Consider the following 105,768-nt stretch of genomic DNA (forward strand, 5'->3'; position numbering starts at 1 on the left):
CCATGATTAAGACTTCCCCTCTATGTTGTTCCACCTGTTGTGTCACACTCTTCAGGATAATGAATAAAGAGGAATTATATTAATTTCTCAAAATGTAAACTGTATTATAACGTTTAGATTTTTGAAAAATGAAAAGAAGCAATATTTTTTAAAAATAGCAACAAGGGGCAGAGTGTTTGAAGGAACACTGAAGGGAGGGGTGTATTTGAGTTAAATATGGTGGTGCAGCAGGTACTGTCACAGTCACACAGCTCCAGGGACCGGTTGTGGGTTTGATTCCCGCTCCGGGTGACTGTCTGTGAGGAGTTTGGTGTGTTTTCTCCGTTTCCTCTGGGTGCTCCGGTTTCCTCCTACAGTCCAAAAACACACGTTGGTAGGTGGCTTGGTGACTCAAAAGTGTGTGTGTGTGTGTGTGTGTTGCCCTGTGAAGGACTGGCGCACCCTCCAGGGTGTATTCCTGCCTTGCGCCCAATGATTCCAGGTAGGCTCTGGACCCACCGCGACCCTGAACTGGATAAGCGGTTAAAGATAATGAATGAATGAATTTTTCCATCTATTCACAGTTACGCATGTGAGAGAAAATTTTAGCAAAATAAAACACATTAATATGCTTTAATAAGGGTATATCCACAACCTCGTACTTCAAACACACACACACACACAGCATCCTCATCCCTGCACATGCAACCTCAGAACACCTGATATCAGCCAATCATGGAGATGTGACACAACAGGCTCCTCCCTCAGGGCTTCTATGGTTGCCATGGGTTACGTAGCTTGCTGCTAGGGTCTTCTGAAGCAGCCTCACACCAATAAACACATGCAAGGATATTTTCAGTCTTTCCGCGACCGCAAGACCAAAATTAACCACACGTAGATTAAGATTTAACCAAATAGTGAGTGGAGCTGTACATTTATAAATTTGCCAGCAGGATTGCATACGTACTGCAATTAAAACACATTCAGGCATCCTTTCTACTGAGTAAATTCCGCGGTAATGTGTTTAACTGAATACCTATAATTAATCTCCATAGCAAATAATTGTCATCATAATGGGATGAACTGCACTAGCTCCAAATTTAAGCAAAGATCACTTTGCTCAATGACGAGTTACACTTGGCAGGGTATAAATCACCCCAGCACAGACTACTAGAGCCGAATCAATGATAGCGCACACGAGTGTTTTTTTTTAATAAGAACTACTTACATTCAGCTGCTCTGTGCTCATTCCTCCCTTTCGGTCTCACCATAAGAAGGCAGTATTGTGCATATCTATTTTTTTGTTGCCTACAAAACACAGAACCTGCCAAACGTCTAGGGTAAGAAGCTGACCTTGACTCAAAACATGCTTTGCTACGTCTTAGATTATGATAATTCCACTTACATAAAACACTGACTGCTCGACTGCTCGAATAGTGTTATTTATAATGTTTTGAACTGTTTTTATATTTTTCGTTATAAACATTTGGTCTTTTGTATATTTGTCTGTTTGCATCTCCCACAGCATACACGCAGAGACAAGTAGAAAATCACCATATTCACTATTTTTAATGCAATTAAAACAAGAATTACAGTCCTTTTACAAGTGTAGTGAATCATCAGTTACATATATTACAAATGACTGCCTTAAAATGCTTGGGCTATGTAAGGGTTCAGAACACTCTCCATGTTTAAACAGAATTTTTAAAGAGAAGTAACAAACAGTTTTTAAGCATCCTAAACTAAAATCAATGGTAAAGTTAACAATCACAATTTGCATGTTTTGTCAAATTCACTGTAAGCCCAAAACTACAAAGATATTTCTTCTAATTAGTGAATTCTGCGATGTTAAGGTGCACCCATCACTGATGAAATTTAACTGCACAAACATATTATGTTTAATCTCCATAGAAAAGCATATACCACTAAAATAGGACACTCTAAAGAAGCCAAACATGAGCCTAAGATCTCCCTGTCCAATATCAAGTGTAGGCTAAAGCAGTATAGAATACAAATTGAAATCTGTGGAATGATACCGCACAATCTAATAACTCTGGTGTAAGTTGGACTAATGTTTGTGATCTAAAATTAATCATTCAGCATTAAATCTTCATATCTAAATTCCTGTTAATACAGGAGTTTCAGAAAAAAATCTTGGATGACCATGTACCTAGACATTTCTGAACATAGCATTTTAAAAATGTGTTGTGTAATATATGTTAATATTTTAATGGCTCATTTTGTGGACAAAGTTCCAGCATGCAATAATTAAGGCAGGCTGAGAAATGTGGCAAAGATGCTGGCAATAAATAAAAGAGTAAATATTACTCAACCCATGGACTTAATAAGGGACAGAGTTCCTCTGGAACTTGAAAGAATATAAAATAAAATATAGAAACACAACACAAATGAGAGATGAAATCTCAGTTCCATTCACAGATTGTGCACATTTCTATTCTGCAATATACTGAAAGGGCCCCTAATATTCTAAGTCCTCTTTAAACTCGGAACTGGTGTGAACTCTATCAAATAATGTTGACTTTTTCTCTAGTTTTAAAAAAGTGTTTTCTTCGTTTTAAACAATTAACTGGTAGGATTTCATTTTAATGTTTGTATATAAAAGAATGCTCATCCTGTGCCATGCATACCATGTTTTCTCCATACCTTTTCCATGCATCAGGACAGGAGAGACCATCACCAGACTTCAGGACACATGCTTGCCCATCTGCTGGGACAGAGTACCAAAAAACATAACCTCAATGTCACAGTGCACCAACAGAGCCATGCATTCACATTCAGCACTTGAGGGAGGGTTTGTATCACTCAAATGAATGTATTCACACATTCCACACACACAACACACATCCGTGCATGCATTAATCAGATTAGGACCCTACATCCATCTCTATGCATCTATGCTTTTCACTACTCATATATAAGCATCTGTGTGTTTAACTTCATAATTAGTTAAACAAGTACTGAAGTGCAGATTAGAAATTTTACTGGATAAAAACATGATCATTGCAGGAATTCATTTTAACTACTGCCATCTTCAGTTTGTTTAATAAAAAAACAAACATAAAACTGTTCTTAAAAAGAACGTAATCTATTCTACCTCAGAATCTCTGTGCTTGCCATTCATTGGGTTTTATGTCTATACCATTTGTTCCATGAATACTTGTGTTGTTTTAGTAAGAATATGCTTGATTCCATTGGTTAATATGAAGAATTTTCACTACATTCACTGAATCCACATCAGCATAAAAAGGAGAAAAACAAAACACTGCATATGAATGAAATGACAACAAATAAAAACATGCATTCTTGAGAATGTTGGGTTGTACTTGGAATTTTAATGTTTTTTTTCCTATAATACGTGAAAAATAAAAAGAAACTAAATGATTTCGCTTCATTATTTCTATAACTACCATAACTTCAAATTAAACACAGCCAGGGGATGTCAACCATGAGGGCCCTGCCCTCCAATCCGAACATATTCCAGTCACTCAACTGATGATCAAAGGAAAAAAATAATGTGCGTAATTTTTACAATAAGAATTCCACCCTCTAAATACAGGGTAGGCCTAGTTTATCTTGCTGTAATGAGCTACAACATTTTTTAATTCACAGTTCTTTGTTCCACTTCAGGGAACAGTTCCAATGTTCTAAGCAGATCCTAAGCTAGAAACATTGTATTAATGCAATGAGGGACAGAATAGGTGCAAACAAATGCTCAAGGCATTATGAAAAGATCACTCACTCCCCATCAGGACCAGAATACGCATGTACAAGGAATCACGGCAGTGTACTGATAAGCCATGATATTTTCACAGTTGTATTAATTGTGGCTGATGCCAAGGAAGTAAATAACTGAGGTAAAAGCTTTGAATTGATGAGATCTACCCAGCACATGCATCAGAAAGTACAATGTGATGTTAAGATGTTGACTAGATTCATGCTTGAATGTTTCAAATCTGTGACTTACTTAAATATATACAACACAACATATGGTCTCCTGTAATATATAATATTCAATGACATTAATGTAAGTGTCAATACGATTTTTGGCATTAAACCTTGGCTTGAAACCATAAAAATTATGGTACATCAAATTGTACTTAAATGCAGTCACAAAATCACTTACTGTACGTTTGAGTTGTGATTGGAGAAAGAAAAAAAAAAAAAAACCACGCACACACACACCCACATTTCATTTACATAGTTATATGACAGAGTATAACAGAAATCCCACATAACTAACGTAGGCCTTCACAACAAAAAAAAAAATTACATGGTGTTGGACAATGTCAAACTGGAGTAACCATGACAGGAAAACCAACTCGGATGAAACAAGCAGACTTAAACAAAATCAGATATATGTCACAAGGGTCATTGTATACATAATGCATTGTATGTATGTGTTGTCATTGGGCCTTACAGATATAAACATCACAGTGGAGACCCTTTGGCACTAATAAGCATAGTAGATTATTTCTGTGAGACTGGTCCAAAACAGCATGACATGCATCCACTGAAAAGTAACTGCAGTTGTGTCTCACAGATCACTTACTTGTGAATTAGGAAGAGCATGCACAGGTTCCACTGAGTTGTACCATGATCAGTCTAGCAAATCTTAACCTGAGTCCTCTATTTAAATGTGTAAGGATCATCACATTGGTGGCCTATATTTTCCAGAAGTAGAACTTTAATATCATTAAGAGATGTATTCAATGGAAGGAAATCTGTGTCATCATTTTTCCCATAACTCCTAAATCCTCAGTTACTCTCCTCATTTATATTCATATTATAAAATGACTTTTCATTGTTTATGCCTAAAACATATTTCCCAAATACAGAAAGATTGTTCCATACTGGAACATTAAAGCATAGATCCCCAGCTCTCTACCAAACGATGACCACTTGTGGACTGAAAACTCTTTCATGCTGGTAAGAGGGAATGGAGTGAATGTTTTTCTAAGAAGAGCAACTGCTATTTTGTCCACTATCATGATCAATAATTTATATAACTGAACATAACTGACAACTGAACATTATGTAATGTGAAGCAAAAGTCATCTGATTATAAGGAGTCATAATATATAAAATGGTAAGGAATCTTTAACATTCTCAGTTTAACCCTATCAAAAATAAAGAAACTGAGAAATGTAAATCTACCAAAGTAATAATAAAAAAAAATCCTTAAGGGCCATTCAGCTTTCCACAAAAACTGTGATTAAATTAATAATGATTTAAAACAAATACATTTTTCAACTAAATAAAACGGAATACAAGGAGTCGCTTGGCTCCAAAGACAGCATGTCTGTCTTAATTGGAATTCTTAGAACACAATCTCTTTGTCTAAAGGTGCTTCAAATTAAACTAAATAAGTGTTGAATACTGAATCTTCTAGGCTACTTCATATCGCAACTTCAACATCAGCCAGTTTCTAACCTCTGCGTTTCTAAACCAACAAAACTACTACATCTGAATCATAGGTACAAAGCACACTGTGTAGATAAACAGAAATAGTTTGTAATGTGCTGGTGGTTGTTATAGTAGCGGTATCAGTGTTGGGAACCACAGATGTTACTTCTGTCCGCCATGCATACCAGTGTAAAGGAAAAGAAAGTCAGTTACTAATTATTAATTACATGTTAAAATATGAAAGCAAGATGAAACACCTAAAACAAGTCAATCAAACAGCATAAGAGTAAAACATCAACACAAGACTAGATTGACAAATAGATCTTTTCCCTGCTTCTTCTGGTTTTAGGTCATAAACACAAGAAAGATGAGGAGGGAGGGAGAGGGAGAGAGAGAGAGAGAGACAGAGAGAGAGAGAGAGAGAGAGAGAGAGAGGTAATGACATGTGGATGAGAGAGTGTGAGAGTAAGTGGGGAGCAGAGAATGACGAAGAGTATCTAGAGATGTTTAGACACAAGTTTGCCATCACTGCGTCTCATGGAACTTCCAGGCACTGGTATGAGTTTGAGCTTTAAAAAGAACTGGTGGAAGGTGTATTCAGCCTTTTCCCAATGTAGACCCTAGAAAGAAAAAGACATACACTTTTATTACAAATTTTTTTATAAGTTTATCTAAACTTTCACCAAACTTTCAATTCTTTGTTAAGTTTCTGTAACTGTTTCAGCAGTCTCCCATCAAACTTGGTTTTTGCCTAAATGAGGTCAGATTAACAGTCAGGTTTGTAACTTGTGTTGACACTCACCCAAGTCCTAGGGCGAGAATGTGGGACAGTAGCAGAGATGGAATGAAGACTTTGAGGAACTCAGCTGAGAAAACCCCTCCTTTCTTCATTGCACCAGTCTTTCTCATGCTGAGAGAGACTGAACCAGAACGTTTTGGATGTCTGAACTGAAATTCCCTTAAAAAAAAAACATTTTTTTATAAATCACTGTTGAATGGGATGCACAAATTATTCTGTTAATATATTGAGTAGCACATGCAGCTCTTCAAATGTAGAATATTCCTTTCCAGCATGCTCTAGGTAAGTGTTGATGTTCTGGTGAGGATGTGGCATCAGCATGACACAAAATTATAAATTATGTTTATTAGCTTATTAAGTCATTCTTTAATTATCTTGCCATTTTTTAATTATAAATTTTAAGCGTTCACCCCTGGTTTCATAGTATACTAGCATGTAAAAACTGCAACACAGCAATGTAAACACAATGTGGTTGTCTTGATTTTTTCACAGAAATATCATAACGTGGAAAATATGATCAGTGGTTTATTCCATATACTCAGGACATTCAAGCCGATTTTCAAATTTCAGGTTTGTACATGCATATGATGTTATCTACATTCAGAGAAAGGCTACTTACTTGGGAGGTATATTTTCAGGTCGACTGGACCAGTCTGCCACCCAGCTCTCGCCTTTATTCATGAGGATGTCGTCCTCTTTGTCCTTCTCAATGCTGTCATCCTCTGACTGTAGAAGAAGAAGAGAGAGAGAAAGAAAAGTAGCAACCAGACTGGAGTATTTACGGACAGTAACAGAAACACAACTAACTTAGGTGATGGAGGGAAATGATCACTCCTTACACAATGACAGTTGTAATATACAGGTTAAAAACATGAAGTAAATGGCCTTTACTTAACCACTTGATTAGCAATTGGAATTGACTACAATTATTTTTGTCAGTTAGTTTTCACTATGACCTGTAATTAAATTAAACAGAACTGGACATATTTAGCATTTTCATTCATTCAGTAATAAATATAGTAAAGATGAAAATGCACTTACTGAGAAACATCATGGACTATAGTCAGATAAAATGTAGTAATTTTAGTCTTACCTGCACATCCCTCTCACTGGGCATCTCCACATCAAAGGTGATCAAACCCTCATCATGCTCAGGACTGTGTGGTCGAGGGGGGCTGTCAAGTACACAAAGGACACATTTTATATATGCGACACAGAACTGGTTAGATATAGACAAGCAAAATATTTATGCTTTTCTAGCCTCTGATCTTGCTTCTTGTCTACACATATGATCATGTCCTGAACTATTTTCAGACCACTTAAAAGCAGATGTTGAACAAACTTTTGAGCCAGACCTCCATTTTGAGTTTGTGTGTATTGTATTAATGTGTATAGATGTACAACAACATAAGAAAACTGCTGTTAAAAGAGACATCTAAAATTGTGTGGAAACACAGTTCTCTCTGGGTTGTTTACGTTAAGGTTTAAGGTGGAATGGTATGTTTGAAAAGAAAAATGATTGCTGTGAATGCGGCTGAAGTTTAGCTTGCATGTACATTTTTATTCACTTTGAATTTGAATTACCAAAGAACTCATTTGTAACTTGAGTTGTTTAGTTTTGTAGAACTTTCAATAATGTAGTTAGCTGTCTCCCGAATTTGGAAATATTTCTCTCTTAAGTGATCAGAAACAGCAAAAATAAGTCAATATTACCCACCTATGGAGCAGGAATAGAGCAATATCCTCATCTCGGTTGACATGTTTCAAAGTTTGGTGTTCTTTCCGTAGTCTAAAACAACTACAGATGCCTTTTCTCTCCCATGAGCAAAAAGAGAGAGAAAAAGCCTAGCAAACCGAGACATTTTTTTTTTTTTTACTTATTTACAGGCACTGGGGCTTCGTAAACACATTTGACCGATGACCAACAGACCAGAGAGGTAGCAGATGGTAAGGAAACATCTTCTGAATTTGATAAAATGTTTGACTCTACTGTTTGGAATTAATATTTATCCTTTTTCTTTTCCACTCCACAAATGGCATCATATTTAAGCACATTGTCCCTTATTAATCAATGCTACTGCTTACAATTTTAGCAAATCAGTGAGAAGTGATTTCTGGGAGGCAGGATACTATCTAATCTTAAAAGCATACCAAAATCAAGGATTACCTAAAAGCTCTTATGACCTCTTAAAATCTTTCAAATCCTCAAGGGCAGTAACGAGGATGTCTGGGGTACTGTCAGTAAGTTAAATATGGCACTGGAAGGGTTTAATCTCCAGTTCTAAATGACCTAAAGTTTGTTTTGTCCTGACAAGTGGCTTTATTGGTAAAAACAAGTTTGTCCTAGAAGCAACATGCGCCATTTGCCTCTCTTCCCATTCTCACTGCACTCTTCTTGCTTAAATGGGTTAGTTGGTGAATTCATTTGTTGGCTTAACCATCTCACTGTTCTAACCTGTTACAGGAGGAGCTGCTGGGGCTGGACTCATGCTGGGCATCCAACAGGATCTTCTCCATGTCTCCATTATGTATGGAAGAGGATGAGGGGACATGCTCAAGGCCTCCAGCAAGGCTCTCTTCCTCCACTTCCGGCACTGTCTGCAGGGGAGCGGAGGTCTCGCCTTCATTTCCATTGCCCGGAGAGGACACCAAGCTTGGGCTCAGCTGCTGGGATACAGTCCCTGTGTTCCCATTCAACTCCAACTCCACCCAGGAGCCTGAGAAAGTAATGGTCACATTTTACGTGTCTTCAGTCAACAAGGTTCATATAAATGCAAGGCTGGACAATAAAAGCATATGTTATAATTATATATCATTATAACAATATATAACATCACCATAAAAAGATAAATTAAGACCAGTTATAGAATGCATGTAAACAACACAGAACAAGTGTAACTTGATAAACAGTCACACCTACCTGACTGAAAGTCAGCTCTTTGTGTCAATATTTTAATAATGAATTTTTACCTGTGGTTTGATATTAGTTCCATTGCCTGTTTAAATGGTTAATTTGAGCGAATATGCCAGTAAAATACACTGCATACACAGCTACTCAAATGTTTCTTTTTTTTCAAATATGGCACCACTGTTTTGCTGGTTTCGACTTATTTTTAATTTAAATTTAATCAAAATGCCTTCTAGTATAACAAAGTGGCATTGTATGCAATATTGACTCCATTATGTAAAGGTCATATGAAAATGCGAGCCATTGCTCAAAAGGGGGCTCCAGAGGAACAGCCTTGAAAACCAGGATAGAGTACATTAGACATTGACACTATAAACATTTGAAGTCAATTCACAACAAATTACACTCTACTTTAGCATATACATGAGACATGTCTAGGTACTGTCTGACCCTTGCTGTTGCTAAGCAACACTGTCTTTAGGCAGAAGTACCTCACACAGAGCCAGAGTCATTACATGAAGAGCAAAATTTTTACCCATTTCCCAATTATAAAAAAACCAACTTAAGACATTATTAAAATAAAAAATTTAGGATGCAACTGCAGCAAAAACCATACTGCAAAAGCACAAATCCTAGTAGTGAGACAAAGTCATAAACCAATTGAACAGAACTGAAGCAGAAGCAAAGAGGACCTGACATTTACATGAAAGGCCAACAGTTCTTAAAAAACAAGAGAGGGCCTCTGGTATGGTCCCATTATTATGAAGCAAACAATGTTACAGTGAAACTGGGCTGGCAAATTTCCTTAGCTAACCATAGGTTGACATCTTCTCTTCGACATCTGGAGCTGAGTCCTTCATCTCACACAATTTTTTCATTTTCTCACAATCACCAAACTTATGGGCTTTTTTGTATTTTCCCACAGCAGGAATTGTTGCCATGGCAGTGCATGAGTCCAGCATTCCACTGGCTTTTCATCAGAGAGGCATCAGTTGTCACCCTGCATTAAAACAATAAAATCCTCAGGAATACACTCTGTCCAGTTGCCTAACAAAGGACCAGTGAGCCAAGACTTGCTGTGCTGTCCAGCTTTTTTTTTACTGACCAAGCTGTCCCATAGTACTATTTATTCTGACTATGAGATTATTATATTAGACCTTCATAATATGAAGAAAATATCATACTGAGTTTATCTTTGCATAAATATCATACTGTACATCATCATATGTCAAGTAAATGTTTGGCATTAGGATTCGGTAACATTGACATTCTAAGCCACACCAATCCATTGGTAGAAAACTGACAAAACAGATTTGCTAAAAAGGAGCCTCGAGGAGCTTTGAGTGCAAAACTTAAACATCAAATAAATAAACAATACATTTAACATTATTATTAAATAATTTTAACTTCATTTGCAAACAGATTCTGAGCAAAACCCACAGGGCTGCCGGGGTGACAGAATATCCTGATTCTAGTGCTGCATTCTAGAACTGTCACCTGGAACAAGCCTGAATTGTTCCTTTTTTAGGCTGCTCTATGACTTGGTGCTAGTGAAGGCAGTTGGACTTTGATAGCTGGATGGTAGGTAGTTAGATGATATCTCATATATTCACATTTTCCCATTTCACAGTGATCTTTCTGGCACAAATTCTGCATATTGCCTCATCTAAATTGGCTCTCCCTTTTGATTTAGTTGAAAACCGAAGTGTTCCCAAACTGGCGAAGTTGCATTTGGTATTGAATAGGGCTGGACAATAATTAAACATCAATATAATAATGCAATATAAAATGTTTCAATAACAATTATTTTTAAACACATTTTCAATATAACTTATTTACAGCACTTGTCATTGCACTCAATTTTAAAGTTAGACTAAAAATAATAATATTGACAAAGCCAAGATGTTTATGTTTGATGGTGATGTCATGTTTCCTGTCTGTTCTTGGCAGTTATTCTATGGCTTCCATGTTGTTCATATCAATATTAGAATTATATTGACTGAGATTAAGAAATATATTGTGATATATATTTTAGTAAAAAAAATTACAGTCCTAGTAATACGGCTAGGTTTGCTGCCATTTTGACCATTTTATAAAACGAAGACTGTTCAGCCTCTGAAGTTCAGATACCAACAACTGGGGGAAAAAACAACACTTGTGTTAAACCAACTTAAATTAAACCAATTTATTTAACATTCATTACACACACTACATTGTAAAACAAAAATAGCATGCAAAAAAAAGTCATGATGGTTCTTGCCATTTGTGGCAGTTGGCTGGACAATAGCACGGTATTACGGTATTGCGTCTATAGCGACAGCCCTAATTACACAACAGTTTGGCAGTCAGATGCACTACAAGTCAAATACATAAAGCATTTTAGGTGGCTTCCCTTGATGTTTTGCATTGGCCCTTGCTTGCAAACCAGCTTTAATGGAATCTGCCACAGGACCAGAGTAGGGAGGGGAGGATTATATAATATCTGGCATGCTGTGCTGAGGTAAATCAAACTGCTCTCTTTTTTCTCTCCTTCTCTCTATTCATCCCCCACTGTCTCTGTAACCCAGTTCTGTCTGTATATGCCAGGAAGGTCACTAAGCCTCCCACAGTGGCTCAAAACCCAGTTTGGGCTGGGAAGCATTGCGATGATGCCATGTTTACAAATCTCCTTTATTGAATAAGCTATGATATTGGACAGGAAAAACACGAGAGCTTTAAACACTCCCATGAATAAATAACAGTCATCAAATTGAGAGAGATTGGCTCAAAACTCAGAAAACCATGGTTACTTTGCACACCATAAGCAGGCTGTGTACACAAAGCCAAGACTTCAAGCTCTAGTCAGAAACAAGTGTGGACATGTCCCTTTCTTCCTCGTTTATGGAGTGGACTCAAATTGAGTTAAACACAGGGAAATCTAGAACTACTACTTATTACTTATTACTAATACCATTTACAACTAAAACCTTACACAGACTGATGCAACACTTCATTATTCAACTCAGTCTTTTTACACATAAAGGACACATCCACACCCGACTTATGTAAGCTGTTGCTGTAGAGAAACACTTCAGACATTCTTTCTTAAATTATACTGTGTAGCCTTTACTTAAGGTAATACAGTGCATAACAAATATTTTCTGTGTTAGTCTGTGTGGTGTATTCAAAAGCTCCTGGTGCAGCTTTAAAAAATACTGGCAGATTTGTCCTCACTTAACATTCAGTGTGTGAGCTTTTGCATTTGATGGGCCAATTACACTTGAGCCCAAGTACCTTCTAATCTGCCTTCACAAATGACTACTCCCCTCAGTTACAAGATTGGTATGATATTGTACATGACATTTATATAATGAGAAAAGCTAACATGTTCTACCAGATTTGGTCAAAATTGTTAACTTTATATATAAGACCACAGCAACATGAATGCGTGTAAAGATTAGCTAGTGAATGCCAAATTATTACAAAACGTAGTGTATGTATTTAAAAAGGAATAACCAATTACATGTTTTTCTTGGTATAGAAGATGTGTAGTAAAGGACCAAGTACACAGGACTGTGTTAACCTCAGTAAAGGGCAACAGTGAGGGACTGGCCTAATGCAAATAGCTTGGAACTGATTCATAAAGGAATTCATTATTTTAGATTTCAACTTTCATTGCTAAAGAGAAAAAATAACATTTTCTGATCAATGCCAGATTGCCTCCAAGCCACAGCAAGTTTGTGGAATTATTCAACCAATGTATTATACATAAGAAGGGACTCATTTCAACATAATATGATCACCTTTAAACGTATTCCAGATAATAAGCTTTTGCCATATGACTATTACAGCAAATATTAGAGAAATAACCTGTTTCCCTTATAAATCAGGTATCAATATTTTAATGAAGATAAAAGCTTAAATATACAAAAGTGTCACAAATGGGCATAAGGTTTTCGAAATTAAACATATTATTTATCAATTCTGAATGATGATGAAACGCCATTGGATGCCACTGCTAAGATAGACTCCGGTGAAAACAAACAACTCAAAAAAATGTTCAACATCTTTTAAAAGCTGTAAGGACACAGGAGTAAAACATGGAATCTTAGAGCAAGAAAAATCCCACATAATATTTAAATAATCCCTGAAGATTCTCCATGAAACTGTAACAGTTGCCTAGTTGTTTACACTCCCCCACCCCCTCCTCCATTTTCCTCTTCCCCCTCCTTTGCCTTGTTTTGTATCCTAAAAGCCCCGCCTCCTGTAGAACGCTAATCAGCAATTGGTCAACGTACAGTCAATCAAGCCTCATTCGCTCGCGGTGAGCGTTCCTATTGGTACCGCCTTAAATGACGTGCTCTTGTTTTCCCGCCTCGACCCCGCCCTGCTTGCGCGAGACGGAAGTTCCAGATACAGCCGAAGGGAAACAAAGGCGTTACATAATCCCGTTAAAAACCCGAGACACAAAGATAGTATGAGACAGAAAACAACACGAGCAAATTAGATACGCACACGAAGCCCATGTTAAAAGCTCAGAAACGGAATAAAGAACAAGCCTTACCGTTCAGCCCGGGCTCCTCGTTGTTGTTGCTGTGCTGCGGTGCGGCGGTTGTGGCGGACATGTTTCCTCTCCACTCAGTCGCACGCTCTCCTGCACGCGCCGCCAGCTCCGCGGCCCCACCTGAACCGTGACGTCATATCATTAAAGAATCGACTCTTCAGAGCTGTCACATTCAACTAACCGAATTTCTGACTCAATGATTCACATGGATTATCAGTAGCTATAATTCAGTCGTTCAGTGATTTGATATGAAACTTACTGTAGGTGCAACATTTTTCAGCATACAAAATTAATACTGAACCACACGTTACTTTTCATGTATGTGTTTGCCCTTAAAGGTCACCATAATTTGGCTTTGAATGGTATAAAATTGTAGACTCCAAATTTGTAAAAAGTCCAAGGAACAAATCACATAACACGTTAAAGGAGCAAATTGCAATACTGACAGCAATTGTTTAAAATGGCTACCAACATGATAATTCAAAACACTGAAGAAAGTCTTCTGCTCCCTCCCCCTCCTCCCCAGATTCAGACACGTGGTCTGCCAGGTTGAGGACACCGAACCTACATGAAATTAGCTAACAAGAAAATGCCATAATAAACCAACTTACACAGAAAATTGCACGTCATTTCATTCAATTATCTATATACACTAGTGAATGCCAAAAATGTCTTGTTGCTATTTTGTTTTTATTGCTTATTTACAATTTTCTTATTCAGATTTTCCACGTTAAGTGGGCCTAGGCTAACGTCATTATTTACCAGCTTCTTATTTGGATACTGTTCTACCTAAAATAGGCAGTGTGCAGGCCAAAACACAAACATAGTTCTGCTGGAACAGACATTTCTCAAAGGACAATAAACTAAACTTAGCATTTCCTTTATCTCTGATGACACACACTGGTCATTTTATGATTTAGCACAGTAAATATATGTTGCTCATTTAATGTGCCTTAAATGTAACTTTACACATTTGCATTTATTCAGTGTGTATGAATCTATGAATGTGCAATTAAACACTGCTTCTATTTCAACTGGAAAACCGCAGTTTCAAAACGGAAATGCCAATGGTGTTTCCTGCTTAAGTTGATACATAGTATATATTAAAAACAAACAAACAAACAAACAAACAAAAAAAAAAAAAAACAACAACAACACTGCCCAGCCATGTTAGCAATCAAAATTTTCACTGCAGGGACTTTTATTATGTCTTAAATATATGGTAATATGAACAATTTTTTATGAATTCTGAATTTGTAAGTTTCAAAAAAGGAACATGTTACAATAAACCACTGTCAATTAATTTTTTTAAAATGACATAAGAAATCCTGACAGCCCATTTGAGATTGTTTAGAACACAAACTGCAGTTTCAAAGTGGAAATGCCTTTGCACATTATATTTTCTCTGGCATATACATATAAGTATAAAACAAACACATTGACACGTTAACAAAGTAAAAACGTTATTTTTGCTGAATGTTTGTAACATTTGATTTTAATACTTTATTAATCATTTCATGAGGTTAAATTATTATACAGATTTTATTATATATCTATATATCAGCTCACATTTGCAAGCTTTGTGCTGCTGCATGGGCCAGATTGTTGAATAAGTGCAAGAGTTCTTATTTCTACCCCTCTCTGACACACACACGTGCGCGCACACACAAACGTGTAGTGAATGTTCACAAGTAGATGCTCATAAAACTGATGAAAGCATCTCAAACCTGTGATCAATCATTCAGATAATTTTGTCTGTACAATTATTAGAACTCCTTCACCTGATCTCTGCATGGTATGTAGTTTCTGTTACCGTAGTTAAATTATGTCATGGTGACACTTAAGCTCCCTAAAGGGATCTAAAGGCCCTATACTACCCTAAAGGAAGAATTACATTATACTCATGGTGGCGCATTTTACATCATACCACATTTACTGTTTACATCCTAAGGTTCCTAGGGATGCACAACTCCAGTCCTGGAGGGCTGATGTCCACATAGTCTAGTAATTAACAGATGAATTCAATCAGGTGCATGTGAGCAGAAAAATCACACCATTCTAGACAGTGGCCCTCCAGGACTGGAGTTGTGCACCTGTCTTAAAGTTTTATTTTACACAAACGGTCAAACATTATTGGAAATTCCCCTTTGATACTTTAAATTCCCAGGTTTGTTACAGGACTGCAAGATAAAAAACTAGAACTACAAGTGAATCCTGTACATGTAATCTTAACTCACCCAAAACCCCTTTTCTAACAGCATGGAATGTCATAGACAACTGTCTCAGCCAGCAGCTGGCTTTGACATTTCATGTTCAAGGCTTAGATTTTTAGATGCCCCATTAATTATTATTATACAACAATGGAAATATCGAGCAATCTTACTGGATGTTAAATATTATTTATTGAATATCATGTATTTGAAAGGTCCCAGTCTATATAAAATGCATATATACACCCACAGCTGTCTAATATGAAAACAAGTTTTCATAATTTTAAAGTAGATTTTATTTCATACTAGGGTTTTACAACTATGAGGGGGACATGGGACACCATTACGTATTATGGTACGTAGCCCTATTTTTCATTGAACAAATATAAGCCAACTCTATTTCTGTCTGCTTCAGTCTGCTCACTTTCAAGAGCCAGCTCAAAAACCCAAAGAGGTTCTGCAATCAACAGCTCTGTCAGTGATATGACTACATTAAAATACCCTGAGAAAGTCATTTCAAATTTGTAATTTTATAACAAAAATAACTGTCATTCTCTCTTTACCTTTATAGCAACCACCAGGTTAAAAAATTGCAAATAAAATTACTCACAGTACACCCAAAATAAAATGTTTTTTTAAGACATTTTTACACACACAAGGCTAGGCACAAAACTCTTTTGTCACTTTAAAAACAATATGAAAAATAAAGACGGATATCAGTTAAAAAAAAAAAAAAGTGTACAGTATTGGATAACTTAATGCCACTGTTAGATCTATCCTTTAAGGTCACTATCAACATTATGAGCACAAAAATGACCACTTCAGGGCCACAGGTAAAGATAACTGCATTGTTAAACTTGTGCCAAGTACTGGAGTTAGCCTGAGGAGAGGCTGCTCCCTGCCATTTAAGGCTGCCTGAGCTAAAGAGTGAACACTGAGGGGAATTTGAGAGAATTATAACAAAGGAGAGGCTAAGTGGGGTTCAGGGGTTATACTAAAACTAAATTTAACTTTGGGCTCAGTCTAAAGTGGCATTGGGTAAATTTAATCAAAAGTAACTAGACGTGGTGGCTACATATGTAATGAAAGTTTATCCAATAGAATAATTTCAACTTATACAGGATAGGAAAGCTCATTCAAGTAAATTAATGTGTATAGAATAACAAAATCAAATAGTTTTATCATGGCACTTTAACTTAACTTTCTTTAAGTGCAGAGTAGTCTTTGGATAAGAATCTAAGGTGGGATGGAAAAGGAGGGAAAATAAAATAGCACAAACGACCGACCAACAAATTAAAGATTCATAACAAACTGACCTCTATAACCATTGAAATTGCCATAACCAAAAGCACAAGTGGGTTTTCTTGAGCAGAGTTTTTTTTTAAAGCAAGCATCCTCTCCAAGGTGCTACAGTGGGTAAATGGTAAGACAGTGGGTCGACTGTAAAATGTGTAAACAATCCTAGCTTCTGACCAGCCACTGATATTGATGGCAATCACTTAGGCAAATTACCCTCAGAACTAATGTCAGAACTAGAGACAAAGCTATAAAAAGGTCCTAGTTTTGTTTCTCTTGGAATATATAAAGGTTATTAACAGTTGCCATTGCAATTATGCCATCATGAGGGTGCCAGCTGGTATGGAGAATCTTCCTATTGAAGTCTAGGCAGTCCACCCCGATCTCGTCCTCTTTGCGCCTGCTCCCAGTGCACACCCTCCAAGGCCGCAGTGGGCAACGGGGAGAGCTGCTCTCCCACGAGGCCTCCAGGGTCACTTCCAGGTGGTTGTTGCGGCCAAACATGCAGAAGAAGTTGTTATAGGAGCCTGTCATCACCTCACTGTATTAGACATGGAGAGAACACGATGACAAAAGCAAAACAAACACCTCAACACAATCATTAATTCCACATATTTCTTCATTTTTATGCATAATACAAGGAGTAAAGGAGCAATCTGTAAAGATATGTAATGTACTTAGTCATAAAATGTCCAGGGTGTGTGATCATAGATGAAGGTCAAAGCTAAAACACTGCAGCAGCCATTCATTCATTTTTTTTCTTTTTCTTGCATAGGTAGATGCTTTAGTGAAATGATAGACACTTGTGTGTAAATATGTTGATTATGTCTTAAATGCGTCTCTTGCTCGTTTATTCAGTTTTCCTCAAACTAGCAACCTGGTCGAACTTTACGTTTGAGAGGTGGGGAAAAAGGCAGAAAACTCTCTCCACTGTTTTGAAAATGTGTTATAGTTCCGATTTTAAACAAGTGGTGTCAGTATTACAGATTGTTCCTTTAAAACAACAAAAATATTGATTCAAAACAAGAGAAACCTCTGTACTCAATTGTTCAAAGTGGTGGTGATGGGAACCAGAAATGCCATGAGTCTACCCTCTAAAAGCTAGCCAAAAAGAATGTATTGGACAAAGGAAAGAAATGTACAGGGTGGGCCATTTATATGGATACACCTTAATAAAATGGGAATGGTTGGTGATATTAACTTCCCATTTGTGGAACATTAGTATATGGGAGGGGGGGACTTTTCAAGATGGGTGGTGACCATGGCGGCCATTTTTGATCCAACTTTTGATTTTTCAATGGGAAGAGGGTCATGTGACACAAACTTATTGGGAATTTCACAAGAAAAACAACGGTGTGATTGGTTTTAACACAACTTTATTCTTTCATGAGTTATTTACAAGTTTCTGACCACTTATAAAATGTGTTCAAAGTGTTGCCCATTTTGTTGGATTGTCAATGCAACCCTCTTCTCCCACTCTTCACACACTGATAGCAACACCGCAGGAGAAATGCTAGCACAGGCTTCCAGTATCTGTAGTTTCAGGTGTTGCACATCTCGTATCTTCAGAGCATAGACAATTGCCTTCAGATGACCCCAAACATAGAAGTCTAAGGGAGTCATCGGGAGACCTTGGGGGCCATTCAACTGGCCCACGATGACCAATTCACTTTCCAGGAAACTGTTCATCTAGGAATGCTCGGACCTGATACCCATAATGTTTTGGTGCACCATCTGGCTGGAAAAACTCAGGGAACGTGCCAGCTTCAGTGCATAAAGAGGAAAACACATCATCATGTAGCAATTTCGCATATCCAGTGGCCTTGAGGTTTCCATTGATGAAGAATGGCCCCACTATCTTTGTACCCCATATACTACACCATACCATCAAGATGTGCAGCACCTGAAACTACGGATACTGGAAGCCTGTGCTAGCATCTCTCCTGCGGTGTTGCTATCAGTGTGTGAAGAGTGGGAAAAGAGACTTTAAGACTTTTGAGTAAAATACTTAAAGTACACAGCATGTTTCAACGTTCAGTTATTCTAATTTGACCTGTGTTTGGAAATTAGAAAAAGTTGTTATACCATCCATTTCTTTTCTGAAAAATTCTTACCTGTCATCCTGACTCCAGCAGCATTCAAATTTATCAAAGATGCAGTCATTCTCATAGAGAGAACACAGCTTACTCCTGAGGTACTCATGGACCTAAACATATAAGAAAGCTCATAGTCAAGATTTTCTCAGCTGAATGGAATGAAGTCTTGTTACAACAGTATGCATTTACTCACAAAACAATTCTGACCGCTAATGAGCTAAAACTGATATACACATATATAAATTATATTTAAAATAGAATATTTCAACAGCTGCATTTAGTAAGCATCATTATTAACATGGTAAAAGCACCACCAACCACTCCAGTTACAAGAATAGCAGAACACTAGCACCTCCGTGTGGTGAGAGAGGTAATCAGAAAACGTGTGCTCCAAAATACAAGCCACATCAACACCACAAATCTCAAACTGTGTTTCTTTAACTGCAGTACCAATCTGTTTATGCAAATAAATATCTTATCTATCTTATGTAAATGAATATTAATAATCATGGTAAATTGAGACTTGCTATTTGCCCTAGAATGCGATTGTTAAATTGTGGTTTCATTTTTTTTTAATTCCATGCTCCTTTAAAGGCAATGTATCAATGCAATACAGTTTCTGTAAAATTCAGTGGATGTTTCCTTATAGCTAATTCTCCAGCCTGTTTGTGCATTAGAAAAAAAGTTAAAAGTCTCTGTAAATAGAAAATAAAATATCTCAGACAGAGAAACAACATTATTCCAGCCAATCAGCAACAGAGGGTGTGTTTGTTTAGTCCACAAGCCATGTAGTGTTAAGTTGGCAATTCATGTGCATGCATTTGTATCTTGGAGCTTCAGAAGAGCACTGAAGAGAAGGGTGTTTTTGTTTTTATGTTAAGTTCATATATATCAGTTGTTCTCCAGAGTTATACACAGTGCCTTACTGAGTGCATTTAGGTATCAAATGAATATCCTCTGGCACTCATCAGAACATGCTGATTAAATCCATTAAAACAAGCTAAACAACTCTTGGTGTTTCTTTAAAACTGATAAAACTGTTTCTTTGCTAAATTTTATTTGTGATGTGGATTTTTTCCCCCCACTGCACCAGTCTTAGGATTCTTAATAGGTTTAGGCACTATCCTACAATCTTGATCCAAGTAATATAGTATACAAATAAAATAGTTGATCACTCAGACTAACCTGATAAGTTTCCACAGGACGGCTCTCCATGTTGAGATCCCAAATTTTGACTGTTAGGTAGTCTCGTGTCATCATGTAACGGCCACTGTGGCTGAACTTGACGTCCGAGACAGAGGAGATGATTTCAGAGAAGAAGGAGCGAGCACTAGGATCCTCAGGCTCCTCAAATACTGCAATTGAAAAAAATATTACTTAATAAACAATTTATATTAGGTATATGTACAACTTTTATGTACAAAAATGACCCATGTCTCCAAAATGGCTCTTTCTATAGTTCATATATACCTAGCAATTTCTTTAAAACTGAGTCACAAGACTTGTTTGTTATCAGACTGGGCTTTAGCCTCTGTATCCTGGTTAAGCAAATGGCTCTTACATTTAGAGTGCTGATCGCACAGCGCAGATGCTCTCATGTCACAAAGACGCACAGAACCCTTGCTGCTGCCATAGACAAAGGTGTTACACTGGAGAGGGTGGAACTCAGAGGCTGTGATAACTTCTGTCAGCTCTTCCATATTTGCTGGTTTGATATCCACAATGTCTGAGAGAAACCAATGGTTAAAGAAATGAACACAGAAAATGGCTAGACAATTTCTGCTACCCGATCAAGTATATGTGACTGAGGGGGGGCTAGGATCTTAGTCAACATCAATCAAGGTCATCCCAAAGGTATTGGATGGTGTTTCACACCCCTCTAGCCTGTTCTTGGCTTTGATTATGACAAGTATTATGAAGGATACTGAAGCTACGGTCTGTAAAGTCAAGATGCCACAAGTTGATCCGCAAGTCATCTGCAGACAGGTAGGTCTCATTATCACTGTTGACTGAAATAGAATTTATGTGATAGGTGTGCGCATTGGCATAGACCCGCCGAGGGCTGGCCTCCACCATCAGGTCCATGGGTTGGAACACTGGAATCTGTGAAGACAAAAATGGGTTACAAATGTGTTTTACCATTCTGCTTTATAAATCTTCCTTTAATTTGTCTCAGATTCAATGATAAAGCTGGATAATATTCAAATGCTGTTTATATATTACATGGATACCTTGACTTTTACACCTACTCCTAAATAATAATTTCTTTAAGAATTATAAATCAAAAGGTGAGCGTGACCTAAACTAGGAATGAGTGGGAGTTGCTGGAAGTACATTTACTAGGGAAATTAATCTGACTTTTCTTTCTTATTAAGTTAATCTGACTCTTTAGGGCCCACAACAAAAATGTACAAATCATTTCTTGTGAATATCCTCCCAAGGTCTAATAAATATCTGGTGTATTTCACAAGTACTGCTCTCCTCTCAATATAGAATGGATGGTATTAAAATCACAAGGCGTGCATGGCACCATCCTCTTTGAGTCTGAACAGTCTCACACTTAAGTTGGCACTGATTCCAAGCGTCACACAAAACTCACCCTGAGTAAAACTCTCTCTTATTTTGAGGCTCACACTGGCTATGTTTACATGCAAAGGCATTTTCCAATCCAGCTGAATTCATTTCCGGATTTAGATAAATACTGGAGGTGTTTATATGTACACTTTGTTCACCAAACCCATTTTAAAAATTGCAATTATATGCATGCTACAAACAATCCAGGCATATGCAGAGTACCATTTATTAAACAAATTACCATGAAAAAAAGCCTGTGCAAGAGTCCAGTCCCAAGTTGGAGAGTGTAAACAGATACTGGCGTTTTTACTTAGCTATTATTTGTGTATATAACGGATTATTTAAAATGAATATTCACCTCGCTCAATCAGATTATTAACAGACAAGGCTGAATGTAAACTATGCTCATTTCGAGACTCTGAGTAAAACTAGCATGTTTTGAAGTTCACTACAGTGGGTAAATGGTAAGACAGTAAATCCAGTACCCACTCTACTGCTCACATGAGCCTCATAATAAGTAAACCCCACATCTACTCTGCTGTTCACATGAGGCTCACAATGTTTAAAACACAAATTTGTTTCACTGCCTGCACTGGCTCCATTCTGAGTAAATCCAACTTCTGAATTATCTTTAAGCTCTTCATCAGTAGTTTCATACATGTATGGCCCAATACTCCCTGAGTGAGGAGTGTTGTTTTCATAATTCTACCTAATGCTTTCTATTTAAATATAGCTTAATGCTTCATATAACACACATTAATGTTATTTAAAAATATATATCACTACCATCCTCAAAATGTCAACCCAAGATTTAAAATTAAAGGGGCATGTTTATCACACTGTTTAGAGAGACCAAATACTTGTCAAGCTTTCTATGTTTATGAAAACCATCTCTGTTATAGAAGGATAGCCAGATACAAATGGGGAAAAAAACATGACTATGAACAAGCAAATACCCGTAGTGTAGTAACAGATGTTGGATCCTTGAAACGTCCATCCTCCTCTTTTAGGTTGTAGCCCTCTGGTCTCTTGTCCCGTTCACTTATTTTCCACAACTTTATGGTTTTATCTGCACATTTGATACATATATTAATTATTTCATTACACTTAATGGGACTAGGAGTAATTTTATAATTACTACAAATACAGTGGTAGCAGTGGTTCTCAATTCTCAAAACAAGACAAACTTAATAGCTAACTGTCATCTTGAAGAAATTGTTTATGCTTAGTCCTAAATCAGGCACTGAAACCAGTGAACGGTGATGTGAATAACACTGATAATCTTATTACAATAGCACCAGTCAAGGTGTCCTTAAAGGAGATGCGAGAAAGTAGGAAAAAAAATTTGCAAGTGAAACTTTGACAAGGATCAAATTGTAATGACTAGAGTAATAAATGAGAACATCACCGAAAGGGCAAGTCTTTGAGGTGTTCCCAGTACGCAGCAGTTAGTACCTGCCAAAATATTCTAAGGAAGCACAATCAATTAATTGGTGACTGGGCCATATGCATGCAAGGCTAGCTGACACAGGTGGGGAGAGAAAGTTAGTTTGTCTGGTCCAGTTCCACAGAAGAGATACTGTACCACAAAACCACAGAAAACATTAATGCTGGCTCTGTTAGAAATGTGTCAGGCCACACTTTGCATCCCATCTTGGCACATAGGGGGCTGAGTAGCCAGCAAAACTGCCTACTTTGAGCACACCGACATCATAGCTTGCTCGTGGGGAAACAGAAAAAGGTGGCCTGATCTGATGAATTACATTTTCTTTTATATCATGTGGACAGCTAGCCAGTAGAGGCAGTGTGATGCTCAAACGTATATACGTATGCTCCTGGCATATATGAGGATGCAAATTTGAAACCGACCTAAATACTGTTGCAGACCATGGAGACTGCTTCATGCTAATGATATTCTTAATGCGGTGGCTTCTTTCAGCAGTATATCGTACATTGCCACACTGCAAAAATGGCTCAGGGATGAATTGTGGATCATGTTCAAGAGTTCAAGATGTTGACTTGGCCTCCAAATGCCACAATTCTCAACCTGATTAAGCATCTGTGGGATGTACTTGAAAATCAAGTCTGATCCTCAGCTTGCAACTTACAGGACTTGAAAGCTCTACTGCTAAGGTCTTGATACCAGATAGATAACAGAGGTCATGTATCAAAGCCTCAACAGGTAACAGCTCAAGGCACATATGCCCAATACTACAGAAAATATATCTTCCCATCAAGTCCAGTTTCAACTCATGAAAAAAAATGCTCATCCAACTAATTAAAATGAGAATAAAAAAAAAACAAAAACATTACTGTCTGGAGGAGGTGTCAGACATTAGTGCTAGAAATAAACTTTGAATGAATGGACAATGACCACTGGTTTAAAACAAAACACAACCTAAAACGCAACAACATGGAAGAAAATCTGGTCAAATCTGTAGAGGGAATAACTGGGTTTTGGCTACATATATATACCATTTGTTGACAGTAGAAAATGAGCAGCATTTTTCTGAGGGAGCCAGCGGATCTTGTTGATCTTCTCCTCAATTTCCAGACTCTTCAGATAGTCAAACTCTGGCTCATGGCTCTGGAAAGTGCTGTAGACGTTGTATTCACCTCGAGACTGTGGAGCAGTCTTACTCTGAAGAAAACGAGATGAGGGCCACAGATATCAAACCATTCATCAACCACACAACTCAAATCACAGTCAGTAACCACAGACAGTGAGATACTAAACAGCTGATGCAGCTGTGCACTTACTGTTGCATGGACTACATGTCTGTTATCACAAATCCCTTGGAGATGAACAAAATATTGTGTTTCTGGACCGTTTAAAGCCAATGTTTAAGATACAGCATCATACTTGAGTCATGCTCAGGCTTGTTAAATGTTTTTTTCTTTTTTTTTTTATGAAATATGTTTTATCTGATAAAACTATGTTTATGCAAAAACTCTGTGCACTCACATTTGCTCTTTTGGCTTAGTCAATTGTCTCTAACTGTTCACTAGAGAAAGGCAGAATAATTTCAATCCTCATGGTCACTGAGGGAAAATATGACATGTTCATTACAGAAGAGAAAAAGCACAGTGGTCATAAACAGCATAGTGCTTATGATTCTATATTTGAACTAAAGCCTGGCCCACACTACAGGATAACCAGGCCGATTCAGTCCTCCAAACAATCGCCAAAGGTCTCCTATTTTAGGGTGATGGTAAATGATTATCTTTCCAGATCATCCTTTAGTGTGGGGAGTCTATAATCCAATTTACTCCTCCAATTATCTCCCGGAACAGTCTGGGCTGCCCCGATTGTGAATCATAAATATTAAACATGTTCAGTATTCACGACTCAGAATCCTGTAGTGTGGGGGGGACTCTGATTCTCAGGTGTGGAAAGTCTCATTAACATCAGGCCTGAAAGATGATAAACCAAAGAGAGCTGAGCTGGGATTATTTCACTGCAATCCACTGTGTTTGCTTACATCACAGCTGTGTCTGAAATGAGTGGAGTGCTGCGAGTAAGGCAATATTCTGAGAGAGGAAGGTGCAGATTCATGTCAGAATTCAAAGCTTGTTTAAAATGATGCCTGTTATTGCTTTGAAGTTGTTGAAATATTGAATACTCTAATGAGACTCTGTTACAAACATCTTAATTTCAAAATGCTGTCGTGAGGCAACAACAGCGCAGGGTATCAGCTGCTTTCTTATCAGCCCAAGCGTGTTAGAAACTCCCGCCTGCTCTTGGGATGTAGCATTTCGAGGGAAACTCCCGCAAGGTTTTGAGAAGCAGAGCTGTCTGTCGGTTTGTGTGATCGGGTAGTGTGGGGTCTTTGAGAACTAACATTGATCAAGCATCGAAAAATCTGTGAATTACGTCTTTATGTGTGGGGTGTCTCATCTTTATAACAACATTTAGAATTTTTTTTAACCGTGTTGTGTGACCCAGGCTTAAGGTGACAGGACACTGAATGTTGCAACAGTGTGACTGTGTTCAGGTCAGGTTTGGATTTCAAATTTACCAGTAAAAGAATTAGTCATATTTGTAACATGTGAAAAATGTGAAAATAATTTAGTGCCTGCAGATATCAATTATAAGTCAAACCTCTTGCTCCTGTTGAAAGATTACTATTCGGCCACCTCTGTCTCCAGTAGCCAACAACTCTCCTGAATGATTGAACTCCACTGCAGAGATAATGTCAGCTGTAAAGACACACATGCAAATATACTGTATTATCAGCAAAGACAGGGGTACATGATTTAAATTAGGTGAAAAACTTATGACGATATATGAGAGTTAGGAAGTACATGAGATGGCTGTCTTTACTAAATCAATTTTTCTCCATGACATCCATGATGTGAACAGTTGTTCAATACCTTGCAATATTTTGTCACACTAATACCACTCTTGTAATATGTGGAAGTTGAAGCTCTGGTTTGGAAGCATTTTGTAACACATTGTCTTTTTTTGTTTGAAAGTTTTTGACATAAATATTTTTATATTTAATTTGTTGTTGTACAACTGACTTGTATCTTGACCTTGTATCTGCTTTTTGGAACACAATAAACCAAACTATCTTATTTGAAGCGGAAGTTTATGTGCAGATTATTTCCTGAAAAACCATTTGCAAATACTGCCATATTTCCTTTAAATATAAAGACCAGCACAAGCCCATCTAAGCAGAACAATATCCTTCTATCTCCCACCCGGTCGCTCTGTCCCAAGGCTCGAGTTGGCAGCTGCATGGTCCTGGGTAGTGCCATGATCTGCTTATGCAACAGACAATATATAGAAAACAGTACACCTATGTTTAAAAAAAAAAAAAACCCCAACAACAAACTTTTAACTGCCTGTTAAAAGTCTGAAAAGATTTGTCTTCTTGGGACATTTGAGAAATACCTAATTTTCACTGTTAATTTTGAAGTAAGCATAAACAAGATATCTAAAATCAAGATATTAGACGTTTGCAAATGCTTTAAATATACTTTGTTAGACAGGTAATTGGAGAAATAAAAACAAGAGAATCCATTGTTTGGTTAATACTATTATTCAAAATAAAGCGCTTTTGTAGACCCCCCCCACCCAGTTTTGCAGTTATGTCCAGCTTTGTGTTTTCAATGCGTAGGAAATATGCTTGAATACTAAAAACCTGTTCACAAACCTTTAACTGGTCACATACTTTCAAAAGCACTAAAGCTGCAAATATACTAAAATATTTTCCAAAAGACAAATAACTTTATACTAAAGCTTCAAGCTGTTCCAAATCCAAATACAATTTGCAAATGAATGCAAATTGTGTGGCCCTGAGGTTTCACACTGAAATCTTCTTAGTCAGTAAAGTGTACATTCATACTTTAATATTAGTACAAGTGTCTGATATAAAAACAAACTTTTAATTCACCCAGTCCAGGACCCAGCAATGAAACAAAATGTTGACACCTAATTCTCATACCTTCTGTTACATCGTCATCAATGGCTCCTTTGACCTGAGAGAGACACCACTGTTTGATTCCGCTGCCCCCATCACCTGGAAATCACAAAGAATATTACGACTGCACATCTATCATGACCATATTTTAGCAGAGTAAATGACCAGTGTTGAATAAGAAATTTTCACTGAAGAGTGAAATATCTGTGGAGTTTGGGTCAAACAAAGTGGGCCTATAATTTGTAAACCAGACTTAGTCTTTTTTTAATTACACTATTTTAATTAGCTAGGATTATTCCAATCATACACAATGCCACCAACCTTGGAGGGTGAGGCCAAAAAAATGCTCCTTCAAAGATATGTGAAACCAGATTTTTTTTTTTTGGACTGCTGTTAACAAAATTTCTCTGAACAGCTCCTGGTCTTTGGTGAAGAATGCTAACTGCCCAGGTCTGCTACAACAACTAAAATATACCTGCCCTGACTTATATTTTTTCTTCCAATTGTTCTCTCTTGTACTCATGGCCTCAAAAGGCTGGGGCATCACTGGGACAGAAATGGGATTACAACAATTCTAAACTAAAACAAGGCAAAATAATCAGTGCAAAAATAATCATATGCAAAACCAGCATAGAGACACAAGTAATTGTAATTAGAACAACGTATCCTTGAGAGGATATAATGCAGAGTGAGAAAAAAATCCACGATCTTTGGTAATCATCTACAACATTTAGTAGCCTTGCCCCTAGATATAGTGAACTCCTCTTCTTATTTTGTCTGTGCAAAATGTGACACAAAAAATAATAATAATAATTACAAAAGACACACAAATACTCAAACTGAGGGACCTCCTTTTTTATAAGGAGCAAAACAAATGCTGTTAAAATTAGCAGTAACATCACCTTTAGTATAAACACCTAAGGAAAATAATTCATAGTACGACCATCCATACAGTATAGCTATTTTTTAAGATCTTCATTTTAGTCCTTCAGTTACGTTTAGTTATCAACAACTTTTTTCCTGTTTGTCACACTATTTACGATTATTCAAGTACATATCTGGTGATAGTGCACAGACATTCATTAAATATGTGAAATGGATGTAAATGTACTTTTTACAAATAAACATATTTCACCATAATTTAAACCAACATGACAAAATATTTGTCTCTTCAAAGTTTTAATCTCTTTATGCCAGAATTTTATGCACTTAACTAAACATTCAATAAACTGATACACATATGGCCTTGATTATATTGTGCATCTGATTGTTTGTTTTGACCAAGAATGTTTCAAAAAAGAAAATGACCTAGAAGAAAAATTAATTAAAAAAAATAACAACCACACCTTAACTGCTCACTTGCTGCTTAAAAGCCCCCTACCGCAATTTGACAGGATTGGGTTCTTAGGTTTATGACGTAAGAAACCTGGATGTCTGAATTTGCCTGTTTGAGTGTCTTTGGAACACTGGAGTTTCGAAGGAGAAATTTCCACCCACAGCATTAACTGCTTTTTTCCCCACAGATGTTGCACCTCTTAGCGTATAAAAACACCACATGATCATGTTAGCATATTTTAGAAATGGTAATTTCAGTGGATGTGGTCTTTAAATATACATTCATATGAAGCGAGACTGCACATTTTTGAGCGGCAAGGCAGACTAGAATGTTATCGACATGTGGAGGTAACCTAACACTTGTATGAGAACTGCCATAGCACCCTACTTATAAATATCATATCTATATTAATCACATTGACATTGACAATTAAACAGTATAGTCCAATTCCTCGTATCCAGTAAAATCTCCATCGTTTCTCTTTACCTTCCATGACAGGAGCGGATGTCTCCGATTCTGGGCCCGCACTCGTGGTTAAAGATCACGGAGTTCCTCGGGCGTCTGTCCAGTTCTTGTGCGCACAGAAGGATTAATAATTAAGAACGTGAATTTTAAAAGCGATGCTGAAAAGCTAAAAAACCCTTTTCTGATATCGCGACTCCCGAAAACTGCAAACTACCTCCGGTAGAAAAGTAGAGCCAGCAGCAGCACACAGCTCCGGTCACGTCGACTGGTCATTTCAAAGTAAAAGTCCTGATCAGTATATTGTGTCGTGCAATGAGAATGGAATTCATAAAGCAAAACTGTATCTATTCGCTTGAATCACCACAGAAACTCATTTATAATTTTTAAAGTCTTTAATCACTCACTTTTAATGGAGTACTAATCTGTATTTTTAAACTTGTGTATTTGTTTTAGACATGCAAATGACATGATAATTACATCATTTGTTATTCAATATTGGGTAATTACCAATCCTTTAACTAATACTACTACAAAAAAAAATTGAAATCCACCATTAATTCAAATCATTTCAAAAAGCCGAAATATTCAGCTATTAACAAAACAAAACTAAAAATTGTTTGTGTGTTTTGATCTTTTGCAACAAAGTACAAAAGCTGAATGAACATCATCTGAGTTCCATAATTTTTAGGTAGGGACTACACTTAAAAATGCAAACATTAAAAAAATCTTTTATGTATTTTTTTTTAAAGAACCGAGGTTGCAGTTTATTAACAAACTTTGAAATAAACAGTCTTCTACTCTGTACTGTTTGTATTTAGAATTTAACTATGCTGGAGGACCAACAGAAATAAATAACATTTCCAGAAAAAAATTATTCCTTGACTGCTCAAGAGTCCATTGAGTTAATCAACTTGATTAGCTCACTGAGTTTTATAAAACACCTGAACACGAAAAAAATAAAAACGGAGAGCAACAGTATATTACAGTGAGTAGAGACCTCCCAGTAAACATTTAGCCGTTGATTCAACGTAGAAATAACATAATGACTGCCGTCTAATCAACGTTCTCTTAAGGTTGAAAATGAAGTTGAAAAGCCGACTATTAGACATATTTTGGAAGTCCATTGATGTTATTAATTGGTCCCGAAATCAATTACTTGTATAAAACGCATTTTGGACGTCCACTGACGTTATCGATTGGTCACCACTTAACTAACTTATTAAGATAAGTGAGCACTCGCCGCTGAACATCGACAACTCTGCTGTGGAGATGTCAGGAATACCAAATTCCTTGGTGTTCACCTAGCGGATGATCTCACCTGGTCCACTAACACCAGTAACATCAAAAAGAAAGCCCAGCAACGCCTCTACTTTCTGCGAAGGCTGAAGAAGGCTCATCTCCCCCCTCCAATTCTTACCACTTTCTACAGAGGAGTCATTGAGAGCATCATGACCAGCTGCATCACTGTCTGGTTTGGAAACTGCACTGTGGCAGATCGCAAGTCCCTCCAGCGGATCGTGAGGACAGCTGAGAAGATTATCGGTGTGTCTCTTCCCTCCATTACAGACATCTACACCACTCGCTGCACCCGCAAAGCACTCAGCATTGTGGGAGATCACACACACCCTTCACACACATTCCTCAACCTACTGCCATCTGGAAAAAGGTATCGAAGCATTCGAGCCCTCACATCCAGACTCCGTAACAGCTTCTTCCCACATGCCATCAGACTTCTGAACACCTAGAGACCGAGACTGGACTGAAGAAGCACACACACACACACACTTCTTCACGCAAACACTGGTCTGTTGGACTGAAAATGAGTGTACTGTTTACATCATGGTTACATCCAGTTACCGTTTACAGCACAAATACACTTTAAATTGCAGTGTCTCTCTCCCTCACCCCCTCCGTACTTATGATTTTGCATTGTCTTGTATTGCATTGTATTGTATTGTACTGTATGGACATTGTTTTGTATTTTCTTAGCCATATCTTTTGCACTTTAATGTGTATGCACTGTTTTATGTTGCACTAGCTTTGTACTAGTTGCACTTTAATGTTGTGTATTGTTTTATGTTCTATGTCTTTTGCACTTTAATGTGTATGCACTGTTTTATGTTTGCACTAGCCTTGCACTAGCTGCACTTTAATGTTGTGTATTGTCTTATGTAGCACCTTGGTCCTGGAGGAACGCTATTTCGTTTCACTGTGTACTGTAAACACTGTATACTGCTGAAATGACAATAAACTTCTTGAACTTGAACTTGAAGATGGATTTTGGACGTCCATTGACGTTTAAAATATGTCTTTGACGGACAGACTACTTTTAGACCTATTTGGAACGTCTAGGGACGTTCCTTGTTTATTGGGCTATGTAATTGCAAGGTAACCTCCACTTTTTGGATGATCAAATGTTTAAGGTAAACATAATCATTCAGATATGGTGACGATGCAGGCTGTGTCCACACAGCTCCAGGATCACGAGGTCCTGGGTTTGTATGGAGCTAATTTAGAGACAAAAGTTTTGTTAATTTGAAAACAGAATCTGAAAGTTCAAATCTTGAGATACTACAAAAAATATTACAAATACAAAATTCTGGATTTTTTAAACTTCATCATTCATTCATTATCTGTAACCGCTTATCCAATTCAAGGTCACAGTGGGTCCCTGGAATCATTGGGCGCAAGGCAGGAATACACACTGGAGGGGGCGCCAGTCCTTCACAGGGCAACACAGACACAGACACACACACATTCACTCACACCTAGGGACACTTTTTTGAGTTGCCAATCCACCTACCAACATGTGTTTTTGGACTGTGGGAGGAAAACAGAGCACCCGGAGGAGACCCACGCGGACAACACACCAACTCCTCACAGACAGTCACCCAGAGCAGGAATTGAACCCACAACCTCCAGGTCCCTGGAGCTGTGTGACTGCGACACTACCTGCTGCGCCACCATGCTGCTCGATTTTTAAAAAATAAATAATGTATTTTCAATTTTCACATTCCTATATACAGTATTTTTATATTTGAAATCTTATATTGAGTGGCACAGTGGTGTGGCAGTCACACAGCTCCAGAGACCTGGAGTTTGTGGGTTCAAATCCCACTCTGGGTGACTGTGAGGAGTTCTGTCTGTGATGTGTTCTCCACTGTGTCTGTGTGGGTTTCCTCCCATGTTCCAAAAACACACGTTGGTAGGTGGATTGACGACTCAAATGTAGGTGTGAGTGTGTGTCACCCTGTGAAGGGTGTGTTCCTGCCTTGCGCCCAGGGATTCTGGCTAGGCTCTGGATCCACTGCGACCCTGAACTGGACAAGCAGTTACAGACAATGAGTGAATGAATGAATTCTTATATTTTTCAGTAGCAGATTTTATGTTTTCAGATTTAGATTTAAAACATTTTTTCACATCTTTTTTTCCTGTTACAGATCTTTTTTTCCCCACTTTTCCTTGTTTTTCAGCTTCAGGTCTTGAAGATGTGGATTGGGTGGCAGCCAGGGTCGGGGGCCCTGGTGTTCTGATCCTTGGTTACTGAAACTGGCTTTTGGAACATGGAACGTAACCTCTCTTGTGGGAAAAGAGCCTGAGCTGGTGCGCGAGGTTGAGAGGTACCGGCTAGATATAGTTGGGCTCACCTCGACACACAGTATGGGTTCTGGAACCAATCTCCTTGAGAGGGGCTGGATGCTCTTTCACTCTGGAGTTACTCATCGCCCCCTGGCTTAGCGCCTGTACATTGGTGTTTACCCCAGTGGATGAGAGGGTAATTTCCCTGCGCATTCGATTTGGGGAAAGGGCTCTGACTGTTGTTTGTGCTTATGCACCGAACAGCAATTCAGAGTACCATGCCTTCTTGGGGACCCTAGAGGGGGTGCTGGAAGAACACTCATTCTGGAGACTCCATTGTTCTGCTGGGGGATTTCAACACTCACGTGGGCAATGACAGCGAGACCTGGAGGGGTGTGATTGGGAGGAACGGCCGCGCTGTTCTGAACCCGAGTGGTGTTCAGTTATTGGATTTCTGTGCCCGTCACAGTTTGTCCATTATGAACACCGTGTTCGAGCATATGGGTGTCCACAAGTACACCTGGCATCAGGATACCTGCAGCCATATGTTCTGGACACTCGGGTAAAGAGAGGTGCTGAGCTGTCAACTGATCACCACCTAGTGGTGAGTTGGATCAGATGGCAGGGGAGGATGCCGGACAGACCTGGCAGGCCCAAATGTGTGCTGAGGGTTTGCTGGGAACGTTTGGCAGAGGAACCTGTCAGAAAGATCTTCAACTCCCACATCCGGCAGAGCTTCGACTGCATTCTGGGGGATGCTGGTGACATTGAGTCCGAATGGGCCATGTTCCGGACCTCCATTGTTGAGGCGGCTGAACGGAGCTGTGGCTGCAAGGTCATCGGTGCCTGTCGGGGTGGCAATACCCGCACTCTGTGGTGGACACCCCGGGTGAAGGGGGCTGTCAAGCTGAAGAAAGAGTCCTATCGAGCCTATCACTGGGGCTGAGGTGGCCGAGGTGGTAGGGAAACTCCTTTACGGTAGGGTCCCAGGGGTGGATGAAGTTCGCTCCAGGTTCCTCAAGGCTCTGGATGTTGTGGGGCTGTCCTGGCTGACACGTCTTTGCAACATTGCGTGGACATCGGGGGCAGTGCCTCTGGACTGGCAGACTGGGGTGGTGGTTCCCCTTTTTAAAATGGGGGATCGGAAGGTGTGTTCCAACTATAGGGGGATCACACTCCTCAGCCTCCCCGGTAAGGTTTATGCGGGGATACTGGAGAAGAGAGTCTGACTGAGAGTTGAACGTCGGATCCAGGAGGAACAATGCCCCGGTCGTGGAACACAGGACCAGCTCTTTACCCTCGCTAGGATCCTGGAGGGTGCGTGGGAGTTTACTCAACCAGTCTTCATGTGTTTTGTGGATCTGGAGAAGGCATTCGACCGGGGTATTCTGTGGGTGGTGGGGAATATGGGGTACTGGGCTCTTTGCTACGAGCCATCCAGTCCCTGTATAAACAGAGCAGGAGTCTGGTTCGTATGGCTGGCAGTAAGTCCAACTGGTTTCCAATTGGAGTTGGACTCCGTCAGGGCTGCCCATTGTCACCGGTTCTGTTCATAACTTTTATGGACAGAATTTCTCGGCATAGCTAAGGGGCGGAAGGTGTCCGGTTTGCTGGTGTCAGGATTCCATGTCTGCTTTTTGCAGATGATGTGTTATTGTTGGCTTCATCAAGCCGGGACCTCCAGTCTCCAGTTTGCAGCCGAGTGTGAATCGGTAGGGATGAGGATCAGCACCTCCAAGTCTGAGTCCATGGTACTCAGTCGGAAAAGGGTGGAGTGCTCTCTCCAGGTTGGAAGTGAGATCCTGCCTCAAGTGGAGGAGTTTAAATACCTCAGGGTCTTGTTCACGAGTGAGTGAAAGATGGAGCGGGAGATTGACAGGCAGATCTGTGCAGCGTGGTTTGGGCATCTGGTCATAGTTTGTAAAGGATCATACCAGAAGAGTGGAGAAGAGCAGGCAGTTTCCTTATCCCTAAGGAGAATGATGTGTATAGAACAGTTTCAGCCTCCAAGTCTTCTTAGCATGAAGGGTATTTTTCTTTAGTATGATAGCATGGAGACTTGCCGCTTATTTAAAAGCAAATAAATTGATTGATAAGTCAGTACAAATGGCAGGGGATTTCTGGCTTTGCAGGATGTTTGGAACATAGCAGCATGATCTGGCATGAGATTCAGACAGCAAAGAATGAGGGTAGATATCTACATGTTGTTTTCTTAGATTTAGTTTATGCATTTGTGCCAGTGACACAAACTTATGTGGAAAGCTTTTGAATACCTTCAGGTGCCAGCTAAGAATATTAGGCTTGTTAAAGCAAATTTTTAGGACATTCAGGTTTGTTTTAATACAGGAAAGTTTAGGGAGTTTGTTACATCATTGCAGAAATAAGTATCACCATTAGCTTTTAAGATGGCAATGGGCGGACTGATGGGGGGGAGAAAAAAAAAAGATATTCAGATAGAAGATGCTTAGAGAGACCTAAACATAGAGTTAAAGCTAACCTAAACACAGAGAGCTAAATCCAAAACTAAACACAGAGAGCTAACTCTTAAGCTAAACACAAAGAACTAAATCCATCAAACATAGAACTACTTGGACAGAGACAGACTAGACAGATACAGCAGTAGAACAAAGGTACAAACAGGAACTGACAGACTTGAGAGAAGAGAAAGAAACAGACAGACCAAACAAGCACACAAAGGAAAAATTTCCAAAAATCAAACAGTGAAACAAGGGGACTTAAATAAACACCAAAGACAAGGAACACCTGGGACAGATAACGAGGGGGCAGGACAACAAAAGAGGCCCAATGAGAGGGTTGAGCTAAGGCGGAGACAATGAGGGAGACAGGTACAAAACAATAACAGAGGAAACAAGAGACAGACAGAGCAGGAATACACTAGACAGGGCAAAAGCATAATAGATACAGAGTAAGCTGTGGGTGTCTGAATTGGTAGAGACTATTTATAGCATTGATAGACAATGTTTGCCAGGGAAGTTGAAATTGTGGTGTCTGCAGTTTGGCTTACTGCCTCATATTAGATGGCCATTGACAGTTCATGATGTTTCAATCACAGAAGTAGAAAGGAAGTAAAGGGTTATGAACAAGGCTATAAGAAAGTGGCTAGGTTTGCCACAGTAATTAAGTAGTGTGGCATGGCATGGGAGAGGGGTACTGGAACTACCAGTCACAAGTTTAGTTGAGGAATTTATGTGCAAATGTGAGTTGTGAGATGATTTTGTCAGAATTAAAGGATGCAGTGGTAAAACGAGCAGTGCCAGTCAATAAAGCAGGAAGGAAGAAGAATCTGCAAGTGGCAGTGCATGTTACTGTTTGCAATAGCAGCATCACAGGTAAAACAAGGCCAATGGCTTCATTGGGAGAATCTAGAGAAGTGGAAGATCACTTGGCAGGAATTGAGAGCAATGGAGGCAAGTCGTATTAAGCTTTTGCTGGGAGCAACTTATGATGTCCTTCCAACACAGCAAAATCTTGGATATTGGGTAGGTTAAAATCCTAGTTTTAGATTATGTACAGGGATTGGCACGCTGAAGCATATTCTATCAGCTTGTAAGGTTAGTTTGTAGCAGGTTCGGTATACACGGAGACCTAATCAGGGGCTCAGGGTTTTAGCATGTTTGTTGGACAGTGAACATTCTTTCATTATCTGTAATATTCATATTCAGTTCAGGGTCGCGGTGGGTCCCGAGCCTACCAGGAATCATTGGACGCAAGGCGGTAATACACCCTGGAGGGGGCGGGCAGTGAACATCTAGAGGTTAATGCTTTGACGAGTGATTGTAGTAGTAAAATGGTTAGGTTTGTTAGTAAGGGGGAACATATTAAAGAGCATGCGCAGGTTATAAATATCGGTAGATGGGAAGCACAAAATTGGAATTTACTGGTGGTGTAAAAAACTACAGGTCCCAAAGTGAATTGTGTTAACTAAACTGGGATCAGATAAGGTGCTGTACTCTAAAAATATATAGATAGTTTGTTTCATAGAGTTAACAGTTCCATTTGAGGATGCAGTAAATGAAGCATTCGAAAGAAAGAAACTGAAGTTCGCAGACTTGACGGCTGAGGTGAGGGAACGCAGATGACAAGCACATGTAAGGCTGGTGGAAATAGACATTAGGGGATTTGTAGCCTAGTCTGCTACATCCCTCCTGGTGCATTTTGGCATCAGGGGCAGGAAACAGGGGCAGTTGTGTAGGAGTTATAGCTGAAATAGCTGAAATGTGGTTATGGTTAAGGGTCTTCTTGGGGGAACACAGTATAGAGGTGCTGTTGTGGTTGTTGCTAATGTAGCATGTAAAGATCACATGGAACTAGTAGCACTGAGCATGCATTAATTGTGCCAGTGGGGCTAGATACAGCCTTAGTCACCAGGGAGGCCAGTGTGCATTTATAGTTGTTGATGGTTAAAGGTAAGGAAGGACTGTAAATCTAGCTTGGGGGAGGGGGGATCTTGTAGGCCAGACTTCACTGTTGAGCCTTCCGGAGGTGTCATGGGCTTAATTCAGTGAAACACCAATAAGGGGAGGTGCCTACCTGATGATCCCTGTGAAGACCTAGTGATGAAGTGAATGGTTTGGGTTCTCATGTGATGGGCTCAGTGAGTAACCGTTGTTGTTAAGGGTAGCTGGTTGCTGATCGAGCCATAAATGGCCATAGCAAACTTAGGGTTTAGGTGTAGGTTCTTAGTCTGATGTTTCGTTACAATTTAAATGTGGCTTTAATTTAAACTGGTTCCATTGCTGTGTGTTATCCTTTATATTCCTTGCATTTACAAAACATTTTATTTACATGCGACTTTATCAGTGTTAAAACACAGAAAGCAGCTTAAAGTGGAACAAGAAATGTAATTAAGGAGTTGGGGATAAAGAAGTTAACTTTACCATTATTAATATTTTTTATCTGCGTGCTGGAGCCATCTGCTTGTCCTGATAGCTCTTATATTGCAATTGTTGTCGAATGTTGTCTAAAAGAGTGCAATATATAAAGACTTTGTGGCTAAAGTCAAAGTTTTACACTGAACATTGTGTATAACGTAAGTGTTCAGTGATATTTGTCATAGTCAACAGTGAGGAAGGTGAGCCCCTTTCATGGGATGACCCGCCTCCCATGGCCTTGTCTGAAACTGGAATGCAAACATCTGAAAGTGAAAAAACAAGAGCAAAGAGAATCCAGGCAAGCCTAGTTTAGCTGGACTGCCATTAGCCATAGTCACAGAGGCATTTCCGACTGATAAAACGATACTGTAACAAATTCACAGCTTTGTTTATTTTGAGTAACACCTCGCTCTGGTGTTCTGGCTTTAAAAATCTGGAGATTTTGTCCATTTTTGTTTAAAGTTAAATTTAAAAAACTGTGCAGATGTAATTTACTCGTCAGAAAGTCGGTAACGGTGAGATGTGTCCGTGTATTCGTGTCGTTATAGGGACTGACAAGATGACTTTCTGTTTGTTAAATATATAGTAGAAAAGAAAAGGCTGTGTCACAGAAACATTCTCCAAACATAAAGAAGAGACTATGATAAATATTACCTCAACAATGTTCAACATTTCTGTTTGAAGCTTCAGTAAAATACTGAGCTGCTCCCCACGGTGGACGGTGGAGTGCTGAAGCGGGGCGAGTGTGTCATATTTCAGCTCTCAACTCTCTGACCCCTTGAACACTTCAACCCTCGCGCCTTCTGTTCCCCTTTCAACATAGTCATCAAAATGAACATTTTAATGAAGGCTTATGGCAAGAAATGGGATGGGGGAAACCTGCAGACAGCAAAATTCCGGAGATATTTGGCGATTAAGAAATACCATCTTTACATCCCAAAAAAAGTACTTGTCCTGGGAAAAGAGGACGTTTGGTCACCGCCGAACGGTTCCAAATTTAGATAGTTCACGAACTGGACTGTGAAATATAGTTGAATTAACAGATGGAGTAGTAGCGTAGTGGCGCCACCTTATGTTCTCTCTGTGAAATGTATGGAATCAAATTTGTGCCAAAAAGAATCGCACAACAAATTTATCTCAAACGTAAAACTTATAATTTGCAAAGTATCCAGCTCTGACCTTTCCCAGTAAAAATTTAGCCGTTGATTCAACGTTGAAATAACGTAATGATTGCCGTCTAATCAACGTTCTCTTAAGGTTGAAAATGAAAGTTGAAAAGGCGTCCAAACACAGACATTGAAAAGACGACTATTATACGTATTTTGGACGTCCATTGACGTTATTAATTGGTCCCGAAATAAATTACTTGTATAAAACGCATTTTGGATGTCCACGTTATCGATTGGTCACCACTTAACTAACTTATTAAGATGGATTTTGGACGTCCATTGACGTTTAAAATATGTCCTTGACGGACAGACTACTTTTAGACCTTTTTTGAACGTCCAGGGACGTTCCTTGTTTACTGGGTTGTGCTCCATGGCTTTAGTGCGTGATCTCCGAGTTCTGCGCGTGCTCTCTGAGTTTTGTGCGCCTGATCCCTGAGTTTTGCGAGCAGTTTTGGCACAAATCTCTCGCGTGGGCGGGACTTCTAAGGGTGCCTTCCCATTGACTAATGAGTTTTGAGTGACAACTCAGTGCCCAAGGCATTTGTTGCAGCTCAGCAGCGGAGAGACAGGAAAGATTTCAACCTTAAAGGGTTAGTAATTTTACACAAACACGAATTCTCTTTGTACTTTACTGTTTTAAAACGATGGAATACTTGCAAACTCCGCCAATAAATGCAGATATTGAGGTAATGTTCTGTCTAAAACAAAACATTAAAGATTTTACTGTGAATACAAACCTGTTTGTCTCTCGTTACCAGATACTGATCCGAGGTAAATGCACACGGATGTCTGTTTGCTCAGGATGAATCAGAATAAATGAGCGTTTATTTATTTATTTGTAAAATATCATTTATGAGTGCTTGAGCTTCTGTTTAGAAACCTATCGTGTACTAACGTAGTGGGTCTTGCCTTTTCCATAATCACTGTTAGATGTTTTAAATGCCCAAATTTTATTTTGAAGATCACAGTTAATCTGTTTTTAACAAATGCCTTATGTGCATTTTGTTAAAGGAGGTCTCAGAGAAAAGAGAAACATCACAGTAAAGAGTGTTCCTGCTCCTTTAATGAATACAAATTTAATTGTTGTTTAAAAAGTTGTTATACGTTGTATCAAACTTCTGCAAAGTCCACTGTCATTTTTGGATTTTGAGAGGAAATGTGAATGATTAATAAATCCATATATCCATTATCTGTAAGCGCTTATCCAATTCAGGATCACGGTGGGTCCAGAGCCTACCTGGAATCATTGGGCGCAAGGCGGGAATACACCCTGAAGGGGGCACCAGTCCTTTACAGGGCAACACACACATTCACTCACACACACCTACAGACACTTTTGAGTCGCCAATCCACCTACTAACGTGTGTTTTTGGACTGTGGGAGGACCCGGAGGAAACCCATGCGGACACGGGGAGAACACACCAACTCCTCACAGTCACCTGGAGCGGGAATCGAACCCACAACCTCCTGTGTGACTGCAACACTACCTGCTGTGCCACCGTGCCGCCCTGATTAATAAATAATTAATCGTTATTAACAATAATGAATTATTAATAATAATGATGATTAATATTAATACTGATAAACAAGAAGTCAAAATGTTCAAACAGTATACAGTTCAAGCAAAAAGAACTATCTGTTTAAATATTATGAAAGAGGAAATTAATTAAATACCACAGTTATTCAGCAACGTAAATGTTCATATGCGTTATATTCTGCAAACGCGGTGTCCCAAAGCCGAATAAAGACGAGTCATGAACAACGTTCAGGGCACTGAGTTGTTACTCAAAAACTCATTAGCCAATTGGGAAGGCACCCAAAAAAAAAGCATCTGAAAGTGAAAAACGATATGTAGCTGAAAAAATATATGAAAAAAAAAATCTAAACTTATAAAATTTGCAACTGAAAAATACAAGAATATCTGATCAAATATCAGAATATAGGAAAATGAAACATGAAAACAAATTATGAATTTTTAAAAAACCCACAATTGTATCAAAACTCCATTTAAATTGAAAAGAAAATCATCCTATGCTTATTTTAATTTTGAATACATTGTAGTATTTTTCAAAGTTCTCAAATAAATCAAGATTTTAACTTTCAGTTCAGATTCCTTTTTGAAATGAACAAAGCTTTTGTCCCTAAATTTGCTCCATACCCCTATAACTTTTCAGCTCCCCAGGTACTGGGATGGCTGTGCACAGCTCCAGGTGTGTGTGTATGCGCGTGTGCTCTTTGTGCACTAGACTAAGTGTGTGTGCTCACTGCCACTAATGGGTCAATTGCCATGGTATGATTTCTTTGTACTTTTTACAGTAACAATAAAGGTCTTGATTTTTATTTATTTTTTATTTTTTTGGGGGGTGGGGGGGTTCACTAGTTGTTTTAGATTATAAATAAATGTGCTATATGTGCAAAGTATACATAATAATTAAACACTCACAACCAAATTATGGGAAAAAAATAATTAATACATTGTCTGTAACTGTTATCTAGTTGCAGTTCCAGAGATTGCCTGGAATCACTGGGCACTAGGCGGGAACACACCCTGGAGGGGGCACCAGTCTTTCTCAGGGCTACACCCACTCACACCTATGAACACTTCTGAGTAGCCAATCCACCTACCAACGTGTGTTTTTGAATCGTGGGAGTAGGAAACCTACATGGACAATGGGAGAACACACCAAACTCCTCACAGCAGTCACCCAAAGCATGTCTTGAACCCACAACCCCTGGTCCCTGGAGTTTTGTGACTGCAACATTACCTGTTGTGCCACCATTCAAATAAATAAGATTTATGTTTATCTTTCATTTTGCAAGATCAGTCAATAACACATGGTATAATCTTGAAGAAAGGGTGGCATGGTGTCGCAGCAGGTGGTGTCTCTGAGTTTGGTGTGTTCCATCTATGTCAGTCTGGGTTTCCTCTGAGTACTCCAATTTATACTCCCATGGTAGGTGGATTGACGACTAAGTGTCCATATATGTGTGTGTCACCCTGCGATGGACTGGCTCCCTCTTTGAGAAGATATTGATATGATTGCAGAAAAGGAACATTCCACAAGATTTAAACCTTAGCTAATGGAGTCATTTGAAAATGAAATTCAGTGGATTAGGGGAGAAACCACTATATATTCACTCCAGATAAATCAAGGTATGACTGTCATCTTGACTATTACTTCTAGGACATTCAGTAATTCATTGACTTAGATGACTGTAAATAACAGCCATTTAACTTTAAATTCAAGGATTTAAACGTATTTTTTTAAAAAGCTTTTCACTGCGGGTTCATATATAAAATTGACCTCGCCTTATGGATTTGGCTTATCCATGCATTTGTCTGTCATGTTATGTCTGAAAATGAGCGTAGGCGTGTTTGATGAGCGCAGTGGTGCCCCCCAGCGGTGTCTCGGCGCAGCGCTCTCCTCATGTTCAGAGCTTTGTGCTCATCTTACAGCAGTCTCTCTCTCTTTGTCTTCAAGGCACTGCTCGCTCCGCCTGAATGTAACGTTAGATATTTCTTTTTTTTAGTGGAGAGAATTTTGAGCCATCTATTTAAAGACTGTTAAACGCTAAGAAGGATTTAAAGATGGTGTTAGTACACGTTGGATACCTGGTTCTTCCAGTTTTCGGCTCAGTACGAAATAGAGGTATTTATTACATTTACTTGTCTCGAACGAGTAATGTTTATGTACGAAATCTTCAGAGACAATATGTAGCACTTGCTTGCTAACGTAGCTAGACACGACCACTTTCTGCAGCCAAATCTAATCGACTCGACCTTGGTGGTAATGTTACGATACAGGTCGTGTGCTAACGTTAGTGATAAACAGGCTGGTTGTGGTTTGCCCTCTTCTTGCTAGCTAGCTAGCAAGCAAGCTAAGTGACCAGGGAGGGTTTCAAACAAATCGTTGCATGATTTCTGTTTGAGGGCAAGCTAATCCGTTAGCTAGCCAGCTAGCACAGCATATGCTTTGGAACATATCCTTAAATCGCTGGTGAATTCCTATAACGATGCCTGACTGGGGGCATTCTGAATCGCATTGTTTTTGTCGTTATTAATTGTACGTTTCCTGTGTCGCAGTGGTCTTTAAATTACGGCAAACGTTAACGTTAATCCGCGGCTAGGTCCGTTAAACGGAGTGATGAGTGTTTTTTGTATTAATGAATACAAAAAACATGGGCTACCACATTTGTTGAAACGTTAAGCAAAAAAGCCAAGTTGACTGTCGCTCATGTCTTCAGCTGGATGGAGGATTTAGCTCTGGGATAGTTGATTTTAAGGCAAAATTGTCTGCAAACTGAACATTGTAAGTTGTGTTTCAACTTTGTTTAAAGTAAAGCCCTTCATGCATATTGATTTATCAAAGAACGACTGTGTATGCAAACTTTAAATCCACTGCTTGTGTCCAGTTGTATGGATTCGACCCAAACGCTTAGGATCGGAGAATCTATTCATTTAGGAATCGACTCGCAGCCTCGGCGTCGCTAATCCCAGTTAAGGCCCGAACAAAAGCAATGTGGTGAACGTGCTTTTCTCAGCTACCCGTGTGAAAATGCAGATAAATGTAAAGCATTATTCATAGACCAGAAAATGTGCACATATTTCAGACGAGTTTTTTTGGACAGCTTTCAGGCGTTGGTTTTTGTAAGCAGCGCCTTGGTGACCAGCTAGCTACACTAGTTTGTTATATAAAGTATTACAAATCTTATATGAATTGACGCTTAATTTAAAAAAACACCCTCTTCATTGGAACTGTACGTAAACACAGCTGTACTGGTACTTGGCTGTGGCCTGCTAGTGCTGATAGGGGTTCGCCATTTGCTCTCTCAGTTAGAGCACGGCTCTCAGGTAACGTTAAACTGAAGCGAGAATCTCCTCTAAACTAGCAACGCTAGCTGAACCTAGCTGGCTAGCTAACTGCTTTAGCTTGCTCATATCGTCTACTAGCTGCCCGGCTGACTAGCTAGCTGAGTGAACGTAGCTAGCCAGTTAACTAAAGCTAGCGTGGCACTGATTTCCATGGAGTGGCATCAACGATTTCATTGTGCTTTTATTTCTGTTCTTATTTCCTGTCTCATAGTATCGAGGCTGGCTCTACATTCTGCATTATCAGATCTTTGTCGTCCCCCCTCCATTGTGTAGCTAATGATCATCTGCTGCTGTGTGGTGTGGCCTCTGCCTGTTCTCTGCATTTAGCTGTTTTGTGATCCCCTTCTTCATTTCCTCTTTCCATCAGAAGACGACATTGGTATTTAAGCACCCAAGACTGTACTCCCTTATGTTAAAGACTAAAAAAACCAAGCTAACACATTTAGAAAAAGAATTGTCTCTCTGTTAAGTTGCTATAGTTAACCCATATATAGTAACATTAGAGAAGTGACTCATGTACCCCCCATCCAGCCTTGGTAGTCAACATGTGTAAATTCCTGTAAAGTGGATGCATTTTGCAGATAAAAATTTCATAAAACCGAAAGAAGACGCAACCCCTTTCCAACACACAAAGGTGCATTGTACCTCTCTATATGTGCGTGCATATTTTCTGTCCAAAGTTGGGGCGCTTTAAAAATGTGATGTAATTTGGAAGAGGCCTCAAACAAAATTCTCTGTTAAACAGTAATTTCTGGAAATGGAAAAGCCCACATGCATTTGTTACACTGCACCTGTGTTGATCACCCAAACACAGATCACATGGCTTTGAATATAGCTTAAACCTGGCTTATCAGTAAATACCAGCATAAAATCACGTAAATTAATAAAGCACTTTACCCAGTCTCTGCACTAACAAATTCCAAAATGCTATCCATTTCACAGGGATGTTTATTTCCTGCACTGCTACAAATATCCTCTATTAGAGTGGAAATGTCTATTGTTTTGGTTGTGGTTTCTCTACCTTTTGTTCTGGTAATAGACTTCAATGCATGAATCACATTATTCATATTATTTTATTCTACATTGATTAGACTCCAATGTAATCTTTCTGTAGAAAAGATGTACCCTGCTGTACTGTAATGTGCTGTAGCCAACACATCTGCTCATTGGATGCTGCTTTTGTTCTGTTAACCCTGTACGGAGCATGGTGGGCCTTGCCTTTGGTCAATGTTGTTTTATTTGTTGCATGGAATTATTATTATGACACAGATCCACCTATACTAATATTTTTCAATAAAGAATATAGTATTTTTCCTAACCTCCAGTGTGCTTCTTGCTGATTTCCATTTATTGTCTTCCCCCCACCTCCTCCCTCCTGCTGTGACAAAGATAGATTGATTTCCTTGCTTTTTCATCACGAGGCCTCAATGGGTTTATATGTGGTCATTTATGTTGATTATTTAGGCACTTGAAGGTGCAGTATGATGATTTTTATATTTTAGGTTATTTTAAAATTGACATGCAATGTGGCAGTGTTTAGTTCTGCCTTATTAATCTGTAATTATTGGGATCATTGTTTTTGTTTTTAGAAAGTTTTAAATCTCACTCTGAAAATGTAGAACTGCACCTTTAAGTCTTATCCCAGTAAATTATCCTGATGCAATGTAGATGTCCCTATTCTGTGGTGTGTGGAGGTATCCCAAACATTCCATCTCTGTGATTATTCTTTTTTCCACTAACACTTGGAAGATATTCTGGCACTGGGTGGAATTAATTGCACATATATTAAGCATAGTTACATTATGTCTTACTTCCGATGTCTTGGCTGTATATTTTACCTTGGATTTTTGAATTCGTAATTTATATAGTTTGTCCTTTGTGTCTGTGAACCTAATTTATGTTTAGGAAATGCATAGGTTGAGCAAGATATAGACCAGAAGTGCACACAAAACCCCTCCCTAAACAGAGTAACACAGAGACTAATCACGTTTGCTTTTTTGAGGTTCACCGACATCTTTCTCTTTTTGTAGATTCATCTACTTCAGATGCACCATTTCATTCTTTCTGGGTTTTGCTTAATAGAAAAAAATGGATAACTGATGATATCAGAATCTTACCAGAGTCATCACATATTTACTTCAAATATATAGATGTTAGTCAAACTTTCTGATTGATTTTACATATTAAGACAAAATTTAATTACATTTTTTTCTTACTCCTGAAGAGCAAAACTATGAATTGATACTGTGCTGCTATGCTAGAATCTGCATTTAAATTTATTTTGTATATGACACACAATGTGTTATTGATAGTTATTTGTAATAATCACAAATATTTCAATTTTTCCATTTAAAAGTCTTGAGTATATTCGTAAGTTCAATGTTCATGTCTGTGCATGTCAAGAAATGTATTGGGTCAACACTGAAGATCATCATTTACAGTAGTGTTCACATTATTTTTGTTTTTTAACAAAATCATAAATGTGTTGAGCGCTAACACCTGGAAAATCGATGAAAATCCAAGGCCAACTTAAAAGGTGTTTCATACTTCTCATATATGATTTGGGTTCAAAATTCAACATCGCTTTCTTCTGTGTGGGTCGATATGAGGTATTAAGGTGTTATAAGCAAAGGTGGCACAATGCCTTTTATTTCTTTAATGTTAGCAAAAATGAAAGCTTGAGTATCAGCCAATAGGCAGTTTAATATATATTACAACTGTTAAATTGAAGCCCTTAACTTGAATATGTAAAAATGATCCAAACCCTTAACTAGCCCTCAGGAAGAAATAAACAGCTGATGCCATTACATCCCACAATTTGATTGTGTGCTGTTTCAGGCTAGATTTGTTACAGGGCCTAACAGAATTCATTCTTTCCCCACTTTCATATCTGATCCAATGTTTTCTGCTGATGTTGCATGAATACTGGTACACCATTTCTAATTTTAGACATGCTCATTCATTAATAGAATGAAGGTACTATATGGACTTTTCTTGTATTCTCACAGCAGAGGGTGTCAGTCCAAACCTTGGTACCCCAAACCAGTTCACATTTTCCAGTTCCAAACATCAGACAATTTTAAAGTCCTATGTTACCTTACACATATGTGTTGGGAGCTGGAGATAAATGGAACATTCAGGACTGGGCAGAGACAACTAATAGAAATATACAAGAGATATATTTAGAGTGCGCAAGGATCTTCATATTCTTGGACAAAACTGGGTTAATCATTTTTTTTTAGTTTAACACACATTTTGTCTTTTTTGTGTAGAGATGATTATCCATTTCAACTTCACACTTTTTATTAATTTTGTGGGTTCTGAAACCAAAGATAAGAATAAAATTTTGTTTTAGCATGATACTATATGTTTGTGTGTTTGAGATTTTCAGTTTAACTTTTTTTTTTCTACACACCTCCAGGACAAACTCTGAAAGTTTTACAGTTAAATACATATTATTTGGTTTAATTTACATAATGTTTCCCAGTATTACATTATAAACACTTGATATGAGACTGACATTCTTCATTTATTCATTCAGTGTAATTTTTTTCTTTTTCTTTTTTTCCCCCCATTGTTTACTATAATGTTTTATTGCATGCTTTGCCACTGCAACTGTTGGAGCCACGTCTTGAAGATCTATGTCAGCCAAAGCAGTAGATTTAGCAGAGCTTGAAGTAGCGGCAGGTGTGGAAGCCATCACCTGGCCAAAGAACTCCCTCTGAGAGGTTCGGCTAGCTGCTTGGCATAGTCCGTAAATAATAATAGTTCACTCACATCTGTCGAAGTGTCAGCTGTTGGAAGGAGAGAAGCGACCTTGAGAACCAAAAGCAAACCCCAAGCTCCGCTGCCAACTAACACCAAGAAGCCTTGGTAGTATTTCAAGCCAGTAAAGTCTGCATAAAGCACTTTGCCTCACCCTGCATTCTTCATTACACCCATTACCACCATTCATTGGTATTAATGGAATTTATTTTAAGAGTATCTCTGGAAACGTAGTACTCAAACAGGGCTCAAACATGCACCTATAGATGAGCCTCTCTGTGCCCAACGTTATTTGATGTAGTGTCGTTGTTCTTGCAGGATCTCAGTTTAACAGGCATCAGCATAGCCATGCTACCTCTTGCCGGCATTTCCACGTAGGCCCACAGGCCCAGATCCCTGTTGACTTCCCAATGCCCCATCCAGGACAATCTCAGACGGGGATGAACCCGCACCTTGCCCCAACGCACCAGCCAGCCGCCCCGCTCCATTCGCCTCTCAGCCACATGCCAGCGCCGCAGTTCCAGGACATCCAAGGCCCCCCTTTCCTACCTCAGGCTTTACACCAGCAATACCTCATCCAGCAGCAGATCTTGGAGGCACAGCACAGGAGGATCCTTCCACAGCCCAGGTATGGTCCTGGTACAGTCTTCAACCACAAACATAGCTAAAGTTCTGACATTTGAAAACAGGTTCACTTGCCTGGTCTTGAAGTACACTCTTCTGTAAAGCAGGAATTCCCGGCCTTTTTATGACCCTCAAACAGACAGCACCACATGAAATATTCAATGTTTTTATGGACTGTTATATTTTTGTTTAACAACTGACATGTGAAGTCAGTATTAACGTGAACCCTGGGCCTGCTTCTCAGTGGCAGTCATAGAGTGAATGTGCCATTGAGTCTGCTAATGTTGAAACAGATTGAGATATGGTTGAGTTCAGTGTTTCCTTTTCAGGCAATTACAATGAGAAGAGCAGGTACAACAGTTTCATTGGTTAAAATCCCCAACTCCTTGTGTGCAGAAAATCCAAGTTTGAGCACATAACAGTTTGCAAATACCTGGGATATATCTGCGTGCAGGCAGTGCAAATCTGTGTGTGAGCAGTAAAAATCTGAAAGTAAGCAAGGGAAGTCTGAATGCAAGGAAAACAAATCTGAGTGCGCATGTTTTTATTTTGCATGAGAGCAACAAAACATTTTTGGTATCTGTGAATGGTTCTCTCAAATATTTCTTGACCTTTTGTATTAAAATATAATACCATTAAAAAACATGCCTTGCACAAGTAAATGGAAGGAAAACGTAACAGTGTCTTCAGGGCTACTGTGGCAAGTTAAGTGTGCTTAGGCTCATGTGCAGCTGCTCCTGAAATTCTGTTTCTATAGGGCAATACATTCCTATGAAAGATTTACAAACTCCATGCACAAGAGAGAGCCTGTGTGATCATGTGTGATGTAGGTGAAATCACTCATTAGGTAAGGCAGGGCAAGGCAAGTTTATTTATAGAGCACCTTTCATACAAGAGCAATTCAAATGCTTTACATAAAAAACAGTTAAGTTAAAAGCAAGATTAAAAATCATAAAATTATTAAAACAATTTAAAATGGTACAATAAATTAGAAGAGGTATTTGTAATCATGGTGGCACAGTGGCGCAGCAGGTAGTGTCGCAGTCTCACAGCCCCAGGGGCTTGGAGGTTGTGAGTGTGATTCCTGCTCCAGGTGGCTGTCTGTGAGGAGTTGGTGTGTTCTCACCGTGTCTGCGTGGGTTTCCTCCGGGTGCTCCGGTTTCCTCCCACAGTCCTAAACTAAAAGTGTTTGTAGGTGTGAGTGTGTGAGTTGCCCTGTGAAAGACTGGTGCCCCCTCCAGGGTGTATTCCCGCCTTGTGACCCACCTCGACCCTGAACTGGATAAGGGTTACAGATAATGAATGAATGAATCTGTAATCATTCAGATATATAGTGTGCCAGATTAGTCACATCAGTGAGTGTTTCACAAAGCAGCCTTTCTCATTAGCAAGACAAGATGTCCAATATGAGCAGAGCTGAAAAGCTTTCCTATTGGACTATCTTGAACTTTAAGTTTTTCTATTATTTTAGAAACAATGAGAAATCCTACATTGTGAAACACTATCCAGGGATTGCACTGCAATGTGCAGAGAAGGGATACTACAAGATCAGGTTTGAGAATCATTGTATTTCTATGTCATGCATATGTATATTCATTTTTCACATTGTGGCTGTAACAATATATACTAACTATATTTTTTCTTTTAAAAACCCCATTTGAAAATAATAGGTCACAATGGGACATAGCCTATGCAGGCCGCAAAGCTGATTCTGTTTGCAGTTTTAAATTAAAACTCCTTAAATTCTTAAATTCTTTATCATTTGTTTGACCAGAGGAGGATGGGTCCCCATTGTGAGTCTTGGTTACTTTCCAGGTTTCTTCCTCCAGCTTTGAGGGAGTTTTTCCTTGCCACTGTCACCTTTGTCTTACTCACCTGAGGTTATTAATTTCAATTTTGTTTTCATTCTCAGTTTCTGTAAAGCTGCTTTGTGACACCATCTGGTTTTAAAAAGCACTATAAAAGTAAACTTGACTTGACATGATCTGACTTGATACAAACTCTGTGTGACCAACCATGGTGGCAGAGCCGTTCCAGACTTTCCTTGGGGTCCTAAGCAAAACTTTGATAAGGGGGCCCTCTTACCTGAACTGAGTCAAAATGTGACCTGTTTTTTTACAGTTGCACCTGACACTCCACTTGTATTCTCTCTCCTTTTTTGTCTTAAAAATAAACAGCAATATACAGAACAAAATGAGGTGTAAGTAAACAATATTTATTTTAAAATAACAATATATAAAATTTTATCATTATTTACTTTGTAAATAATAATGCCCTCCAGCATTCAAGTCAGCATTAGTCATTTAAGGTGGACTGAAGTAGAGAAAAGATATTTTTCATGTAACCCTCTCAGGTTACCTTTCCTGTACTGTTAACAACCCACCCTTTGCATTAAACAGTCATTCTATAATGTTTTTCAGCTGGAACTACATGTGATATCCTACCAGTTTCTTTAATAGAGTAATTCCTAAGCTGTGATTTAAATTTCACTCGGATGTGGACATGAACAATACATGTACTGTACGTAAGAAATACTTGTAAATGATATATTTTGTCACCTACAGGCCTAGTCTATGAAATTTTAATGGATTTAATGAAATATTTTGGCTATTCATCTTTCACAGTTTTCCTAGATTTTCCCTCAATATCCGAGATATAGCAGCCATAAGCCCCCTTGAAAAAAACAGCGAAGTAGCGAATCCGCGAAAGATGAACCACGAAGTAACGAGGGATTACTGTACATAATTTATTTAAGGTGGAATGGAATAGTAAGAAACTGTTAGTGTACTGATGTGTTTGGGGAAGTTTAAACGAGTACTAGTACGAATATAAAAATATCAGTTCACTTTTCAGTTTCAGTTTAGTTCATGACACTGGGGTGCTGCAAAGCTTTGAAGGTTGTGGAGAGCAGCTGTGCAGTGCACACCACTTCTAGATATATTCCTGCAGCTATGTTCGTAGACAGTCCGACTTTGAGAAGATCAGTCACAGGTTTACCTCACTGCTGTTTCCCACAGCTCAGTCTCGTGGAGTCTTTTTTTCCTCTTTTCATATCCTGAAGGAAGGTTTCGCTTCATCTTCTTTAACTTGACATGAAGGGGAGACAAAAGGGCCTTCGTTTATTTGCAGGGCCCCATGCCCTGTGTATAGTGAGCATATTGGGCCACTGCTGGCAGGTGACTGACAGACCTATACCAGCAGATATCTGGGTGTGACTGTCCCCTGTATAACTAGGCTTACCTCCCTTGCAATTCACTCTTTGCATATTTTTCTATGAAATGCAAGGAGTGAAATATAATGTGATACTTTGATTCTGATTCGGATTAGCTAAAATGATGTAGAAAACTAAAAAATTGACAAAAATTGAGATACATGTTTTTGATTAGACAGTGACAATAAGTAACTTTGTGTTCTCTTTCATAATTAGTTCATTACTGCATGCTTTTTGAAATGGACAATGAGACATGCCGTGCAGACATGACTGGGTATCCCAAGTGTGACATAGTCCGGCATACAGGGACTGTGCCATGCCTCCTGAAAGGCCATAAGTCGAAGACGCTAAGCCGACTACACAGGGGTGCTGGCAAAAGCTGTAAGAAACCAAAGTAGGAGATGACAGGGAGAATCTGACCAGTTTCACCGGCTTTGTGACTTCCAGCAGATAAAAACTGACAAATTTGTGTGGTAAAGCTCAGCTGCCCACTGCACACGTATTTCAGAAAAGCTCTTCTCTAGTGGAATGCACCTTGAAGACTCTCATGTGCTGCAAACCCTTTAAAAATGATCTTCTACCAATCACTAAGTGCTGGGAGGAAATATATGACCCTGATCACATGCTGCCATAAAGAGGCCCGGGTGCATTGGATTGCTGCAACCACATCCAGTAGCAGATCCAACAAATTCAGATGTAACCACTCACATACCTGACTCACAGGCAGAGGCAGTCCTGGTGGGAGTGAAATATTTTACCATGGGCTTGGAACAGCATTTCCCCAGAAAAGAGAAAAGTGTTCATGAGGCAAATGACCTATCTAAGCTACTAAGGCATGCTTTGTATAGAGAATTTGCCCCTGTTTAGGATATCTTTCAAGAGGTCCAGCACAAAGGTCACATAAGCAAGGATTCGTGTAGAGAGCACAAGTATATGGCTAGTACCCAGCTTTCATCCTTAGAAGGCAGAGACTAAGGGTGGACAAACTGAGAGCAATTTGGCAAAACAGTCAAAGGCAGGTCCTAACTGGAACTAAGCATCCAATACTGAGGAGACAGAGTGTGTCTGAAAGCAGCCAAAAACCGGTATTGCTACTTTCTTTTCTCTCAGAAATCTTGAACAAGCAGTCTATAATCAATTCTCTTTCTTTCTCACCCAGAGTCAGTTCCAGGATCTCAACCAGTCTGTCTGCAAATCATCGTATTCCTCAAAAACTGCCCCAATAGCAGTGACTGTGATGCTTTATGCTGGGCTGCCAAACTGTCATGTGTCCTTATTCTTCTGCATCTTTCTGCAGCATTTGACACAACCTCTGAGGCAGTCATATTCCTCTCTGCTCTCTTGGAATCACTGACTGTGCATGGATAGTATTCCAGCCTTATCTGGAGAAGGTAACGTGTTGATGTTTCACATCCACTCCTTGTATACTTTCTTTTTGGGTCTTTTTCTCTCTTTACACTTGTTCTCTTGGTGATGTAATAGATTTTCATGGATTCTCCTAATACTGCTTTGATGGCAACTATCAATTACTCTTTTCTTTCCCACCTTCCGAGAGTCAGTTTTCCAACTGGATCTCAGCATTACTGGCTGACATTGCTTCATGGACGACAGCCCTCCACTTGAAGCAAAACCCCAGGAAGACTGCATATGCATATGTTGTATATCCTGGGTCCTCAACATAATATTATGTCTCCTTTGAGAGTTCTGTCTGAAGCCTTATCCTTTGTGTGACCAGTAATTGCTCTCAACCGTTTCAGACCTGACTGGGTCATGCTATGTGGCTACTGCAATTTTCTCCTCATTGGTCGCTGGATTTTTCAAGTGATCCAGGAGAATCCTGAAGCTTTGCTTGCTCTGTGAGCATCAGGTGAGTTGTCACTTTACATGGTTTTGCCAGTGGATGTGAAATGGTAGACTACTCCCAGGTCTGGGAGCAGTGATGCACCACTGACAATTCCAAGTTCAGTGGACCAGAGAGACCTGTTTAAGTAATTCCCCTGAAACCCTACTTACTTTGAATAGCTGGGAACAGAAATATTGTGGGACAATTGTTTGCAAGCTGACTACTTAGGGAGAAGATGCATTTAGTCTACTTCTTGACAACACTGAAGAGTAATCAATACAGGACAAGTCAATACTGAAATTATCTGCTGTTGGTCAGTAAATTTCTATAAAGCCATAGTTGCGTGGTGAGGAAATGCTAAGTGATGTAGTACATCTAGGAGGTAAGACAGCGTATTTGTTGTTATCTTCCTCAGGATCTGAGGCAACTGAGCCTAAAATTCTTCCATGTGTCATGCCAAGTACCCAGGGAGACAGAGGTAAATGCAGGGAAGGTTTTTATTATAAACAAAATGCAAAAGAACACAATAGAACAAATAAAGATAAACTCACTGAAAACAACAACTAATCAAAAGAACATGAAACTTAATAACAAAACACTAGACACAGACCTGTAGACTAAGTTTGACAAGATATGAAACTCAAAATATTGAGTAAAGGAGACCATGGACCTAGACAATACACAAGACAACCTGTAGACCCAGACAAAGACCTACAGACCTAGACACTAAACAAGGAGACCTAAACTAAACAGAGACTTAGAAGGCTAAACTAAACAGAAACCTAAACAGAGAGCCCAACACAGAAGAACATGTAAGTAAAAAGGGTGGACAAACACTGAGACTCGGGACATGGTTTATAAACCCGAGAGAAACACAAAACACCTGGGAGTGATAGAGACACCTGACCGGGGAGTGGCTAATTACAAAGGACACAAGGAAATAAGGTGACAGAACTAGACCAGAACAAAACAAAAGAGCAGTTGTAAAAGGAATTGCCACAAGTAAATACAACTTGAATAACTAAAGGATAGGGGACTCCATACACTTAATCTTTCATTTCTCCTCATCTCAGACAAGCATGGTAAGGATATGTGCTTACCAGTGGCGGATGATGGTCTTTCAAGGATGGGAAGCTCAATTTCGGCCTACATCATAAAATGTGTCGGTTTATTTATATATTAATTCTACCCTCCGTTCCTTTTCAAGAAAATGATCTATGACCCTGTCGTACCAACAAGGCGTCTTTTCCAGGGACTTGACTAGTGTCCTCTCAATGGCCAGCAGAGCTAGGCTGCTTAAACGGCCTTAGCCCATGTGAAGTGTGTCCGATTGTGAGTGCTTTGTGACGGTGGAGGGGCTCAGCAGCACCCGCTGGACAGAAACTGCGATAGAAGTCAGAAAGAGTGATAGAAGTCAGTCTCCAAACACAAGCAGCTACAAAAAACCCCACCAGAAATAGAAGCTCGATTTGTCGCTAGTCGTTTTTAACAAAGAAAATGCTGCTAAGTGGATTAAGAAAGTCTCTGGTTCAACTCAGAACAGAATGAAAATGTAATGCTCCCACGGATCTCTACACCAAAGGATCGCTGATTCGCTCATTTCACTGTCAATCAAAAAGGGATTCAGCCTCAGACAGATCATCCAATCATCATGCAGAAGCTGAGCGTCTGGGCCAGCCGAGGCCAGCCCACTGCCCCATAGACCCCCAGAGACGCTGAGCGTCCGATGGGCGGGACAAAGATCAGCATTTATCCAATGACTCGTCTCGTTTCGCTGCAACTTCGCTATTGAACTCTGTGGACGCTCAGTGTCCTCACTGTTTAAAGCACCGTAAGACTGCAGGAATGATTGAGAGGAAAGCTGCGTCTTTACCAGTGATAAGAGGCTGATTCTGAACAAAAGTTGAGTGCGTTGTAGTGCATATTTATTCAATGACATGTACACACAACAGTATGTATTTGATCACTTATTTTTTGACATTTTAGGGGAAGCTGAGCTTCCCTTGCAGTCTTAGAACAATCGCCACTGGTGCTTATAGATCAATGCTGTGATTGGTCTGCCAGTCATCTGCCAGGCATAGTGCCCTTGTGATTCCTCAGTTGGTCATACAGAGGCCAATTCCCATAGTTAGATAATAAACAAATGATGAAAGAGAACCACTTGAATGATTTTATGTCTCTCAAGAGTTAATTTATGAATTATTAAAAACGATGAATTATTAATAAAATACTGGCAGTCCCCTTTTAATCAAATCAGAACTGTTTCTTTCAAGCAGACATGCCCAAGAGAGAACGCCACACCATCCCCAGACGCTGCGTCCACCGTATGATTACGCCCCATCTCTCCATGTCCCTCCTCCTCCTCCTGTCCCACAGCAGCCGCGCTACCTGGCTGAAGGAACAGACTGGTAATTATAGTTTTCTGTATTGTTTTATTAATAGAAAACTGTGTCGTTTTGTACCCACACAGTTTTTACTTGATGACTTTTTAACCACATTGTCTTGGCCGCCTTGTTACTGTCATGAAGGATTATTTGTCATGAATGGTTACTTTACTGATTACATTAGGTACAACATTACTTACAAGTAAAACCTTAATAAATGTAAAAAAATGTAAATGTGTCATTATTTGTCATTAAACAATATACAACAAAATGTGTTTTCCACATTTAACCCAGCTGTGGCTGTGAACACACACACACACACACAAGTGTGCTAGGGGCTGTGAACACACACCCAGAGCAGCAGCAGTTGTGGGTTTGTCACCTTGCTCAAGGGCAAGCTCCTCAGCAATGGATTGAGGGAGGAGGACAGTACTCTTCCTTCACTCCCACCGCCTCCAATTTTCCTGTAGGAATCTAGCCACAGCTGCCACTTAGTAACATATATCCTTATAATACATGACCTAACCTTATAATTAAACAGGTTGTTTATTTTGTGTACACTTGTGAATGATGTATAAATTAATTCTGAATTCAAAATAGCTCAATACCTCTTCCAAATTGCAGTTTAAGCTGAATCAGTCCTTATAACTTTGTCATAAATGAGGAGGACTAAACTTCTGAAGACTGAATAGGCAGTTATGTGTAACTCTACTGTCTTATGGGACATCAGAAAAAGTGGAAACCAGGCTGTATTTACAGATTCTTTTTGATATATAAGCTGTGTGACTTGGAGAAATGGACAATGTCTGTTGTAACACAGTTTACATAGGAAAACAAACTTTTATTTACCCTCATAATAGAATTTATTCGTTATTATCTCCTACATTTTGTTACCAGGCATTTTCTTGTTATTTTCTGTAATGTATGTGTTAGAGTTGAATGCAATGGAGAAGATTTCTGGCTTTATACTGAAAGATTACTATTTGGTTTTCTCAGGGATTTGAGTGTGGATCCTGGATTGCCTCACCCTCAGTACCATGTCCCTCAGCTCCCTCAGCACTATCAGCACTACCTGGCTTCTCCCAGGCTGCACCACTTCCCCAGGAACGCATCCTCAGCACAAGTGGTATAACTCTTAAGTTTTTTTTGTGTGTGTATTAAGCTATTCAATTCAGAATACAGTTTATGAGTGATAAAGAGAAAGAGTATTTGTAAGAGAAGATTTTTTTAGTAAATAATCCACACACCTAATGTTAGGCTATATCAAAATCAGTGGAGCAGGTTATACGATCATCCTCATAGAAATGCTTTTCTCTATCCACTACTGCTGTATTAAATTATAAATAATATTTCAGTTTCAATATTCAGTTTCAAAGGGTCTAATGGTGCTGTTTTTTTACAGGTTGTTCATGAGATCAGAAACTACCCATATCCGCAATTACATCTGTTGACCCTGCAAGGCCTCAATCCCTCTCGCCATGCCACCGCTGTGCGGGAAAGTTATGAGGTACTGTCAGATTCCATTTTAATTTTCATAGTTTCTCACAAAACAGTCATTAATTCAGCAAGGAGAGGCACTTATTAATGGATTTACTCATTGAAAAAACACTCTCTTTACAAAATGGCCTTGCTTTCAGAAAGTGTTGACAAAACATGGATAAAAACCCTCCAGCAATGTGTCAACAGGAATTTAAATCTTTGTTTTTTCTACATAGAAGAAAAATGCTTTTAAACATAATGCATGTGTGTTTAATTACAGGAGCTCTTACAGCTGGAAGACAGACTCGGTAATGTGAACCGAGGGGCTGTGCAAACCACCATCGAGAGGTTTACATTCCCTCATAAATACAAAAAGGTAAGCTCAGCTGAATTTATATTATACATACACAGAACAACTATAACAATAGGACCACCCCTTTGTTCCTACACTCACTGTCAATTCTCTCAGCTCCACTGATCATATAGGAGCACTTTGTAGTTCTACAATTACAGAATGTAGCCCCTTTGTTCCTCTGCATGCTTTGTTTGCTTGTCTGTTTTTCAATGGTCAGGAACCCTATTGGACCACCAGAGAGCAGGTATTATTTGGCTAGAGGATTATTGTCAGTGCTGCAGTGACTTTCACAAGGTGGAGTTGTGTTAGTGTGTGTTGTTCTGATATGTGATATGTGATATGAGTTGATCATAACAGTAGTACTACCATAGCATATTATATATATATAATAAATCTGATTGATTGTTAATGAAATTTCTAAACAAGGGGTATTTTTTAAAGAGTAAGACATTCCAAAACATTTCAAAATATTTGTTTCTAATTGTAATTTGGGAAATTGGTTTTCTTCACCCAACCCATTATAATTCCACTTCTGTGATTTACAGAATGGTGAATTACAGTGTTGGAATTCTTCTCCAGACTTTCCAGACTTTACTTTCTAGAATTTATCCTCAGTTTCATAGTTTGGTAAAAAATTATAAATATTTCTCTTCAGCAGTTTATAGGTGGCTCATTATAAAGTGTGAGCTTTCCACATCAGAATGTGTTTCATACAAAATTGTAATCAAACAATTTATACTAAAGCTTTGCTTATTATTACCATGCGGTACACTGTGTGGTGAGCTTTGAATGCTTAAATTGACCATTGATGTCATGGTAAATTTGGGTCAGTGGTTCTGGCCGTTCCTAATACTCTGTATTTCCAAAAAACATGCTTTCTTTCATTCTATTGCAGAATGTTTGTGTATAATTATTACCCTGTACTCTCAATATAGAGAAGACCACTGGAGCTGAAAATAGGGATGGATGAGGATGAGCTGGACACAGACGAGAAGTGTACAATATGCCTATCAATGCTTGAGGATGGAGAAGATGTGAGGTACTTGGATAATTTCATTCATTCATTCATTGTCTATGACCACCTATTCAGTTCAGGGTCACAGTGGGTCAGGAGCCTACCCTGAATAGTTGGACACTTGATATATTTTATTTTATATTGATATATTTTTATTATTACATTTTTAATGCAAGGGATATCCTGAATTTGCACCAGTCCAGGCACATAAATACTGAGTTTCTGCTTATAGCATTGATTTATGTGGAAAAAGTACAGCTGCACAAATGCTCATGTTTATTAACGTTTGTAAATCTAATTCAGTTCACTAGACTAATTAAGTATCATGCCAATAATAAGTGAGTTACTTCAAAATGCTAGAGTGAAATCACACTGTGATGGTATGTGGAATGTATGACACACTTTAAATGGTTATAGTTTTTATTTTTTGTTAGTAGTACTTTAGTTTAGTATTTTTTTTTTGTAAGGTCTACATTATTAATGTTATTTGATCAAAAGGCAAAGAAGCCTATTTTCTTCCTTCTGCCGTGAATGTGTTGCATTTGTTGAATACGTAATAGCTGTACACTTATTATGTATAGCTGATTTGTTCTAAAAGGGGCAAAACACATTCATTGCAAATGTTATAAGTCACAGTGGGGCTGATGCTGACATTTACGTCTGTTTATATCACCTCAATGGCCAGGTGGTAAAAAAAAAAAATACTTTAAATAGATTACATTCTAATCTTTAGAAACTTTTTGAGTTAAAAAATAATTTGAGCTTACAAATTATTTGTGGGGACATTTATTACACTACAGCCAATGTAACAGCCTTGGCTTTTTGGAAATACTTTACTGAGGCTGAATATTTTCTGTCACAAATACAACTCATTCCAGTTGTATTGGAGGGTGCTACAGCACTTCATCGAATGCAGTTTTACTATTTCATGGCCCAAAGCATTACTGAGGCTTGGCATTATGCATGGTGACCTTGTTGACGACTTCTCCAGAGTGGCCTATGGTATTGGCGTATTTTACTGTGTTTTTCTATAGAAATGATCAAATCTGTGCACAGTGGAACTGCTGTATCAGCAATGGGTTCATCATAAACTAGTGGCGATTACTCATTAGAAGTTGTGTCTACAAATTTACACCTATATTACATATGAAGAGTGTTGTATAATTGCTTTTATAAAATAATTCCATTTATTTCCAGTTGTTTAACCTAATATATTTTCTTATCCATCAGGAGATTACCCTGCATGCATCTCTTCCATCAAGCCTGTGTGGATCAGTGGCTTGCGACCAATAAGAAGTGTCCCATTTGCAGGGTGGACATTGAGACGCAGCTGACTCCAGACAGCTGATGTCTTCTGTAGCGCTGGTGAAAGCCCTGTCCTATTTCCCTTATCCCTTCTTGGGTACTTTGCCAAATGTCTGTCTCTCCATCACCTCTCAACTTTGACCTTGCCTTCTGAGCCAACTGAAGATGTGAAGCAGGTAGTAGGATAAAAGGCAAAAAACCAGTACAAGCGCGGAACCAGAAAGGAGACAGTAGAGGATTCATGGAGAAAGAATGTTCGGATCTGTGCGAGTGTCCAAGGCAGCTTTCTTTGGGGACTTCTCAGTGGGGATTAGCTGAGTCTGTCAATGGGATGGTTCCTATCAAGGTCCCCTGCATGCACCTTCTGTGTGTTTAGGACAGCGCAGCTCCTGGATGATCTCGACTGCAGATAACCTAAAGCTTTTCCTTCCTCATGATGTTTCAGTAGATATTGCATAAACATTATGAAGCCTCCAAATTTCCAAGCGTTAGATAGATGTAGTCAGTGGTGTATTTCAGATGTGCTGCAGTCTTTTATAACATAAGGGAGTGCAGTCGAACAACTCAAAGTATTCATAATGAGCACTATGTGGGGGTGGTACGTTAACGTTATGGTGAAATGTAGTGAGTAGACTGGGATGTGAAGGTGGGTTAAGAGCTAGCAACACGTAAGGTAACCTTGTTCTCACGAGTTGAGTAATCCCAACTGTATGAAATGATACTAACAAACAATCCTTAACTGTAATTATCAGAAGTGATGCTTAATGTACTTTCTGTAATCATGGTGACAGCAAGGCCAGGCTTGACTTAAGCTGTGACAGTATGTATTTGTGCTTGTGAAAAAAAATCTCCATGCTTAGAAAAGTAACTTCAAAATGCATGTTCTGTGAGTGGCCGGGGCTTTTGATTTTATCAGATTTTTTTTTTCTTCGGGAACATACCGGATAGGATGGGATGGTTTGTGCATGAGAGATATCTTACTAATTCTGAAGACACTGTGTTCTCAACTTGTCACTGACGTAACAAAGAGTGAGATGTATACCTTAATGCCTGTAGGACAAGCACACATTCTAATAGCAACAGCCTACTTCTCAGTGTTTCCATTAGCAATGTAAGTGTGTGGTATCGCTTGAACGTACAGTATATGTAGAGTTACTCAGCTAAGAAAGCAGCTCTAACGTCATATTGTGCATGAAACCTGTTGCTGCCATTTCTGGAGGAGATGAAAAGGGAGAAAAGCCATCGTTTTATAGATACCAAACATAACTTTTCTAAGCTGCATTTTTGAGTTGATTGTTTTTCATTTTTCCTTTTCTGTTCTTCTTCCTTTCTTTCTTTGTTCCCTTCTATTGATGATTATGCCAACCTAGCTGTGGGGCTGGTTCAGCTTCTCACCATTTCAAATAAGTAGCTGCAATGCTGGAATAATATTTATTGTTGTCTTAATGTAGCTAGCTGTTATTTTTGTAAATGCACTATATTATGAGGTTGCCTGACTTTGATGTGATTGTGAATTTTTCTCTTGTCCCTTGCTTATGCATTTGCACTCAGTGACCTGTCTCTTTGACTAGTGCTAAAACGTGTACACTGCGGTTCTCACAGTAAACACCATCCAAAAAAAAAAAAAGAAAAAGAAAGAAAGAAAGAAAAAAAACAGTAGCGTAGCCTGCCGTGACCATTTAGCTCCACTTGTTATTACATACATTCAGCATTAGTTAAACCCACATTGACCATGCTGAAACATTTATGACTTTATGGCTAGGTAGCATTTCTGAAGAATATTTGACAACAATGCACTTGAAAGGCCATACCGCATTTGCTGACACTCGCTTCTGTTCCAGACTTTGCCAGACTTTTCCAGGTGTCTATTTTGAGCATTGTGGCCAATTGTGCAGCAAAAAAGTGGAAGAGCTTGTTTTCACTAGGTAAAGAAGACAAGTCTGTTTTTGATTTTTCACAGTTTCTGACTGAAGTAAGTCAAAATTCAGATTTTTTTTTGGTTGCCATTTTTATCTTAAAACAATGACTTATTTTCTTAAATTTTAATTTGAATAACCCGTAATGATCATATTTTGAAATAATAACTTGTTTCCCTATTTGTGACTCATCTGATTAACTTTGATTCAGACGTACTTTCCTGAGAATGGAATCTGAATCTGAATTTGATATCAGTCTAAAATTAAAGTTAATTGTTCAAGTCCATGGTCATAATAAACATGACTCCTCATATTATCGCTCATTTCATATACATATTTATTCATTATCTTTCAGGTGTTTGCTCACCTGTAAAACCTCTGAGTACTTGTTAATGTATCACAATGCACCAGCTGGTGAGGAGAAATAACATTGACTCTTAGTCACAATTTTGTAAAAAAAATAAAAAATGTCAACATTGGTCATGCAACATTTAAAATAGGTCATTATTTTCAGATAAAATGTCAAGCCAGATGCACTGCTAAGAGAAACTGAGAAAGAGGAAAAAACAGGCAATTCTTCCCAATACATGGTGCAAACAGTCTTCTGTCTTTTTTCTTTTCAGTTTAATCATGAACTGGCATTACTGTTATGATTGTCTCAGTGAGATTTTAATGTCGCTGACCCTTGCTAGACTTTTTTCTGTGTGAGCAGTGTTATGTCCGTCGAGCTTCCTTCTTGTGGCTTCAGTGTCCGTTTTTACTTCAGAGGGTACGGAGCAATCTTTTTATCTCTTTTTTCCCTCACATCCTGTGTCCAGCATTCTATAGTTTACACAGGATGTTGTGCGTCAAAAAATTGCCTTAAGTATTTAACAATCATAATTTATGACTAACTTTAGCTACTATGGGTGCGTATTTAAGTTTTGACTTAGTTTCGCGATTTAATCTGTTTATTTATTTTACATAGACATAACGTGTATAAATACCTCATTGTGCATACTTTAAATGGGAGTGCTTTGCATGCATTTGTACTTTAAAAGGAGAAAAAGAGACAAAATGAGAAAAAAAAATCAAAGGGTGTGCAGAAATGTGTTAGTGTGTGGTGCTGTGGATTTGGTTACATTCCATTAATGCAATTTCAAAGAATACTTCAGCTGTGATCTAGTAGACAAAACCGCTTTAGACTGGAAATGTTTTGCATGTATCTCCTATTTTGCACTCTCGGCTTGGCTACCCTCTCACTGGCATTTGGGGAAAATGTGCACCATGCTCTCTTTACTTTAATTCTTTAAACTCGGTTAGTGATCTGACATATAATGAGAAAAAAGGTTGTATTACAACATAGCTTAGTGCAGAGTGAGATGTACTGTGATTAGCCATAAGTCATACTAATACTTTACATTAGCTGGATTTCTATTACACTGAGACAGCTCACATCAATTCACACTTATGTTTGTGATGAACACATGACTTTATTTTAAGCCCCTCCCATTTTATTTTATTTTATTTTATTTTATTTTTTTGTTACTTCTTAACAGGGTCTGGAGCTAAATGACTGTCTGAAGATGTATCTATCATGAATTGTAGTACATTTAAGATGGCCATTATTGTTTATTTTTATTTCTGTAACAAGAACGATATGAGAAAAAATGATACAATTATTACTCTAGGTAGAGTAAATTTTGTGGTGAACTTCAACCACTGATAGTTATTTCATTGTGCAACTTCCAAACACTACAACACAATATATTTGTTTTGGATTAAATTCAGACAAAGACAGCAAAACACAACTGCTTCACGGTGCCAAAAGGGCCAAAAAAAATAATTTTTTTTCTCAGTTGCATTAGCAAACACTCGGGAATCCTTTTATTTATTTGCGGACAAAATGATATGGGTGAAGACATGCCATGTCCTATGATTTGCCTCACCAGCCTTAAAGTATTTATTCTTTGCTCCACCACCCTAGCAGATTTTGGACATACAGCAATAGTATTATGTTTCGCAAAACAGAATGAACAGTAGATCCTAAAGCACAAGCTCTATAATGCATGTCTTTCTCAGGTTTTAATATACGTATGAGAATGGATAGATATGTTAAAATATTTTACCATAAATCTTTCTGATGTTTTTTCTGCTGCTGACGTTAAAAAAGGAAAAAAAAAATATTGAATAACCTGCCAGTGAAAGGGAAGTGGCTATCTTTGTATAAGACACTGCTGTTGCTGTTACTGCGCAATGTTTTCTGACATTAATATTTTATAGTTAAGTAGAAAAAAATATGTATTGACAATATTTAAGCAATAGCTCGATGATCATCATGTACGATAACTAGATTAAGTGTATATTGCGTAAAAAAAAACACTTAGATTCACTTTTGGTGGATTTTGTACTGTATTTATTACTAATGATGCAAAAAGTTGCATAGCTTAACCCAAACTGTTCTTTCTTTTTTAATTTCTTGTCTTGTATATGACCTTTTTGTATGTGTTTTTCAAATAAAATGTTTAAAATGCTTCAACATGGGTGTGTCTAAGCATTAATAAAATAAAAACAAAAGAGAGAGAGAGAGAATCTCTAAAATATTGGCCTTCACTGGTGTTTAAAAAAAGTACAAAGACAATTTTCTTGTTTCAAACAAAAACAAACAAATTACTAATATACAAATCAAAATGAAAATCAAAAAAAAAAAAAAAAGAATTAGTATCAGTATTTGGGGTATAAGACCCTTTCAATTTTCCCATCAGCTTTGGTCTTGTCCAGCCATTTTCCACAGGCAAAGATAGTCGTCACCATGTTGGCAGTGTTTGTAATCTCCACACACTCCAGGTACCAGCCAGGGGTTTGGCTACTATTATCATGCTCCACTTTCACTCTTAGGAGGTCACCCAAATCCAGCATCTCCAGCACAAAGCGGTCAGTGCGGCCTCTCTCAAACAAGTTTCTGAACTTCTGCTTCAGTGCTCGTTTCCCTGAGTCTCCGTTGACACCGTACATGGTGATGAAGACATTAGCATCTGTTCCTGCTCCTTTCACATCTCCAGTGATGATGATGACCTCATATTTGACTGGCACCAAGCTGCGTACTTTACTGGCAAAACTTTCTATGGACTTGGTGCACTCAAATGTCATGAACTCATCCTTCTTTGCGGTGAGTGGGATGTGAGCATTGCAGTGGAAAACGTACCTATAAAGGAGTGACAGGGATGAACACAAAATAACTCATTTACCTAATCAGCTAAATCTAAAAGTTTTCATGAATTTAGATACTGTGTGCCAGTTGTACATTAAACACTATTTCAAGTTTGTAAATATATATATTTATACAGTATGTTAACACAGCAACACCACTTCATTTCATCCTGTTATTACAGAATATTGAAGTTAATATATTGTGCACTAAGAACTCTATTACACTATTGAGAAGAAAGGGATTTTAATCCAGCAATGCATGATAACATTTGTGCTTAAACAGACCTATTAAACATAGCATTAAAGAAACTGTTTGAATCAGATGTACTTGAGCCATGAGATCACCCAGCTGTACTTGACAATGGCCTTCCAGGACAGAAACTGAACACTCCAGGTCCTGCCTTTAGTTGTAGGTATAGAGTTATAACATTAATATTTACAATTATCATGTTAAGACGGTAGGCTAATGCAGCATTAGGAATTTTGGCCAAGTCTCATTTCTATAGCATGGGTTTTCTTCTCAAGCCGGGTATCAAAATCTAGTCTGTTACGTGGAAAGCAGCCGTGTTATCCATTACACAACACCAGTTAACATAGTAGGAGTAACAGCAGAAATAAGAAACCAGCTAATTTCTGCAGGATTTTGGCTCTACAGAAGTTTGAGAACTCTGAATAATGTGTATACATCCTTAAAAACAATAAACAAAATGAAAACTGTTTGAACTTACTTGTTCTGCAGTTCTTTTTCTGTCACCACAACCTCTTGAACATGCCAATGAGCCTCACTCTTCACTTTTTTATCTTTCGTTATGTGGCCCAAAGAGATGCCAACAATGTCACCCAGAATTTTTGAGGAAAATTCAAATGAGTCTGTTGCCCCACTAAATTGGCAAAGAAAAAAGCTTAATTAGTTATTAAAACCCCTCATTTTAAAACATCTCCTTGATGAAAACAAAGTATTGCAATTGTATCTTTTAAGCCCTCATAATCAGCATGCCTTCACAGGGCCCAGAAGAGCAGAGTGAGGAGTGCAAAAACAGAATATTGTATATTCTGCAAAATAAATAAAACATCAGTGGCAGGATTTTAATATCCTCAAGGCTAGGCTAACTTGGCAAGTTCATACCGCAAGAATCTCTTTTTCTTTGAAGAGTTCTCCATCATAAACTCCTTTGAACGGGCTCTTTTCCCCTCCAGCACTATCCAGACATTCTCCTTCGTCTCTGCGTCTTCAGTGTTGGCTGTTGTAATGTCAATTTCATATTCTGACAAAAAGTCAAATGAAGAATATAGTGTATATGTGCTTCCATTGCCAAATGTGTGCACTTGGCAGTGGACCTTATAGAAGAATGTTGATGCAGTGACCACAAAAGCATATAAATTAAACAGAGCTCTGAAGATGAAAGCTTAAAATGTGAATGTGTCTCACTAGTTTTGTCACTGAGGTCCAGCAGATCGTTGTTGGCACATGCCAGTTCCCGCATTATCTGGCCATCATCCTCGTTTTTGGCCAGCCAACGATCACAAGGGAAACGGAAAGTTTGGTTCATGAGCTCATCTTTTACATCAACACTTTCTAAATGCCAACCAGGAGCAGGACCTGATAGAGAAAAAATAAAACAGTTTCACCACTAAATTGCTTTTCACAGTATTAGCTCAAACTGCATGGCTGTATATATGATTAGACTTCAGGTCCTCACTATCTCAACCTACAAAAGGTGAACAAAGTAGCCTACATGTTTCACATTTGTTATGTATAGCATTTCTCCATTTCAATCATGTTACAGAACTAGGAGAATGCAATGTCAGGGGTCATTCCCAAGGACACTTGGATATAACTCTGGGGTCCTGCCAAAGCTGGGAATCAAACCCTAGTCTGTGCTAGCTTGCAGTGTTATCTGTTATATTAAAGGAGTGCAACTGTCATGTGAAAAGCATAGGTTGATGATCTACTTGCTCAGACTCACCAAACACTAATAATCTAGTCATTTCCTGGCTCTGAGAGTACGTTTTAATAGGAAAGCTAGCAAACTTGGCTGGACACCTTCCCTCCAGGATTGCATACTTACACTATTACCTGCTAAGCAAAGAACAAATTGGTTAGGTCAAAATTAACTGAAGTTCTGAGTAACGTATAGAAGTAACATTCAGCACTTTATTACACACAGCGTCTATCCACACAGGAGCTGAAAAGTGACACATTACAAATCACACATCCAAAAAAAGCTGGGACACTGCCAAATGTAGATAAAAAAAGAGAATGCGATCATGTACAAATAATTTAAACCCAGACATTTTAAAGGTTAAAATTGAGAAATGTACCGTTCCTTCATTCATCATCTGTAATCGCTTATCCAGTTCAGGGTCGTGGTGGGTCCAGAGCCTACCTGGAATCATTGGATGCAAGGCAGGAATACACCCTGGAGGGGACGCCAGTCCTTCACAGGGCAACACAGACACGTACACATTCACTCACACACTTCCCACAAAGTTGGGAACATGAAATTGTCCAAAATCTCTTGATATGCTGAGGCAATAAGAGTTCCTTTCACTGGAACTAAGGAGCAGAGCCCAACTCTGAAAAACAACCCCACACCATAATCCCCCTCCACCAAACTTTACACTTAGCATAATGCAGTCAGACGTATCGCACTCTACTGGCAACCATCAAAACCAGACTCATCTATCAAATTGCCAGACAGAGAAGCGTGATTCTTCACTCCAGAGAACGTCTCCACTGCTCTAGAGTCCAGTGGCTATGTGCTTTATACTACTGTATCTGACACATGGCATTGCACTTGGTGATATAAGGCTTGGCCATGGAACTGTTCTTGAGCTAATCTGAAAGCCACGTGATATTTGGAGGTCTGTAGTGATTGACACACCAGACAGTTCATGACCTCTGTGCACTATGCCCATCAGCATCTGCTGACCCCACTCTATGATTTTACGTGGCCTACCACTTTGTGGCTAAGTTTCTGTCTTTCCCATTTGCTTCCACTTTGTTATAATACCACTGACAGTTGACTTTGGAATATTTTAATAATGAGGAAATTGCACAGGTAGCATTCTAGCATTCTTTCACAAAGGTGTGTAGAAGCAGTCTGCATGCATTGGTGCTTAGTTTTATATACCCGTGGCCATGGAAGTTATAGGAACACCTGAATTCAATAATTTTGATGGGTGAGTGAGTACTTTTGGAGACATAGTGTATATATACCCATTTGATACCAATTTTGTAAAGCTGCTTTGTGTCAACACCAGTTGTAAAAAGCGCTATATAAATGACCTGGAGGTTGTGGGTTCAAGTGACTGTCTGTGAGGAATTGTTCTCCCTGAATCCACGTGGGTTTCCTCTAGGTGCTCCGGTTTACTCCCACAGTCCACGTTGGTAGACAGATTGGAGACTCAAAAAAAAATGTGTCCATAGGTGTGTGTGTGATTGAATGTGTGAGGGTGTGTTGTCCTGTGAAGGACTTGCACCCCCTCCATGGTTTGTTCCTGCCTTGCGCCCAGTGATTCTGGGTAGGCTCTGGACCCACTGTGACCCTGAACTGAATAAGCAGTTACAGACTATTTACATTTACATTTATTTACATTTATGCATTTGGCAGACGCTTTTATCCAAAGCGACTTACAAAAGACTATGAATGAATGAATGATTGATTGATTTTGAATTTGATACTAATAACATTTTGCAAAAACGTTGGGACAGGGCAAAATAAAATGTGGTATGTCATGGTAAATTTGTGTATGACTACAAAAAATAAAAGTTTAACTGGCAACAGGTCAGTAGGGCATAAAAGATCATCTCAGAGAGGCTGAGAAGTAAAGATGGTGAGGGATGTTACATTCTGAAAGATGAGGGGAAATAGAAAAACAACTCAAAAACCATGTTTAACTGAATAAATAGGCAGATAACCTGGGGATTTCTTAATCTAAGTTACATAAAATCATTAAAGGTTTCAGAGAATGAAAAAAAGAACACTGGTCAGCTGTGTGTTCCCTCAGGTGGCTTTGAATTAAAAACAGATGTGTTTCTGTAGTGGAAATCACTGCAAACACTTCCTAAGCCTCTGTCAGAGAAAACAGTCTATCACTGGATCCATATCAAGGCAAGTTAAAACTCAGCAATGCAAAGAAGAAACCATCCAGGAACACAGGTGACTTCTCTGGGCTTATTTAAGATGGACTGAGGCGAAGTGGAAAACTGTCCTGTGGTCCAAGGATTCAAAATGGAATTGGAAATCATGGATGCCATGTCCTCTGGGCTAAAGAGGAGAGGGACAATTTGGCTTATTACAAGCACACAGTCCAATAAATATATGGCACATTATATTCCATATATGGCACCATTAATGCTTTCCTAATACCAATATACAAGCATTGAAGAAACATGCTGCCATCAAGTTCTTATTATTCTCAGGGAAGGCCTTGGTAATTTTTGCATGGATTACAACAGCATTGTCCCATAATAAACTTAAAGCCATAATAAAGCTCAACTAGTTCAGACCCATTAAAAACTTTTTTCCAGTATGAAATGAAATGTATCACAACGGAAACAGCACCTGTTGAGCTGAGCAACTGAAATCCTATATTAAGCAAGGGAAATGAAATTGGAAACCATTTCAAAACTACTACGATTGGTCTCCTCCTGTTCCAAACATTTACAAGGTGATAAATATGCACCTGTTAAAATATTTGTAGCTTGTTGCTGGAACCAAACTGAAAATCAGCATATTTAAAAAAAAACAGTAAAATTCAACATCTGATATTTTTGTACAGATTTAAAATATAGGGATTAAAAGATTTGCACATTCTGTTTTGTTAAAATTTTGCTCAATGTCCCAACTTTTCTGGAAATAGTTTTTTTATATAGCAGTATAGATGCTGTCATCAATGTAAAATATAACAACCCAAAAAAGTGATCTGTAAATAATGTTAATGTCACCAAATAATGTATAGATTTTAACTGAATAAAAAGGTCTGTTTTGTTCAGTTTCAAACAGGAAAATGTTATATTTGAAGCAGTCAGCTCTTTGAAATGGCTTAATTTGAGTGAGTATGTTTCTGTGTTTCATGCTTACCCTTGTTATCATGCCACACTCTAATCTTGGAAAGTTCTCCCAGGCTGAGGACATCACTAATGCGGAACACATCCGTCTGGTTGCGCTCAAATTTATTCCTGTTGCTGCTCTCCTTCAGTGCTAAAGTGCCAGTGTCTCCGTTCTCCCCAAACACAATCAGGAACACATTAGCATCTGTGCCTGCACCTGCAAGCCCACATGTGAAAACAGATGTGCAAAATATCAGCATAAATACATTAGCATGTATTCAGTTTAATCTTTATTTATGAGCTGTAACAATTACTAAAAAAATGTTTGCTTCCTACAGAAGGCGTTTGCTCAAAATTACTTGAGAGTTTAGACTTATTATTATACTTAGGCGTTTTAAAATAAAGTTAATAACAGCATGTATGAAATGCAGCAAGGGGGACAACAGTCATAATGTGATTGTAAAGGCAGCAATTTCATCAGCTGTTGTTTCACTTTTTCAAAGAAAAGCTTAGATTTACAACATTTAAATACATTTAATTTTGTGATCTATAATTGAAAAGTGACAAAAGAAATAATAATAATATAAAAACAGCTAACAATTTAACTCTACATCTTTATAATTTGTTTGAAGGATTGGATTCTCTGGATGCAACGTGGGAAACACCAAAGCCATTTAAAAAGATTGTTGTTGTTGTGTAGTGTGTGATTGCTTTGTAATCATCCTACCGGTGAGGTCACTGGTTTTAACCTGAATTATGTAGGTGGTTTTCTCCACCATCTCCTCATCATCCACCACAGCAGGGAGCTCACACACCTTGGTTCTATTGGGCCCTTTGGTTTTGGATAGCCAGTTCTCATAGGTGAAAACTGACACCTCCTCTGAGCTCAGGTTCCGCATGATAATCTAGGTCATGTAACAGGACAAGAAGATACTGACAACAATGCAACACAAACCCCAAACACTGTTAATCATCATCCATCGCCAGCCTGATTACTGTGTCTATCTGTAACTCAATGTTTTGTCAGTTTGAAACAAAAGGAACAATACTGAGTAATTGTCATCAGAAATATAAATGGCAACTGCAGAATTACAGCCAGATGTTTCAACTAACCTTGTCAAGGAACCAATCAGGCCGACTTCCTGACCCATCAATGCGAACTCTCAACTTTTTAAGGGGGGCAATGTCATCTATCTCCAAGTTGAATGTGTCCATCTGATCTCTCTCAAACCTATGTAAAACTATAATGAGTGCATTACAGAGTACTGGAACTCTACTGATTACAATTAAGGAACGATTATTTTGTTTTTGTATTTGTGGCAGATAAGGGTAGAATCACATGACTACAGCTTGGTAGTGTGGTTTTAAAGGGACAGTACATGGAACACACAGAGGGGACATAACAGAATAAAAATAATCAATATAATCAATACAGACAAGATTATGCAGATTAAAAGTTCTAAATGTCAGTTTCGATTAATTGTCCAGCCCTATCCAGCATCTACTTTCTATATTCTCTTTAAAAATGTATACAAAAAAATGTCTTTAATATTAAGTCCTTAAGTATTATTATTGTTACAGCAGCTTGAATTTAATTCCATCTATAGTAAAAGAATTTGAATTTAATAGATGATTAATTTTGCCATACCAGGTATTAGATAAATACAATAAATCATACTTTTTTATTAATGGGGAAATTTAGAAATGGTTCAGCTAAAACATGACACACACAAAATCACTTGATCTTTTAATAATATATGTGTTTTCTACATAAATGATTTATTTTTATTACCACATTTCTAGGTACATCAGTAAATTCTTACTCTGTGGTTCCAGAACTATTTAGGTATTTTCTAATGTATCTGAAACTTTTGCATAGCACTGTATCATGACACTTTGTGGTGTCAAACTGTCTACATGTACAAACATCAGCAGAATCCACACGAGATACATGCTCATGGGAAATAGGGAAAAATCTATAAATCTATAGCTGTTATATAATTATTTCCCAGTATAATCATAGATTTGTCAAAATTATTTAAGATTTTGCTGAGGTTACATATCATGACACCTTGATCAAATGTAACATCCATCTGCACTTATCCAGTATATAATTTGGCAATTTTTGTATAACACAGGGCATTTGTAATCAATTAAAACCATATCTGTCACCTGTCCTCATTCTTTGGTAGCAGAATTTCCTCTGAACTTCCATTGGCTCCAAACACAGTTATGAAAACGTTGGTGTCTGTCCCTGCATACTGGGTATCTCCCGTAACAACTGTGACTTCATAGATGACCTGAGGACAGGGGTGCAAAACATATGTATTTGTATTTATATCTGAACTTGTTATTAAAACATCAGGAAGCAACAGGAAAAGGAAGCATATTTGATCACAGACTCTGGTAACAGTAAATCTTAGTCCTTGTTTTACATATAATACCACACTGAAGAACGCACAGTGGGTTTGCTGAGTCCTATGAAGAATTCATGCTAACCTTTTGAATGATATTGATAGTGGTGGCATCAAGTACATTGAATACTCTTGTTGTGAGACCATCTCCCCTGTCCTTAGCAAGCCAACACTTGCACTGGAAAATGTACATGATGCCTTTGGTAGGCACTGCCACAGATATCTCATCTACCAACCAGCAGCTCTCTGGAGTAGCTCCATTATGGCCTAGCTGCAGAAAAAGGAAATGCACAAAACACTTATTTTTAAAAAATGTAAATAAATCAGATACTTGTATTTGTATGAGCACTGGTGGAGCCTTCAACAATATCAGTCTCACCTCCACTCTCTTAATTTCTCCAACATCCAAACCATAGCATTCAAAGTTCTCCATAGATTCAGCAGCAAAGCACTTTTTTCCTTCAGGGAGGTCAAGCCAGAGGCGGTCTGTTTCAAGATCACTCGGACCCATTATAATCACATAGACTCGACTGGTAGTACTTGCATCACGATCTGCCCCTGTTGACACTGTGAAGTGATACGGGATCACTGTGAAGTGAAAACAGCATTTTAACACCATTAAAGAAAACACTGTCATTGATAAAATGGAAAATATTACCACACTTTTTGATGATGGATCCTATAGCTAATCTATTAATCATGAAATATTGGCAGAATAAATGCTAGCATTTGGTTGATTACAAACAATATTGAGAGCTCAGGATTAGGATCAGTGTTACTGTTCAATTAGGGTTTGAAGTTAAAGTTAGGGTCAGGAAAAACTAATTCAGCTAATTAAATACACAGGCTTCATATTTTGAGACACACCTGTTCAACTACAAGCTTTTGCTGTCCTACATGAAAATAATTGTGTAAATGTGAAAAATTGTATTTAAATAAGTGAACATTTTGTACAAAGACCAAAATTAATTATGCTTATTATTAAAATTAATTAGCCTTGCGCCCGATGATTCCAGGTAGGCTCTGGACCCCCCGCGACCCTAAATTGGATAAGCGGTTACAGATAATGGATGGATGGATGGATTAAAATTAATTATTTTTGCTAATTAAATGACTAGTCTTATGTCAGAGTGCAGGCATTCACATGAAAAAGTAGATACCTGGACCCTCCTCCACAACCACTGCTTTTTTCTTTTTTTTCTTTTTGTTCATGTTGCTGTCTAGGCTCGGTTTTAAGCTCTGTGTGATTTTCTTTGAATTGTTGGGATTCCGTTCACCTTCATATCCCTGAAAAAAACCCAGTAAATATCTCATTTAAATTGTTCCAGGTAAAGAAAATTCATTCCTAAAATTGAATGCAAAGTATAGAATGAGGAATCCATTTATATGGAATCACCTTGACAAAAAATGTTCTCTCAATCCGTTTATCTTCTTTCTTTTTTGATAGCCACCTCTCACATAAGAACATGTAGACTTCGTCTGTGTCCAAATCTATAATTTCTATCTGGTCCAAGTACCAATCTGCACCCAGCATAGAATTATCATGGCGTACTTTTATCTTAAAGATCTGGCCTAGGTCCACAGCTTCAATGCTGAACTTGTCAACCTATAATCAGAAGTTGGCAATCAGTGAATAATTGATGTGCAGTAAGTGAATGAATACAGTAACTGATGCATTATATAACGATTCAGCTAGAAATTCCCAGTCTTGTATCAAAAAACAAAACATTGATATAGTCTAATACACATGCAAATAATTTCCACATGGATATTTTAATACACTTTATGTCAAAAAGTTTGTAGATATCTTGACTGATTAGTGAATCCAAATTTTTAAGCTGCATGTCCAGCTGGGGCGGCACGGTGACGTAGCAGGTAGTGTTGCAGTCACACAGCTCCAGGGACCTGTGGGTTCGATTCCCGCTCCGGGTGACTGTCTGTGAGGAGTTGGTGTGTTCTCCCTGTGTCCGTGTGGGTTTCCTCCGGGTGCTCCGGTTTCCTCCCACAGTCCAAAAACACATGTTGCAGGTGGATTGGCGACTCAAAAGTGAATGTGTGAGTGAATGTGTGTGTGTCTGTGTTGCCCTGTGAAGGACTGGCTCCCTCCCCAGGGTGTATCCCCGCCTTGCGCCCAATGATTCTAGGTAGGCTCTGGACCCACCGTGACCCTGAATTGAATAAGCGGTTACAGATAATGGATGGATGGATGGATAGATAATGAATGAATGAATGTCCAGCTGTGCATGCACAGGTGGTTTAATCTTCATAGAAAAAATTTAACAGCTGCAAAATTTCCTTCAGAATCAATCAAGTATATATCTGTCTATTAAAATTCAATATGCTTAATGTCAAGTGTATGCTAGAGAGGCATAAAGGCCACCAGCTTTGGACTGTAGAACAGTATAACTGCTTTCTAAGGTATGATGGCACACCATTTAATATCTTTGTTGTGAGTCAGAGTGGTGTTTTGTATCATCAGTGCCTGAGTTCATTAATGTTCAAATGTCTGAATGCCATCAAATCCTCAGAGAAATGTTCAAATATCTAATCTAAAACCTAATGCTTTTTGGTTACACTATAAATTTAGGAGTCTAGATTAATGACTTGATATAATAGCATTAGACAAAACATAATAACATTAAATAACACATTCATATAAATTGAAATGCCATCTTAGATATGTGCATACTGGATATGAGAAAATTAAGAAATGCACAAAAATGGGCAAACCACCTCATAAAATGATTTGTAATGCACTCACTCAATTGCTGACACATTCACTCATGGTTAGGAATTGTACCACAGAGTGCTATTTCTCACATACTCACACCCTTTTAGAAACTGCTCCACAAGGGTTCAGTGCTTCACATCAAATATAATTTTTGTCCAATAGTGTAAGACATACCGCTCCACGCTCAAACTTGTTTTTGCTGCTTTCTGATTTGCTGAGTTTACGTTCTCCTGTGTCTCCAAGATCTCCGTAGATAGTGAGGAATACATTGGCATCTGTACCTGCTCCATACATATCACCTGTTCTTACAGACACTTGATATGTATGAGCTGAGGATCAACAGGAAAAAGAAACTGGACTTAGCAAAAAATACATTCTTGACCTGATGTTCAAGCTCCTTAAATTACAGTACTTCTAACTGAAATATAATCATGATTCAGCACACAGAACCCAATTATCATGTGTATCATGAGTTGCATACGTGTGCTAGTTATAGCCTAAACATCCATGTGCTAGCTAAACTTAGACTACTGGCAGATGTTCAACAATGAAGTGGAGTATATGCCAATGTAAAAACGGATGTCAGTGTCATCGGCATATGCCACTGTCACCAAAATAAAAATCGATACCATTGGCATATGCCACATATGTCACCGGTATGTAAGATGCCGATTTCAACGGCATATGCCACTGTCACCCTTAAGTAAGATGCCGATTTCAAACGGCATATGCCACTGTCACCTGAACGTAAGATGCCGATGCCTTTTCATGTTATTATTGCTACTGAAAATTGGAGACAAGGTACAACCCTGACAAAGTCCAACCACCACACTGAACAAGCCTGACCTACTTCTGAACAAGTGAACACACTCTGAGAGTACAAGGACAGAACAATACACCTCAACGTCTCTGCTACCCAGTACTTCTGGAGCACTCCTGACAGAATATCTCAGGGAACATGATTATATGCCTTCTCTAAATCTATAAAACACTCAGAGCGGAGCAGCAAACTCCCATGCCCCATTAATTGTCTAGTAAGCGCATTAAGAGTTGATCTGCAATTCCATTGCCAGGATGAAATCAGCAATGTTCCTCCTGAATCCAAATTTCGACTATCGTACATCTTCTTTTAAGTAGTGGCAACCAAGAACACAGTGGATGCTACCATTAAGGAGGAAATATGTTCGGAGGAAGAAGGAGTATTCTGGCTGGCTTAGGGAACTCCTGATTCTGTAGATAGTTACCAACAGATGAAAAAGACTGAGGCTTTGGGAGTTGTGGAAGCAAAATCCAGAGTCTGCAATAAGTTTGAAGAGGCCATAGAGCATGTCTCAGTCCTTAACATTGCCCAACTTTGCTCTAACAAGCACAGTAATGAGCAATCTTCTATTTGAACCTGGTGTTCATTTTTAACAAAAAGCACGGAAGTCCAATAACATCCTGCCACTCAGGTTCAGATCATGTAGGATATTCTTAGTCACTTCTACCCATGTTTCCCAGATATTGACAACATGAACACTGAAGTCTCCCCAACAAAACAAAGGACTCAGGGGCATGGAATCCTTTTCAAACTACCACACTCTTCAAGAAAGCTGTATACTCTGAACTGTTGTTGTGCACATACACAACAGCTTTCTTTTCTGGTTCCAGAACCAACACTGTGCTTACAGATGAGCCCAGCTATATCTAGCTAGTATCTCTCAACCTCTTGCAACAGCTCCAGCTCCTCCCAAACAGGGGATGAAATTCCACATGCCAAGAGCCAGCTTTCCCAGCCATAGACCATTCTGCCAGGGGCCTCTTCACCCCACTCTGTGCTCGACAGGCATTGCACCGCACCCTTAATCTGGATGTTGCAGGTGGTGTGTTCACACTATACTCCAATAACCCACTCCTGTGCACGGCACACAAAATTATTTTCACTGAATTCATAAGGGTGCTTTTTGTATTGTGTCTGTCTGGATCTTCACTCCAGACTTGTATTATGGGAGACACTACAGGGAGCACACAGCTCACATTGACATAGCCCTGGAGGTCATTAAACCACGCAAGCCTTTCTGCCATGACAAGGCCCAGGTCTGTGAAGACAGATGCTATGCAGATTTTCCATGAATATGATTTGATTTTCATTTATTTGCACTATAAATCTGCCTTTAGCCTTGAAGACGCAACACAAATTGTACAGTCGGGGCAGATTATAAGTAGACTGGGTATCTGTGAGTCTGAAGCCCTAGCACGCTACACAACTTTTCCCTCTGACTAACATCTGTGACTTCTCCAGGTTCTGCAAATAAAAACACGTTTCAGACCAGTCGCAGCATAACAAACGTTTGATTTTTTCAACCCAACATGGATGTAGTCGCATAGTGTAAACTCTTTACAATGCAAGTCTGAACATGCACCATCAACAGCCAATGAGAACAGAGCACTGAAAGTTAACACAGGAGCGTGCAGTGGAGCTCTCCAGTGCAGGACGGATTAAACGATAAACCTACGTAAAACTACAAGATATTACACAGTGCTGGATACACATGTCTCTAATTAATGAGTATTACATGTAAGACAGCCAACACTGTGAGCCACAAAACATGCCATTACAGCCTTTATTCCAACTTTAATTTTCCATTCCACATTAAATGACGCAGCACTGTAAGCGCTGTATTGTTACCGCTAATGTTTCTGAACTATTTAAGGTGGAATATATACGGTTGCATTCTGAGTCACATAACAACATTTAAAAAAAAGCAAACAAAAGCTAAGAACACAACAGCATTAAGAAAAGACATAACACACACACAAAAGACAGAACACAAACACAAAAGTGAGAACGCTAACAAAAATGTGAGAACACAAAAACAAAAGACAGACCGTAAATACCAAACTAAGAACACAAACACATGACCAGAAATTAAGCATTTCAAAATTTTTTGCATTTGTAGACCTTTGTGAAATTTAGACTATCCACTCTCGCCGTGATTTCTGCTTGTTGCTTTGCTTTTTGTTGCAACATCAACAGCTAAATTAATAAAGTGATCCCATAGTGGCCAGGAGCATTTCCACCATAGCCAATATCGAATGCAGCATTTACTAAATGTTTTTTGTTGTTTTTAATGCTGTTGTGTCCTGGCCTAATATTTCTCTTCTGTGAGTTTTTGTTCTTTTCCACAAAAGTTTTTTTTTTAAATGCTTGATTTATGGTAATGTGTTTGCATTCTCACTTTTGTGTTTGTGTTCTCTCTTTGTCACAATCTGCCTCCATGTGTTTGGTAATATGTCCCCTAATATTTTGTTTGTCATGTGCTTCTGGTTTGGTTTTGCTTCCCCATGTGCTCTTTGTTTGTGCCTCACACCTGTAAAGTCGTGATCTCTGATCAGAGATCATGTGACTAAGTTCACAGGTGTTCTTCGTTTTTCCTGTCTTTATATGCTTCATGTATCCAGCCATGTCTTGTCAGTCATTTCATTATTCTGTGTCATCTGGTGTGTTTGTAACTGCTATGTTTTGATGTTTTTAGTTTTGAACATTTATTTTCCATTCACATTTATATTTATTAAATTACCGCTTATGCACATGCATCATAGTCTCTTTGTACCTATTCACAGTGTTTGTGTTTGCTTTTTCTTTGAATTCTGTCTTTTTTTGTTTGTGTGTTGCAACCTTCCTAAATGCTGTTGTGTTTTCAGTTTTTGTTTGCTTTGTAAATGTTGTTGTGATGTGACTAAGCAGGCCAATGTAAATATTTCATGCTTTCTTTTCTTTGTGGATCTACACAATTGCAGCATAAACAATAACTGCAGTGTTTTTTATGTCCATGTTTATCTGTGCCTCCTAGAAAACGCAAATCGCATGTTTTGTTTGGGATTTTGGAGTCGTGTAGCATATTATCACCAGTTGTGAAGTGTGTACCTAACATTTGTGTAGTGTGAGATAGCCAGTCTGTTTATAATCTGTCCTGACTTTAAAAGCTGTGTAGTGTCGCCAAGGCTTTAAGACAGTTCATACAACTTCAGTTTTTTTTTTCAAGTTTGAGTGATGATATCTGTGCAACATAGGATATTATTCCCAAGACATTCCTTCATACAGGTTTGCAATTTCAAATGAGAATATCTAAACAACAATTCTTTAATAAATATGCTGAGATGTTGCAAGTGAACAATATATATATATATATATATATATATATATATATATATATATAATGATAAAAGGAGGACATACTCTCCAGTGCATCATCCACCTCTGTCTCTGTAGTCTTCAGATTGCCATCTTTCAGGAGCTTTTCAGTGTAGATATCTGAGGGTACCAGCTCTCTCACCGTCTCACCATCATCCTCAGACTTAGCCAGCCACCGTTCACAAGGAAAGATGGTGGTCTCTGAGCCCTGAACAGGGGTAAAATGTTTTGTGTATCTGCCAACCTTACTAAAATTCATTTAATTTCTAATTACAACCTATAGATTTTTATTTTATAATACCTATGTTGGAATATTATTTTATTCCTCCAAATTTCAGTGTATTTCTAAATTCAACTTTCAGTAAATTTGTAATGAAAATTATGTTCTCACAGACTTCTTGAAATAAATCACATCTTCAGTACATAAATAAACAAACTTATCATGTGATTGTGAGTGTCAAATATCTATGTTTGTTCAGTTTAATGCAATTAAATAATCATGAAATTCTTTGAAGCATAAAATAATCACTTTTTTACCTTTCCTTTCCTTAAAAGCCTTCTAATTTCCACTCTGTCCAGATGCCATCCAGGGTTTGTGCCACTGTTATCATGTCCAATGCGAATCTTCTCAATAATGTCACCTACATCCTCAAGCTATGATTTCACAGTGCAATATTTTGTCAAAACATCAAATAAAAACTGATATAATGAGACTTTTGAAAACTGACACATTTAAATCAAAAATGTGTGTGAGAATTTAATATTGTTTACTGACCTCAACAATGAACATGTCCTCTGCTTCCCTCTCAAAGTACATGCGCCTTTCTCGCTTATTCACACAAAGGTACTTCTGCAGAGTGCAGAGTCCTTTCTGTCCATAGAGAACAATGAAGACATCTGCATCTGTCCCAGCTCCAAATATATCGCTGGTGAAGACTTTTATCTCATAGGGCACAACTGTAGGTGGATAAGAGACACTTAAATGATGAGTCCTTACAAAAATCTTATAAGGCCTTTTATTAGTATTTGCATTATATTATATACATTATATTATTTCCAAATTGATACTGATTCAGTCAATGTTTCTTTTGAAATGAACATTGCACTACCTTGCTGCAATAACAGCCTCTACAGTTGTGAAAAGGCATTGCACTAGATAGAAGATAGAAAATCACAGAAAGGGTGTTTTTCATTAATCTGGCAGGTACTGATGTTGGAATGACTAGTTTGTACCACTAACACCACTCCAGCCCAGTGGGGAGCTTTATACAATTCTGAAATGTGCTTGGCATTGGGCATTGTGATTTTAGGCTAATTTGCTGCTGCCCAAGGTTCCCAACGTTCCCTGTTCAATTGGCAATTTGCTAGCGATATGGAGACTTTATATGCCATTTAAAATGAATTGCCCCTTACATGGAGTGTAAAGCTGGGTCTGCAGCTCAGCTGGGTACAAGTCTCGTAATATTGCCCCATCATCCTCTCCTTTATCAAGCCAGCGACCACAAGGGAAACACAGTTTTTGACCCTGGGAGGGTGCATCAATCTCCACCCAATCCAAGAACCAACCAGGTGACCCTCCTGAATGAGAAGCAAATGTGAATAATAATGCCATTTTTACTCATTTGCTCATACTGAGATTGTATTGTCATTGTGCCGTAATTTATTGTGTAGTAATATAATTCATACTGTGTTCCATTACCCTATGAACACAAATATAACATAATCTGAATCACTCTCATATAAGACGCAAAAAATGGTAGTAGTGAACATACATCTTTCACAGCTAGGTTTGAGTGATAACAGTGATTTGCATCTTTTAACTTCCCCAGATTAAATGCTTGACAAAGACAGACTCTAACTGAACCCTTTAAGAGCTCCATCGACAAGTAATCAAACATAAATAGTTGGATAGAGTTCTTGTATGGTTGCCTGGCAACTTGATACCAGATAGGTTATCTATGTTAGCAGCTTTTAAATACAACAAAGTGCATCCTGTCAGACCAAAGCTCAGTTTAGTCATGTCAGCTTGCTTCAGTGTGTATTATTTCTCATTAGCTTCTGAATCTTTGAAATAAATCTTTGTCAAATTCAACAGATTCCATTCAATTTTGTTAATTTGATGCTTACCTGAGTTGTCATGCCCAATTCTGAGCTTTTGAAGGTCTCCAAGATCGACAGCCTCCACAGTAAACTCATCAATCAGTCCCTGCTCAAATTTATTCTTGTGAGATTTACAGGCCTTAAGGTTAATTATTCCTGGATAATTAAAAAAAGTATGAAGAGCAGGTAAAGTGACAAAAAAGTAAAATAAAATCCTTTTATCTTACTTTAAAATGTATCTGTTTGTTAGGGAGCTTTACACAATTGCAAAAACGCAAAAGCCTTTTAACCTGTGTCATCATACTCTCCATATAGAATCGCGTAAACGTTTGCATCAGTTCCAGCATATTTCTTGTCCCCGGTCTTGATCCGCAGTGTGTATGTTGTTGACATAGCTGCAGGAAATTAATTACGCTTATTTGAGGGACATTATATGAAATAAAATCATATATTGTCATTAAGATAATTAATGTACAGAAATATACAAAAATACATTTTCATTTTTAAAGTAAGTCACATAAACAGAATATTAACTTATCCATCCTGGTCAATCTATAGTAAACTTTTCTGACAGTGTACAGAGTATCTGTTGTGTGAAAAAAATTTTGAAGAAAAAAAAAGTGGGAATACATGGTTTTCTTTTGACAATGAACTTATTCTAAATGTCCAGGCTATTTTTAATTGGACTCTCAGGTCAAAAAGAGAAATCTAACTTTCACTTCTGCTGTAAATAAACAGTCCTACTTGCCATGTACAAAGGTCTACAGTAGTCCAAGTGTGATGTTAACTTGATGGTATTTATTAACCTGTGGAATAATGGCTAGGACAATAGTCTGGATTCCACCAAAGGGTTTTCAGATTATTGCATTTGATGAATGACAACATAAAAATGTGTAAAATTGTGAATTCTGTCACAATGTTAAATGGTACAGTTTGACATTTGACAGAAATGCCTCAAGTAATCACACAAATCATGATATGTGTTTTCTTCACCTTTCTGCTCCAGCCCTAATTTAGCTCCTGAGCCCTCTTCGTCTTCATCTTTCTTCATGAACGCCTCGTCCACAGGCACCAGTTCTCTGGCAATCTGCCCATCATCTTCATCTATAGCCAGCCAGCGGTTGCATGGGAAGTAATACCTGCAGTAGGATCCTTTGTGAAATTCTATGTAGGTGTGAGTGTATTAAAATTAATTATTATTGAGCTTATACTCACGTCGTGTCATCCTTGGTGTCTGTAATCTCAACTCTGTCCAAGTACCAGGCAGAGTTAGAATGGCTATTATCATGGCGAATCCTTAGCTTCTTCAAAGGCCCTAATTCCACTGCTGTTATTGTGAACATGTCTTCCTGCAGCAGACATTTAAGTGAGTTTGTTAACAGATATGTTACAGTTTTAGGTCATTGTTACTATTAGCTTTTTTTTTTTACTGGATACTAGTTATTCAAACAGTCTAAAGTCATTTCTTCTGTGAATTCTTTGTGAATTATGCCTTCAAAATTCAAACCAATCAAGATGTTCTAAAAGGCTAACCAATAAAAATGCATTTCAAATAATTCAATATACATTAATATAGTAGGACATTTTGTCTTGTAGAAAGGGCCATATAAAGCATTTCATTCAGTATTTGTTTTAGATGTCCATTTAGAAGTTATGTGACATGACGAAATGTAAAATGCCCAAATACAAATTTCAATTCCCATTTTTAACCTATGATTTGTCTATGATCTGATTGGCTGTTTCCAGCACGGCACTGTGATGGCTCACACAGATTCAACACATCAAAATAAGTCACAATATCTGTGCCACAATAATAATTTATAACTTTATTTGTGTGTGTGTGTGTGTGTTTATAAAATGCTTATTTAGAAACAGATGCCTGCAACACTTTTTAAAAAGGTTTAAGATAGTGGCAATTAAAATTTAAAACATCCTAAGTAAACAGTGTGTGGGTGCTAGGCTGGTTTGCTTGCAATCAACATCTGTCTTTTACTGAGATATGTAACATGCTACAAAGAACAAAATATGATGAAGGCTCCATATGTTTGCCCAGCCGAAGACTTTTTTAGTGTAAAAAAATAATTTCACAAACAGACCTGTGTTTATAATTGGACCAACAAGACATTTGTCCCAAAATGTTTTTGAAGAGCTGTTAAAAAGGAATATAATGTAACACACTCCTGTTCCAACTGTTTTGGAGAATGTTTCAATGTGGTTTTGTACTATTTTCAATTTAAAACAGGTCACCACACTTGGATTGTTAAAAAATAATTAATAATCAAACAAAATAAAAAAAATAATAATCAAACATAATCACAATTAGTTATTTGTTACTCCTCCTCAGACCCGAATTCTCTGAAGCATGGATTTCACTACGGAAACAAAATTTCTACATCAAGCTGGTTTCAGCTTCATTTATTAACATTTCACAGATCAATGGGCGGCACGGTGGTGCAGCAGGTAGTGTCGCAGTCACACAGATCAAGGGACCTGGAGGTTGTGGGTTCTTGTCCCGCTCCGGGTGACTGTCTGTGAGGAGTTTGGTGTGTTCTCCCCTTGTTCGTGTGGGTTTCCTCCCACGGTGCAATAACACACATTGGTAGGTGGATTGGTGACTAAAAAGTGTGTGAATGTGTGCGTGTGTGTGTTGCCCTGTGAAGGACTGGTGTCCCCTCCAGGGTGTATTCCTGCATTGTGCCCAATGATTCTGGGTAGGCTCTGACCCACTGTGACCTTGAATTGGATAAGCAGTTACAGACAATAAATGAATGAATTTCAAAGACCAGTTTTGCATGCTGAAGTCTTGTCATTGAACATTCATTTATACATTGTCTGTATCCTCTTATCCATAACGGGGTCGTGTTGGGTCCAGAGCCTTCCGGACAAACTGTTTGACACATCAGGGAATTGCTGTCTTTCTTGAAGAAAACCATAGCACAATTTGTTTTAGGTCAAGGTGCATTATTATTTCCCACCCTCTTGCAAACTTTACATAGTGCAGTTTCTTCAGTGCTAAGCCCAGATCAGCAAAGACAGAGGCTCTGTTCTACATATTACATGCAAGTGGGGCATCACAATGATTCTGAAGCTTATTTTATTTGGAACATTAAGGTAAAAATATAACATAGTGTACTTTTAAAGAACATTTAAAATGCTTTCATTGTTTCAGTTGACAATTCTCATGTTGGTTTCATGTTTTATTTTAATTAGCAAATGTCCAGCAGCTTTTTAAAGTCAGAAAGCCCTTCTTTTAACTTCAATTTAATTAGCATTTTTAGTGAGATGCAACGTAGCATTTAATTCTAGATCCTTCTTCTGTTTGGTCTGAATTCTATCATTTTAAAAAGGGACACTAAATATATGAAAGACTGAGGTACTCCAAGAACAGCATTGGGAACCAGTGCTTTGAACTATTTTTACATTTGCTTACCTTTAGGACTGCTGAATAAATTAATTGTCAGTTTAGACATGCAGAACAGACCTGATTCCAAAGGCCATGTTTAATGTGTTTCATAGATTATTGATGAGCTCACATTAACAGATGTGTAAGGGTATACCAGAACATCTACTTTGAATAACAGGAGGGACTCTATCATGTTCCCTGGTTCTTCCTGTTTGTGTAGAGGTCAGTCTCACAGCGACTGGAACCTTATTTCTTTATTTGCTGTAGCCTACATTAAAGGAAAACATCTGGTAATTTGAGTCTCGCTCACTCACCTTGCCACGCTCAAATTTGTTGACATTGTTGCTTTTCTTCAGGGGTCTTTCCCCAGTATCTCCTTTCTCTCCATAGATGTTTATGTAAACATGGGCATCAGTTCCAGCTCCAAGCATGTCCCCTGTGAACACACTCACTTCATATGTGTTTTCTATGAGAGAAAAAAGGAAACAGAAAGGTGCCAAATTAAATAATACTCACTTTTCTAATTGTGTAAATTGGGTTATTTTGCATTTCAAAACTCTTTAAAAAAAAAAAAAAAAAAAAAAGCAGTTACTTAAGGATTCATAATGATTCTTTTAAAATTAATGGCTCTCTTGATTTTCTTTACCCTCTAACTCCTCACTGTCCTCTGGCAGAAGCTCCACCTCCAGATCCCCATCCTCCTCATCCTCAGCCAGCCAGCGATCGCAAGGGAAGGAAAGTGTCTTTACCACCTCCTGCATCACCTCTTCACCTTCCTCCTCATCCACCTCTTCTTCCTTCTTTTTTTTCTTTTTGTTTTTCTTCTTGTCCTCTTTCTTCTCCTTCTTCACCATGGCCATAACCAGATACTTTATGTCTACCTTCTCCAAATACCATCCAGCACCAATTCCAGATCCATCATGACCAATACGGATCTTGAATATGTTACCTACATCTTTAGCCTCAATCTGTTCCATGGGAATGGCACAAATCTGGTCAAAGTTTGCACTTCACATATGACATTCTTTTAAAATAGTTATTTGTTGAAAAATTATACATTATACATGTTATAAATTTACAGTGGAGTGTAAAACAATGGTAAACAGTGGACTTACTAAACGTTTGGGGAGGAAATTAAATAACTCTAAACAGGGGCTTAAAACATTACTCTCAAAACAGAATGAGGAGGGGAGAGAAAAGGTTCCATTGATTACTCAGCTACTAGGACCATAGTCCTCTTGTTTGATTTGGAATTTATAAAAGTATACGCAAAATGTTAATTCAATATAAGCTTATCAAGATGTTTTGTTTTGCTTTGAGATCTTTTACTTTTAAATATGTGCTCATTAAGTCATCAGTAACTTTTGCAGAGGCAAGTGACAGCTCACAGCTCTTCAAGAACAAATGCAAATTTAATTTACGGCAAAAAGAGCACAGAGGCACACATAGGTTAATGCAATCATAAACATTGATCCATACCTTAAAAATATCACTGGTTCCTCTTTCAAAGTTATTTGACCTACTTTTTAAAGTAATAACTTCTGTTTTTCCTTGGTCTCCATATATTTGGATGAAAACATGGGCATTGGTTCCTGCAGCCCAAACATCTCCTGTTACCACTGTAATCTCATAGTTTTTTACTGGGTACAAAGTACAAGAGACATAAATTATGTTACTAGTAAAGAACCAAATATTTGAGAAAAATGAACAAATAACAAATTGACCAGACACATCACATATTACACAAAGTAAGTGAGTACATTCTTCCACGTCGAGTATTTCACTTGGGTAGATTTCCACTTCCGTTTTGCCATCAGCTTCATCTTCAGAAAGCCAACGATGACTAGGGAACATGTAATGTTTGCCATGGTTTGGCACCATGATCTGCACACTATCCAGAAACCACCCTGCTCTCATGCCTTCATTAGTGTGGCCAATCTTCAGACGACTAATCTGGGTTTAAAAAAATAAAATGTGTTTTTTTAAAAGTGTTTAATTGCAACTAGGTATTTCTCATATTGAAACCTTTAGAGTAGTGAAATGGTCAGTTAAGTATACGCACTTGTCCAATGTCTAATGTGTCAACAGTAAAAATATCCACCCGTCCGGTTTCAAAGTAGTTCCCCAGGTTATTGTCAGAGACGACCAGCATCATTTTACTGGTATCACCCTTCTCCCCATAAAGCTTCACAAAGACCCTGGAGTCTGAGCTGCCACCACTGATGTTGCCTGTCTTCACTGCGATGTGATAACTGACATCTGAAATTCAAGATTATTACAGTTGTTAAGCATGCTTCATGTCTTATATAGGTAAGATCATTTCAATTTCTCATACCCTGTTTTAAAATGTTCTACCAAACCTCAATGATGCACAGCAATACCATCTATGTACAAAGGCAAAGGATGCCCATCCCTGTTCTTATGGTCAGTAATTTTTTTCCGCTGCCAAATATGCTGTTCTAAAAGGAAATATATATTTTGACTTTTGGAAACTGATTAATATATTGGTCATTTATTGGTATGTTTAGGGCCATTTCCCTTTGACGTCCTATATGATTCGATTCCATTTAAGTTCCTTATGATTAGAACAAACATAGTGTAGATTTTCTGGGCAGGGTAAAACAGGTTACTGTTTTAAGGTTACTGGACATAGAATTCTGAATAGTGATTTAACTACTATCTATGAAATAGAATTTAAGGCCCCATTTAAACTTGATATTAACATTGTTTTATGGGTGATTCAATTATTACTGGAGATTAAAATGTGGTATAATGTGTACAAAGACACTGTGATCCTAAACGTTAAGGGTTGCATATGGCCACATATCATTACTAGAGTGAATGCACACTACAGCACTAATTAACTGCTTGAAATTGCTGTGGCAATTTGATCATAGGTGGACATACAGTGTACTGTTCATTGATATTATCACCCAGAAAGAGGCAACAAATGTGAACTGGGCACAAGATTCAGATTTAGATTCAAGGCTTAGGATCCTAGATTTGAAACAATTTTCAGTGATAAATCATCATTCATGTTACAAAACATCATGGCAGTATATTTTTCTTAATTCTTAATATTACCCTGCACAGTTTCACTTTTATCCATCCGTAAACCTGATCCAGCTCATGTAGGGCATTATAATCAGTTGATGGGCTGAATAAGGTGTGCTGAGAATATATGACACCATGTAGGGCAGTGGGTCTCTGAGCATGATTAAGAAACGCTGCCCTAAGAAACCTGAACAGCTAAGACATTTAGAAGCAGCAGGAGGGACACTTACTAAATAGTCTCTGTCCATCAGCGAATGGAACTAACTCCCGAACAATCTGGCCATCGTCCTCATTACGGTCTAGCCACCTGAATTGACAAAGATGTATTGTATTATTAAAAAGTACAGTCATTCAGTCATTTGTTTTTTCATAATTGTATTATTTTGTTCAGGGACATGGTAGATTCGAATTTGTAGTAGCCTACGAATCACAGGGCACAAAGGCAGACATCTCAAGTTGCAAGAACTAATTTCAGGGAGGTATCCCGACAGTTACACCCTGGACATATTAAAGCAACTGTTGTTGTTTTTTGTTTTGTTTTGTTTTGTTTTGTTTTATTTTGTTTTTTGCCAATCCACCTAACTTTAGCAGTTACATCAATTTGTCACCCTTTATTAGGGACTGAAACTATATCCTAAAACTTTATTTTTTCATTAACAGCTAAACTATGATTCTTTATAATAATAAATATACCAGCCTTGATGAACATAACCTTGGACCATTTATCAAAGTTAAAATGTAGAAAACCTTGAGGTTATATGGAGTAGATGATGGTGTTAAACAGTTAATTTAATACTGGGTTTTTTATTTGAAATACAGGAAATGCCACACAAATTTAATAGACACTACATTTCCCATAATACCCAGCTCCTTTTCAAATGAACAAGCAGTTAATGCTTAATGTCAGAACCAGGTTTCTTCAGTTTTGGACATATTACGTTGGGCACAGCACAACGTAATTATATCTCACATGTTTTGTTTATAGCCACTGTCTAACCTGACTATTACAGCACTACAGAAAACAACTACTTGCCAATAAAAATTAATGACCTGTTACATGGGAACTCTACAGCTTGTGACTCTGTCTGTCCTTCCTCTCTGACCAGTACTTTATCTAGAAACCAACCACAACCTCCACCTCTTCCATCATGGCCAATTCGTACTCTGCGCACCTGCCCAATGGACACGGCCTCAATTATGAACTCATCAGCCTGTGGGTAAACACAAAGTCTTAAACACAAGAAACTGCATATCGTGGGACTTGCTAATATTTCCCAGAGGTTCAGATAGAGCTACTTACATTGCCTTTTTCAAATTTGTTAACATTATTCTTGCAGTTGATTAAGGCACGGTCGCCTGTATCTCCTAAATCCCCAATCAGGCAAAGGAAGACCGAGGCATCCGTCCCACTCCCACTGACTGTTCCAGTGTAGACTGTAACTCGATACTTAATGACTGCAACCAAATAATCAGTGTACTCCAATTATTAATACACAGGCTGGTTTAATCTATGAATAATTTATTACTGTGAGATATGCTGAAAACATATACTGGTGCAAATTATCGTTCTCCACTTAAAAACATGTCCATTTTTGTGTATTTTGGGTTTTCTATATCATTTGAACACAGCAGCTGTCCTTTACATTGTGGAAAAATGTCATAATGAATGGACCACTCTAAAAATACTTAAAATTTTTCCATTGAAAATTTAGAAGATTGTTTCATTTTCCTGTAAGTTGCTATTTTTGAAGATAAATATTTTTAATTGGACAGCGATAAAATGCTCTTTAAACAAACTATACTTTTACAAAATTTGTTCAACAGTTTACCTAGTTAAGACATGTAACAAGCAACAGAATCAACCTAATCATTTAGCATTATACAGGCTGCATGCTGACCTCATCACTTGTGCCTCAAATGGTTTTAAGTTGTTAAATAATTTTAAAATGACTTGCTTATGTGTTTTTGATACTATAAAATTGTGCTAAGCAGTTACTTTAAGAAACAGCAGGGCCAATCTTGCCTAAAAGCGGCTCTGGTATAAGATCTCCTGTGGCAGGGAGCTCCCTGACCACTTCATTGTCATCTTCATTTGTATCAAGCCAGCGCTCACAAGGAAATTTATATTTCTCCTTTATTAATGTCTTCATCAGGGTAACCTTTGAATATAAAAACCAGGGATTAACATAATTCCAGAAACATAATTCCAATAAAAGGTTAAAGATACAATAATCTTTGGATTTTCTTACCCGGCTGAGATGCCAGCCTGCAAATGGATGTCTTTTCTCATGCCAAACTCGCAATTTTGTAAGCTTTCCAAGATGAGGAAGCTCAATCTGAAGGCATTTACAAAATTGAAACCACAAACAGAATTAAGCAAAATAATTTTTTTTCCTCCTGTTTGTTATAATCCCACAGGATTTGGGTTTTGAAGCACCATATTTACCATAAACTTATCAAGCTGACCCTGCTCAAAATTGTCAGTTTTGTTATCCAGTCTCATCTCATCAGACTTTCCCTTATCTCCATAGATCTGAAGAAGGACAGAGGCATCTGTGCCTGCTCCAGGAAGATCAGATGTCCATATCCAGAGAGACCAAGGATGCTCTGAGGAACAGGAGAGCATAAATCTCTTATGCCCCAATATTTTAAAAGCACATTTGTGAGACCTTTGCTAGACACTTATAAGAACAAAATCTAACTGATTATTAAGAGCAGCACAGTTACTCACTCTTCTGTCTTTTCTGTCGCAACGAAACCATCTCATACAGCTCTCTCTCAATCAGTCCATCTCCTTCATGCTCATCAAGCCATTTTGAACAAGGGAATGTCTGCTCAATTCCAGTGAATGGGCAGTAGATTATTACCTGAAATAAACAGGCAGAGGTTAACCATAAAACATGGTAGTAGGATGGAAAAATTATTAACTCATACCAAAAGAAACAACAATTAAAAAGGATTCACATGCGAAAAAAAACTTAGGCTTAGGCAACATAGGCTTCTTTCTGATAAGACAGACAAACATTATCATCTCACCTTATCACAGTACCACCCTGCACTAACCCCTCCATTGTCATGGCCGATAGTGATGCGACTGAGAGGGCTCAGCAGAGCCGCTATCTCTATGTTAAAGATGTCTGTGAGGCCACGTTCAAATTTGCCACCCTCAAGGAAGATCTTTCCACTGTTTTTCAAGCCCTTGGAACCGTGCATGATCATGTGGATTTTGGAGTTAGTGCCAGCTCCCCTGATTTTCCCTGTCACCACCTGCACATTGTAAACAATGCCTGGAAGGTAGGATTACAAGCAGGACAATCAGATTCTCTTAAACTTGAGTCAGGTCTTAATCCACTGAAACAAATCAATCACACAAAGAAAGTGTGGAGTTAAACAGAGCATATCTCTTTGACTGAGTGACCTGGATAAACACGGTAACTCTTTACTCTAGGGCAGTGTTCATAAGGCCACTTGACACCTACACAAGCTTGAGCCTTAAGCCTACATAAGGTCAAATAACATATTATGATAAATTGACTAACATCTAGTAGCCTATATCATGGCAATGCTGATGGTGTAACTTTATTCAAATCTAATAAATGGCAGAATGATCCTCACTTTCATAAATAACTTACTTTCAGAAATACATGCCAAAGTGATATCATAGTTGGCAAAGATAACAAATTACACTTATCAGAACAAGTATTGTTTGGATAAATGTCTTAATTGTATTAAAAGGTTAAAACAAGGACTTTTTCATATCAGTACAAAGATCTCTTTCTAGAGATCTGAAAACTAAAAACTTTTAAACACACACACACACACACACACACGCGCACACACACACACACACACACACACACACACACACACACACACACACACACACACACACACACACACAATACTTAAAGGTAATTAGCAGTGTGGAAGAATCTGTTATTGATGGATTTACCTGACAAAATATGGAGCTTTACTTAGTCTGTAATCAAAATATTATGTACCTGTTGGTTCACTTCCTCCCACTAAAACATCCCTTTGGATCTTTCCATCATCCTCATCTATAGCAAACCAACGGTTTATGGGAAACTCATACATGGCCTTGTTACCCAGATCATCCACTATCACCTAAAATGATGTCAAACAAAAAATAGTGATTAAAGCAATAATACTTATTAAACAATCAGTATAAAACTTAAAAGTTATGCTGCAAGCTCAAGTATTTCATTCAGTCATTTATAATTTTATTCATAAACAAATTAGTTCTATTTCAGCTCAAACACAGTTTATCTGAATATATCATACCTGCCCTAACAGTAATCTACAACAGTAGGCTTGGTGTTAATGTATGCAATCTTTGTGCGAATCACCCAGTTGTGAGGTCTCATGAATTAGAAAAACAATCCGTTAAAGTAGCGTGGTGTTTCCTTTCAATGTAGATAAGGTGACTACAGCTTGGGACAATGACCTCATCCCAAAGATGCTGTGGAAGGAACCTGCCCAAGCTTCAAAGCCTGAAACATTATTGCTTGTCAAAGATGGCAAAGGCTCATTAAACTATTTTGTGGAATAGTAAAAGTTCCAAGGACCACACAAATTTCGGTCACAATGTCTGACACGTGAATTTATGTGTTTTGGGATTCTTTGTAGTGCTTAATAAGTTGAGCTTGTATGTACTTTGGTAATGATGGTAATGACACCCTCATTAGTTAATCATGAAGTCAGCCTTTTCCTGTCTGTAAATATTCAAACAGGTTTGAGACCACATTCATGAATAAAAATCACAGGTGCTCAATGCTAGCAGTAGAATTAATAATGAATTCATTGTTCATATGTTGATAGAAGGTCTGAAAACATGTCACATTTGAATGGTTTTAACTAAATTAAGAAAATAAATAAAGAAAGAATTGACCTTTAATATACCTTTTCCACAAACCATCCAGCAGAAGAGCCTTTGTTGTTGTGGCCAACGGTGATCTTCCTGATTCTTCCCAGGTTTGGTGCTTCGATGGTGAACTTATCCTCTGTTCCTCTCTCAAAATTGTTTTTGTCACTATCTAGTCTCCTTTCACCTTTGGGAAATATAATAGGAATCTATGAATAATTTTTTAAAGCAGTTATATATTTAATGCCTTAAACCCTAGGCTTAATATTAAGATATTAATCTGTCTTTTTTATCCTATGAACAAACTTCCACAAAACCAGTATGTCAGTCATGCAAATATGATTGTGAATTTTGGACCCAAATACTGTAGAATCTAATTGATTTTAAAATGTAGACTTTAATATAGGTTCAAACCATATTGTTTATATAATGAAATATAGTGATATTATGGGGGCTTCTGAGTGATTCATCAGTCTTGGTATTGGGTCCTTTCATTAGGAGAACACCACTGGGTGATGCCTCCACCACTTGAGGCCTGAAGTCCAAGAGAGCACACCTGTCTCACTTTCACTGGCAATGTAGATTGGCACGTTTTCCATCAAAACAGCACTTGTGAAAAAGCACTACTTTAAATGGATCTGGAGGCAGTGCTGCCTTTAATGCAGAAGAAGCATAATTGGTTACCAGCCAACACACATGTATGAATGTAATTGGTTAAAAAGGATTGGAAGGGATTTTCAAATACATTGCCATAAACTGCCACCTAGACCCTTGATTTTGCCTGCTCTGACTGACAGAAATGACACTGGAAGGGTAAATGTGCAATATAATTATATTTATTTGTTACCGTTATTTTGTTTTACTTGAATGGAGGTTAATGTAACTTAGCTGCCTCAGATGTAGCTGCAGAATGTTATAATGTCCTACTGACTCTGAGGCTGATTCTGAAGAAGTGTTTTCCTGTACACTTAAGTTAGCTGGAGCTAGTGTATGTTGTACAATAATGCTCTGCTGCTTCTGAGGAAGTCTGTTACAGTCAGATCTGTCACTACACTAATGAAAACATTCACATACGCTTTTCTACTTTCTATCAATAGTTTGATCAGAGGAGGATGGATCCCCTTTGTGAGTCTTCCAAGGTTTCTTCCTCCTGCCTTGAAGGAGTTTTTCCTTGCCACTTTACATCTTTGGCTTGCTCGCATTGGGCTTTGATTAAAATGTTATGTTCTGATACTAATATGTGAAGCTGCTTTGTGACAATGTCAGCTGTAAAAGGTGCAGGAATGCACTTTCTCAGAATCTGCCTCAGAGGCAGCAGAGCATTATAACATTCTGCAGCTTCCTTAGAGGTACTAAAAAAACTGATTTTTGCAACACTTCAAACAAATTATGTTACAGAACTAAGTGAACAGTATATTGCACATTTATCTCTTTAAATGTAATTTCTGGCAGTCAGAACAGGTAAATAAGGAGGGTCTAGGTGAAGCTTTATTGGTTTATGGAGCAGTAATTTCCGCCCAATACATTTTAGCCAATTCATCCCTGCCTGTGCTAGCCAGAATGTCTCTGTTGGCTAATGTGACAGATCTGGATAGTACCATTCTCCTCCAAACCTGTTGAATTCTCCAGTGGCACTGCATATTGACAGTTTGTGTCAGTCTCTACATTTGTCTGGCTCAGGAGAAGCTTTCCATTTCCTTCACTCTCCCAAGTTGGGGGTATTGTGTGTAATTTGGGATAATACTATCGATTACATTGGAATTGGTGATGACATATAATTGGAGAGAATACTAGCATACTGGGATATTACAAGCAAAACAAATGGTGCACACTTACCAGTATCTCCATTTTCTCCAAAAATATTAATGAACACATCAGCGTCTGTGCCACTGCCTTTGACATCTGCAGTAAATACACTCACGACATACTTATTATCTACAAGAGGACAAAATGTTAAAAGCATCATGATTACAATTTAAAGTAGCCGCTCTCAGATTGGGTTTTAAATGTTTACAATCTATAAATTGAAATTAAATATGAATATACTGGAAAGAATTTCCCACATTTTGGCATATCTGATGGGTCCAAAGTGCCCAGAAGGTCTCGCACATAAAGGCCATCACCCTCTTTTTTGCTGAGCCAGTTGTTGCAGGCAAAGTAGAAGCGTAGGTGGGGTCTGTTCATGTCAGTCACTACAACCCGGTCTAAGAACCAGCTAGCATTTAAGCCAGTATTATCATGCTCAATCCTTAAAACACAAAATGAAGTAAGAAAACTTAAAACTTTTCTTACATTTGTGCTGCACATCATCATTACAAAATAACTTTCTGAAATGAAAGTATTATTTTACTTACCTAATTTTTTTCAAAGATCCAACATTGTGAGTTTTTATCCGAAAGACATCTGTTTTGCCTTTTTCGAAAGCAGTACGATTTCTGTAAACAAAATTAATTATTTAGACACAATATCATATTTTGGGTAAATGTAAAAATTCAGGAGGACAGAGCAACCAGTATTTTCTACCAGAAGCTGATAATATTTATAAAAGTTATTGATTATTAGTTGACATCTGTATAGCACAATGTGTGATTGTAGGAAATGTAATTTATCTACAATGTTGTATTTCATTTATATTATATATATGGCAATATTCCAAATAAAAGCACACTTTTTTGGTTTATAAATAGGGTCAATATTTTACAATAAAGATAAAAAGAGTAAAAAAAATGCTTAGATCTATAATCAGTCATGCATTTTGTCGAAACATGCTAAACACATGCATTTTATATATAACTAATAAATCTTAATGAAAAACCAGAAAAGAAATCTCAGTCCCATGCAATACATTCCTTAGTATAAATAGCTGGATTCACACATCATATTAATGTACAGCACAAGAATATTGAAGCCCTTTCTCAAGAGAATGCTTGCATTTTATTCATTTACTTGCATGTGCATTTCCTTGGGTTTCTATAAAGCTGATTGGAAATTTTAGTTAACTTTTGAATATTTTGTTCCTTATTCTGCACTTTATGGTGTTTTGGCAAAAGTAAACACATATTTGGCCTTTGATGAAAGGTTTTGAATATTGGGTGCTCAAGAAAGATGTATCACCGCACAGAGTCAGCTTCATGAGAGAAAACCAGTAAAATACCTCTTGTCAGTACTGTGGGATTGAAAGAGAACAATAGTGTGTTAGCCTTCAATACCAGCTGCAAACTCTTTGACAAAATCAATATAATATGCATACCTTTTCTTTACCTTTAGGTTTAGACACTATCCAGGACATGTATAGTATCTGAACTTTTTTTCTGCAATAAAACTGGGAGGCTATCAGAGTTAATATGCTAAATAATAGAAGCATTCAATCAGTTAGCATTATGCAGACTTTATATGTCACAATGCTGGCCTCAGACAATGTGCCATTGTTCAAAAGCCAAATTCTCTTGACAGTTGAATACCTTTTTATATATAATATTATACGTTTGATATGGTTGTGTCTGCATTTATGGAATTTGGCAAACACTGCTATGACATCGTGAAATAGATTAAATTCATTGTCTGAAACCCCTTATCTAATTCAGGGTCATGGTGGGTCCAGAGTCACTGAGCGCAAGGCAGGAACATACCCTGGAGGGGACACCAGTCCTTCACAGGGCAACACACACTCACACACCTATGGACACTTTTGAGTCACCAGTCCACCTAACAACTTGTGTTTTGGGACCATGGGAGGAAATCGGAGCACCCGGAGAAAACCCACACGGACATGGGGAGAGCCCACCAAACTCCTCACAGACAGTCACCCGTAGTGGGACTCGAACCCACAACCTCCAGGTCCCTGGAGCTGTGTGACTGTGACACTACCTGCTGCACGCCCATATTGATGAAATTGAAAAGAATTTTTAAAACAAGGAAAATGTTGTCAATGTCAGACATTTTCTCTACTTAAACAGTACACTTACAACACTTACAGTCAATTTAATATGTTATACCTTGCAAGAATTCCATAGGATTAGATAATATTAGATATAATTTTTTGTTTGTTTGATTTAAAGTTGATATTCATTGCCAGAAAATAAGCAGTGTATGGCAGGCTGGTGCATGTTTACAAATATCAGTACCTCTTTGGTTAGTTAAACACTTGGCAGAGTTTAAGGTATGTGTATGACTGCTGTTTGTGGCAAGCATTACAGAGATTTTGAATTTGAGTTTTTACTAGTAAAAACACAAGTTAGGGCCTGTATTGCTGGTGTACTTTTAGTTTTAAAAATGGCTTTCCATATGCTTACATGGTGCCAACTGAAAGAATATGAACTTTCATTAGATGATATATTACTCATATAGTTTCACACAAACAGCATTATGTGTAATAATATTTTTATTAACTTTTTTTTACTGAACTTTCACACATTAATGGACAAATCGTTAAATATCATTAAAAACTCACTTGCTGGCAAGGTGCAACTTGGGGGTAATGCCATATTCTCCAAAAAGAGAAATAAAGACATTGGCATCTGTGCCTGCTCCAGGTACATCTCCAGATACAGTGACCACCTCATACACTGTGGGCATATAAGTGGATAGAGAAAGTTTTACACATTTTGGTGTTAAGTATCAGCTTATTCCAAAGAGCCCCTGTGAATTATTTAGTAGCCGATTCCATAGAATTGTGGCATATGCTAAGAAGGTTCAGATCACTTTCACAGACCCGAACCAAGGAAGCTGCAGAAGAGAGCAGAAAAGTGCAGAGTCATCATGCATAATGTGAGAGCAAGTCTCTTATCTTTACCAGAATGAAAAAGCTGAAAGCTACCAAACGTATTTCCAAGATTTCTAAAAGAAAACTGCTGCATAACAAAAGATAAACTACGTAAAAGAATTACATCTGAAACACAAAAGCATACTAGTGAACGCAGTCTTAAGTATAAATTATATGCTACAGAGTAAATATAAAATGAAGGAATAAACAAACATCAGAAATTATAATTATTTACCTTTCTTCTTATGGTATTCATCTTCATAATTTTCCACCTTGTCTGGTTCATAGTTCCTTAATTCATTCTCATAAATTTCAACGTAGTCAACATTTTTTGTTTTCTTTTTCTTCCCCTTGCCTTTCTTGCCTTCATCATCACTGTCTGTGGACCCTTTCTTCCCTTTCTTCTCCTTCTTTTTCTTATGAGAGTCATCATCCTCTTCTTCTTGCTCCTCTTTTTCAGCCTTCTTCTTCTTTTTGCCTTCGTCTTTAGACTTCTTGTCTTTTGCGCCCATCACACCTTCTTGGTTGCCTTTGACAGATTCCTTTTTCTTTGAGTCTTTTTTGCTGACTTTGGTCACTTGAATAACATCAGGGAGCTTCTCACTGCTTTTTTTCTTTGGCTTGGTTTTTGGTCGATTGTTGTTGTACTCATCCTCACTTGTGGTCGCACTGCTGCTCACCAACTCATCCTGTGCTTTGTCCTGTTCCTTTGATTTCTTTGACTTTTTTTTGTCAGATTCACCCTTTTTCTTGCTTATTCTCTCATCTGGCACATCGCTATCTGTGTCATGCTCCTTGCCGCTGCTCTTGCCTTTCCTTCTCGACTTTGATTGCCTCTCCTCACCATCCGCATCTTCTTCCTCTTTAGTTTCTTCTTCCTGCTGCTTTTTTTTCCCTTTCGAGGGCATCTTTAATTTATTTACTACTTTGTAACATTAACTGATACCGGTGTGTCCAGTTGAAGGACACCCAGGCTGACCTGTGATGCTAGGGAGACCTGCCAGCTGGACAGGTCATCGGAGACAGAGCAAGGGCCCTTGGGAACAAGAGAGCTGTCACTTCAGGGCCTTCCCCTGTCCCAAACAGCAAAGTCACTGGGGCTCATTAAAATTTATCACCTCTCAGTCATGCAGACGCTCACCTGGAGAGGTATGGTGTTTAGTGTTAAGGGGGAGTTTACTCAAGTTGGCTGGCAAAACCATGTATCTTCACATTAAGGTGACAAGCAAATTCATAGACAGATATATCACAAATGCATTGGAAAAATAATCAAAACTTTAATTTACATAGGCTTTCTCCACTTTCATATTTAGCTTGAAATATGGGCTGTGTGGGCCATGTTCGGTTATACATCTGCATTATCAGTATACTATTTTCAGAATGTTAGGTACAATCCTAAGCCATTAAATTATAAGTAAATATATATGTTAAAAAGTACATTTAGATGTAATTACAGTAGATGCATTGAATTTGAAGGCCTTGTTTTGAACTAAGATGCAAATAATAATATTAAATAATAATAAATAATATTAAACTGAACTGGACATTAATTTAAAAGTAATAGGCTCTTTAAAATCTAATTTAAGACCTAAACTGGATCTTAAAAGAACACTAGGTAATATTTAGTATTTTTGCTCTGGGCTCTTCCTTCAGTTGAAGAGTGTAATTAATTTTTACAGCACTGTCCTAAAATAAAGGGGGAGTGGTGAGAGTGGTCCCCTAACTTCCCCTTACAGTTACATAATGTACTTTGTGCAGCAGTGCAGAGCCCAGAGTACCAATGACAGAGGATCTACTCCCTCTATTACAGGTCAGTGAAGCATCAGATTATTCTGAAGCTGTAATTGTAAAAAAATACTACCAAGTACTCCGTTAACTTCAACACATAGTCTGAACCTACCCCTAAATCTAACACTAACTCTATCAGGAGACTTTTATTGTTGACAAGGTACATCAGAGAAATGCAGTCTGACTACATGTCATACAATAGTGTAATGAAGAGGGGCAGCCAACCCCGAAACGTGTATGTGTGTGTTCACTGACACAGATAGGTTAAATATGAAAGACATTTAGTTGTACGTTGTACAATGACAACTGTTTGCATGCATTATTAAGACAATACAGATATTGAAGGGATCAACCGTGTGTATCCGACAAAGCAAGCAGATAAGGATGAAACTAATTTTCCTAATAAAAACTGAACACAAACGAGTGGAAAAATATACAGTATCAATATGTGCAAGTAAGTGGAAATGTAGAGTACAGATACAGTACATACATACTAATATGTAGTTGTCATGAACTGCCCTGTGTAGTGTGTTCCTGCTCTGTCTGTGTCTCATTATTTCCTTTGTTTGTCATGTGCGTAGAAGCACATGGCTCTTCTGTTTTGTTCCAGCCTTAGCTCCACCCTTTCATGGTGCCTCCTTTGTAGTCCTCGTTATCTGTCCCAGGTGTTCCTTGTTAGTAGTGTGCATTTCCTTTGGTGGATGGATAGGCAGGCAGGCAGGCCCTACCTACCTCTCTCTCTCTCTTTCTCTAGTCTGTCTGTGATTCCCTCTCTTTCTCTAGTCTAACAAATATCTCTCTGAGCTACCCTGCCTAAGTATCATCTGTCTACATATAAGTTTCCCTATCCAGTCTAGGTCTGTCTCCCAGTCTAGGTCTCCATATATCTCAGTATCCTTATCTAGTTCTCTCTGTCTTTGTCTCAGGATCTCTGTTAAAGTATCTGAGTTCATTATGTTTGTTCTAAGTAAAGTGCTGTATTATAGCGGTTGTGGCCGCCTCCCTTAGTCCACCTGGTCCTGACAGTAGTGTATGTAAAGCAGTATATGTACACAGGACATAAGGTATGTCATGCTGTGTCACAAAACACATTCCGGTTTAATTTTACTGCTTGTTTAAACCATATTTGAATTGGAATCCGGTTAATTCAATTTCGATGTCTATCTGGATGAAATCTGATGTTTTCAATCTGATGAAGAATGATTCATGTTAACTGTGTATTTTAAATACAAATATCTATAATGCTGTAATAATACAGTGGGTTTAGTATTTCTGCCTTATTCTGTTTTAATTTATTCTATTTTTTTATTTTTAAATTGTGTTGATTTTATACACCTTAAGGACTTTTATTGTGTTCTTTTATTATGCACAGTTCTATAATGAAAGCTCAAACATTCACCTTTCCTTCTGGAGAAAATAACTTATTGTACATTTAGGGAACATTTAGGGAACAGGACTTTTTCAATCAATTTTGTACCATTAGTGACATTAATATACCTCTACGTTATTTTTTTCTGAGAGAATAAACCTAGGTTTTCATAAATGCAAAAACATGCTAATTTTTAAGACAATTTGGTATGTGAAGATTGCTGTGTTTTGCAAGTTTCTGCTTAGTGTGTACTGAATGCTGTGAAGTTTTTATTCATTTGTTTAAAGTCTGACTGCAGTATTTGGGTGTCAAAAAATTTTGTTAATTAAGCTTGAGGTTTTTGTTTTGGATTTAATGTTTTGAGAAAGGGTGAGAAAACGTGTTTTAGCAATTTTAAAATAATCTGTATAACGGTGTTATGTTATATTCTCGTATTGCACCACATGGTGGAGACATTCACCCATATTCAATTTCAAAATACAACCAAATAGACTCAGCACTGTTGATTATCAGTATTAAATTATTATTTTTTTCATATTCATTATTATATTTACTTTAGGACTTGTTTTGGGCCACAACATCATTTGTAATATATTATGTCAATTCTATGTTGCAATTTCATTTTCTATTTATTTATGAAGTTAATAAAAAAGTGAATAAAACACTTTTCCTGAATTCTCTCATTTGGTCAGAGCAGTAAACATCAAACCCCACATTAGCTGCATTCACAAAACCTTTGATTGTTTTGGAAAATCAAATTGACTCAAATATTTTTTGTCTTTGTTCAAAAGCAAACATTGTTGTCAGCTAACCCACCCAAATGTTTTCATCCTCTAAATGTAATACTAGAAAACCTGAATAAATTTAAAAAACGAATTGCAAGCCAAGCTAAGTCAAAATAGACAGAACATTTTTGACACAGCAGGACAGACCTCATGTCTCTGTGTGAATGAGCTAAGTTACATATTTGCTGTATATGCTTGTGTTGGAGACACAGTCAAGTGTGCCTCGATTCCTGCTGTTGATCTGTTGAAAATGTATATTGTTTACATTAACCCGCAGTTGCATTGCTTTATTGTGACAGACCTACTGTGCTATTGTATACTGTATCATACTGTACTATACCTTTCAGGTACACATTACTCTACCTGTTTCTTTTCCTCAGAATATCCTCACTATGTGTCTGACCACTGTGAAGCTGATTTCAAGTTGCACATGTCCTGCTTCCCTCATAGTCAAGCCAATTGCTGAAAATCATATGTGCAGTGTTTACCTGTAGTGTTTAACAGTGACAGCAGTGTTATCGCTGTGCAGCCTGTTGTGTGCCATTTGGGGTCAAAGTTCACGAAAGCTTAGAATGTGTTTTTGTCAGTGAGAATGTATTTATAGTTTTTCAAAAAAGGCTGCATCAGAACTGAAAGCTGTGCTACTAGGTAAATATTGTTTATGGCTTTGTTAAAGGGGTCATTAATTTGATAAACGAGTTGTGCCAGTTGACAGTTTTGTTCTGAAAATGTGTTTAGATTTTAGCAATTCAGAAAACTATGAAAATACCTTATCTAAAAATTATTTTACAGCAAAAGAAACCTGAATTAGCAATTGTATTTCACACCAGTCCATTTTGTAGCTGTAAAATTCCCCTTTAAATGGAGTGTTATGAGAGCTACTGGCAAGTCATTGTGCTAAGAGCATTAATGGCCCAGTCTGTCATTGTTTCCAATAACACAGTCTGTTAATTTGCTGTAATTAATGAAAATAAATAAATGTATTACTTTCAGACTGGAGAAAAAGTGAAGGTTTTTGTTATTAATCCCATATTTCACTGATCAAATATTTCACTGATCTGCATGTAATATATTTAAGAGTAGCACATCCTACAAAATACAAGCAAAGAGTTAAAGTCACTAATATTCCTGAGCTTGAAGGGAGTATGTGTGTGCTTGTTAGATAACACATTTTCCATTGTCACATGTGCTTATTTTCTATACAAATCAGAGAGGATAATAATCTAAACAGCTGTGTCCTCCTTCACATAAAAGTTGATAATGCAGGGACTATGCAAATAAACACTGTTTATCAAGAGAACAATTACAGATGTTCAGCCGGAAACCATGAAAAAAAATCCATAGACATAAGGGATAATCTCATACCACAATGCAATTTTATATGCATTTATATTTATGTTTGTGTTTGTTTAGCGTGACCCTGAACTGGACAAGCCATTACAGGCAATGAATGAATGAATGAATGAATGAATGAGTGTTTGTTTGTTTGATATTTTGTTTAGGTAGTTGCAGAACAATATGGAATGACTTAGTTTGTGCTTTAGTAGTAGGTTGTTTAATATTCCTTTATTTCTTTGACTCTTTGAAAATAATACCTTTATAAAAAGGAAAATATCAGTGAAGAATTTCAGTTAACACTATATCACAATGGGTACAACTCTCAGATTATAACAATTAATTTAGAAATCCATCTGTAAAAAAGTATCAAATGGTTTTGCCCAATTACAGGTCTAATGTTTTAATGGGTTGCCAGGCCTTTCCAGGTCTATTCTGGTGGTTAAGTGACTTAATCTAATTCAGTGATACCATTTTAAGGGATAAAAAATTACATTAGCTAATGTGAAACTAGGAAACAACATTAAACTGCAAGATCAGAATAAATACAATTTTTCAGATTGGAAGAATGGACAGCCATTACGTCACTGACAAATAAAACCGTCTGGTCAAGTTCTTTCTTCAAGAGCTTAATTAATAGTACAAAGAAATAAATTGTTCACACATCATTGGTTTGTCATGTTTTGCGTTAGTATTGTACTGGAGCTAAGAGGCAAATATAGAAGTAAATTGGTTGAAGTATATATCACAAAAGGTTATATAAAATTCCATTATATGCTAATTACACAAGTACTGCTCCAGCACAACCTAAAGAACCTAATTACACATCTCTGGAAATAAGGAAATAAACTGCATATTTCAATTATATTTATTTATTTTTTTAGATATTAAATAGAAAAATTAAAGAACAAAGGATAATTATTGTTCGTATTAAAAAACACTACTAGAACAAACTATTACTAACTTTTTTCCCAGTGGCACAATGATAAGGCTGTAGAGCACTGCAATGTAGCACCCAAGGAGCAACAGGCATTTAAGTCTCTGGCTCAAGGGTCCAAATTACCCTGGTCAGGCAAAGAGTAGAAACATTGGACTGCAAGCATTCTGTATCAGGTCAGCATCCTGTGGAGTCCCAGTGAGATTTGAACAGTTTCAGTTCTTGGTGCAGAGTTATAAACAACAATACCACCAACAGTCAACAGTATACTTCTAAATGTTAAAATGGAGAGAGGTCTCAAGACTTTATATTTAAAACTCAAGGTAGAAGAAATGAAAAGAAATTCTTTTTTTTTTTCATGGTGAACTTTTATAAGTTAAATAACAAACCAAATTTGAACTAATTGTCCATAATAACTTGATCGTTTGATTGTCTCCACATGGAAACTGGTGAGAAGGTTTGGGATAGGATTCATGTTTGCTTTGGTACTACACTGAATATTTACTTTGGTATAACACTTGTAAATAACCATCAAAGTATCTTAAGCATGGGAACCAATGCAGTGGAACACAGATCCAGAAGCTGAAAAAGTTATGTCCGCATCCTGAATCTTAAGAATGTTTGCTTTAGAATTAGTAGGTCATGGAGGTTGACAGATTCCTCGCCTGAAGCTCTGGATATCGTCCTGTGTCTCTGAATGTGTCACTCAGCCTGACTGGTTCTCTATCTGGAAAGGATCAGTAGCGCCCTCTGCTTATTCTCAAATTCAATCGCAATATCAGTGTATGTGTTATTCTCTTTCATTGTCTCAGCTCAGGCAGAAAATTCAGAGCATTTTAAGTAAAATAAATAAATAAATAAAATAAATGCAATTATATTAACGCAGATGAGAGTTTCATTATAAAATCTGACACTCCTTGTAGTTCTAAATGCATCAATGTGACTTCATATAAATGAAGAATATCTTAATATGGATAGCTACAAATGGTCTTAGTCTCTGTGTTGTGGCAATGTTATTCAGGCACAAATCCCCAAACCAGTTTGAAGTAGAGAAATTGTCTATTTTTATCCTGATGACTGCTACATAATGTTTAATGACACCCAACATGCTTGCTCAAATTTCAGAAAAGTAAATCAATTTCATAGTAGAACACATTGCTCAACATTTTACTTCATAATTTAATACAAAAAGCTAAACCTTTTTTCCCATCCTGTACTAGCGAAGCAAAGATGAATTATTGCTAGCAAAATGAAATGCTAATTGTTAGTATTAACAGTGTATAAACAACTAACCATGTTACTATTACATATGAAATTAATCTCAGTAGTATTCAGTATTCTCAATATTCCTCTCGATATGCTTTGAATGTCAAAAGTAAGGAATCTACGAATCAAATTTTGGTGACTGTCAAATGCTCGCTATTATTGATATACAGTTTGTGTTCTTTGGTCTAATTCTAAGAGGCATATTTGTACTGCAGCGGGTTCAAGTCCCGCTCCGGGTGACTGTCTGTGAGGAATTGGTGTGTTCTCCCCGTGTCCGTGTGGGTTTCCTCCGGGTGCTCCAGTTTCCTCCCAAGGTCCAAAAACACACGTTGGTAGGTGGACTGTCAACTGAAATGTGTCCATAGGTGTGACTGTATGAGTGTGTTTGTGTTGCCCTGTGAAGTACTGGCGCTCCCTCCAGAGTGTGCTCCCACCTTGTGCCCAATGATTCCAGGTAGGGTCTGGACCCACCGTGACCCTGAACTGGATAAGTGGTTACAGACAATGAATGAATGAATTAATTAATTAATTAATATATGTACTGGGGCAGCACGGTGGTGCAGCAGGTAGTGTCGCAGTCACACAGATCCAGGTCCCACTCCAGGTGACTGTCTGTGAGGAGTATGGTGTGTTCTCCCTTTGTCTGCGTGGGTTTCCTCCAGGTGCACCGGTTTCCTCCCACGGTCCAAAACACACGTTAGTTGATGGATTGGTGATTCAAAAGTGTCCATACGTGAGAGTGAATGTGTGAGTGTGTGTTGCCCTGCGAAGGCGCCCCTTCCAGGGTGTGTTCCCGCCTTGCGCCCAATGGCTCTGGACCCACCGCAACCCTGAACTTGATAAGTGGTTACAGACAATGAATGAATGAATGAATTAATATTTGTACTGGTTATATAGATTTTTGATTGGATGTATGGTTTCGGCGCAACTACTTTTTAAATAGTTTTTTCCTCATTGGAATTAATGAACACATTCTGGCAACTTCCTGAAACACTATAGCAACCACCTGAAATGCTATAGCAACAATCTGACAAGACCATAGCAAGACCAATTTAAC

The 105,768-nt window shown here is 38.0% G+C and overlaps 4 protein-coding genes across 7 annotated transcripts; 1 reads left to right on the forward strand and 3 right to left on the reverse strand.

The window, feature by feature from the left end:
- Window positions 1-1,535: 1,535 nt before the first annotated feature.
- On the reverse strand, window positions 1,536-13,760 carry bnip3la (BCL2 interacting protein 3 like a). Its single transcript, XM_066644157.1, has 6 exons — window positions 13,654-13,760; window positions 8,658-8,919; window positions 7,296-7,377; window positions 6,822-6,928; window positions 6,206-6,361; window positions 1,536-6,023 (listed from the first exon to the last, which is right to left on the reverse strand). The coding sequence occupies exons 1-6, from the start codon at window positions 13,712-13,714 to the stop codon at window positions 5,975-5,977; spliced, it is 717 nt and encodes a 238-aa protein (XP_066500254.1). The 5' UTR covers window positions 13,715-13,760; the 3' UTR covers window positions 1,536-5,974.
- Window positions 13,761-14,823: 1,063 nt separating this feature from the next.
- Window positions 14,824-29,310, reverse strand: ppp2r2aa (protein phosphatase 2, regulatory subunit B, alpha a). The gene is made up of 10 exons (XM_066643830.1): window positions 29,078-29,310; window positions 27,280-27,354; window positions 25,932-26,029; window positions 24,305-24,470; window positions 22,786-22,898; window positions 21,181-21,358; window positions 20,817-20,981; window positions 20,441-20,610; window positions 19,274-19,365; window positions 14,824-17,700 (listed from the first exon to the last, which is right to left on the reverse strand). The coding sequence occupies exons 1-10, from the start codon at window positions 29,082-29,084 to the stop codon at window positions 17,421-17,423; spliced, it is 1,344 nt and encodes a 447-aa protein (XP_066499927.1). The 5' UTR covers window positions 29,085-29,310; the 3' UTR covers window positions 14,824-17,420.
- A 12,789-nt stretch (window positions 29,311-42,099) lies between these two features.
- On the forward strand, window positions 42,100-63,973 carry ark2cb (arkadia (RNF111) C-terminal like ring finger ubiquitin ligase 2Cb). 4 transcript variants are annotated; one of them, XM_066644536.1, is made up of 8 exons: window positions 42,100-42,346; window positions 47,653-47,962; window positions 55,286-55,420; window positions 56,393-56,522; window positions 56,799-56,903; window positions 57,156-57,251; window positions 58,166-58,269; window positions 59,476-63,973. In XM_066644536.1, exons 1-8 carry the CDS (start codon window positions 42,286-42,288, stop codon window positions 59,591-59,593), a joined length of 1,059 nt encoding a protein of 352 aa, XP_066500633.1. In that variant the 5' UTR covers window positions 42,100-42,285; the 3' UTR covers window positions 59,594-63,973. The 4 variants fall into 4 exon arrangements, 3 of the variants coding, with proteins under 3 accessions (XP_066500633.1, XP_066500630.1, XP_066500631.1); XM_066644533.1 differs by lacking the exon at window positions 42,100-42,346 and adding an exon at window positions 47,405-47,442; XM_066644534.1 differs by lacking the exon at window positions 42,100-42,346 and adding an exon at window positions 47,405-47,442 and having other exon boundaries at window positions 55,289-55,420.
- A 196-nt stretch (window positions 63,974-64,169) lies between these two features.
- On the reverse strand, window positions 64,170-98,139 carry loxhd1b (lipoxygenase homology PLAT domains 1b). The gene is made up of 40 exons (XM_066643252.1): window positions 97,467-98,139; window positions 96,920-97,034; window positions 94,824-94,904; window positions 94,533-94,717; window positions 94,306-94,404; window positions 92,508-92,656; window positions 91,589-91,712; window positions 90,624-90,874; window positions 90,319-90,454; window positions 90,034-90,194; window positions 89,837-89,923; window positions 89,611-89,746; window positions 88,888-89,042; window positions 88,638-88,798; window positions 87,818-87,894; window positions 86,596-86,792; window positions 86,294-86,486; window positions 86,013-86,173; window positions 85,180-85,501; window positions 84,848-84,999; window positions 82,346-82,479; window positions 82,124-82,269; window positions 81,421-81,525; window positions 81,158-81,286; window positions 79,806-79,987; window positions 79,568-79,684; window positions 79,076-79,238; window positions 75,031-75,185; window positions 73,522-73,731; window positions 73,286-73,412; window positions 72,505-72,713; window positions 72,211-72,396; window positions 71,884-72,011; window positions 70,825-70,942; window positions 70,439-70,616; window positions 69,743-69,928; window positions 66,085-66,255; window positions 65,782-65,920; window positions 65,384-65,536; window positions 64,170-64,650 (listed from the first exon to the last, which is right to left on the reverse strand). The coding sequence occupies exons 1-40, from the start codon at window positions 98,137-98,139 to the stop codon at window positions 64,170-64,172; spliced, it is 7,032 nt and encodes a 2,343-aa protein (XP_066499349.1).
- Window positions 98,140-105,768: the final 7,629 nt, after the last annotated feature.

The sequence above is a fragment of the Hoplias malabaricus genome, chromosome 14 (assembly GCF_029633855.1).
Source record: "Hoplias malabaricus isolate fHopMal1 chromosome 14, fHopMal1.hap1, whole genome shotgun sequence".
NCBI classification, from domain to species: Eukaryota; Metazoa; Chordata; class Actinopteri; order Characiformes; family Erythrinidae; genus Hoplias; species Hoplias malabaricus.

Bases quoted from the DNA above. Each gene is read 5' to 3' on its own strand.
- ark2cb (XM_066644536.1), top strand. From the start codon at position 42,286: ATGGTGTTAGTACACGTTGGATACCTGGTTCTTCCAGTTTTCGGCTCA. The intron at 56,523-56,798 runs GTATAACTCTTA...GTTTTTTTACAG, and splicing joins ACGCATCCTCAGCACAAGTG to GTTGTTCATGAGATCAGAAA. The intron at 56,904-57,155 runs GTACTGTCAGAT...GTTTAATTACAG, and splicing joins CTGTGCGGGAAAGTTATGAG to GAGCTCTTACAGCTGGAAGA.
- ppp2r2aa (XM_066643830.1), bottom strand. The intron at 24,471-25,931 runs GTTTGACTTATA...CGTTTTCTTCAG, and splicing joins TCTTTCAACAGGAGCAAGAG to AGTAAGACTGCTCCACAGTC. The intron at 20,982-21,180 runs GTATCCTTCATA...GGTTTCTCTCAG, and splicing joins CTTTACAGACCGTAGCTTCA to ACATTGTGGATATCAAACCA.
- bnip3la (XM_066644157.1), bottom strand. From the start codon at position 13,714: ATGTCCGCCACAACCGCCGCACCGCAGCACAGCAACAACAACGAGGAG. The intron at 6,362-6,821 runs GTAAGTAGCCTT...TTTTTTTTTAAG, and splicing joins CCTGAAAATATACCTCCCAA to GGAATTTCAGTTCAGACATC. The intron at 6,024-6,205 runs GTGAGTGTCAAC...TTTTCTTTCTAG, and splicing joins ATTCTCGCCCTAGGACTTGG to GGTCTACATTGGGAAAAGGC.
- loxhd1b (XM_066643252.1), bottom strand. From the start codon at position 98,139: ATGCCCTCGAAAGGGAAAAAAAAGCAGCAGGAAGAAGAAACTAAAGAG. The intron at 87,895-88,637 runs GTCATTAATTTT...TTGTCAATTCAG, and splicing joins GTAGAGTTCCCATGTAACAG to GTGGCTAGACCGTAATGAGG. The intron at 73,732-75,030 runs GTATGTCTTACA...TTCTGATTATAG, and splicing joins ACAAGTTTGAGCGTGGAGCG to GTTGACAAGTTCAGCATTGA.